Source organism: Pelobates fuscus, chromosome 2 (genome assembly GCF_036172605.1).
Source record: "Pelobates fuscus isolate aPelFus1 chromosome 2, aPelFus1.pri, whole genome shotgun sequence".
NCBI classification, from domain to species: domain Eukaryota; kingdom Metazoa; phylum Chordata; class Amphibia; order Anura; family Pelobatidae; genus Pelobates; species Pelobates fuscus.
The window spans coordinates 219,267,265-219,411,443 of NC_086318.1; the positions used below are offsets into that span (position 1 = coordinate 219,267,265).

General features: G+C 42.3%; 3 protein-coding genes across 5 annotated transcripts in view; 1 reads left to right on the forward strand and 2 right to left on the reverse strand.

Annotated features, from left to right (window-relative positions):
* Window positions 1–20,009, reverse strand: part of MEMO1 (mediator of cell motility 1) — a 43,465-nt gene extending 23,456 nt beyond the window's left edge. The window contains exons 1-3 of the mRNA XM_063443188.1: window positions 19,650–20,009; window positions 8,738–8,819; window positions 5,761–5,829 (exon numbers count right to left, since the gene is read on the reverse strand). Coding sequence (XP_063299258.1) covers window positions 5,761–5,829; window positions 8,738–8,819; window positions 19,650–19,710 — 212 coding nt within the window. The 5' untranslated portion in view covers window positions 19,711–20,009. The remainder of the gene's footprint in view (window positions 1–5,760; window positions 5,830–8,737; window positions 8,820–19,649) is intronic.
* Window positions 20,010–24,226: 4,217 nt separating this feature from the next.
* LOC134587070 (presenilin-2-like) lies at window positions 24,227–81,600 on the forward strand. Its single transcript, XM_063443187.1, has 11 exons — window positions 24,227–24,314; window positions 40,761–40,918; window positions 57,166–57,386; window positions 59,382–59,523; window positions 60,550–60,617; window positions 67,978–68,198; window positions 71,536–71,634; window positions 73,527–73,604; window positions 74,880–74,996; window positions 76,936–77,054; window positions 80,107–81,600. Exons 2-11 carry the CDS (start codon window positions 40,775–40,777, stop codon window positions 80,260–80,262), a joined length of 1,365 nt encoding a protein of 454 aa, XP_063299257.1. The 5' UTR covers window positions 24,227–24,314; window positions 40,761–40,774; the 3' UTR covers window positions 80,263–81,600.
* Window positions 81,601–103,867: 22,267 nt separating this feature from the next.
* On the reverse strand, window positions 103,868–113,475 carry DPY30 (dpy-30 histone methyltransferase complex regulatory subunit). Of its 3 annotated transcripts, none has more exons than XM_063441171.1 (5): window positions 113,327–113,475; window positions 112,073–112,141; window positions 111,943–111,990; window positions 106,495–106,637; window positions 103,868–104,148 (listed from the first exon to the last, which is right to left on the reverse strand). In XM_063441171.1, exons 2-5 carry the CDS (start codon window positions 112,106–112,108, stop codon window positions 104,076–104,078), a joined length of 300 nt encoding a protein of 99 aa, XP_063297241.1. In that variant the 5' UTR covers window positions 112,109–112,141; window positions 113,327–113,475; the 3' UTR covers window positions 103,868–104,075. The 3 variants fall into 3 exon arrangements, with proteins under 3 accessions (XP_063297241.1, XP_063297242.1, XP_063297243.1); XM_063441172.1 differs by having other exon boundaries at window positions 113,255–113,332; XM_063441173.1 differs by lacking the exon at window positions 111,943–111,990.
* Between the last annotated feature and the right edge of the window lie 30,704 nt (window positions 113,476–144,179).

The following is a 144,179-nucleotide window of genomic DNA, read 5'->3' on the forward strand; positions in this document are numbered from 1 at the left end:
CCACACTCTGCATGGAACTTACTTCATAGAGATGCATTGATTCAATGTATCTCTATGAGGTGCTGATTGGCCAAGCCAACGTTTGGCCCCACCCCATCCCACCTCCTTGCCGATTTCAGCCATTCCAATATGTTCCCTATGGTAAAGCAGTGGATTGGCTGAAATCATAAATTTTTAAGATATCAGCCAGAAGGCAGATTGAGGGCGGTGCCAGCGCCGCACAGGACATACGGTAAGTTTTATTACTTTTTAAGCTTCAAGGTGGTTTTAACCCCTTAACGACACATGACATGTGTGACATGTCATGATTACCTTTTATTCCAGAAGTTTGGTCCTTAAGGGGTTAAACACTAAAGGGTCAGGAATACATGTTTGTGTTCCAGACCCTAAAGTGTTCCCTTAACGTTTAAGCAATTTATAAAACACAACCTTTTAGATGTGGAAATGCCAATATCTTGGTCTTTCTCAGCTCTCTTCACAAACAATGAGTAATGAAATGCTTATGAAAACACCAACTATTAATAAGTCCTAAAATTAGAAATCGACAATTGACACAACATTCCAGGCATGCAATCCACTTGAACAATATGGTGCAGGGATACTCCCAATCCCAGTGTCCACATCGTCCGTTTCATTTTAATTTCAAGTATTTGCTGAACATGCTGCAGCAATACGGGCACCCCTGCACTGTGAAATCAAAGAGGGAGTATAGACTGTATAAGATTTTGTATGACAACATACAAAACAGACATAAGCATGGCAAGGGTGAGTTGCTTCATTTATGAAATAGGAACAAACTACTAAAAAAAAAATAGAAGTTGAGTAGCTACTATTGAATGGACACTCCACTGCCCAAATAATTTAAACCACCATTTAGAAGTTATACCCCAATAAAACATGTTTGCATTTGATAATGCTTTTTTTTTTTTTTTTTAATTGGGGGAATATCTAAAAACACCTTGCAAAAGCTTCACATCTCTTGTCTGCAGCCTTTGCAAGCCCTCCTCTTCTAACCTAGCCCGGGCTTTCCAATTGCCGACTTCCCAGTGCATCTGAGTGAGAAGTCTTAGCAAGGGAGGTGCTCTGAGCAATTGCCTTCCTCTGTATAATACACTATAGGGACAAAAGTTTGGGACACACATCTTAATTATTGAATTCAGGTGTTTCAAGCAAACACATTGCCACAGAAGTAAAAAAAAAAAAAAATCATACAACTAGTCATGCAGTCTGCATTTACAAACATCTGTGGGAAAAAAAACCTCATATCAAGTCTCACAGTCAAGTCTCACAGTAACACACACACTAACACTAACACACACTAACACTCACAGTAACACTAACACACACACAGTAACACACACTAACACTCACACTAACACTAACACACACACACTAACACTCACAGTAACACTAACACACACACACTAACACTCACAGTAACACTAACACACACACTAACACATTTTTTTTTATTTAATCCCCCCAGCCTCCTTACCTTTTGGAGTGTTGAGGGGATTCCCTGGGGTCCAGTGGTGCTGCTGGGCTCCTGGGGGGCCGGTCACCCGGCGGGCAGGCAAGCGCGCGAGTGAGCACTCTCCCCTGAGTGCTTCCTCTTCAGCTCCCTCGCGCGCCGCGTACTGATACCGGCGCCGGAAGATGACATCAACTTCCGGCTTCGGTATCATTGCGGTGCGCGAGGGAGCTGAAGAGGAAGCACTCAGGGGAGAGTGCTCCCTCGCACGCCCGCAGGACCGGCCAGCCGGGAGACAGCAGGGCCAGCCTCGGGGGGCCCGGAGGTGGCCGGCTCCTGGGCCCCCCAGGAGAAGAGGCTGGCCAAGTGACATACATACCGGGTCGCAGGGGCGGCCGGGCCCCCTGGTGGGCCGGGCCCGGTCGCAGCCGCGACCCTGGTATGTGCGCCACTGAGTAGGCCCTTTCTATTCTAGTATGACTGTTCCCCAGTTCACAAAACAAGGACCATAAAGACATGGTTGGATGATTTTGGTGTGGAAGAACTTGACTGGCCCACAGAGAGCACGGACCTCAACCCCATCGTACACCTTTGGGATGAACTGGAGCCAGGCCATCTTGTCCAATATGAGTGCCTGACCTCACTGGGGCTCTACTGGATAAATGGGCACAAACTTCCACACAAACACTCCAAAATCTCGTGGAAAGCTTTTCCAGAAGAGTGAAAGCTGTTACAGCTGCAAAAAGGGTATCAACTACATATTAATGTCTATATATTTAGAATGCAATGTCATAAAAGTCCCTGTTGGTGTAATGGTTAGGTGTCCCAATACATTTGTCCACATGGTGTATCTATGTATCAAAGAATATATGTTGCCATATGAAATTACAGGCCAACTAGAGGAATATCTTTAAACTGACAAACCAGTTGCATAGCAAAATACATTCGGATAGCAATTTCCGTGACTTTCAACAATATTGATAATTATATATCAACACTCCTGGTGTAATCCTGTGGTGCCCGGTGCTGGTCTGGCAAGGATCATGTAGACATAGCAGAAATGACCGCACTTCAAGGAGTTTATAGAGATTTTCAAATAAAATTTAACTTTTATTCAATCCATTTAAAAAGTCAACGTTTCAGCTCCCACATGGAGCTTTCATCAGAACAAAACATATGTGGGAGCTGAAACGTTGACTTTTTAAATGGATTGAATAAAAGTTAAATTTTATTTGAAAATCTCTATAAAGTCCTTGGAGTGCGGTCATTTCTGATAATATGTACAAGGTGCACTCACAGGTCTTAATCAGTGGTTTCCTTTATTCTTTGGTGCAAATTACATATGCAAAAAAAGTTTTCAGTGATCAACGTTTCGACCCTTCTAGGGCCTTTTTCAAGATCCCCCAATTTTTTTTATTTTTTTTTATTAGTTTAGTTAGTGGGATCTGTTGGGAGTGTCAATAATACATGTTGAGAGACCAAATTCTGAAAACAATCTCAGTTATTCCCCAAGGTAATAGGGATAACTGGAAAAACCGGAAAAGAACAAAGTCCTTTAAAGTTAGGTAGTGACCTGGGTAATATGAGAACACAAGGACATATAATGTATACATATTGCAAGTCAGAATGTAGAGAAGAGAACGTGTTTAACCATGTGAGAACACAGAACACCTAAGCAAGCATGGTCTGTGACCAAGAAGGAACATCTTGTACCAGGAGAGAGCATTCCACCAATGCCTCTTGGTTACTATGCTGTAACATCTTTACTAACTAATAACGAATGTCATCACACTGCGGTTTGCTGTACGGACGTTTAATTTATACTTCAGAAAAAACATTATTGGGTACTCCAAAGTGCACAATGGTGAGTACTTAGTCTGCGTAATTATTCCATCTGTTTACAGCACATGTACACATATATTAAATGAGTATTCACAATATATTTTCACTCCTCAATAATGCTGACCATTTTTTTAAAAATGCATATGTGCAGTGGTGGAACTATAGCATGCTTTTAAAACACAAGAGAGATTAATCAAACAGAAGAAATAAAAATAAATCAAACCTTGCTTTGCTTTTTGAAAATTTCTGTCAGTTGACCTTTCGGTAAAATAACTAGGGGGGAGATTTTTTTCTGCACTTTAAAGATATTGCAAAACAATGTTTTTGCTTAATAAGCATCTTCACTCAAAGGGTAAATTCAAACTAGGCTGCTGCTACAGGGATACAGATGTAAATCACGGCCAATGAAAAAAACTGATTGAATGATCGGTACGTATGATACAGCATATCAAGAAAGATTGTTTTGTTATATGGCACATAGACGCATTTTATTCTGTAAGGAAAACAGTACCATTATTTAAAAAAAAATATATTGATTCATACTTCCTAAGTGCCCCTATATAGTAGGGAGAGTGCCTATTTTGGGCCTAAGTGTATCTGCCCCTCCATATTGTTGGCGTTTAAGTGTATAACAGATGTACATGAATAATACTCACAGCAATGTGTTTTTAAAAGCAAAGTATAATGGTTTGTTTAATTTTATTTATTAGGTCCCAGCATTTTTAACTATAAATACCCCTCCACTCCTATGAAAAGCCTCAAAAGCGTCATGATAGGACATTCAATTGCCTCATAAAATAAGTGAAGATTTTGAACAAGAACAGAGTTTGACTCTGTTCTTACTGTGGAAGTACCATATAGTAGCTATCAGGGTTACATTCACTAGAGGAGTTTTTAGCCCTGCCATTTTACAGCGCTTCAGAATTTGTTGGCACTATATAAATAATAAATAAATAATAATAATAATAATAATAATAATAATAATAAGGCCTGCCTGGAAAGTATCCGGACATGTTATATCAAAAATAGAGACCTTTATTGAAGATATAAGAAAATTGCACATAGGACAACGCCTCAGTCATCTTCAAAATAGGCTTTGAGACCTCACACAGTTCTCCCAGCGTCTCCCACTGTTTGTTGATTGCAGCCCGTATATGTTAAGTATTCTCAGGTGTTCTGCTTGTTGCACGTCTTCCAGAAAGTAGAGCACTTTTAAGAGATTCTCCACGATCTTTGAAGCATTTGTGCCACACTTATCTGCACTGGGGTTTCACTTACCGGTTATGGATAGGTAATTACCATAAAATAGGCCACCACCAACATTATTGCTTGAAAGTATATGGAGAAGGGGGCTCCAAATGAGCTGCTATGCTCTAAAGACCGCAAACTGCACACACAGCATCCAAATGAAAGAGGAGATTATTCTCTTTCAGATGAGGGGTCTTATGCCCCTCCATGTGTATTGCGGTCATTAGTCTACTAGGTTATGTTTAAGCTCCTCAGCATCCTAATAGTGATATTATGACTGTAACTGTATATGCCCTAAAATGGTACAAGTGGCACCCTTTGTCAAATCAGGGGTCATATCCCAAGATAGTTATCAGGTGATCACAATAGCGGTCATGATTGCATAACATTATATACAAATATAAAATTATGGAGGTTTGGTTACCTTCCTGTTGACCACAAAATTACTTAGACAAGTATGCAACCACTAATTTAAAAACAAAAAGCCTCCTTTTTCAAATGACAGATCTTTGCCTGCATAGAATTATTTTACATGAAAACCATTTATTATTAGCCTTAATATATATTTTACTGTGCTAAGTTTGGATAGAGTTAGGACAATTAATATTGTATCATAATGTGTTGCCCATTGTTAAAGTCAGAATATTTCTGTAGTTTAAGATTTAGGAAATAGGAGTTTATATATTTTAATCCTATGCATTTTATCTACCGTTAGCCTTTTAGCTGCGAGGGCTTTTACCTTTTTCGGTTTCGGGAATGCAGAGCTAGTGATAGGCTGAGAGTGCCAGTAGATGCTCTGAGTCAGTCAGTGGTGCCCAGTATGAAGTTTCAGAATTGCCACAAGAAGCCGAGCAGAGCTAATGGGCGCTGCCATCACAACTTTGGGATAAAACTGTTCATAAATTCTTTAACCCCTTAAAGAGGACACCTAGGGATCTCACGACACCAAAACTTCATTGAGATTAATTGATGTGATGCCCGGAGTGGCCTTTTGGTTTTTCACTAAGGTTAACATTTTAAAATTGTCAGGAAGTCAAAGTGAAAAATAGGTCAAAATAGCCAAAAATGGAAATGTTCTAAAGTCAGCCATGCATTCAATTCAGTTACTTTGTACTTACATTTAAATTGCCAACAATTCACACTTTAGCAAATAACCAATAGCTGCACTAAAAAACAAGGGTTAAAAATCAAATACTTACGTAACTGAAGGGTCAACTTGTTTATAGGCATGAGCAGCACAGGACCCACAGTAGGTGTATCCAGCGTGACTATGAATAAAAGAAAGAAAATGTATTCAACTACTGTTTGCTACATACAAAATAGTTTACATATATTACAGTCCTCACTAGATGAGAATAACTAGGAAATTTTCCTTTACAGATCAGGAGTTAGATGGATGGGGTGGGGGGTGGGGGTAATTAAAAGTAAAAAAAAATAGTTTGTAAAAAATAAGGAGTGGGTTTCACGATACAGTAATTTCATTATTAGGCTACCAAATCCAACAAAAAAACATGACAGGTTGGCCTCAAGGACTTAAATCTTGATGTGTTTTAAACTAGATATTTATTAATATAAATTATTTATATTGTATGTAAGAGTTGCTTTTTTTTTACGTTGATAACTGGCCAAAAACAAAAATCTGTTTCTTTTTTTGAAGGGTGAAAGAAGTTACCTTTACTTTTGCACCGGGATAGTCTCTTCTCTGCGGCCTGATCCAGCAATAATGAAGAATGATGAACGATTAACATCTCTGGTGCAAACAGATGCTTAGAAAAGCATTGGTGACATATGGCACAGCACAGAAATTGCCACAAAACACCAGTTAGAGGCTTCATTTTTAATTTTCTATTTCTATTTTTGTGCCTTTGGACAAATGTAAACAATGCATTTCTCAGAAACGGCAATGTTTTACATTGTCCTATACTCCTAAACCACAAGATTAAGGTGTAGTGGTTTTGGTACTTAGTATGACCCTTTAATAGCTCAAGGCAGGAGTGTTGTATATTATAATGGGTATGATTCCAGATTAAAGAAATTACTTGTGCAATTGAGTAGTGAAGCCTATTCTTTACTTATAATGATGGATACGTAGTTTGATATTTATGGAGCCGACACTATGCACTGTGTATGGAAAAGGTAGGAATAGGATGTTACCCATACAGAGAAGGGGCGAGTTGTGAATGCAGCACAGTCTTCTGTGGAGAGGAGGAGAGAGCAACTGCATACCACATGGCCACACACTAGGGGTACAAGGCAAGGAGAAAGAAAGGGGTATATGAGGCTGGACAGAAAGAGATAAAACTGGGGGTAGAAAGAATAAAGGCTAGGATAGAGAGAAGTAAAAGGGACTATTTAATATTCTGATTCATGCATAAAAGGCTTAACACCAGATGCATCATGACCTTGCTACGCCTCTGTCCAAAATGTCTCAAATTCAATGCATATTAAAATAAAATCTAAAAGCCATGAGCATTGTATGGCTTAATCAATTCTTTGTAGTTTAGAGACGCCCATTTCTTGTTTAGTGTAATCTCTGGTTTGCTTTTATTGGCTATTTTGATATACTGCCCACAATATGTTCTCCAATCATTAGTATTAACAGTCTTCTTTGAAGACAATTGAAAGATTCATCTCAATCTGAAAAGTGGAATGTATTGAAATGCTCTGCCCTTGGGTATAAAATTAATGCATCTGCATGTCTTTACTGTGAGAAATGGTGCATGCTATGATAGCTATGATTTTCAGAAATAGCAAGGGAGGAGCTAGCTCTTTAAAAAAAAAAAAAAAAAAAAAAAATAGATTATACCTCTCAGCATTGGCTCTCAACTAATGAAATGCTCTATGCATGGTCCTAGTACCCGCTGCACAGTGTGAGTGCGTCTAATGAAGCACTCATGCTATTATGTCCAAGGACAATACCCCGGTGTCCCAGATGCGATACACAAGAGAACTAAAATCGAGATAGTGGGACAGTACCCCGAAATGTAGACTCCTCCGCTAAAACCCCCAATATATGTTCTGTATGTAGTTGATGCTTACTGCATGCACTTGCATCATCATTACAAACATTAGAGCCTTAATGTTATCCGACATGGGCCTTGATTTAATATTTTTTGTATAAGCTTTTCAAATGATCACAATTTGTTATAATTAAAATTCAAAACTGGATTTGTAAAGCTCATCCAAAAATATAAAATCGAGTGCATTGTCTTTAATTTAATACAGCAAGTGAATGTCAATGTTTATGGTTCCACATTCTATCAAAGTGCTGCTGGTTAGGCCATAGGGAATGGATGTATTACCACTTGAATTAGCAAAATGACAATCCAAATTTTAGAAAATTGGTACCTGTACTAAGAGATGCCTCCAGAAAAATGTATAATAAAAGAAAAATGCCAGCCAAAGTACTACACATCCTAGTAAAATTTTAATGAATATAAAGGGACACTATAGTCACCTGAACAACTTCAGCTTAATTGTTCAGGTGAGAACTATAGCTCCCTGCAGCCTGTCTCATGCAAACACTGTATTTTCAGAGAAAATACAGTGTTTACATTGAAAGCTAGGAACATCTACAGTTGCAGTCACTCAAGAGTGAACCAGAGGGAGTTCGGAGTTGATGGAGGCATAATATGCCTCCATCCACTCAGATCTGCTGTCAGCAGAGCACAGGGCAGCACTGTGCACAGCATCCTGTGATTCAGTATCTCCTCCCTCTGCATGCAGACACTGAACCTTCCTCATACAGATTCATTGATTTAATTCATCTCTTATGAGGAGATGTTGATTGGCCAGGGCTGTGTTTGAATCATGCTGGTTCTACCCTGATCTGCCTCTTTGTCAATCTCAGCCAATCCTATGGGGAAGCATTGTGAATGGATCAGGCTACCCCATGTCAGCAGACTGTCTGTTTTTCTGAGTCTAACAGCATGCAGATTTACAGCTTCAGGCTTGAATACAGTACGATCTTTACTATATTTATGGAGGCAGGGGGGCTAGATGGTGGTGTTAACACTATATGGTCAGGAATACATGTTTGTGTTCCTCACCCTATAGTGATCCTTTAATGGTTTGCATTCTTCTAACAGGGCAACTGTAAGGCAAAGATATATATATATTCAATGCATTGTAACAATAACAAACACATCACCCCACCCCCCCAACTTGTATACGTACGGTGCAATGATGGCTCTTGCAGGTCTTTTAGAAGATTGTGCCTGGGATAACCAGCCTTCCAACTGTGCACTCAGCTGGGGTCCTACAAGGAGGAAGGGAAGAGTGATTTTAGCAGCCTTAATAATACCACCAACATAAAAGTATTGTGCTTTATGAATCTTAACCTCATCACCCTCTGAACACAAGCATTAGCTATTTGACACTCAACTTCCCAACATATTTAAGCCTTAACATAAAATATATGATAGGATGGATAGATAGAGATTAGAGAGATAGAGATATAATTATATACAAGCGATTGAACAATCTCAACCACCATCTTAAGGTTTTTGGTTATATTTATGTTTGTTCCCTGTAAAAGGATCCAAGAGCACTGCTACACGGAGGACTGCCTGTATATGTGAGTGTATATGTGACAGTGAATGTGTGTGTGTGCGCGCGCCTCTCACATGGAGAGCACGTGTCTCGCACAGAGCGCGTGCATCAATGCGTTTGTGTCAGTGTGTGTATGTGTGTTTTTCAGTTTGTGTGTCAGTGAACATGTGTGTCTCAGTGTGGGTCTGACATGTAGGGAGTGTGCATCTGTCAGTGAGTATTTATGCATTTCTGTCAGTGAATGTGTTTTGTGTCTGTCTGTCAGTGAATGTGAGTAACTATGAATGAGTATGTAGGTGAATGTGTATGTTTCAGTGAAAGTGTGTGTTTGTCAAACAGTGTGTATGAAAATGACCATCTTATCAGTGAGTGTATGTCAGTATATGCATCACTGAGGGGGTGTGTCTGTCAGGCAAAGAGGGGGTTGGTTTTAAACAGGAAGATAAATTTAGAAGGGGTGGGGTGCCTGAGTTTTGTCATGCACAAGGCAGCACAAAACCAGACTATACCACTGTACATGCCTCTAGTGGCTGCCTGAGGTGGATATAAGTTAGTAATGTCAGTTTAAAAAAAAATAAAACAAAACACTACAATGTTTTACATTACAGGGTTAAAAGGACAGGGCCACGCAACCTCGACCACTTAAAGCGGCACTATCATGCCGAACTTACCTTTCTTTAATCGATTCCTCTTCTCTCAGGATCGGTTCTTCATTTCTTCCGGTCTGCTCTAGTTTTCTTTAACACATAAGACAAAGTAGGAACCATTTGTCTTATGGAGGTTTCCTACGCCTGACCATCTCTGACCAGCGGAGGAGCAAAGTGTGCTTAATTTCCAGTGGTCAGAGCAATTTTCACCTTTCCTCAGGGTTTCCGCGAAGCATCCTTTCACTTTTCCCGAAGTCCTTTCATTCAGACAGAAGGCGGGCGAAACTACCAAATTGCATCCTCTCAGAATGAGAACAGTTTCTCCATTCGGGACTTTGTTCGGATCAGAATTTCATTTGAATGAATGAAACTCCGATGCTATTTGTGCCGCGGCTGCATCTTGCAGCCGCTTAGTAGATAGCTCCCTAATACCGTGGGAATTAGGGAGTTATCTACCAAAAGGCTGAAAGACCTTTCAGCCAAATGTATGAATACTTAGTAAAGATTACTTAGCAGCCAGTGGCTGCTTACTGTTAAAAAAAAAAATAAATAAATAAACCTATTCACCTCCCCCCGGTCCCCAACCCTGAGCGGTGGCCCTAAATGAAAATTAATAAACCCCTACCTACCCCCTCACCCTAAAAATAGTGAGGGGGGAACAAAAGAACTAAGTATCTGTAAAATTAAATAAAACGTACCATTTGAGGTCTTTTTTTTCTAAAATCTTAATTTTTCAGCCCCCAAAAAGGCCAAATAAAAATTCCATAATACCTGAACTTGTCAAAAAAAAAAAAATCAAAAAAAATAATTCATCTTCACCCATGGAAGGCACGGCATAGGCTTATAAAGCCTTCCCACGGCCTGCAATTTGGCCCAGCGCGCTCTGATTGGTTGGTTTAAGCCAACCAGAATGCTCTGACAGGTAAATGAAGAGATCGGCAGGTAAGTCTATACATTTACCTGTCACAGTACTCCGATTGGTTGGCTTAAAATCCAGAGTGCTCTGTGTTATTTTACACAGCGTGGGAAAAGTTCCAAAGAAGACATGCCCCTACTCAAGGTATAACGAGTAGAGGCAGAATTTGCTAATACTAAGTAATCTTTACTTAGTATTAGTAAATTTAGCAGAAAGACCACTTTAGGACTCATCAAATTAAATTCCGATCAAAACAAAGTCCCAAATTGCGTCCTAACACGAATGGAGAAACTGTTCTCATTCTGTTAGTACGCAATTCGATAGTTTCATCAGTGTTCTGTCTAAATGACAGGACGTTCGGGAAAAGTGAAAGGAGGCTTCGATTGAACATGGAGGAAAGGGGAGAATTGTGGGGAAATTGCTCTGACCACCGGAAATGAAGCACACTTTGCTCCTCCGCTGGTCAGAGATGGTCAGGCGTAGGAAACCTCCATGAGACAAATAGTCCCTACTTTGTCTTATGTTTTAAAGAAAACTTGAGCAAACAGGAAGAAATGAAGAACACACCCTGAGAGAGGGAGAGAAGAGGAATCGATTAAAGAAAGGTAAGTTTGGCACGACAGTGCCACTTTATTTGAGATGACGTGGTCTGGGTTATTTAGTGTCCCATTAAGCAAAGTCACATTTATGTGCTTACTTAAGTCCACAATACATCAGTCAAGAAAATCCCACAGAAGGGCAAGCTGACACCCAGGTATTGAGATCCAATATGGAAGATAAAAATATAAAAAATAAAATAAAAAAAACAAGGAGTATATTGAACCACTTAAGGACCGCATAGTCATGCAGTTCTGGGCTTTAATGCACACTGGTGGCATAAAAGGTAACAGCAGGGCTAAATCCTGAGTAAATTACCCCTGTAAGCTGGAACTCAATATACAGTCTACCTCTTTGAATTCTATGGTTTTACATATCAGGACATAATAATCATTTGTTCATTAGCTGGTCTTAACCTCTAAAAAGGACAGAAGCAATTGTACAAGTTCTGACTAAAACAAAACATAACTTGGATTTTAGCTATATGTCTGTTCAACCATATTTCACCTCTTTTATATTGAGTGCATGCACATGTTATATATAATTTTATTCAGGAGTCACAGAGCTTTCATTTAACATCAAATATTTAAGATAATTTAATAATAAAATTAAAAAAAAGTGTGAGAAGTTCTGAAATGTTATTTCCCAAGTTCAGCACAGCATTTTAACTGTAAATGTTACAAAAGTCAGGCTTTAGTGCAATAAAACACACATATTTGTATTCTATGATGTCTGACAAGTACAATGATACCCCCCATATGCAGGTTTCTTCGTGTTTTGGAGAGTTACAGGGACAAATTAAAAGCTTGATCATTTCAGTTTTTACATGTTGATATTTTCCAGATTGCTTGGCTGGGACTTTGTTGACAGCCCAGGAATAAAAGTTACCTCCATCATGTCATACCATTTGGAAACGTATACAATCCAGGATGTTCAAAATGGTGTATATGTCCAGTCTTTTTTACTAGCCACTTTGTCACAAAAGGATCATAGGTTGCTGGGTCAAATATAGGGCTTGCAAATTACATTTGCTGGTATTTCTGCCTGGGTTTCCCCCAATATATTATATATAAAATACATGTAGAATCAAAATATATATTTTTTTAAATGTATATACAGTACCGTACAAAAGTCTTAGGCCACCATTAGATTTGTTATTTTAGTGATGATATAATGACCATAATTATATAATTAGAATACAACCAAAAAAAATACTGGAAATTTGTGTGCAGTATGTATACAAGACAACTCTCAAAGTGAAATCAACAAACAAAGTGAATACTCAAGATGTGGTATTCAAACTGTTGTAGAGGTCACAAATAAATAAATAAATAAAATACTGGAACGCCAAGAAAAATTTCAAAATCTGATGAGAAGGGTCTCAGAGTTTTTCTTTGAGAGACTAAAAGAAGTCCAGCAAGAACCTGGATCAGTATTTGTCAACTTCATCAGGATGCAAAGTTGTCCATTCCAAGTTGCTTATTTTTAGGAAGTTTGATATAGCATTAGGTTTCTAGAGTACGACTTGCCAAGAATGGGGTACATTGGTGTTGTGGCAGGCTTATGTAATGTATCATCATATACTGTAAACAAAACACCATTATTTTTGCCTAGGTGAGGTGTTTTTAAATAAAACTATTACACCCAGTGAATGAACGAGTGCGCTGGATTTTATGTGTTGTATGCATTGGCCCCAGCAGCACCCTTATAATGTATATATGTTCTGGTGAGTGCTGCACTCTTGGAGATTATATAAAGATCTATATACAGTTGTGCTCCAAAGTTTGCATTCCCGTGGAGAATTGGTAATATATGTACTATTTTTAAAGAAAACACGAGTGAGCAGGCAAAACATTAATTTTAATGGGATTCATATTCAACTGTAGGTTATAACAGAATGGCACAATCATAAAACAAAACACAAAACAAAGTCTGCAGTTTTTAATAATGTGTATTGTCCCCTTTAGCATTAATGACAGTGTGCAGTCTTTTGTAATAGTTGTCTATGAGGTCCTTTAATTCTTGCAGGTGGTATAGCTGCCAATTCATCTTGGCAAACTACCTCCAGGTCATGCAAAGTCTCTGTTCATCTTGCACGAACCACACTTTTGAGATCTCCCCAGAGTGGCTCGATGATATTAAGGTCAGGAGACTGTGATGGCCACTCAAGAACCTTCACCTTTTTCTGCTGTAACCACTGGAGAGTCAACTTGGCCTTGTGCTTAGGTTCATTGTCATGCTGGAAAGTCCAAGAGCGTCCCATTGTACAGAGGAATGCAAATTGTCTGCCAGTATTTTCTAATAACATGCTGCATTCATTTTGCCATCAATTTTCACAAGATTCCCTATGCCTTTAGAGCTCACACACCCCTAAAACATCAGTAAGCCACCTCCATGCTTCATAGTAGGGATGGTATTCTTTTTACTACAGGTTTTGTTGACGCTTCTCCAAACATAGCGCTAATGGTTGTGACCATAAAGCTCTGTAATTTGGAGTGACGAGACCAAAATAGTGTGCCAGAAGCTGTGTCAAGGTGTTGTCTGGCATATTGTAACTGGGCTTTTATGTGGCATTGGTGCAGTAAAGGCTTCTTTCTGGCAACTCAACCTTTCAGCTCGGTTATAGTCAAGCATTATCGAATTGTGTTCCTTGAAACAACCACATAGTCTTTCTCCTGAGGTTACCTTTGGGTTTTTCTTAATATCCCAAACAATTCTTCTGGCAGTTGTGGCCGAAATCTTACTTGGTCTACCTCACCAGGGCTTTTTAATAAGTGAACAGTACTGACTGGCATTTTCAAGGCTTTAAGTCTTTTTTTATATCCTTTTCCATCTTTATAAAGTTCCATTACCTTGTTACGCAGGTCTTTTGACAGTTCTTTTCTGCTCCCCATGGCTTTTACACACACATACACACACACAAATGTATTTATTTATTTTTATTTTTTTTAAATCGATACAATTAGCACTTCACTTACTCACGAAAGACATACTTGTGAAACCCTTCCTCCTTGGGCTATCTACAGTGCAGGTTAAGTAGGGCCCTCAAATGTGGGGTGACAGGGAGGGGTGCAAAACTATGTGAGTTGGCCTTGACTAATTATAACAGGCTTAAATTGTGAAAATATGCCACTAGCCAGGCTTTAAAAAAAGTTACTTGTCACTGCAAGCCACAGTATGTAATTGTCCTATTTATAGTTAAACCCCCCCTCTCATAATATTGAGAAGCGCTAAGGAATCTGTTGGCGCTATATAAATGATAATAATAATAATAATAATAATTATATAAAACTAACCTCAAGATTTATTTATTAATTAGCTATACAGGTTTCTATGCTTCTATAAAAAAGTTACTTCAGGCAGCATTACCACTACAGCCCTCTGGGGGAGTACACCTGGTCCATTTCCATGGTATTGGGGAAAATGGTTTGCGCTCTTACTGGGTTCCCCACCGTGTGCCAAAGGTTCGCTGTGGCCAGTGGCACACATCCGGCTTCTGCAGAGATGCAACAATGTTGTCGGAGGTGGGGTTACTGCTCAATATGTGCAAATACAGACTCCAGGCACCATTACTTCTTCAAATCACTGGTGTGGTCATGCTGGTTGGAGCAACCCTTTAATGTAGTAGGTAGGGGAAAATATATTCCCAACACTATACTGTTAATGTTGTTGTTTAGGTTTAGGAGATGCCAGTAGTGGAAAAGACATTTACACCACTAGCTTTCAGCTTGTACATGGTAAAATGGACCTCAAATGAAAGATTCTAGTACCACATTTGACTCACATTTGTCTGTCTAAATAGCTGAATTCACCAAATTGCCAGGATTTTGGTCTATGCTGCCTTAAAAGCACCAGATAGTTTGTTAAGATCATCCGCTTCTGATTTCCCCTCATCCATAAACTGTTAATGGATATATACTTGAGGATTGTGAAAGCAACTGGAAAAAGTTCTGATCTTATTGTGTATATCTGCGTGTCACAAAACAATAAGATTTGTCAGGTTTAGCCATCAGTTATCGAGTTTTTGGCAATCATATTCCATTGAACCACACCTTCCCATTATGGTCTCTCAACAGCTTACAAAGTCTTCTGCTTTGGCTCATCTATTTCAAGGTTTGATACAGATGTCCATGTGCAAAACACTATTCACGCAATGAGAAAAATCACAGAAATCATTAAATATCTAAATACACACACTAATTTATTAGCAAAAGTTAGCTATTCCGCAATTGTTACCAGGCAGGTGTGTTGGAACTGAATTGCTTGGGTGAGGGTTCTATTTACAAAAATATTTTTCAGTGGGGCTATTTATATTTAAGATTCTGGTAGGCCTCTGCTGTGAATTTGAGATGTAGACATCTAAATCAATAGTCATACTAAATGGATAATAATATTAACGGTTTTGCTTTTTTTTCAATTCTTTGTAGCAGTTTCGACAATTGTGTCAGAAAAGATATTTCAGAATCAGGGCAGGCGCTACCATAAGGCGGCCCAGGAGGTCAGCTTAGGTCGCACTGGCCCTGGGGGCACAAGATCCGACTGATCAGCAGGAGGGGAGCACACTGCACAGCGCTCCCCTTCTGACGGTCTCTGAATGTAGTGTGGCCAAGCGGGGACAGGAGCTTCAGTAACCTCTACCCCGGTCTCAGCTCACTGAGAGCACAGAACTGCTTCCTGTGAAATCAGAGAGGGGTTACCTAAGCTGCTCTACCCAGGTCCGCGGCTTGGCCACGCTACAAGAGGGAGGTGAGGAGACAAATTGGGGGGGGGGGGGGGGAAATGTTTGTCTCCTACCCCTTCCCCAGATCCTCTGTCACTTATGTGCCTTTTTGTACCCTGCCCCAGTACCTCTGTGTGTCTCTATGTTTCTTTAAGTCCAACCCCAGCCTCTCCATGTCTCTCATTCCTCCCCTTTATTCCATAAGTAATCACCCCCCCCGCCTCCTACACGTCTCATTCCTCTTCATCCCCCTACATGTGCCTCATTAAGGCAGCTCCCCCTACATGTGTCTCATTCTTCCCCTCCATGTGTTTTTTTTTTTGTTTTGTTTGGGCAGACTAGATAGGCCGCCACATTCTATGTTTCCTCACCTCCCTCTTGTAGCGTGGCCAAGCATCGGATAGGGGTAGGGAAGCTTATGTAACCTCTCCCCAAGCTCACAGGAAGCAGTTCTGTTCCATCAGGGAGCACTTTCTGTGAGACCGGGGTAGAGATTACTGAAGCTCCTCTCTCCCATTCCGCACTTGGCCACATTACATTCAAAGAAATGCAGAAGAGGAGCACTGTGCAGTGCGCTTCCCTCCTGCTGTTCAGTCGGATCTTGCACCGCCCCGGGCTGGTACACCCTAAGGCAGCCACGTGTGCAGCCTTAAGGTAGCGCGGCCCTGCATATAGGTGGAGCTTGGGGAATGAAGTACCTATAGAGGGAGCTTGGAGGAATAAAGCACATATAGGAGGTGCTGGGGGAAGGAAAAGAATAAGGAATATATTGGGAAGGTAAAAAATTAGGCATATATGGGAGAAGGGGAGGAAAGAGGCATATTTGGTGGAAGGGGAAGAGTGAGACCCATTGTACAGCGCTACAGAATTTTGTGCTATATAAATAATAAAACTAATATATGGGGGCAGGGGAGGAATGTGGCATATATGGGGGAAGGGGAGGAATGAGGCACATAGATGGAGCTGGGGGAAAATGTGACATGGGGACAGGGAGAAAATTACACATGGAATGGAGGAGCTGTGGGGAGAACATGGAGAGGCTGAGGTTGGACACAAAGACATGGAGAGGCTGGGGAAGAAAGAAACAAGGTTCTGGGAAGGAGAGAAAGACACACAGAGGTGCTGGGAGTACAAAAGGGCAAAGAGGGGCAAGATACAAGGTACTGGGGGAAAGTGACACAAAGGGGCTTAGAGAATAAAGACAGAGTGGATGGGTAAGGGTAGACAAAGATACACAAAAAGGGGTAAGAAATTCAAAGAGGGGGTTTTAAGGGACACAGATTAAGATGCATTTTAGATCTTCACCTGTGTAGCCAAAAAAAAAAAATGTTGCACCAACCCGTTTAGGATTATATTTAAAAGAAAAATGTAAAGAAAACATTTAATTAAGCACCCAGATAGAAACAGATCTGATAACCTACACTGTATTGTTGTGATATCAATAAATGACACTAATTTGAAGTCCATGTTACCAATCAGGGCTTTTAAAGTAGAATACAAAACAAAAAATGGACCTTAATGAAGAAACAAGATGTATTATTTACCCACGATGTAGAGGATGCTGAAAATGTGTTTATTTTAGGAATGACAGAATGTAATTAAGACATACATGAAACAAAGGAAGGAGAGAGAAGGAAAAAAACAAAACAAAAAAAAACATTCCATTGAAAATGGCTGCATAAACAAAACAAGCGAAAAGGCAACGCAGAGCAAAAAGATGGGAGGGGCTCGGATAGAGGAAAGGAAACTTTTCTCCGTTGCTCAGCCTTGCCTGTAATAGGACACGATCCATCCTGTGGGGGAAGGGACCGTACTGCTGTGTTTAATCCCCAAAAACCATTCATAGCAGCTCAGTTCCACCTCTTTTATTAGCCCTCTGCTTTAAGCACAATGTAGCGACCGAATGATCTGAACGTATAGTTATAGATTTGTAAAAGAGGCTGACGCCAGTTAACTTGTATTTAATTGGGATACAATGTAACAATGTAATTCGAATAATGATTATTATGCACAAAGAATTGTCTGCAGCTAAAAGCAGACAGTCAATATCCCTTCACCACTTCTCCCCTTTTTAAAAGGACAGCAGCTGTTAGCAAACAGTTTATGGATATCCAACTAGTCATCCTATTCTGGAGACATATAGAACACTAAAAAAAAAATCACGCTTCCAGGGATTAATCATCGGACACCAGATGTACACATTTTTTGTTGACACTATTTATATGAAAATACTTTTCTTCCTAGTAAACAATTAAAATTTATGTGATTTAATCACGATACAAAAAAGGAAAACCACACACATCCTGTGTTATATAAGCATGGTACTATATAAAACTAGCATAATAATGCTAATAATGGCCTTGATGCCCACTGGTATTAGATAAAAAGGACAATACAATAAGAACAGACCGACACAACAAGTAGTTATGTGATCACATTTGGTTTTAGTTGCTACAATAGATTTAATTCACTTACATTTACCAATATAACCCTTCATGAATCACTTACTCCAGAGAAAAACAAAATATGCCAACACCAAGCCACAGAATTCCACAATTAGATGTTTTGACTACGTCAGCCATTTGTTGATGCACCCTTTGTCCTTTACAAAAATGCAGCAATGTTTATGGTGTACAAATCTGATTTTTATTACCAGAGGAAACAATAACAATATAAATAATATAGCACTGCAGGTTGTATAGACAGGTATGATTAATTTGCCTCGATATTTGATGGCCTGTTTTAATTTCTTTAGAGGTTTATAAAAAAAAAAAAAGTCCACAGATAAAGCCTTAGGCCCGATACACTGAAGCACTCTTTTGTATTTCATACAAAATGGAATCCCTAGATTAAACAGAAGATACCTTCTGACAAACAAAGAACAGACAGCCCTTACAATTATATGAATTGGAAAGCAAGACATAATGAAAATCATGCAGGTACGCCCTCGTGCCTTTCTTAATATTCTGTATTTTGATAGATATTCAGAATGTGTGGTCAGGTTTTTTGCGGTTTCCTTTTACACAATTAGACATACTATTTCACCATTTACCTTCATCACTGTCAATTCTAAACTTAAATCAGTTTTGTTTGTCAAGAAAAGTTGCACTGTCAAAGTAAGAATTGGACACAGGCTATGAAACTGGTATTAAAAAAAAACAACAGCAGTGTGTATACCATTGGTTCCTAAATTCACAAATCATACCCACACAATGTGGGCGCTTTGCTGCCTTGCAGTATGCATAATTCATAAACTGTCGAATTATAATTTACATACCTACCATTGTGAAGGTGGAGGGCATCCCATAAAAACTATCATAATCTGTTTTAATCTGATAATATTTGAAAGGTACTATACATTTTTTATGGGTTGTCCAATACCATGTAGAAAAACTGTATGTGTCTAGGACAACATGGCAAATCAGATAATCCAGGTATGATACACATTGCCCAAGGTAGTGCCTCTAGGATACCCAATATCCTGCTTACCCTACACAATGTTACCCACCATTCACATCCCAAACCTTCCTACACCTATAACATATTCCTGACATTCTGCTCTCTGGCATCTTTAGCTACCCTTCCCCCATAAAAAGCCACTCACCATCCCTCCCCCGACCAGCAATGCCACCTATAGCACATCCCCCCACCCCGTACCTGAGGCTGCGTACCAGCTACCGGCATGACTGGCTTCCCGGCACAGGGCTCGGTTGGACATCTTGGTACCGGAGCCGCCTATGATGCACAGTGTGTGGCTGGGGGAGCGATGTCAGTGTATGTGTGTGGGAGAGCTGTGCCAGTGTGTGGGTAGGGGATGGGGGAGCTGTATCAGTGCCTGTATGCAGGGGGTGTACTGGGTACACACCCTGTGTGCATGCACTTACTGTGCTCCTTGCCTTGTATCCCGGTTATGTCGGTGGCTATGTGTGTGTATGAGGAGGGCTGGATGAATGGTGCAGCCACTAAGAAGAGGAGGACGGAGCAGAACGCTGACACTCCTCCAACGAGAGAGCAGCCATCCATCCAGCAATATTATCATGGCTAGTAATTTCCACAAACATGGATAATCAGCCTCCATTAAATCTCCCCCCCCCCTCCTTCTTTATTGCGAGGAACTTCCAGCCCAGGAGATACACAGGGGTTCGATAAAGAGTCATTTGGGGGAAAAGTTGTTAACATTCCAATGGTTTCCATGGTGGTTGTCTCACTTTTAGAACGTTGCCCCAGAATGACTATACATATCTACCTATTTTTCATGTGCAAGCAATTCTGATGGAAGGGCCGCCAAGTGAATATGAGTACCTTTCATGTGCTGTTTTTTTTTTTTTTTTTACTACAATGAAGCTATAAATTGTTTGATGGTTGATTTTAATTTCACTTTGGTGCCTTTATTTCCCAGTGTCCCAAAACACAACTGTGTAGACTGAAAACATGGGAATATGAGGAATAAAAAAAGGCCCTGGCAGCAGGATTAGTACATTCATAGGCCCATCCAGCAAGATTAAAACCGAGCAGAAAGGGAGGAGCTAGAATGATAAAAAAAAGTACTCGATGAGGTTTGAGCCTAGTAAGTCACCGTACAAGAGGCTGTGTGGGTGGAGATCATAGGGATTGCCCCTCTGGGCGGGGATTTCACGGTTTGCCGGTGATGACGTCAGAGTCTAGGGGTAAAGGTGGGGTTGGACAATGTCTGAGCACAGTGTGCCAGGGGATGCTGAGAAAAAAAGTAATCTGGTTTGGTGGAGCAGTGCTAGCTATCACAGATTAGCTGCCTTGTCCCTAGGGGGCGACAGGCAGATTTTAGATGCTGGAGTGTATAGTCATGTCTTGATTCATGACGTTATATTATTATTATTTATATAGCGCCATCAGATTCCGTAGCGCTGTACAATGGGATATAAACTGTTTCAACCATCGCAAGGCAGCTAAAACTATAAATTGTTGGAGCAATTTATTTTTTGGCTTAGTACCATGCTATTGGTCTGTTAAATGGTCACATTGGGGATAAAAGTGTACTTTAGCGTATTTTTTTTTTCAATTTTACTCAAAGTAAATAACGTATTTTATTATTAACAGTCGTAAATAAATACGTTATATTCCCAGAACTGTGTGTCATCCAGTTACTGAGGAGGGTTAGAGCTATTCACAATTCAGTGCCTTGTACCTGTCTTCACAGATCTAGCGGATGAAATGTCCTTGTGAGGACTAGCACTCTGCTACAACCTCCAATGCAGCCATTGCTGCTTGGTGTATGGTGGTTCCGGAGGTGCAGTGCAATTGAGCTATAATCACTTGATGCTGTACGCTGCCGGTGCTGCCATCTTCACTCTTCAGCTTGGCTCATCATTTACTGGGTTCCTGTGTTGTACTCTATCATACATGTGAAAGTAAAAACATAAATGTCAACAAAGGATTCAGAGATACCACAAAAGCCTTCATGGATATCACCTGGGGTAAGTACCAACTTTATGCCGGTTGCTCTGCCTTTTGTCAAGTTTTGTCAAGCGGAGTATTTACCATAAGATGAAGTGGTTCATACTTTGCAACAAAAACAAAGAGTATGAGAACTCTCAGAATGGGCAAAAGCTTAGAAAATTCAGTAGCTTGCCCTTCATTTAGTCCCCACAGATGTCAAAAATGTTTTCGCTCACTTGTGCCAAAACAAAGAGTACCTATACTATTTGCATATCAGACTGATGCCACCCATAAAGGCAGTCCAGAACCACAATTCCAGCAAGTTCTCAACCCTACACAATCGTTTTGGCCTTTTTTAGGGCCTCGTCAGCAAGGTGTAGGTGATCGGTCCATATCTGGATTAAAACAACAAAAGGCATAAAACAACAAAAATACTACAATTGGTTTCCAAGGAGGTTTCAGAAAGTGATTTCTTGTGAGGAATATTTTTGTAGCCACAAGAAAGAAGATAGTGTCCACCCTGTGATCAACCTGAGACAGTTGAAAGGAAGTTCAACTGTTTTCACTCTGGAAAATTACATTCTTGTGATGTCACATTTTGTAGGTCTTCTTGAAATCCATCTCTTATAGACTCTCAACTTGCTTCAAAATCTCTGGTTTCTCATAAATTGGGAAAAATCCATCTTGACTCCATATGCAGCAATTTAAGTTCTTACAGTTTATCATCAATTTTACACAGCAGACACTCCATATATTTCTCAGCAAGTTGAAGACCATCAAAAATAAATAAATAATATATTTCCAGAGACAATATAACACTGAAGAATCCATTCCACATGATGGACCTCTTGGCTGCATCCATTCAGGCAATATTTTTGATTTACATATTTTAACAACACTCATTTCCATAAATTTTGGGCGCAGGAGGGTGACTTCCCTGAAGTCCAGTGAGAGCTGGCTGCAGCAGCTGTTGGCCAGGCTAATGGAAGTCTGAAGCTGGCTCTCTGTCTACACTCCTCCCTCCTCTTCTCGTTTCTCTCTCCTCTCCGCACTGTGGCCAAACTACTGATCTGTTAAAAGTCCCGTCCTTGATGCAGACACACCTATGTTAGTTCTGCTGTTGAATGGGGATATAGACACAAGGGAGAAGGTGGGACATGAGAAGAGGGACACAAGTGGTTGAAAGTGATACGAGGAATCGGACATAAGTGTGTAGAGCAGAAATATGAGGAATGAGGAAAGACTTGGAGCAGCAAAGGAAAATACAGTATATATATTAACAGTGTGCAAAGTAAATTACATTAAAGGCAGTTTCCTTTAATGTTCTAAGAAATTTAGGACATGCTAGCTGTGGGGGTGGCTTGTGGTGGGTTAGTGTATCTTGGACCAGCATAAATTCATATTCTTGGACCAGCATAAACCCATGTTCCCTAAACAAAGTACTTTGTCAAACTGATATTTCCATACTGCTATACTTATATGGTATTTCTATGATAGGGGAAGAAAAAGTGAAAACTTCTCTGTCCGTGTTAGATTTTTGCATCACCGGTCCATACTCATAATGCTGCAGCCATAGTAGTTACTAGGGAGCTAAAAGTCAAAAGACTAAAATCTTAAAACATCAACCAGTTTCTATCTGAATGCTAAACCCATTGCTGTCTTATAGCGAGTTAGTGTTTTCACACACCAGCTAAATTCTACAAAGATAATTAAAATGCTTATTTTAAAACTCCTTTAGGCACATGCACAATATAAAAATGCACATCTCAATTCCTTAAAATGCACTAGCAGGAACACTCCAAATATCATAACCTCTAAAGCCCAGTGTAGTAGTTACGGTACCAGGAGTCTATTCAGTGTTAAACGATTTTAGAGCAGTTTAACACTAAATAAGGGTCCTTGACTACCCACAGTCCGTCCCCTTCTAGATGTGTGGCTAAGGCAGAGATTCCTTGCTGTCATGCCCATTCATACCGTCAGTTGGAACTCTGATAGGCTAAAAGAGTCAGCTGACAGTCTCAGCCAATCACAGCCGCTCATTACTGCTCAAGCTAATACTTTCTCATTAGCCGAAGGCACACAAAGGAGATGGGATGCCAGGGACTGTCATTTAGCATTAAAACATTAACTGTTTAATGCTGAATGAAATAACGGTACCAAGGAATTCCAGACACTATAATCAGTTTAATAAGATGAAACTGATACAATGACTACAGTGTTCCTTTATTATTTATTTATAAAATATTTTACCAGGAAAGATACATTGAGATTTCTCTCGTTTTTAAGTATATCCTCAAAAGGAAGTCCACAAAACATTGCATTGATATTTGCACAATTGAAAAGTTTTATTATAATTTTTTTTTACATGCACATGTAAACTAGAGTAACACCTGTTGTGCCTGTACTTAATTTAAATACTCCAGTTTACAAGAAAATGCATGAAGATTCATGGGGTGACAGTACCCCCACAACATGGAAATGTAGTGTGTAGGTACGTTATTACTCATTTCTGCTCCTTTATTTAACCCAATAAATGATGTAATAGCTTTTACTGAAGAGGGGATAAAGTATTATCACATCCAGATACAAATTAAAGCATTCTGCTTTAACTTGTATTATCACTTTGATTGCAGTCCAGAAACTCTGAAGGTACATTTGTGGTCATTTATTGGCACATTTTCACCCCCAGGAGATCAGTGTACAGTTTGTGAGGGCAGACACATGTTCACTTTGTTCTTTGCTGGCAGAAAGACTGACACCCAGCCGTATGCACATTCCTATTGATGTGAGTCTCTCGCCTTCTATTTCCTGTAGCAATCGGCATCACGTGATATCTCCTGTCACCTGACTGCAGTGACATCACAGGGCCTTTAGCTGGATGGGAAGTAGCCGCTATCAATACAAAAGGTATACACTCCTGTCCTCCCTGTGTAGTTCACTCTTGGCAATGTCTTTTACTCTGTCATTTTGTGTGCACACGTGCACATGCTTTGTATATATTCCTGTGTGTATGCCTTTCACAGGCTGGGTGTGTCTGTTTGCCAGTTTCAGATTGTGTGTAAATGCTTGTCTCTAGTTGTGTGCTTGTATATCTATCTCAGGCTGTATGTGTATATACACTTTTAGGCTGTGGATGCTTACTGTGTGTGTACTTGTCTGCCTCAGTCTGTATGTGTATATCTGTCTTAAGCTTTGTATGCAGATGTATGTTCCAGGATGTGTGTGTTTGTGTTGGTCTTGATGTGTATAAATGTCTGACTTACCTCAGGCTGCTTGTATATAGGCTTGTCTCAAGTTGTGTGTGTATAGTGCTGTAAGTGTATATATAAAAAGTGTATATGGCTTGTCTCAGGCAGAGTGTATATGCCTGTTTCAGGCTGTGTGTTTAAAAATCTGACAGATGCTGAGCGTGTTTATGTCAGTCTTGGGGCTTGTGTATATATGCCCATCTCAGGCTATGTGTGTTATGCAAGTCTTAGGCTTTGTGTGTCTATGTCTCTCTCCGGCTATGCATGATAAAGTGGCTACACATTACTTACTTCTGGTGTTTGGAAACCTCTGAAAAACAAGCTTCACAACTGACTAGATACAGGGGTAGGCAACCTTTTAGCAGCACTGTGCCGATATAGGATTGTGATGTCCCGTAGCGTGCCGGTCCTATTTTTTTAAATTGAGGTGTGTATGTTGCCGTATTCTGCTTGTGTTATTTATACGGTAATTGCTTTGTATTCGTGAATATTTGTGCGTATATGAGCTATTATATTGTGTATGTTCAGGAGTAGTGTGTTGTATCGTGTATGATACATATGAATGGGGGCTGCTTGTGAAATTGTGTGTGTGGATGGATATGTCACGTTGTGTCTTTGGTAGTGTGTGTATGTGTGGGGGCTGTTTGGGGTATTGCATGTGAGAGACTGCATGTGGGGTTGTGTGCATGTATGTGGATTGTTAGCAGGTTAAGTTTCTGCGGATTGTGTGTATGTTTGTAGGCTGTTTGTATTATTTGTATGAGGGGAGGGTTATTGTGCATTTCTGTGTATATTTAGCAGTGTGTGTGGCTTCCAAGGGTTCCAGTGGGGACCAGGCTGGCCAGGTACAGGTCGAGGACAGGAGCTGCAACAGCAGCTGCAGGCTGCTATACTACAGTGTGGATTCCCATTCACAAGTGCTGGGAGGAAGTGATCTGAGATCACTTACTCTATGTGCTGCAATGCATAAATTGAGGATTGTCCTTCACCACCTTTTTGTATTAGCAGGTATCTGACGTTTCACTGGGACTCCTGATAGGCCAGAGCCTGTTTGGCTCTAGCAGCCTTGAGTGCCGTGCAAAGACACCTTGAGTGCCGTGCATGGCACTAGTGCCGTGCATGGCTCTAGTGCCGTGCATGGCACTAGTGCCGTAGGTTGCCTACCAATGGACTAGAATATCCGAATGCTCTGTAGTTGGCGTTTATAACTTTTATCCTGAAGTATGTAGTGTCTAATTTTATACTAACCCAACGTGATTGTTGACTACAAAATTAATAAAAGGAATGGAACATTATCTTTAAAGAAAGATTAAGAAATTTAAACCTCTTTAGTTTAGAAAACTGTAGCCTCAGAGGGGATTAGATAACATTATACAAATATATCCGTGGCCAATACATTGTCTGGAAATCTATTCACAAACAGGAGTATACATAGGTAACCAGGTGATGTGTTTAGCCTGGAAGAAAGAGGACTTAGTCTAAGGCTTAAATTTGTGTGTATGCCTCTGTTGGTGTGTGTTTTTATGTCTCTCTTAGTGTGTGCGCACGTGTGTGTCAGAGAGTCTTTCTGTGTGTGTCCGTCAGAGAGTGTGTGTCTGTTTAGGGCCCCCCTCCGATCACATAAGAGGTGTTTTTTACTCACATCCATAGCTGAGATCATTAATCATTATGATCTCAGCTTAGCCTATGCTTAGCTAAAGGAAAGCATTGGGAGGATATTGCGCATGATCTCTATGGGTAAAATTCAGCGCCTCCATGGAGAAGCTGAACATAGGTGCTGCACACAGGACTCCCTAGTGGCCGTCTGAGTGACTGTCACTAGAGGACTTACCGTATATTTGAGTACAAGCCGAGTTTTTCGGCACATTTTTTGTGCTGAAAAAGCCCCCCTCGGCTTATACTCGAGTCAAGGTCTGTATTATGGCAACTTACATTGCCATAATACAGACCAGGCCTGCCGGGCTCATTACTGTTGGGGGCCGGGAGCAAGCTGTTACTTACCTGTGCTTCACCTCCGTTCCGTTCAGTTCCCTGTGTAAATGATGTGGTTTGCGTGCCGCGCGGAGCGCGAAATTTACACAGGAAGCGGAGCGGAGCTGAGCTGAGCTGAACGGAACGGAGGTGAACTGAGCTGCTGCACAGGTAACAGCTTGCTCCCGGCCCCCCTCCTGCACAGCCCATGCCACTAGACCACCAGGGATTGAGATAGCCCCCCTCCCTGGCCAGGCAACAAGCAGGGAGGGGGGACAAATACAAATATTAAAATATTAACAATATTAAAATAATAAAATATTAAAATAAAAAATGCCTTCCCCCTACCAGTTTACACACTCTGCATCATACACACACACACTCTGCATTATATACACACACTCTGCATTCACACATTCTGCCTTATATACACACACTGCATTCACACACACACACACTGCATTATATACACACACTGCATTCACACAAACACACACTCTGCATTAGATACACACACTGCATTCATTATATACACACACACTGCATTCACACAAACACACACATTCTACATTCATTATATACACACGCACTACACACAAAGACACACACTCTGCATTCATTATATACACACATAACACACAATAACACACACACTCTGCATTCATTATATACACACACTGTAAATAAATATTAAATTAATGTAATATTTTTGGGATCGAATTTTATTTAGAAATTTACCAGTAGCTGCTGCATTTCCCACCCTAGGCTTATACTCGAGTCAATACGTTTTCCCAGCTTTTTGTGGTAAAATTAGGGGCCTCGGCTTATACTCCAGTATATACGGTACTACAATATAAACACTGTCTTTTCTCTGAAAATGTAGCGTTTACACTGAAAAGACTACAGGAACAGGCTATAGGTACAAGAACAACTACATTAATTTGTAGTGGTTCTGTTGACCACAGTGTCCCTTTAACAAATGCATATTTCTTTTGTAAATTCAACTTTGCTAATTGGAAAAAAAACTGGCTACTAACTTTTTTTTAGCTGACTCCTAACTTTTTTATCTGGCTCCTAGATTCCAAACAAATTTGTCAAGCCCACTGTAGCGGGACCTGGGTAACCCGGCTGGTTATCCCCTTTCTTAATAATAGGTCAGACCCATTTCACCCAGTAACTGGACGGCACACAGTTCCAGGGTACAACTTTTGACAATCTTTATTTGGGCACACCATTTTTTATGCACAGACCCTAGCAGGGGGTCTCCATCCAACACAACACAATCCCAGGCAGGAGGGGGCTGGATGACAGATAACCATCTCCCGCTCTGGGAGATACTAACAGGACACAGGGACACACATTACATACGGGGGGGCAGGGGGACTTTGGGGCTCGGCACCCCGGGACGAAAAGCGGATACAGGGTTAAAACGTATATCGATAAATAGCCCCGGGTCCCACCTGGGATCCCTGCAAAAAGTGGGGCGATCGGATGTACAGAGCCCGAGATATCAGCATCCAAAGTCTGGGTCTCAAGGCTCTGTACATCCCCGAAATTAGTTCCAGGGAGTTGCTTGGTTTAGTCCGGCGAATTCAAACTTCGCGCCAATCAGATAAAAGTTAAAAGTATGGGAAAAACAGTAAAATTTGGTGCTACTATCACCTAGTGTGAATCACTCAACCACACAAAATAAAGTGCACAAAAAAGTAGAATTGGTGAGAGTACTCAATACATGCAATTTTATCTTTTTACCAGTACTGTCCTTGATATGTATCTAAAACAATAAAACATAAAAGAGAAGAGACATAGGGTAATATTGTCTTGGATAAATAAATGACCTTGATTAAAAGGTAACACTCACATGGTTCTGAGTCACTTATAAAAGCTGACTCAGACTATGAACTTGTATAGGAGATGAAAAATCTTTAAGTTGGACGTCTTGTATTGCTGTAGATAATATAGATGAGTTGTCCCTGGATGTGTTGTATCAATTATTCCAGGATGCAAAATCAAAATAAAATTATTTATTTGATATAAACTCAAATATATAAAATGTAAATGCAAGATAAAAATTGTCCATAAGAAATACCACGACGCGTTTCGGCAGGAAAGCCTTTCTCAAGTGGTGCTGTGTGTTCATCTCCGATGTCTCCTTACATGCTTTGAAAAGATTGGCGCCCTTTTTCGCGGCGTTCGTATTCGTTTTCTTCCGCTTTCGTCATCTAAAAGCGTCCGACGTGTCTCGCACGTCATGACGTCATTCCGGCGCTGTATACCGGAAATATTGTCGGCGACATTTTTAAAAAGGCTTTACAATGTCTTGTTTGCCAGTCCTTAACAGTTACATTTATTTCAACACGAAGGAATAAAAACATTTAGTATAAAACCTTCTAAAAAGTGAAAAGCAGAGGGGAAGGAAAAAATATATCATTAGATTAGGGGGAAATAGCTCTACAACTTATATAGACATTTAAATTCTTATAAATCCTTTTACTATGTTTATAAAATAACTTAAAAAACTGTTTAATTCATAAAATGATAGTTATATGAATAAAAGCTCACATAAAATTGCTGCATTATACAATTAATAAATATTTTTATATATATGAGTTTACTTCAGAGTCTACATTTAGACCATATGGAGACAAAGTTTCCATGTTAAAAATCCATTTCATTTCAGTTTTGTTAAGGAGGTTCTCTATGTCCCCTCCAATGTACTTTAACAGCCTCTATCCCCATAAATTCAATACCATCTGTATTGCCTCCATGAGCTTCTAAAAAATGTTTAGACACACTGTGTAGGGTATATTTTCTATTTATATTCTATATATGTTCCCTAATTCTAATTGTAAGTGGTCTGGATGTTCTCCCAATATATTGATACCCACAGGGGCACGTGTTCATATAGATTACATTTCTAGAATTACAGGTTAGGAACGATTTTATGTCAAACTCCTTTTTGTTATTAAATGAATAAAATTTACTAACATTTGTATTTTTAGACTTTCTTAGAGTGCAGCCTCTACAAGTCCCACAATAATAAAAGCCATTTTCTTTTTTAAACATAGTTAAAAATTGTGATGCTGAGCGTAAACCCAGTTTGAATGGGCGCTCCTTCTCCCGTTGGTCAGCATGGACTTCCACGCAACCGGGGGGGCCGGCAGCTGTGAGACCGACTCATAGCTCCAGAGATTCCCTACTGGCGCACGTCCCTCTCTCCGTTGGATACCCCCACTCAGGTGTCCGATCCGCCGGAGAGAGTGTTCGCCTGGGCAGCTACGAGCCTAGCCTCATAGCTCCCAGGTTTGGGTGTAAAGAGTGATCATAGCTCCGTTAGGAGCAGGTAGGGCGATCCTCGACTCGGGGATTGAAGACAGTGCGCGCAGGCCGATCCGCGATCCGGGTGTTCCCCTAATGCTCCCCCTGGTGGGCGGTTGGTGATACAAACCGGCGGCCACCCAGGGGAAGCACGCGCCGCTTGTTCCCTTGCGGTCTGCATTTTCACACCACGCTAACATTCTAACTAAACTTTCTAAATGGTGTATCAGGGTGGTCCGGCGCATGGGACTCCGTGCGCTGGAGCGCCCCGGTGTGGTTAAAAGGTATTTTGCAGGATTTAAGGGGAAAATTACAAAGGGGGAGCACGTATTCCAGGAGGGCACATCCACACGTAGAAAAAGGGCAAGTCACAGTTAGGCAGCGGTCCCGCCACAACCAGCCCATATTTTCGTTTAGTTTCTGCAATTGGGGCTCACACCAGGGTATTTACCGCGAGGCTGACAAGGCATTTAGCTTGGGCGGCACTTTCTTGGGGGCAGCAAGAAAAGCCGCTCCCAATCGCCCTGGCAAATGCCTTGCCAGCCTCTTGTCCTAGGAGGCCCAGGAGCTGGCCGGCTGGCCACCTCAGGACTCCCTGAGTTTGGCAGTGGCGGCACTTTCCGGGCTGGCGGTGAGGGATCCTCCTGTTCAGCTCCCTCCCGCACACCGCATTGATGCCGGAGCCGGAATATGACATCACTCTGGCCCCGGCATCACTACGCGGAACAGGAGGATCAGTGCTCCCTCGCGGACTGCAGTGACCGGCCGACCGCCTAGCAGCCCCACTGGACCCCAGGGAAAGCGAGAATCCACCGCAGCACTTCCAAAGGTAGGGAGGCTAGCGGATTGATTTTTTTTTTTTAAATGTGAGTTTGTGTCTGTTAGTGAGTGTGTGTGTGTCTGTTAGTGTGTGTGTCTGTTAGGGAGTGTGTTACTATGTGTGTGTCTGTTAGGGAGTGTGTTACTATGTGTGTGTGTCTGTTAGTGAGTATGTTACAATGTGTTTGTGTGTTAGTGTGTATGCGTGTCTTTTAGTGAGTGTGTATGCGTGTCTGTTATTTAGTGTGTATGCGTGTGTGTCTGTTAGTGAGTGTGTTAGTGTGTATGCTTGTCTGTTAGTGAGTGTGTTGGTGTGTGTCTGTTAGTGAGTATGTTAGTGTGTGTGTGTCTGTTACAGAGTGTGTTAGTGTGTGTCTGTTACTGAGTGTGTATGCATGTCTGTCAGTGAGTGTGCTTCTGTTAGTGTTTGTGCATGTCTGTTAGTAAGTGTGTGTGTGTCTGTTAGAGTGTGTTAGTGTGTGTGCATGTCTGTTAGTGAGAGTGTGTGCATGTCTGTTAGTGAGAGTGTGTGCATGTCTGTTAATGAGAGTGTGTGCATGTCTGTTAGTGAGAGTGTGTGCATGTCTGTTAGTGAGAGTGTGTGCATGTCTGTTAGTGAGAGTGTGTGCATGTCTGTTAGTGAGAGTGTGTGCATGTCTGTTAGTGAGAGTGTGTGCATGTCTGTTAGTGAGAGTGTGTGCATGTCTGTTAGTGAGAGTGTGTGCATGTCTGTTAGTGAGAGTGTGTGCATGTCTGTTAGTGAGAGTGTGTGCGTGTCTGTTAGTGAGTGTGTATGCGTGTCTATTAGTGAGTGTGTATGATGTCTGTTTGCTAGTGTATGTGTGTCTGTCAGTAAATGTGTGTGTCTGACACTGAGTGTATATGTGTCGGTCAAGTGAGTGTGTATGTGTATTTAGAAGGTGGGGGGGAGCGGTGCCTCAGTTTTGTCATGCCAAGGGCAGCACAAAACCAGGATACACCACTGGCTCACATACAAAATATATAGTCTTACTGGAGTAAATGTAAGGTTTGTATCAAGCCAAAAAGGGGTGTTCTTTGTGATTTTATATATATCTTGCAGAATTCCTGTTGAGAGATTGATTCAGCAAAGACACATTCAACACTCTGCTTCTACATATTGCAGAGCAGTTTCTTGTTTTGTGAATCTAACTTTCTTTTTATTGTTTCATTCAATAAATCTTTCATTTTTAAATATGCATTCTAATTTATTTCAACTATGTATGGGGAACATAATCTTCAGTTGATCCAGTTTTCTTAACATGTGTATGAGTTGTATATCTGTGTGTGTGAGTCAGTCTTTGTGTTTATACATAAAGGTCTGCAAGTGGTACCATAGAAGAATAAAATAACTATGTACCAAAGATTTACAAGTTTGACAACAAAATTATACTTTGAACTTTAAATTACTTATTGTATAAAATAAAGAAATCAATGTATTGAAAATGGCCTGCTTTTAATTAAATGCAGAGCTTATTTTTATTCCCTGTAAGGCCCAGTCACAAATCATGCTTTGAAATAAAAAGATGCTGCTTCAGCCCCATATATGGCAACTTCTTATCCAAAATAAACTCAATTAGTCTACAGTACTTTGGAAGACTGATTGTTAAAATCCTTTCTGCCTGTCAAGTTCCCTTCGAAATAGCGCACTTCCTATTTTAAAGGGACACTATAGTCACCAAAACAACTTTAGCTTAATGAAGCAGTCTTGGTGTATAGAACATACCTGCAGCCTCCCTGCTAAATTCTCTGCCATTTAGGAGTTAAATCACTTTGTTTGCGAACCCTAGTCACACCTCCCTGCATGTGACTTGCACAGCCTTCCTAAACACTTCCTGTAAAGAATCATCTAAAGTTCATCCTTCCTTTATTGCAAGTTCTGTTTAATGTAGATTTTCATATCCCCTGCTATGTCAATAGCTTGCTAGACCCTGCAAGAGCCTCCTGTATGTGATTTCAAAGTTCAATTTACAGAGCAAGAGATACAATTGTTTAAGGTAAATTACATCTGATTGAAAAGGAAACAAGATTTCTTTCACACATGCTGTGTCAATCATAGCCAGGAGAGGTGTGTCAAGGGCTGCATAAACAGAAACAAAATGATTTAACTCCTAAATGGCAGTAAATTGAGCAGTAAAACCTGAGAGGCATGATCTATACACTAAAACTGCTTCATTCAGCTGAAGTTGTTTAAGTGAATAGTGTCCCTTTAACCTTTGCCAATGTTATGCCTCTGAATGTTGATTATTTTATAAGAGGTCTGTATTGTAAGCTGTGCCATCTTTTGCTAAACATTGTAAAGCTGTGTTACTGTTTCCTTAATGTTGTAAAACTTTGCCCCTGATGGCTGAATTTTGCAAGTGCCACTAATTGCTGAGTATTGTTACACTTCAATAATTTATGAATATTGTAAGATGGTACATCATGAGCTGTGCCACTGTTTGGTGAGTCATACAGGCTGTGTCACTGACAGCTGAATAAGTAAGGCTTGAGCTATTGTTTGCAGAATTGTCTGTGCTATTGTTTGGCAAATATGGTAACACTAATGACTGAATATTGTAAGCTGTACCATTGGAGGCTGAATATTCCTAGGTTGTGCCACTGATGGCTGTAAAATTGATGCTGCATATGGTAAGGATGTGATACAGTTTTCAGACATTGTAAGATGTTCCACTGTTTGCTGAACATCATAAAACTGTGCCTCTGATTATTGAATATTGTTAGGTTTATTGAACATAGAAACATAGAATGTGACGGCAGATAAGAACCATTCGGCCCATCTAGTCTGCCCAGTTTTCTAAATACCGTATATACTCGAGTATAAGCCGAGTTGGGGTTTTTCAGCCCAAAAAATGGGCTGAAAAACCCCAACTCGGCTTATACTCGAGTCAAGGTCTGTATTATGGCAATTTGCATTGCCATAATACAGACTGGGGGAGAGGGGGGCTGGCAGAGCTGTAACTTACCTGTTCTGCAGCTCCTGTCAGCTCTATCCTCCTCCGCGCCGTCCGTTCAGCACCTCGGTCAGCTCCCAGTGTAAATCTCGCGGCTCTCGGCTCTCGCGAGACTTACAGTGTGAGCTGATAGAAGGAGCTGCACGGACGGCGCAGAGGAGGAGAGAGCTGACAGGAGCTGCAGAACAGGTAAGTTACAGCTCTGCCAGCCCCCCTCTCCCCCCCACTGAACTGCCACTGGACCACCAGGGAAGGAGAGCCCCCCTCCCTGCCATGTATCAAGCAGGGAGGGGGGACGAAAAATAAATAAAAATATAAATAAAATAAGAAATAATAATAAAAAATAATAATAATAATAATAATAATAATAAAAAAGGGGGTATAAGGACCACTGTGGGAGGGGGGGGGGGTATAAGGACCACTATGGGAGGGAGGGGGGGGATAAGGACCACTATGGGAGGGAGGGGGGGATAAGGACCACTATGGGAGGGAGGGGGGGGGGATAAGGACCACTATGGAAGGGAGGGGGGGATAAGGACCACTATCGGAGGGAGGGGGTGGGATAAGGACCACTATGGGAGGGAGGGGGGGGAGAAAAGGAACACTATGGGAGGGAGGGGGGGATAAGGACCACTATGGGAGGGAGGGAGGGAGGGGGGGGATAAGGACCACTATGGGAGGGAGGGGGGGATAAGGACCACTATGGGAGGGGGGGGGGATAAGGACCACTAGGGGAGGGGAGGGGGAAGTAAGGACCACTAGGGGAGGGGAGCTTAAGGACCACTAGGGGAGGGGTGAGTCAGGACCACTGGGGGAGGGGGGTGAAGGAACACGGGGGTGGGGAGGTAAGGACCACTGAGGGAGGAGGAGGGGAGGTCAGGACATATGGGGGGGCAAATATCCTTGCACCGGCCCTGCACACACTGCATTCATACACTGCATTCATACACACACTGCACTCATACACACACACACTGCACTCATACACACACACACTGCACTCATACACACACACTGCACTCACACACACTGCATTCATACACACACACACTGCATTCATACACACACACACTGCATTCATACACACACACACTGCACTCATACACACGCTGCACTCATACACACGCTGCACTCATACACACACACGCTGCACTCATACACACACTGCACTCATACACACACGCTGCACTCATACACACACACGCTGCACTCATACGCACACACTGCATTCATTATACACACACTGTAAATAAATATTCAATTAATATATTTTTTTTAGGATCTAATTTTATTTAGAAATTTACCAGTAGCTGCTGCATTTCCCACCCTAGTCTTATACTCGAGTCAATAAGTTTTCCCAGTTTTTTGGGGAAAAATTAGGGGCCTCGGCTTATATTCGGGTCGGCTTATACTCGAGTATATACGGTACTTTCATTAGTCCCTGGCCTTATCTTATAGTTAGGATAGCCTTATGCCTATCCCACGCATGCTTAAACTCCTTTACTGTGTTAACCTCTACCACTTCAGCTGGAAGGCTATTCCATGCATCCACTACCCTCTCAGTAAAGTAATACTTCCTGATATTATTTTTAAACCTTTGTCCCTCTAATTTAAGACTATGTCCTCTTGTTGTGGTAGTTTTTCTTCTTTTAAATATAGTCTCCTCCTTTACTGTGTTGATTCCCTTTATGTATTTAAATGTTTCTATCATATCCCCCCTGTCTCGTCTTTCCTCCAAGCTATACAGGGAGTCACATCTCACTAGCTGTTGTGTATTTGGGATTAAGTGGGCAAAATGCAATTCAATAAATTGGTGTGTAGGTTTTACTGAGAAAGAGGAGTAGTCAAATTCCAGGGTTGGTCTAGTCTAGTGCCTCACTATCTAAAGCAGGGGCAGTTAACCTGGTCCCTACCGCCCACTAGCTGTGGGTTCTGCAGAAAGCGCGCAGTGGGCCTCGATAGACATGGACCAAGGCCAGCAGGGGAGATCCTTTCATCTCCCCTGCCGGCCCATGCAGAGCCAGCCTTGCTGTAAGCCCTCTTGGGCTGGTGAGGAGATCAAAGATCTCCCTCACCTGCCCACTGGCACTTAGTTCCAGCAAAGGGAGGGAAGAGCCTGGGAGGCTCTGTGTTCCTCCAGTGAGCAGGCTGGTCAGAGCTTTGCTGCACGTTACCATGGCAACGCTCCAATACAGTGCTGTGCTTGCAGGAGAAACTGCAGGCTAAAGTGAACATGCCATCACTGGACCACCAGGGTTTGCAGCATTATGGCCCCCATTGTTAAAAAAAGGTAAGAAGGAGGGAGTTGTAGACATTATGGTAGATTTTCACATCTCACCCACCTACACACAGCATAGACCCTATGCACCCTTTACACACAAACACAAACACACACTACACCCCTCACATACACACACACACACACACACACACAGACTGCCCCCTCACACTCTTCACCACCTCATATGCACTGCCCCCTTCACACACGCACAGCACCCTTCACACACGCACAGCACCCTTCACACACGCACAGCACCCTTCACACACGCACAGCACCCTTCTCACACACACACTGCATTCTTCACACACATACAGCCAGGGTCGCCACCAGGGGTTGACAACCATGACTGCTCGGACCCCACGTGTAGCGGCGGAACTGCCGCCAGTGCAGCTGCACCGGGCGCCTGCATGCTGATGGGGCCCAGCAGGTGGCCCAACCATTTAGGACCACCCGATAGGCCCTATATCTTCAGGGGCCCGGTCAGCGCTGCAGCTGTGTAATAGCGCGACCGGGCCCCTTTAAAAAAGAAAATGCAGCTGACGGCCGGTAGCTTCCTCCCAGCTCACCCCGCGAGGGAGGGAGGAGAGAAAGCCGACTTCCATCAGCCCCAACCACCTTCCTGCAAAGATTTAGAAACAGGAGGGTGGCTGAAAAATGAGCTGTGTGTGTGTATGTTTGCATGTCAGTATGTATATATGTCAGTATGTAGGGATCGACCGATATTGATTTTTTAGAGCTGAAACCGATGCCGATAATCTGTGAACTTTCAGGCTGATAGCCGATAATTTACCGATATTCTGTACATTTACCATTTTGAAAAAATAAACTATTTCTAAATGTAAATGCACAAAATATACATGCCACATGTAGTGGATGCAATGTGTTTAGACAGGGGAGCTGTGTGTGTTTTGTGTAATGTGTGTGTAGTGGATGCAGTGTGTATTTGTGTAGCGTGTATATAATGAATGCAGTGAGTGTAGTGTGTATATAATGAATGCAGAGTGTGTGGTGTGTGGTGTGTAAAGTGAGTGCAGTATGTGGTGTGTGTAAAGTGAATGCAGTGTGTTTGTGTGTGTATATACTGAATGCAGAGTGTGTGTTTGTGCAGTGTGTGTTTAGTGAATGCAGTGTGTGTATATAATGAATGCAGAGCGTGTGTATGTGTTTGTGTACTGTGTTTATATAATGCAGTGTGGGACAACTGCACCGCATCAAAGGTACGATGGACGGGGCCATGTTCCATCAAATCTTGGGTGAGAACCTCCTTCTCTTAGCCAGGGCATTGAAAATGGGTCGTGGATGGGTATTCCAGCAGGACAATGACCCAAAACACACAGCCAAGACAACAAAGGAGTGACTCAAATACTTTTTTCCCCTCACTGTATGCCTGTATGTATGTCAGTATGTGTGTATGTATTTTTGTCTGTATGAATGTATGTCTGTATGCAGGGCCGGCCTGTCAATTGGCCCCAGTGGGGCAGTGGCTCAGCATTTTGCAATCCCTGTACCTTCAAGAAATCTGGAGCAGGGCTCGGGCTGCCTATTTGCACATGTATATAGCATGTATCGCTATATATATGTGCTGTTCCGGGCCCTGCTGGTGTGTATAGTGAAGAGGAAGCCCTGAGAGTAATCTTACAATCCACAGCAGCAGCAGGTATTCTTCTCTCGCAAGCCTAGCTAGTGTTACGAGGGGTTGCCATTGCATGCCGCGTGGAGCGTTGCCATGGCAACTTGTGGTAACGCTCTCGTGGCTTATGAGAGAAGAGTACTTGCTGCTGCTGGGGATGTAAGATCACTCTCAGGGATCCCTCTTCACTGTCCTCCAGCTCCACTGGACCACCATGGAATCATGTATCCCACCTCCCTGCCCACAGGTAAGAAGCAGGGAGAGGGGAGTAAGTTAAAATAAAAAATACACACTGCATCCACTACCCACACACTGCATCCACTTCCATACACACACTCTGTATCCACTATACACACAAACACTGTGCATCCATTATACACACACATGCAATGCAATACACACACACTGCTTTCACTGCACACAGTACACACACTGCATCCACTACACACACTGCATAACATAATGGACGTGAGCGTGGTTTTGTTGGAGGGAGGCAGCATTCCATGCTTTGACCCAGGCAGCACAATGCCTTGGGCCGGCCCTGTCTGTATGCATGGATGTCTGTATGTGTCTGTATGTGTTTGTGTCTGTATATGTGTGTATGTCTGTTTCAGTATGTGTGTGTCAGTATGTATGCCTATATGTGTGTATGTCTGTTAGTAGTACTTGTGTGTATCTGTGTCCTTTTGAATCAGTGTGTGTGTTTGTGTGTGTATTCCTGTGGGTGGGATTTGGAGGCGGGCCTGGGAGTAACACTTATAGTTACAGTCACTCAGACGGCCTCTGGAGTGCATCCTTGGTCAGTGCGGAAAATGCGCAGCACCTACGCTCTGCGTAGCGGCACTGAACGTTCCACCTAGAGATGTATTAATTCAATGCATCTCTATGAGGAGCTGCTGATTGGCGTAGCATGGTGTTTTGCCACTTATGTGCACTAGTCTACAAATGCTTTCCTATGGGAAAGCATTGGATTGGCTGAGATCATCAATATTGATGATCGCAGTTATGGAGTCATGGCCAGCTGCAGTGAGACCAGCACAGCGTGGGGGAAATAGGTAATGAAAAATCTCTTTCCCATGTGATTGAAGGGGGACCGGTCACCTAAATACACGCACTCACTGACAGATACACACACGCATTCACTAACACTCACACACTCACTGACAGACACACACACAAGCACTGTCTGATAGACACACACACACTTACTAACAGACATACACACACAAACACTCACTGATACACACTCAATGACACACATACACACACACACACTAATAGACAAACCCACATGCTGACTGACTAACATACATACACACACAAACTGACACACATACACTCGGCTGACCACCCATATGCACGCCCATGCTCTTTATGAGCCAGCCGACCACCTGCACGCACGCCCATGCTCTTTATGAGCCGACTGCCCGCCTCCACTCATAGGCAGCCAACCGCGGGGGTTGAATGGGCCAGCAAATCCCGGGCGCCAAGACAAAAATCCTAGTCGCCATGACGACCTGGCACCTGGGATTTGTCTAGCCCTGCTCTAAGCACCATGTCCACTGATTTGAAGTGGTCATGGTGCTTGTCTACATGTGCAGTGTTTCATAAGAGTGTACTCAAAGAGTTTAAGATCTCTGTTGATGGTGGTGTAATTCCACCTCTTACATGATCTTCGAGGTGTCATTCCAATCCCAGGTCGCCAGAGGCGGTCTCTGATTAGGCGGTTACCACTCCACACACAGTATCCACCCCACACACAGTATCACCCCCTCACACACACTGTCATGCCCCCCACACACTGTCACCCACAACACTGTTGTGTCACCATACTCCCACACACTGTCAGCCTCCCCAGACAAACTGTTAGCATCCCCACACATTGTCACCTCTCCCTACACTTTTGTCACCCCACTCCCACACTCACATCCACACTCACATTATCCACTCCTAATCCTGTTAATCTCACCCCCTCCAAACTCACCTGCCCTCACTCTTCAACACTCACTGTATTACATTAACCCCCCTTAATCCTGTCACACTCGTCCCTCCTACCATGCCACAGTTGCCCTGACACACTTACCTCCACTCGCCCTGTCACACTCCCTCATCAAACCATGTCATACTCCCTCTCCCTCATTCTCTCTCACACCCCCTTCCCCCCCCTCCCCCCCACCCTGTCCCATTTACTTCCTTCGTCATGTCACGCTCTCCCTGCCACTGGTACCCCTTTACTCTCCTTGTCACAGTCACCAGCTGAAGACATTCATCATACACACACAGTCAGAAAACATAGCTTTGCCATAAACACAATGCACAAAGGCCACAGGCAGACCCCCATACACACAACACACTTCAAGCAGCTACCACATACACATACGGTCCCAGACAAAAAGGCAAACATGCTCACAGAGACATACATTCACACACACAAGGGTACTCTCTGTCAGACACACACTCTCAGGCACATACACAGGTAGATCAGTGTGTATATGTGTGCATGTATTGCAACTCTATTTTTTTCACTTTGGTGTTAGTGGGGCCTCATGTTTGAGTTTCGCCTAAGGCCTCATAAAGTCTAGAGTCGCCTCTGCAGGTCGCCATGGCGATTAGGAATTTTTTCCATGGGTGTTTGTCAGCCTGTTCAGTGCCCAAGGTAGCTGGCTGAGGAAGAATGAAGATGAGTGGCTGACCGGAGGAGAGGAGAGTTGGGACAGGTGGTGAGGAAGTGCTGATCTCTGTGCTCTTCCAGCACTACTCCCTCGCGCATCGGAATATGATGTAACTCCGGCATCACTAAACAGCATGTGAAGAAGCAGAGCAAGATGAACAGGAAGGAGACAGCAACACTACTGGACTGCCTGAAAAGGCAGTGTTTACATTGAAATGCCTGCAGTGACAGCCTATAAACACCAGAACCACTACATTAAGCTGTAGCCGTTCTGGTGACCATAGTGTTCCTGAGTAAGTGTTAACAAGTCTATCTGTTTTTTTTATAATCTTCTTCCTTAGATGTCTGATAGAGAAAGGAAAATGTTTTGTTTACTTTTTATAAAATGTGCTTAATTTGAATGGCTGGTATTATCCACTCTTTATATATTTTTTTCATTCTAGTATCTTTTGATATAATGGCATTCATGAATAGCTCAGACAGCGAGGAGGAAGAAGATTGCAATGAGAGGACATCATTAATAGCATCACAAAGCCCCCCACTTCCATCTTACCAGGATGAAGTACTTTTACCTCCAGGAGCTCAGCCTACAGATTGCAGGGTAACTCATATCAGTTTCAGTAATATAAGCTACTTTGATCTTGTTTCGCTCCTTCCCACAAGACGTTTAAAATTGGATTCTGACCACAGATTCTCACTATAGATCTTAATAAATCTCCCTAGATCAAATGAGGATACTTTGAGGTTTAATGACCTATGTGTAATTAAGAAATATATTTAAGTTTTGAGAACAGCAATTCTGTCAAATATGGTCATTGTTATTTATTAAAGTGTTGTTAGGCAGTCAAACTGAATTTAAAGTGAATTTCGAATCTAATTGTTGGATATATAGAGGAAACCAGCATTAAAGGAACACTATAGTCACTAGAACAACTACAGCTTAATGTAGTTGTTCTGGTAAGTATAGTCAGTCCCTGCAGGCCTCTACATGGAGACACTGAACTTTCCTCAAAGAAATGCACTTATTTATCTCTACAGGGAGTGCAGAATTATTAGGCAAGTTGTATTTTTGAGGATTAATTTTATTATTGAACAACAACCATGTTCTCAATGAACCCAAAAAACTCATTAATATCAAAGCTGAATATTTTTGGAAGTAGTTTTTAGTTTTAGCTATTTTAAGGGATATCTGTGTGTGCAGGTGACTATTACTGTGCATAATTATTAGGCAACTTAACAAAAAACAAATATATACCCATTTCAATTATTTATTTTTACCAGTGAAACCAATATAACATCTCAACATTCACAAATATACATTTCTGACATTCAAAAACAAAACAAAAACAAATCAGTGACCAATATAGCCACCTTTCTTTGCAAGGACACTCAAAAGCCTGCCATCCATGGATTCTGTCAGTGTTTTGATCTGTTCACCATCAACATTGCGTGCAGAAGCAACCACAGCCTCCCAGACACTGTTCAGAGAAGTGTACTGTTTTCCCTCCTTGTAAATCTCACATTTGATGATGGACCACAGGTTCTCAATGGGGTTCAGATCAGGTGAACAAGGAGGCCATGTCATTAGATTTTCTTCTTTTATACCCTTTCTTGCCAGCCACGCTGTGGAGTACTTGGACGCGTGTGATGGAGCATTGTCCTGCATGAAAATCATGTTTTTCTTGAAGGATGCAGACTTCTTCCTGTATCACTGCTTGAAGAAGGTGTCTTCCAGAAACTGGCAGTAGGACTGGGAGTTGAGCTTGACTCCATCCTCAACCCGAAAAGGCCCCACAAGCTCATCTTTGATGATACCAGCCCAAACCAGTACTCCACCTCCACCTTGCTGGCGTCTGAGTGGACTGGAGCTCTCTGCCCTTTACCAATCCAGCCATGGGCCCATCCATCTGGCCCATCAAGACTCACTCTCATTTCATCAGTCCATAAAACCTTAGAAAAATCAGTCTTGAGATATTTCTTGGCCCAGTCTTGACGTTTCAGCTTGTGTGTCTTCTTCAGTGGTGGTCATCTTTCAGCCTTTCTTACCTTGGCCATGTCTCTGAGTATTGCACACCTTGTGCTTTTGGGCACTCCAGTGATGTTGCAGCTCTGAAATATGGCCAAACTGGTGGCAAGTGGCATCTTGGCAGCTGCACGCTTGACTTTTCTCAGTTCATGGGCAGTTATTTTGCGCCTTGGTTTTTCCACACGCTTCTTGCGACCCTGTTGACTATTTTGAATGAAACGCTTGATTGTTCGATGATCACGCTTCAGAAGCTTTGCAATTTTAAGAGTGCTGCATCCCTCTGCAAGATATCTCACTATTTTTGACTTTTCTGAGCCTGTCAAGTCCTTCTTTTGACCCATTTTGCCAAAGGAAAGGAAGTTGCCTAATAATTATGCACACCTGATATAGGGTGTTGATGTCATTAGACCACACCCCTTCTCATTACAGAGATGCACATCACCTAATATGCTTAATTGGTAGTAGGCTTTCGAGCCTATACAGCTTGGAGTAAGACAACATGCATAAAGAGGATGATGTGGTCAAAATACTCATTTGCCTAATAATTCTGCACTCCCTGTAGATGAATCAGAGATGCTGACTGGCCAGGGAGGGGTTTGGCTCCATCCCCCTCGGCCTGCCTCCTTAGTTCAGATCATCACTTCTGATGATGTCAGCCAAGGAGGCAGATCAGGGGCAGAGCCAGCACCAGCAGACTATATAGAACATGCCCCTGCAGCCTCACTGCTCAATCCTCTGCCATTTAGGAGTTAAATCCCTTTGTTTATGAACCCTAGTCACACCTCCCTGCATGTGACTTGCACAGCCTTCCATAAACACTTTCTGTAAAGAGAGCCCTATTTAGGCTTTCTTTATTGCAAGTTCTGTTTAATTAAGATTTTCTTATCCACTGCTATGTTAATAGCTTGCTAGACCCTGCAAGAGCCTCCTGTATGTGATTAAAGTTCAATTTAGAGATTGAGATACAATTATGTAAGGTAAATTACATCTGTTTGAAAGTGAAACCAGTTTTTTTTTCATGCAGGCTCTGTCAATCATAGCCAGGGGAGGTGTGGCTAGGGCTGCATAAACAGAAACAAAGTGATTTAACCCCTTAAGGACCGCTGACGGTTCAGGACCGTCAGCGGTAAAACGTGCGTTTGGACCGCTGACGGTCCTGAACCGTCATAACGGTTTTGGGCAACTTACCTGATCGCCGTCGGTCCCACGGCGGCGATCAGCTCTCCTCCCGGTCCAGGGGGACTGCCTGTCTGCCCGGGCAGTCCCCCCTCGGCAGATCAGGACCCCACGGCCATGTGATCACTCGATCACATGACCGCAATAGGTGTCCATGTGTCTGCCTGCAGGGGGACTGTCTGTGCTGACAGGCAGTCTCCCTGCAAGTGAAAAATCACAAATAAAGTTTAAAAAAAATAGCAATCAGTGTAAAAAAAATAATAATATGTGTATATATATATATATGATATATATACATGTATTATATCTATATATACCTATATATAATATATGTATATATATCATATATAAAATGTCGCACTAAGTGTATTTATATATACGTATATTAATATAAAAATACACTTATATTTAAATTACACACGAATATATACAATATATATAATAACTATATATATGGTATATATATATTATTATAAAATACAAATAATATATTAATAAAAATAAATAACAAAAAATAAAAATAATTTTTAATAATTAAAAAAAAATTATATATATATATTCAATTTTATTCTAACAGTATTTAGATATTGATATATATATATTTATATCAAAATACACTTAGAATGTAATGATATATATATCTATGTATAAATAAATAAATAAAAATAATACGAAATATACATATGTCCACATACAAAATTACATCAATAATTTCATAAATATACACGTAGACGTCAAATATATAAATATGTATATATATGAAAATTCTACGTGCATATTTATGTCATATTTTTACCTAATTAAGTAATTTTAATGATTGCAATTTGAGGGACCTGCCTGCCAACCCAGGCCAAAAGTCCAGATAATTTAATTTGCTAGCACTGTGCTTAACCCTGTAACTTTCTATGACACCCTAAATCCTGTACATGGGGGTACTGTTTTACTCGGGAGACTTCGCTGAACACAAATATTAGTGTTTCAAAACAGTAAAACATATCACAGCGATGATATTGTCAGTGAAAGTGAAGTTTTTTGCATTTTTCACACACAAACAGCTCTTTCACTGAGGATATTATTGCTGTGATATATTTTACTGTTCTGATACACTAATATTTGTGTTCAGCGAAGTCTCCTGAGTATACCAGTACCCCACATGTAGAGGTTTTATAGTGTTTGTGAAAGTTACAGGGTCAAATATAAGGCTTGATTTTACTTTTTTTTTTTTTTTATTGAAATTTGTCAGATTGGTTAGGTTGCCTTTGAGAGCGTATGGTAGCCAAGGAATGAGAATTAGCCCCATGATGGCATACCATTTGCAAAAGAAGACAACCCAAGGTATTGCAAATGGGGTATGTTCAGCCTTTTTTAGTAGCCACTTAGTCACAAACACCGGCCAAAGTTAGCGTTTTTTGCATTTTTAACACACAAACAAATATAAATGCTAACTTTGTCTACTTTAAAAAATATGTACATGTTAGGTGTGTTTCGGGGATTTATGACAGATAACGGTGTAACAATGTCACTATTGATACATTTAAAATATATATATATATTGAAACAGCAATTTCCTACTTGTATTTATAGGCCTATAACTTGCAAAAAAAAGCAATAAAGCATGTAAACACTGGGTGTTTTTAAACTCGGGACAAAATTTTTAATCTATTTAGCAGCTTTTTTCATTTGCTTTTGTAGATAAGTAAAAGATTTTTCAAGTAAAAGTCCAAAAACATGTTTTTTTTTTTTTTTTTTCACCATATTTTATTATTTTTTTTAAATACAATATATGACATAATATAAATACTGGTATGTAAAGAAAGCCCTTCTTGTCGTGAAAAAAACAATATATAAACTTGTATGGGAACCGTAAATGAGAGAGCGGAAAATTACAGCTAAACACAAACACCACAAAAGTGTTAAAACTGCTCTGGTCCTTAACGTACAAACATCGCAAAAACAGGCCGGTCCTGAAGGGGTTAAAGGGACACTATAGTCACCTGAACAACTTTAGCTTAACCCCTTAAGGACCGGATTTTTTTTGCGATGTTGTACATTTGCGACCAGGCATCTTTTTGACACTTTTGTGGTGTTTGTGTTTAGCTGTAATTTTCCGCTCTCTCATTTACTGTTCCCATACAATTTATATATTGTTTTTTTCAGGACAAAAGGGGCTTTCTTTACATACCATTATTTATATAATCTCATGTAATTTAATTTTAAAAAAATCAAAAAATATGATGAAAAATTGAAAAAAATACACGTTTTTTGAATTTTATGTGAAAAATCTTTTACTCATCTACAAAAGCGAATGAAAAAAACTGCTAAATAGATTCAAAATGTTGTCCTGAGTTCAAAAATACCCAGTGTTTACATGCTTTTTGCTATTTTTTTGCATGTTATAGGGCTATAAGTACAAGTAGGATATTGCGGTTTCAAAACATACATTTTTAAAATGTATCAATAGTGACATTGTAACACTATTATCTGTCATAAATTGCTAAATAACACCCCACATGTACATATTTTTTTTAAAGTAGACAACCCAGGGTATTCAATATGGGGTATGTCCAGACTTTTTTAGTAGCCACTTAGTCGCAAACACTGGCCAAAGTTAGCATTCATATTTGTTTGTGTGTGAAAAAAGTAAAAAACTAAATTGAACGCTAATTTTGGCCAGTGTTTGTGACTAAGTGGTTACTAAAAAAGACTGGACATAACCCAAGGTTTTGCAAATGGTATTCCATCATGGGGGTAATTCTCATTCTTGGGCTACCATACGCTCTCAAAGGCAACGTAACCAACCTGGCCATTTTCAATGTAAAAATATTTGACCCATATATTTGACCCTGTAACTTTCAAAAACGCTTTAAAACCTGTACATGGGGGGTCCTGTTCTACTCAGGAGACTTTGCTGAACACAAATATTAGTGTTTCAAAACTGGAAAATGTATCACAACAATTATATCATCAGTAAAAGTGCTGTTTGTGTGTGAAAAATGCAAAAAAAAGTCACTTTCACTGACAATATCATCGCTGTGATATGTTTTACTGTTTTGAATCACTAATATTTGTGTTCAGCGAAGTCTCCTGAGTAAAACAGTACCCCCCATGTACAGGTTTTAGGGTGTCGTAGAACGTTACAGGGTAAAATACAGTGATAGCAAATTAAATTCTCTGGACTTTCGGCCTGGGTTGGCAGGCAGGTCCCTTAAATTGCAATCAATAAAATAACTTAATTATGTAAAAATATTACATAAATATGCACGTAGAATTTAAATATATATGCATATTTATATATTTGAAGTCTACGTGTATATTTATATAATTATTTATGTAATTTTGTATATGGACATATGAATAGTTCGCATTCTTTTTATTTATTTATATATACATAGATATATATACAATTTCATTCTAAGTGTATTTTGATATAAATATATATATATTAATATCAAAATACAGTTAGAATAAAATTTCGTATAGATATATAATTTTTTTTAATTTTTATTATTTTTAATTTTTTTAATTTAATTAATTTATTTATTATTCGTATTTTATAATAATATATATACAATATATATAGTTATTATATATATTATATATATACGTGTGTAAATTAATTATAAGTGTATTTTTATATTAATATATGTACATATTAATATAAAAATACACTTAGCATGACATTATATATATGATATATAGACATATATTATATAGGTATAATATATGTCTATATATCATATATATACACATATATAATAATATTTTTTTTTTATTAACTTTCACTTTAAATTTTTCTTTGATTTTACAGTTGCAGGGAGACTGCCTGTCAGCACAGACAGTCCCCCTGCAGGCAGAGACCAGGACACCTATTGTGACCATGTGGTCGCCCTGTTGGGCGATCACATGGCCCCAGGGGTCCTAAACCGCCATGGGGAGACTGTCTGGGCTGCAGGCAGTCTCCCCACACCGGAAGCACTGCCGATCGCTGCCGGGGGAACGACGGCGATCGGGTAAGTACATTTTAAATTTAGGACGGTTCAGGACCGTCGTCGGTCGGCAAGGGAAAAATGCTGATGGCGGTCCTGAACCTTCTAGCGTCCTCAAGGGGTTAATGAAGCAGTTTTGGTGTATAGAAAATGCCCCTGCAGCCTCACTGCTCAATCCTCTGCCATTTAGGAGTTAAATCCCTTTGTTTATGAACCCTAGTCACACCTCCCTGCATGTGACTTGCACAACCTTCCATAAACACTTCCTGTAAAGAGAGCCCAATTTAGGCTTTCTTTATTGCAAGTTCTGTTTAATTAAGATTTTCTTATCCCCTGCTATGTTAATAGCTTGCTAGACCCTGCAAGAGCCTACTGTATGTGATTAAAGTTCAATTTAGAGATTGAGATACAATTATTTAAGGTAAATTACATCTGTTTAAAAGTGAAACCAGTTTTTTTTTTTTTTTTTTTTTTTCATGCAGGCTCTGTCAATCATAGCCAGGGGAGGTGTGGCTAGGGCTGCATAAACAGAAACAAAGTGATTTAACTCCTAAATGACAGTGAATTGAGCAGTGAAATTGCAGGGGAATGATCTAAACACTAAAACTACTTTATTTAGCTAAAGTAATTTAGGTGACTATAGTGTTCCTTTAACTCCTAAATGACAGTGAATTGAGCAGTGAAATTGCAGGGTAATGATCTATGCACTAAACTGCTTTATTTAGCTAAAGTAATTTAGGTGACTATAGTGTTCCTTTAATGTAAGATTACTATATGTAGGGGGGGGGGGGGGGCTGAAATAATGTTTTTAACACTATAGTGTAAGGAATACATGTTTGTGTTCCCGACCCTTTAGTGTTCCTTTAACAACTTTAGGAACTCTGGTTCTTTGTGATTTTCAGGGGCCATTCTATAGATCTATACATATATCTTCAAGTTTGGCTCCCAGGTGTCACACTTTCACGGTTACAGTGCCTCAGTGAGATCTAAGTCACCCTCTCCCTCTTTCCCAATGTTGTTTTTCTCCTTTTATGAGTTATCAGTCTGATTTAAAAATAATCGGAATATACATGGTTTCTATGAGTATCTAGACATATGGACCTTAAGTGTTATTAACAAACAGTCCTGAGTTGCAAGCACAGTGTATGCTGACAAGTGGGAATCAAACAGAACTTGCACATTAATAATAATTTCAGCAAGGCTTCTAATGGTTCTGTAAGTCTAGGATCCAAGCTGACTATAATTGCCTCTATTTCTGTAAATAAAATGGTTTCTAGTATTTAGAATCCTGTCAGTCAGCTGACAGCATCATTTAATAAAAACAATGGTTCTTGAAGAAAATATGCGGACAATCGCAGCTTCTCCAGTGGCATATGACCACCATTGGGTTACCTCACATTTAAAGCCTATTTTATAGTATCATCATCATCATTATTAATTTAATTTTCTAACATTATTGTGACTAATTGTATTTAGAAAAGAGACATCCACATACTGGTATTACAGGCTAGCAAGACACAAAACAAATAATACAGATTTTCTGACAGATAAAATCACTAATTTGTGAATTGTTGGGTATTAAATATTTAAGGTTAAAAGAGCTGAAGTAAAAAAATTATCCAACTTTATGTTTCTAGATTGTTTAATTTGACCTAATATTTGTAATTCCCAAATCTGAAAAAGATGATGATGAATATATTCAAAATAACTAAAACATAGAATGTGACTGCTAATAAGAACCATTCGGCCCATCTAGTCGACCTGATTTTCTAATTACTTTCATTAGTCACTTAAAAAAAAAAAAAAGGGGGAGCAAGCCACCTAAATGGTGGTTTTAACACTATAGGGTCAGAAATATGTTTGTGTTTCTAATCCTATAGTGTTCCTTTAAATATAATCTCCTCCTTTACTGTGTTGATTCCCTTTGTATATTTTTTTTTTTTGTAAATCTCTTTTTTATTGAGGCATAAAGTTATGTGGGTACAGAATGTAAAAAGGGAGACAATAAGGTTTCAAACAATACGGGGGTAATACCATGCAATACATATCATCTCTGTACGGTGTTAGCCTCATTTTTGTAGATATTATGTTCATTGTTTCTTTTCTTTTTGTGTTTTGTTTTTTCAATCAAGACATTTGAAGCTGTGAGACTCGCAGGTCTCCATAATGAATTATATGCAATTTTAAATCAACATTAACAGTTCGGGCACGCAGGCCCACATTGCTGTTGGGTTCGCAAATCACTAATGTCAGTTCAGTCACATTTCTGGTTGGATAAATAGTCAAGTGTGTGTTAGCTGGTGTCTCCCCCAGTGTCTGTGTGGTTTTGGTGTGTTTGGGAGTCAGGTGGAGTGAGCGCCACCATAGCTGTTGGAGCGTAGTTTGTGGGTTACTTTCTTCAGTAGGGGTGTGAGTTAGCTCCTTCCCCTCCTTGTTTTCCTTATTCCCTTACTGTGGTTGGACCCTCCTTTTCTATGTCTGTCCCCCCGAGGGGTTGAGTGAGTTGGTAAGTCCGAAACTTGTTTGGTTCCTTAGATTTCAGGGTTGTATGTAGTGTTGGCTGGGGGTCTACGGTGGCTGGGTAAGCTCTTGTTTAGGGTCTGTCGTTCTCCCTTGTGTTGGTGCGTTCCTGGGGGCTGAGGCAGGAGTGTAGCTAGGTCAACGGGGGGGGGGGAGGTGGGAGGGGGGTGGGTTGAAGGTATGTCGGGTAGAAGAGGGGGATCGGGTGCGTCCTTTGTCCGTCGTCCTCAGTCGTGTTTGTTGTGGGTTGGTCTAGTCTGGCTGTGTCTCAGTGGGCGTTAGTTCTGACGGTCTGTTGGAATCCTTCTTTTGCTGTCTCAAGGATCCAGTGTGTCCAAATGTCTAGGTAGGTCTTATGGGTCTGGTTGGCCGTCATCGTCAGTTCCTCAATTTTCCTAAGGTCTTCCATTTGGCTAAACCATGTCAGTAGCGGGGGTGTTGTAGTTTGCTTCCAGAATTGGGGGAGCACCTGTTTGGCTGTGTTAAGTATTCTAACGGTTATAGATTTTTTGTATTTAGAGTGTGGGACAGTTGTATGGTGTAGGAGCATTGCAGCCGGTTCCAGGGGGGGGGGCGCATCCGAGAACTTCTCCAGGACCTTGTGTATTCCCTCCCAGTATGTTTTGATTTTCTCACAGTCCCACCATATGTGTTTTATGGTTCCCACCTCTTTTTCGCATCTCCAGCATTGGTCAGAGTGGGTTGGGTCAATTTGGTGTAGGAGGTGTGGTGTTTTGTACCATTGTGTTAATAATTTGTATGCTGTCTCTTGAGTTTTACTGTGTGTTGAGCAGTGGTGTGTTAGGTAACAGATGGACTCCCATTCCTTATCCGTGAGTGTGATGCGTAGGGCCGTCTCCCATTTACCCATGTAAAGTGGTGTGTCGGATGGGGTTTCTAGTTGCAGCATGGAGTATAGATAGGATATTCCATGCGGTAGTGGATCTGGGCTTGCGCTGACCGCTTCTATTGTGGTCAGGCCCCTAGTGAGCGCCGGGCCTTGCGGTAGCGTTCGGATAAAGTTAGTTAGCTGGTTGTGTCTGAACCTGTGCATGAATGTCATAGGTGTCTCCCCTAGTAGGGCTGTCAGTGGTTTACATTCACCTGCTTGGAGGATGTGGTGTAGGCGAGGGGTCTCGCCCGGGAGAATGTTGCGAAGTGCTCTCGGGTCTAGTCCCGGGGGGAAGTCGGGATTATATGTAAGGGGCAGAAGGGGGGAGGGGAATGGCGACATGTTGCCGGTCTTGGAGGCTCTCCTCCATACTTTCAAAGTGTGCCATGTGTATATGGACATATCCTTCCCATCCGCTGCCTCCCGGCCCCAGGGTAGTCCGGAGAGCGGTCTGCCCACCTCTGCTTCCTCTACTGTTTTCCAGAGCTTCCCGACGGTATCTTTTGACCACTCCACGATCCGCAGTAGGTGCGCCGCGACGTAGTATCGGTAGAAGTCTGGGAGGGCTATTCCCCCCCTGTCTTTGGGGCGAGTTAGTGTGGTGAATTTCAATCTAGGTCTACCCCCGTTCCAGACGTATTTGGTCATCTCCGATCTAAGGGACCCGAAGAATGTCTTTTGGATCGCTATGGGGATGGCCTGGAGGAGGTAGAGGAGACGTGGGAGGAAGTTCATTTTCAGGACCTGGACCCTTCCCAGCCAGGAGATGTGTGGGAAGGACCACTCTCGCATGTCTCTTTGGAATGATTGTAGTGTGGTCGTGAAATTTTCTTTGTACAAGTCCTCACTATGTCTTGTCAGCCATATCCCTAAGTACCTAATTTTGTGTTCGGCCCATTGGTATGGGAAGCTGTGCCGTAGGGGCTCTGCTTGTGCAGTATTTACACTGACGTTGAGAATGAATGATTTCCCGTGGTTGATTTTTAGGTTTGATATGGTCCCGAATTCCCTTAGTTCTTTCTGCAGGTTTGGAAGGGAGATCTCGGGTTTGGTCACCACAAAGAGCATGTCGTCCGCGTACGCGGCGACCTTGTGGTGCACTTGCCCTGTTTCCACTCCGGTGATGTCTGTGTTGTGTCTAATGTGTGAGAGGAACGGTTCTAGTGCGAGGACAAATAAGAGTGGGGAGAGGGGGCAACCCTGTCTCGTGCCGTTGTGTATGGTGAAGGTCTCCGTGGGCGCTCCATTAACTATTACCTGGGCTGTCGGTTCCCGATAAAGTTCCTCTATCCACCTTCTCAGGTGGGGTCCTAGTCCTGCTTGGGCCAGCACTTCGAAGAGGTACACCCAGCAGACCCTATCGAAGGCCTTCTCTGCGTCAGTTGACAGGAGAAGAAGACCTTCCCTCTTACCTTTACTACCGTGCATGAGGGTAAGCGCTCTGATGGTATTGTCGCGGGCCTCACGTCCCGCCACAAACCCCACCTGGTCCGGGTGGACCAGCGATGGGACATGTTTTGTGAGCCGTGTGGCCAGGATCTTGGCCATTAGCTTGATGTCGCAATTGATGAGCGATATGGGCCTGTAGTTACTACATTGTTCCCTGTCTTTACCGTCTTTGGGGATTATGGAGATATGCGCCGCTAGGGCTTGTTTAGGGATATTGTGTCCCTCCCTGACTGCGTTAAAGGCTTCTACCATTGGTTGGTATAAGTCTTCAGCATAGGTCTTGTAGTATTTGGTCGGTAGGCCATCCGGCCCTGGGCTTTTACCTGTCTTAGTTTGCTTAATTGCCATCGCTAATTCCTCTATCGTGATAGGCACATCTATCATGTCTGCTATGTCTGGGTCTAAGGTCGGCAGTGGGTGTTCAGCTAGGTATTTCCTGATCGCTTCGCGTAGGTGGGCTTTCGCCTTTTGAGTTTGTGGTTGTGGCAGCGTGTACAGGTCCGAGTAATATGTGCGGATGGTGTTTTGTATGTCTTTCGGGAGATGGTGTAATTTCCCTTGTTTGTCTCGAATCTTGTCAATGTAAGTGTGTTGTCTCTGTTTTTTCAGCATCGCGGCTAGGAGCTTGCCGCTTTTGTTTCCCTGTTGTGCAAAGAGGGCCTTGTGTCTTATCGCTTCTCTGTGGTGTTTGGTGTGCAGTAGGGTGGCGAGCTCTCTCCTTAGTTGAAGAAGTCGTGATTGGTGTGTGCTGTCAGGTGTTAGTTTGTTTTGTTCGTCTACCTTGTGGATGTCGGACAGTAGGTCGTTTAACCGTGCCTCGGTCCGTTTCTTCAGTAGTGCCCCCTGTTGTATGTAGTGTCCCCTTATCACGCTCTTGTGCGCTTCCCAACGGATTGTCGGGGAGGTCTGTTCGGCCGTATTGAGTGTGAGGTATTCTTTTATTTTCTCGCCTATGAAGCCCGAGATCTCTTGATTGGCTAGGAGGTACTCATTGAGTCTCCATTTCGGGTTTGTGGGACGGTAAAGTGGTGATGTCAGGGTCAGTAATACTGGGGCGTGGTCCGACCAGGTGGCCCCACCGATTGTGACTGTAGTCACCAGGGGGAGGTCGTGGTGCGTGGTATAGACATGGTCTATCCGAGAGTAGGAGTTGTGTGGTTGGGAGTAGAAAGTGAAGTTCCTTTCATCTGGGTGGTGGGCTCTCCAGCAGTCAACTAGGCGCTGGCTACGGAGAAGGGATTTGATGTGTTGTAGGTGTTGTGTGGGGACATGGGAGACGCCCGATGAAGTGTCCCATGCCGGGTCTAGCGCAATATTAAAGTCCCCCCCTAGAATGAGAGTCCCTGCCGTGAAGTGTTGGAGCTTGTGTAGTGTCTGTTTGAGAAAGCGCGCTTGTTGTTTGTTTGGTGCATAGATGCTTGCGAACGTGTACTGGTGTCCCGCAATTGTCCCTTTGAGGAATAGGTATCGACCTTCGTCGTCGGTCATGCATCCCCCCTCCTGGAACGGCAGCCTTTTGTGGAGGAGTATCGCTGTCCCCCTGGCCTTACCACCATGGTAGTCGCTGTAATACCCTTGGCTATAGTGATGGTTTGTTAGTTTGGGTCTTGCCCCTTTTTTGAAGTGGGTTTCCTGTATCATGACTATTGAGGCCCTGTGTCTGTGGAAGTCTCGTAGGGCCCCCGTCCTCTTTTCCGGTTTGTTCAGTCCTTTAGCATTTATTGTGAGGACACGTATTTGGTCGGGAGTCAACGTCATGTCGTGTGGTCGGTTCGTGTATGGACGGGTTTAAGGGGGTGTCTCCGTCTGGGGTCTCTGCCTGTCGAGTAGGCACGTCGGGTCTCAGGTGTGTCGGGGAGGGTACGGTCAGAGGGGTAGGCGTTAGGGTGGGGATGGAGGTGGTATGGGGGTCTGGGTGGAAGGGTGAGTGGTGGAGGTGTGGAAATGCCTCCGGGAGTCTCGTCACTACCTAATGACGATGAGGTATAGGCGTCGGTGAGCCTCACTCCACCGCACCTCCAGAGGTGTCGGTGAGCGGCTCGTTACCTGGTTGGCGCCTCCCTGTAGGGCGTCGGTTGGGCGTCCGGTGTGGCGAGTCGGTGTCCCTGTGGCGCGTCGGGTCACGTGGCTTCCCTATGTGGCTCGTCTTTGTTCGTTTGACATGTGCGTTTCTGTCGTCCCCGCCTTGGGGTGTACTGGCCCTAAGGCCTGTATGGGTGCGTGTCGATGAGTGCCTTAAGTCAGCGTGTGGCTGGTCTGTCATTTGTAATAAGGTCGCATTAATATAACAGCGGTATAACTGGTTACATATCACAACAGGTGAAAACAAGTCTAAACAGTTTGACAACTTCACTAGATCGTGTACATTTCGCCCCCCCCCCCCCCCCCAAAACCCACACAACTCCCACACATGGTGATTGAACATAACTGGGACGTCTGGGTCAGGTAGTGCTCGAGTTTCTGGGCCTCTCTATCCCGTATCATGAGTGGCACCCCCTACTGGGCCCATGCGTGTGGAAGGTTGGGTCCGAATTGTGGGTGCCTGAGACCCAGGGCGGGTTTAGTAGTAAAGCAGTACGGGTGGTTTGGCTATGCTAAGAGGATAATCACCAGGGTGTATGCCCTTTGTTGACCCCGTCCCCCTCCCACATTCATAAAGCAGATATTCATGCAATCCCCCCTTCTGGGTCTTCCGTATCACCCGTCTACTCATCAGCTGTTCTACAGTGTTTGGTCGTTTGTTCCTCCCCTCCCAGGTGTGCCCCACCAGCGGAGCCCCCCGCCTGCTCCCCGAGGTTCGTCACAGGTCGGGCGGGCTCCGGCGGTAGGGCCCAGCCGGGATACGGGTCTGCCCTATGTTATTCCAGCTAAGGTTGGATAAGTTTGCGAGCGTGTTCTCTTCCCTATAGTGACCCTTCCCCAGTTGTACCCTGTTGCCCCTGACTATTCAGCTAGGTGGTGGAATCTGGAGTCCGGAGCAATGTCTTGGTATCGCATTGTCCTTTATACTCTGCGGGCAGAACATGTCCGCCTGTGTCTCTAGTTCCCTGTGGCCATGTAAGTTCTGAGTGTCTATCGCCCATTGGGCTGTATACTTGCGTTTCAGACGTGCGGGGTGTCTTTAGTCTCTCGAAGTGGGGGTGGGCGACTGTGAGCTTGGTTGCGGTCGGTCTCCCGTGGGTTCCGGAGGTGGAGGGTTGCGGTTGTCTTCTTATGCGTTGGCTCCCGAGGGACGAGTAGCCTGTTGTCTCGTCCTCCGGGTTCTGGGAGGTTGCTGTGCCTGGCGGTGTGTCTCAGGAGCAAAGTTATAGAAGGCCAGTGGGTCCGGCCAAGTCATGTGTAGTGGGGGTAGTTGTAGTTCCTTCATGAGGTCCCCTAGATCTTCTTCTCTCCTCGCCGTGAGAGGGCCAGTCGGCGTGGCGATTTGAAGTCCTGTTGGGAAGTTCCAGCGGTATCTGATCCGGTTGGCCTGTAGCACGTGTGTGAGTGGGCGCATGGCCCGCCTGTACGCCAATGTTGCCGGCGATAGATCAGGGTATAGCTGTATGTCATGGCCATTATGTGAGACTTGTTTCTTGTCCCTAGCGCTTCTCAGGATGTCTTCCTTTTCTTGAAAGTGTTGTAGGCAGCAAATAACATCCCTAGGGGGGGAATCTGGAGGTCCCCTAGGTCGGAGGGCTCTGTGGGCCCTGATAAAGATGATGGGCGTCTCGGTAGGCCTCTGCAGGAGGGAGTTAAATATCTCAGTTAGGGTGTCGCGTATTGGGGCAGTTTGGTCTAGATCTTCTGGTAGGCCCCTAATTCTTATGTTTTGCCGCCTCCCTCTGTTATCCAGGTCTTCAACATGGAGGGCCATTTGGCGGATTTGGGCCGCTTGCTTCTGTATGATGTCCGCGGCTGTGTTTTGCGCCGCCACCACTTGGTCACATTCTGCCTCCAGTTTGTTTAGCTTGTGATGGATTCCCTGTATGTCCTCTCTTAGGGCCTGAAGTTCTCCCTTTAAGGAGTTATGTAGTGCCGTGTTGGCCTCTTTTAAGTCGGCTTTAGTGGGTAAGCTGCTAATTAGTGCTGCCCAGTCCGGCTGGAACTGGGCCTGGGGTGGATGAATTCCGGGCTGTACCTGTTGTGGGTGTTCGCCATGCGGTGAGGACGGGCGTGGTAGGCCCGAGGCTTCTGCGCCGTTGGAGGCCTGTGCGGTGTGGTCGGCCGGGGCAGTAAGGTATTGTCGCATACCTGCCGGTTGAGAGTTCCTCGGTGTGCCGGTGGTTGAGGCAGCCTGCTGTTGCTTGGTGTTTTTCCCCATTTTTCCGTCGATTAGTGCGTGTTTAGCGGGTTTTAGCTGTGAGCCTGAAGGGAGCCCTCGTTTCACGCCGCCATCTCGTCCGGCGTCCAGGCCACGCCCCCCCCCTTTGTATATTTAACCCCTTAAGGACCAAACTTCTGGAATAAAAGGGAATCATGACATGTCACACATGTCATGTGTCCTAAAGGGGTTAAATGTTTCTATCATATCCCCCCTGGCTTGTCTTTCCTCCAAGCTATACGATCTCTCCCTTTCTAATAAATGCAAGAAGACAGCAGGGAAGCTTTTTGTTAATTTATATTTAAAATGTATGGTTTTAGAATTAAAGTAGATGAGGACGACTAAGGAATATAGAGTAGAATTTATAAATCTAATAAATAGGTCCAGCTGTGACCTGTATACCTGCAGCCGTAAGGGAAAATGTTCTAGTATGGTTTTGTGTACATGCTTTGCTTGGTTTCGTATTTAACTAACTACATATTCTTAACACAAACAGCCTAACGATGCACAGGGAGCTAGCAGTATGTCTAATGGAGAAACATCAGGTGCTGGAGCATCTGTCAGTGAAGCACCAATGGATGGGGAAGAAGAAGAGCTGACCCTAAAATATGGAGCCCGACACGTTATTATGCTGTTTGTTCCAGTCACACTCTGCATGGTTGTTGTTGTCGCAACAATAAAATCTGTCAGCTTCTACACTGAAAAAAATGGGCAGTTGTGAGTAACTATTTAATTTAATGCTGTAAGATTCTTTAAGAAACATAATCAGAAAAGTCTGCATTTAAATGTTCATAATATTTAAAATTGTTGCCTAAGGATTGTTATTTATAAATAATCCCCAATATACTAACTAGAGCAGGGGTAGGCAACCTTCGGCTCTACAGATGTTGTGGACTACATCTCCCTTGATGCTTTGCCAGCAATATGGCTGTAAAAGCATTATGGGAGATGTAGTCCAAAACATCTGTAGAGCCGAAGGTTGCCTACCCCTGAACTAGAGTATGGATCTTTACGATTTGATCGGGGCATCCTGGGTAATTGCAGCTGAATAGAGTGAATTCAATTAACAATTTATTTTGTTGAATTGCAAATCAGTTTGCGAAATTTAGAAAAAAAACATAGCAGAGTTGGAGAAATTGTCCTGTCCAGCTCTTTTTTTCCCCTTGACTATTTTACCCTATTTTTTATTTATTTATTTTTAGTTTTTAGAATTAATAATTTTTACAATTCGCTATAAACCGTGAAAAGCGAGAAAGATATATTAACTCTTCTAAGAAGAAGAAAAATCACTGGAATGTTTTTTTTAATATTAGAAAATCTAGCTTCTTTTATTTAGTGCAAAATGCAATCGTTTTGGGTAATATGTTCACATTCATGTTCAGTGAAGGATTTATTTGCCAAGTAAGACTAACACTAATGCCAAACTGTCAGCGTAAACATTGGGGATTATTATTTACTAAACAATGATTTCTAATATCAGCTGAATTGAATTGAAGGTTTAAGTTGAAAAAACAAACAAACAATATTTACTGAAGTAAGAATTCAACGTGAATTTCAAATTTAAGGCCAAACTGGTGGAAATTAAAGTTTAGAGGACTTTTCCAGTTGGGCTATTTTGACTGTAAATTTGAACTTCACTTTGATATGTCAACCCTCAATACTTTGAACCACGTCGGACGTAAACATTTCAGCCCAAAGCCTTGTAATCTGGTTGTCGGATCACTGCGTTTTATAGTTATCCTCAATTGCTCTCAGAGCAAACAGGATAAATCAATCTTCTTGAGTTCAGTGATTTGTTTATGCTGAGATGCTGAATCCAGCTTTGCAGGAAGCTGGTAGTGCCAGCCAAGCTCCACTGAAAACCTACCCCCTCTAGTTTATTAGGAATGCAGTTTAGCAAGAATAGGGACTTTACTGATTTAAAACAGGTTTACAATCTAATTATTTCCCTAGTAGATTCTATATATTTTTTTCTTGATCACTAGCCAAAAGGTTGGAGAGGATTACATTTACACCAAATGTGCATAAAGTTTGCAGATCTGTATGCTTAAATCTTGTTTTCATTTTTATAATAATGGGAGCTAAAACTTTTGTGGTTTCTCTCTATTTAATTTGTACTTATAGAGGTAAATGTCTTTAATTTGTGCCATGTCAATAAATACCCCATCTCTATAATTTTATCAGATGGTTCTAGAACTAAACAATTTTGTAGAGTAAAGTAGAGCTTTAATCTTAACCCTCACTGCATGGTAAACCAGTTTCTATATATTTCTAATTATTACACCAAAAATTATGACTGTCACTTTCCAATGTTTTTGAATATCAGACTTGTCCCACTCCACAAATGAAATGCCAGGCAAGTCTGTTGATCATATTCCTTATGAGTGACACCTCTAGGCACAGTGTGCAATGGGTCTGGATTGACCTTTGGCTTAGTGAGATTTTACAAATATTCAAATAATTAATGTAAGAGACAAACTTAGAATGGACAAAATCTATTTAGAGTGTCATTCAGGTTTAGAACCAATCACTTTTGCCATTATAGTAAAAATCTAAACCTTCTGCAGCTCAACCGAAATGGCAAACAGGCCCATTCTGTATTGAAGCTGCAACAACAGACCTTGTATTTGTGCTTGATATGTCTGGTTCTGTTGCAAAGCATCCATGTTAAGATTGCCCTGCATATTTTAATCTTATGTTCGTGAATTTTAGGATCTACACACCTTTTTCTGAAGATACCACATCAGTTGGCCAACGACTTCTCAACTCTGTATTAAATACAATTATTATGATCAGTGTCATACTTGTGATGACAATATTCCTTGTTTTGTTATACAAGTACCGATGCTACAAGGTAAGATGGCAGAGGACTTTAGAGAATTATCCGCCTAAATATGAAGAACAAAAAAGATTTGATATAATGTTTGTAATTGATTGCATTTTGTTCTGAAGATTTGTAGCATGCTTATATAAATTAACATAAAGCAGAAATCGAACTGTAATATTTTGTGAAAGATAATGTTTCACTCACATTGTTACAAAAGTGGACTTGGTATAACTTTTTTTACTGCATTTCCTGGATCTTTCTGGATCTGGATGTATGGACCAAGATCTATGACCTGCGCATCAGTCAAGTGCAATTTTTCCTTATATAATTGTAAAATCTACCTTTAGAAGTGCATGCAGCATGTACAAGGCAGGCATGGTCATTTTGGTGAGCTAGTAAAATACCTAAGGAACATGTGGCTGGAAGTTCTGTCAACTCTAGCAACAATGTTTTACTTTTTCACATACATTCTTTTTTTAAAAATCTTCTTTAAAATTATGCCTTTGTTATCTGGCTTGTGACAGTGAGCTGCGTGTTCCATCTTCCTCTCCCCACTCCAGCTCCATCTTCCATTCCCATTTCCAGCTCCCTCTCTCCATCTTCCTCCCTCTCTTACAACCAGCTCCATTTTCTTCTCATCTCTCTCTCTCTACACAGCTCCATCTTCCTCCCTCTTTCTCCACCAGCTCCATCTTTATCCCTCTCTCCCCACCTGACCAACCTTCCTCCTTCTCTCCCCTCCAGTTCATGGTTACATAGCTGAAAAGAGACATGCATCCATCAAGTTCAGCCTTTCTGAAGTTCTATCTTCCTCTGCTCCTCCAGCTCCATCTCCTTCTCCAACTTCTTCCCCTCCCTCTCTCCCTCTCCTTCCCTTTCTACCCACCAGCTTCATCTTTCTCTCCCCCTCGACCTCCATCTTCCTCTTTACCCTCAGCACTATCTCCCCCTCTGTCCTTACTTCTACTTCTACTACTACTACTATTACTGATTTTAATAACCATTTTGTTATTACATTATGCTTTTAATTTTAAAATGTGTTTTTCTTTTTAGTTTATTCATGGATGGTTGATTCTGTCATCGTTAATGCTGCTTTTCATGTTCACATATATATATCTTGGGTAAGTGTATTTAAACTGTACTAGTTATTGCAAACCCCCTTCCCCCGCTAATTTTCAAGCCGCTCTGTTACTTTAGAGAGTGTTTACACATAAAGCAAGTGCTATAACATGCTGCAGAACAATATGCACACATCATAACCAAACCAAACTAAAATACTTTTTTTATCCTAGATTCAACCGCTCTAAAACTTATGAGAATATAAGGTTAAAATACTAACCCTTACCTAAAGCTCTAAACAACTCTAGCCCCTGTTATATTTCTTCACTTGTAGGTACACCCCTTCTCGGTTTGTCCGCTATACAGGTGGTCCTCACTTTACAACCTACCTTTTTTATGATGGCTTACACTAACAACCAGCTCTCTAGCGTGGGGACTCAAGGGATTCATTTTACAACCGAGCCGTAAGAAAGGAACCCGGTCAGTAAGTGACGAGTGTCTTTACTGGTGACCTTCTCCTGTCTGCTATTTGCACCCTTACTGCTAATTCGCGCTTGCAGGACTTCTCACAGGCGGCTCCCTTCCTTTGGAACAGTCTGCCTACCTCCATCAGACTCTTCCCTTGTCTTCAATCATTTAAGAAGTCCCTCAAAACCCATCTGTTCAGAAATACTTATGGCCTCGCAGAGTAACTTATATTTTACAAACCTGTCTCTTGTTCTCTTCTAAAGGGTTACACTACACTCTTACTTCCAGTTCTGTAACTTTCCCACCTTGAAATGCCCTATTGTGTTTTTATACTCCGTCTCCTCTAGACTCTGTAAGCACATTTGAGTAGAGTCCTCATCAACCTATTGTTCCTGTAACATTTTTTAATTCTCTCATTTATTCTTAATTTCCCCCTTTTTATAATATTGTAAAGAGCTGTGGAATAAGTTGACACTATATAAAAAACATAATAATGTGTGTGTGTGTGTGTATGTATGTATGTATGTATGTAAACAAAAGCACTTTTGTTTTTGCCCCCTATTTTCTTAAACTGAACTCAAAGATCTAAGACTTTTTCTATGTACACAAAAGGTCTATTTCTCGCAAATATTGTTCACAAATCTGTCTAAATCTGTGTTAGTGAGCACTTCTCCTTTGCCGAGATAATCCATCCACCTCACAGATGTGGCATATCAAGATGATGATTAGACAGCATGATTATTGCACAGGTGTGCCTTAGGGTGGCCACAATGAAAGGCCGACCTAAAATGTGCAGTTTTATCACACAGCTGATGAAAAATGGGGGCAAAAAACAAAAGTGTTGCGTTTATAATTTTCTTCAGTGTATGTATATATATTATAAAAGTGTGTGTGTGTGTGTGTATGTGTGTGTATGTGTGTGTATATATATATATATATATATAGAGAGAGAGAGAGAGAGAGAGAGAGAGAGAGAAGCACTGTAGCCTCATCATGTCTTTAAAGTGGTTGTACTGCCTGGAATATCAAACAGTGTTTAACTTTGACTGAGAATCCCTGTTTTAGACTGAAATTAACCCCTTAAAACCGGAGGGCGTACTATTACGCCCTATTCTAAGCGGCTCTAAACGCCGCAGGGCTTATAGTACGCCCTCTGTTTTTTTTTACTTACCCGGTCGCCGGCGATCCCACGCCGACGATCGCGGTTGGGGGGACTCCCAGGGAGCCCTCCGCGGCACATCTGACATCCTGCAGCCCCCTGGCCATGTGAGAGTGAGGTCCTTGCGAGGACCTCACAATCACATGGCCGGGTTAGCTGCCTGGTGCATTGCCAGCAGGGGGACTGCCTGTAATGACAGTTAGTCCCCCTGCTGGCTGGAAATCAAATAAAATAAATTAAATAAGTGTAAAAAAATATATATATATACTTAGATCATATATATATACACACATACACTATCTAGGTGTATTTTACTATTAATATATATATAGTTATATATATATTAATATCAAATTACACGTAGACTGATACTGATTAAATATATATATATATAATTATTGTTATATATATATTTATATATAATATAAAAAAAATATGTAAATACGTTAAAAAATAAAAAATAAAATTATTAAAAAAATATATAGATGTGGGGGGCGGGGCCTGACCATCAAGACGAGCAGACGCATGTCTTGTCGGCTCCTGGGCAAATAGCGTTTTATTGCTCCAAAATCATTGTCTTCAGCCCACACCTGGCTTCCTGCCACCGCCTGGCAACTCTTGGGCATCCCTGGAAACAAAACAAAACAAGCAACTGTATGCCCACGCCGACTGACGGCCGATTGAACACTGCGGCCTCCTCCGTGGTCAGGGTGGGAGAAGCGGCCAATCTTGCGATCCCGGCCTGGAGGGGCCAATCCTACACATGGCTGGCGCCTATACTCCCCCCCCCCCTATGGTCCGGTGGGGGTTATCCCGGACCCCACCAAGGAATCTCAGCACTCTGGCACCAACGAGCCAGCACAACTCCAGTAAGCCTGAAACTCTGTAGAGGCCCCAAGATGGCCGCTGCTAAGGAACCAGCGTGGCGGGGAGAAGCAAAGCTCGCCAACATGAACCCTGAAGAACCCAAGCCCTGTGTACCTCAAACACCCTCGTGGGAAATCAGATTCAACACTGCGTTCGACGAGCTCTGCACAGCATTCTGGGCCCGAATAGAGGCTCGACAGCTACAGCAGACCCTTTCCTTACCTGCTCCTGGGGGGACCTCTGGCGTGGACCGAACGCATCAAAGTCAAAATAAGCCGAGAGACCGGATGGATGTCCAGCCCATCAAACACACGCAGCCAAGTGAGCCTGTCAGTGATAGAGGCTCCCAGGGGGTGACGGGCACTGTCTATGCAGACGAAGAGCCCAGAGATAAAGAAGCACTGGAATGCTTATCAGATCTAGGTTCTGGAGCGGAGGAAAAGCAAGACCGCTGTGATGGCCTGCATGCTCTGGGGGACTCCCGACCAAGGCCTGAGGATGAAGGAGGACTTGATCGAAACTGCCTGCCAACAAGAAAACCCAGATTCCGCTTGCCTCACACATGTGGTATTGGCTGATATAGACCTGCAGACTGTACCTGTGTCATTCTCCTTAGTTGTTATTATTGCATTCAGTTTGAGTTTGTATTAGTTTAACCCCTTAAGACCGGAGGGCGTACTATTACGTCCTTTTAAAAGCGGCTCTAAACGCCGCCGGACGTAAAAGTACGCCCTCCGGTTTTTAGTAACTTACCCGGTCGCTGGCGGTCCCACGCCGGCGATCGCGGTTCGGGGGACTCCCAGGGAGCCCCCCGCGGCACGTCCGCCCTCCAGGAGCCCTCCCGGCCATGTGAGAGTGAGGTCCTTGCGAGGACCTCACAATCACATGCCCGGTATAGCTGCCTGCTGCATTGCCAGCAGGGGGACCAACTGTAATGACAGTTGGTCCCCCTGCTGGCTGAAAATCAAATAAAAATGTTTTAAAACAGTGTAAAAATAAATAAATTATATACTTAGATCATATATATATATTATATATATATGATCTAAGTATATATATACACATATACACACATACACATACACCGTCTAGGTGTATTTTAATATTAATATATATATAATTATATATATATATTAATATCAAATTACACGTAGACTGATACTGATTAAATATATATATAATTATTGTTATATATATATTTATAAATAATATAAAAAAAAATAATATGTAAATATGTAAAAAAATTAAATAAAAAAATAATTAAAAATAAAATATTAAAAAATATATAGATGTGTTTTATTTCGTTCTAACTGTATTCTGATATTAATATATATATATTTATATCAAAATACACTTATAACGAAATAATATATATATCTATATACATAAATATATACGTATATATCACTATATATATATATACCTATATATAAATAAAAATATTAAAAATATATATATATATACGTATATATACACATATGTATATATATACATATATTAATTCTACACATATATTTATGTAATAATTTTACATAATTAGGTATCCTAATTAATTACAATTAGCGGGACCTGCCTGACCACCCATGCCGAAAGTATAGGGAATTTAATTTGCTAGCACTATATTTAACCCTATAACTTTCCAAGACACCATAAAACCTGTACATGGGGGGAAACAGCACTTACAGGGACGATATTATTGCTGCAATACTTTTTACTGTTTTGAAACACAAATATTTGTGTTCAGCGAAGTCTCCTGAGTACAACAGTACCCCTCATGTACAGGTTTTATGGTGTTTTCAAAAATTACAGCGTCAAATATAAGGCTTGTGTTTAATTTTTTTCACATTAAAATTCGCCAGATTGCTTACGTTGCCTTTATGACCCTATGGTAGCCCAAGAATGAAAATTACCCCTATGATGGCATACCATTTGCAATAGTAGACAACCAAAGGTATTGCAAATGGGGTATGTCCAGTCTTTTTTAGTAGCCACTTAGTCACAAACACTGGCCAAAATTGGCGTTTTTTGCATTTTTCACACACAAACAAATACAAACGCTAACTTTGTCCAGTGTTTGTGACCAAATGGCTACTAAAAAAGACTGGACATCGCTTATTTGCAATACCTTGGGTCGTCTACTATTGCAAATGGTATGCCATTATGGGTGTAAATTTATTTCCTGGGCTACTATACAGTCTCAAAGGCAACGTAACCAATCTGGCGAATTTCAATTTCAAATGTAACACGCTATATTTGACCCTGTAACTTCCCAAAACACCATAAAACCTGTACATAGGGGGTACTGTTTTACACGTGAGACTTTGCTGAATACAAATATGTGTATTTTATTGCAGTAAAAGCAAACAGTATTATGACATTGACAGTTAAAATGTCATGAAGAACGAAAAAAATAAAAAAAAATCTTATTTTCTCCCATTTTTTTCATATTAAATTATGTTTCATAGCTAAATATTTGATATTAAATGAAAGCCCTGTTTCCCCTGAATAAAATGATATATAATAAGGGGGGGTGCATTTAATATGAAAGAGGTGAATTACGGTTGGACAGACATATAGCGCAAATGCCAGGTTTTGTTTACGTTTTGTTTCGTTCACAACTTGTACATTTGGCTGCGGTGTTAAGGGGTTAAGATGCAGAGCCTGTTACCAAAGACATGAATAACCTTTCGATATACTCCCCCATACTAGCTTGCCAGACTATCACCTTATGGCTAGACAAAATGTTTCTCACACTTGGTGGCCCTCTCCCATCTTAGATACGCTTCACCATCTCAACATATGATACCTCACTAAGACAACCACTACAGCAGTCAGAGTATCAAGCCTAATTTACCCAGCCTAACAGTCTAACAGTCTCTACTCACTGACTGGTACAAGCATGTTTAATATGTTAAAATGTGAATTAACCTCATGTTGAGAAATATGTTTAGCCTGCCTTCCATAACACTTTAAATTGTGCTATTTGTCTTAGCATGTTTACTAAGTACCACAAATCGATGATGCCTTAGAAGAGCTTGTTAAATCTATATTATAAAAATGTGCTATGTGAAATGCTATGACTTTGCTTGCAGCAGCTGTTGTGGCTCTGAATGTTTACTGTTACTCCAAGCACAAATAAAATAAAGAATTAAAAAAAAATATATGTAGATGTGTGTTATTTCGTTCTAACTGTATTGTGATATTAATATATATATATTTATATCAAAATACACAGAACAAAATAATATATATATATCTATATACATAAATATATACGTATATATCACTATATATAAATAAAAATAGTTAAAAAAAAAAAATATATATATATACATATATTAATTCTACATATATATTTATGTAATATTTTTACATAATTAGGTATCTTAATTAATTACAATTAGCGGGACCTGGCTGACAACCCATGCCGAAAGTATAGGGAATTTAATTTGCTAGCACTATATTTAACCCTATAACTTTCCAAGACACCATAAAACCTGTACATAGGGGGTACTGTTTTACTCGGGAGACTTCGCTGAACTCAAATATTAGTGTTTCAAAACAGTAAAATGTATTACAACGATGATATCGCCAGTAAAAGTGACGTTTTTTTCATTTTTCACGCACAAACAGCACTTACACAGACGATATTATTGCTGTGATACTTTTTACTGTTTTGAAACACAAATATTTGTGTTCAGCGAAGTCTCCCGAGTACAACAGTACCCCTCATGTACAGGTTTTATGGTGTTTTCCAAAGTTACAGCGTCAAATATAAGGCTTGTGTTTCATTTTTTTCACATTAAAATTCGCCAGATTGGTTACGTTGCCTTTGAGACCCTATGGTAGCCCAAGAATGAAAATTACCCATATGATGGCATACCATTTGCAATAGTAGACAACCCAAGGTATTGCAAATGGGGTATGTCCAGTCTTTTTTAGTAGCCACTTAGTCACAAACACTGGCCAAAATTGGTGTTTTTTGCATTTTTCACACACAAACAAATACTAACGCTAACTTTGGCCAGTGTTGGTGACCAAATGGCTACTAAAAAAGACTGGACATACCCCATTTGCAATACCTTGGGTTGTCTACTACTGCAAATGGTATGCCATTATGGGTGTAAATTTAATTCCTGGGCTACTATACAGTGTCAAAGGCAACGTAACCAATCTGGCGAATTTCAATTTCAAATGTAACATGCTCTATTTGACCCTGTGACTTCCCAAAACACCATAAAACCTGTACATAGGGGGGTACTGTTTTACACGTGAGACTTTGCTGAATACAAATATGTGTATTTTATTGCAGTAAAAGCAAACAGTATTATGACATTGACAGTTAAAATGTCATGTAGAACTAACAAAATAACAAAATTTATTATTTTCTCCCATTTTATTTTCATATTAAATTATGTTTCATAGCTAAATATTTGATATTAAATGAAAGCCCTGTTTCCCCTGAATAAAATGATATATAATAAGGGGGTGCATTTAATATGAAATAGGTTCATAACCAGTTAAATAGCATTATGGATTTACAATAGTTTTGCTATGGACTGAATGGATTAGAAACAATCTGTTGAAACAACTATGTATCCAAACCCATGCTTTGATACAAAAGCTGTGTATAAAGATTGAAAGTGTTGTGTACTGCAGAAATACACACACTGTCTATTGTATTTCCTATGTGAATGCTGCATAGCATTCTGAGTGTATGGGGAAACATATTCTCTACGTTGTGCTACTAGTTTTTGTTTTTTTGTTTTTAAATATATATATAGATATATCTCTATATATATTTAAAAAAAAAAAAAAACTAGTAGCACAACGTAGAGAATATGTTTCCCCATACACTCATATATATATATATCGATATGTAACTGAACTTTAATCTTATTTTCTTGATTTCATTTTTTTCATGACAGTGAAGTTTTCAAGACATACAATGTAGCAATGGATTATCCAACTCTAATCATGGTAATATGGAATTTTGGGGCAGTTGGAATGATCTGCATTCATTGGAAAGGTCCCCTTCAGCTCCAGCAAGCATATCTTATAATGATTAGTGCACTCATGGCTCTCGTCTTCATCAAGTATCTTCCAGAATGGTCAGCGTGGGTAATACTTGGAGCCATCTCCATCTATGGTATTTACATCCTTACATCCATAGCCTTTAGTTCCGATATACAGTGGAACCTCGGGACTCAAACTTAATCCGTTCAAAAGGCTGTTTGAGAACCGATTTGTTTGAAAACCGATTCAAAATTTTCCATAAGAATTAATGTAACTTAGATTAATCTGTTAATATCTGCTTTGTGAAAGATAAATGTTATTTGAAGCAATTAATTCACAACCGCATAATATAATGTAACTGTTAAACGTATATGTCTTATACTTAACTGTATAAATGGCACTGTAGTGGCGTTTAAAATTATGTAGAATTGACATTTAAACAATGTTTACATTAAAGGTCACATTTCAAGCGTCCTATATTAGCTTTTACCATTGAAGAATTGCCTTTGCATCTGAGTTATAGTTCCAGTATTTTGTTAATTTATTTTCAACTTTTACTTAAAATGTTTTACCAGAATTATATTCAGTGCCTAACTTGCTAGAGGCTCGGTGGGCAATCTTGAATTCCGGAATTCTCTAACTTAAAGGTATATTATAGTCCCCAGAACAACTACAGCTTAAGGGGACACTATAGTCACCCAGACCACTTCAGCTCAATGAAGTGGTCTGGGTGCCAGGTCCCTCAGGTTTTAACCCTTCACATGTAAACATAACCGTTTCAGAGAAACTGCTATGTTTACATTTTGGGTTAATCCAGCTTCTAGTGGCTGTCTTCCGGACAACCACTAGATGCGCATCTGCGACACTGGAGGCGAATTTCGCCTCCATCGCGCAGAGCGTCCATAGGAAAGCATTGAGAAATGCTTTCCAATGGGCACTTTGAATGCGCGCGCGGCACTTGCCGCGCATGCACATTTGGCTCCAGTGACGTCGGACGGGGGAGCTGATGTCAGACGGGGAGGAGAGGTCACCAGCGCCGAGGGAACCCGGCGCTGGATTAAGCTAAGTGACTGAAGGGGGGCACCCACAGGGCACTATAATGTCAGGAAAACCGCTTTGTTTTCCTGACACTATTGTGATCCTTTAATGTATTTGTTATGGTGAGGATAATAATTCCCTTCAGGCTTTTTGAAGTAAACACTATCTTTTCAGAGAAAATGCAATGTTTACATTACAGCCTAAGGATACCATCTCTGGCCACGTCTCACATGGCTACTAGAGGTGCTTCCTGGGGCAGTGTTGGACAGTGTGCAGCACTGCCATTCGGTGTCTTCACCCTCTGCATGGATACACTGAACTTTCCTCATAGAGATGTATTAAATTAATACATCTCTCTGAGTAGATGCTGATTGACCAGGGCTGTGTTTGGCTTGTTCTGGCTCTTCCCCTGATCTGCCTCCTTGACAGTCTCAGTAAATCCAATGCTTTCCTAAGTTACAGGATTGTGATAGGCTTTGATCAACATTTCTGATGATGCCAGCCAAGTAGGCAAATCAGGGGCAGAGCCAGCAGCAGCAAACTGGAATAAAAGTTACATTTTTACTATATTTAAGGGAGGGGCAGGGGGCTATATGGTGTTGTTATAACTATAGGGTCAGGAATATATGTTTGTGTTTCTGAGCCTATAGTATTCTTTTAATGGAATCTGGAGCTTCTGTCAGTCTTACAAGATGGAGAGAAGTGGATTTTTACCATATGATGTATGGTATACTTAATGTTGCTGATCTTTAATCTAATGATGGAGGTATTTCACATTATTCATGTTATGTTATTCTGGACATACATATCCAAATATTACATTAAATTGGGTTTTGTGAGGTTATTTCTTTTTACTTTGCCTTGTATGATACAGTTAACAATTTCTGTACATAAAAAATATGAACATATGCAGGATAAAAAATGTTAACAGGCATTATGTAATTATGTCATAAAATATGTCAATACTGAGAAAATGCTTAGTAGCCTTACAGAGCTTAGTGTCCATCATATACATTATATTGTAAATTTGTTTATTTGTCATTGTTTATTATGACCATCTATCTTAGCTGGCAGGCATAAGCCTTCCACATTTGGCATCATAATGACATTCTTGTTACAGTTGTATTACTGTTCAGATTTGAAAAATAATATATACCGTATATACTAGAGTATAAGCCGAGTTTTTTAGCACATTTTCTGTGCTAAAAAACCCCAACTCGGCTTATACTCGAGTCAATAGTCTGTATTATGGCAATTTGCATTGCCATAATACAGACAATGGGGCTGTGGGGGCTGCAGAGATCTTACTTACCTCTCCTGCAGCTCCTGTCAGCTCTCTCCTCCTCCGCGCCGTCCGTTCAGCACCTCGGTCAGCTCCCAGTGTAAATCTCGCGAGAGCCGCGGTTCTCGCGAGACTTACACTGGGAGCTGACAGAGGGAGCTGAACGGACGGCGCGGAGGAGGAGAGAGCTGACAGGAGCTGCAGGACAGGTAAGTAACAGCTCTGACAGCCCCCCTCCTCCCCCCCCACTGAACTACCAATGCTGGACCAGCAGGGAAGGAGAGCCCCCCTCCCTGCTATGTATCAAGCAGGGAGGGGGGACGAAAAAAAAAGATAGTAGTAATAATAAAAATAAAAAAAATAAAATAATAAATAATAATAAAAAAATAAATAATAATTAAATTAAATAAATACAAATAATAATAAATAATAATAAAAAAAATTAAAATAATTAAAAAAAAAAAAAAATTGCCCACCCCCCACCAAGGCTCTGCAACACACACACACACACACACACCACTCATACACACACACTGCATTCATACACACACTGCACTCATACACACACGCTGCACTCATACACACACGCTGCACTCATACACACACACTGCATTCATACACTCACACTGCATTCATACACTCACACTGCATTCATACACACACACTGCATTCATACACACACTGCACTCATACACACACTGCACTCATACACAAACTGCATTCATACACACGCTGCACTCATACACTCACACTGCATTCATACACTCACACTGCATTCATACACACACACTGCATTCATTATACACACACTGTAAATAAATATTCAATTAATATATTTTTTTTAGGATCTAATTTTATTTAGAAATTTACCAGTAGCTGCTGCATTTCTCACCCTAGTCTTATACACGAGTCAATAAGTTTTCCCATTTTTTGGGGGTAAAATTAGGGGCCTCGGCTTATATTCGGGTCGGCTTATACTCGAGTATATACGGTATATTTTTAAAAACACCTCTCCACAAAAAATTAGACAGGAGCCATTTTAGAATGGCAGCTTGTTCCAACTAATTGCTGCACATGTCATCATTCCTTAAGGATTTGAGTGAAAATGGAACCAGGCAAGTTAAAGTTACGTGATCATTATATCTCTTAGATCTCTTAGCTGTATTGTGTCCAAAGGGACCTTTGAGAATGCTGGTGGAAACTGCACAGGAAAGAAACGAGCCCATCTTCCCTGCACTTATTTATTCTTGTAAGTATTGTTTTCCTTTCATAATCACTGAAGTGTTTCTGGGTTTTTTTGTGTTGTGTTTTACTACCACTGATAATTGAGTTGTCAACTCTAAATATGTTATTTGTCTAGCATAGTATTAGTATTCTTTATATAGCGCCAACATATTCCACAGCAGCTTATAATCAGACATCTAATAGCAAAGTGTTTCATATGAAAGACTTTCAACTCCCTTTTGGGAATGGGGCGTTCATTAAATGCTGAATCTGCTTGAGCAAACTCTGCTACTTTCTTTTGCCTTAATTCTCTTAAATTAAGCTGATCAAATTTACTTTATTCACTGCTAACGAAAACTATGTTGAGCTGAATCGATCCCTTCTATTTTCAAATGGATCCCATGGTAGGGGTGGGATTAATCTGAAAAACCCCAGCTGAACACTAACAAACACAAACTGAATGTCCCTGCTTTAAAGGACCACTATAGTGCCAGGAAAACAAACTTGTTTTCCTGGCACTATGTAGTCCTTAGGTCCCTCCCCACCCTCATGGCCCCCCCTCCCACTGGGCTGAAGGGGTGAAAACCCCTTCAGCCACTTACCTTTATCCAGTGCCGGGCTCCCTCGGCGCTGGGGACCTCGTCACATATGTTTTTGCTGTTGATCCAAAAGAAGGCAAAAAACCTAGTCTGAAGCGCTTCCAATTTTGCAACAAACTAGGAAAAACTTCCTTTTTGACCCCAAAATAGCAGTCAGATGTCTCATTGGATCAAGCAGCTATTACCCCACTAATTAGAAATGATATCCCTGTATGTTATGTTTTTGCAAGTATTTATCCAATTGCAATTTAAACATCTGTATGGACTCTGATAGAACCACCTCTACAGGCGAAGAATTCCATATCCTTATTGCTCTTACTGTAAAAAAAAACCTTTTCTTTGCCTTAGATGAAATCTACTTTCTTCCATCCTAAATGTGTGACCTCATGTCCCATGTATAGCCCTGGTTATGAATGGATTTCCAGATATTGGTTTGTACTGGCCCCGAATATATCTGTATAATGTTATCATATTCCCTCTCAGGCACCCTTTTTCCAAACTAAAGAGATTAAAATGTTTAAACTTTCTTCGTAACTAAAATGCTCCATTCCTTTTATCAATTTTGTAGCTCCTCTCTGCACTTTTTCTAGTGCCATGATATCCTTCTTTAGAACAGGTGCCCAAAATTGTACAGCATATTCAAGGTGTGGTCCTACCAGCGCTTTATAAAGAGGCAAAATTATATTTTCATCCCAAGACTTTATGCCCCTATTTATACATGACAAAACCTTACTGGCCTTAGCAACTGCAGATTGCAATTGCATATTGCTGCCTAATTTGTTGTCTATAACAATTCCCATATCCTTCTCGTGTGTGGTTATCCCTAGTTCACTACCATTGAGGGTGTAGATTGCTTGTGCATTCTTAACCCCGAAGTGCATAACTTTGCATTTCTCTACGTTAAATTTCATCTGCCATTTTAGTGCCCAGTCCCTCAATCTATCCAAATCCATTTGTAGCAAAGCAATATCCTGCTCACATTTTATTACTTTACAAAGTTTTGTGTCATCTGCAAACACTGATACATGGCTTTCAATGCCTATTTCAAGATCATTTATAAATATGTTAAATAGAAGCGGTCCCAAAACAGAACCCTGAGGGACACCACTTACCACTTTTGTCCAGCATGAAAATTTACCATTAATAACAACTTGTTGTACTCTATCCTTAAGCCAATGTTCTACCCAAGAACAAGAATATTCATCTAGACCAATTTATTTTAGTTTGAAGACTAACCTGTTGTGTCCTAAAGTAATAATTAGAAACGTGTCTGCAAATCTGGGTATAAATGAATTTATTGTGTTATTTTAATTTAAAGCTGCTATGGTGTGGACAGTGGGAATGGCTGACTCTGGTAATGCAGATGGAAGGAGAGCTCCACAAACACAAAGTACAGGTACATTTTTGAAAAATTATTTTACTCAATAAGGATATAATAAACAAATCAGGCTGTTTACCATGGTCCTTCAAAATAACCATTTTACATTTTGCTGGCACTTCCCCACTGAACTCTTGGTGCAGACACCTAATGGCCTCTTGTAGTTAAGAGAGCAGGAGGACTTGGACACTCTATCTTATGAGCTCCAGATACCGCCGGTGGTGGGCCAACCTGCTACCATTTATTCAGCAGGACTGCGTCTACTGCCATCTGCCTCTTTACCACGGAAGACCTCACCAGCTGGCTGGCCAAAATGCCAAAGCAGTGGCATAACCCAGAAAGATTCATGTTCACCCTCCATCCGTTCTCGCATTCTGTTGTGTAAGCATATTGAATATTAATTCCTGATTGCACATATGTATATATTGAATTGAATCTACTCTAGAGGTGGAGGGTGGGTGCTTATGGGGAAATCTCTGAGGCCGAAAATGTTACTTATATAGTTAAACTGCAAGGATTCATTGCAATGGCTTCATATAAACTGTGGGATATTTGTATCCAGGAAAATAAGCATTGTGTTAACCAACTCAAGCCCACATACATACAGAGCCATTTTTTTTCTAATACGTATATGGTGGCACCCGACAATACGTTTATAATGGGGTTACCGTAATGGTGACTCCCACATATGGATAATCATTTGGCCACATAGAACAGTCACAATGGCTGGGATAATGTAGACTCAGGTGACAAGTATGTCTCAGGTTTCCTACCCTAGTGGGCTCTCCTCCTACCAGAAAGACAGATATGCGGCACATTACCCAGCCCCCCTCCCTCCCTTTGTCCCAGTTCGGATTGACAATAAATGGCCATCCATCCCCCTGCATGGTAATAACCATAAGTGCAACAGGGAGTTAGCAAAGAAAAACAAGTCTATAGAAGACCTATGGTATACTTCATAGAACTTATTGTGGAAACACAATCCAATGCCATAGGCATCTCCTATGTATTGTGCAAGAAGATTACTGTAACCAGCAGTTGTTACGAGTGAAAGCTGAACGCAAAATACAAAACGTATGTTGGTTGGAAGCTGTTGTCCCATAGGACAAAGTAGTCTGTGCTTTTTCCCATGTTATGTATTGCTCTGTAATTTAAGTGACATTCCAAAACAGACTGAATTATTTAAATTTCTTTGAAAAACTCAAAAGTGATTGTGCTTTTTTGTTGTTGTTATTTATGTAAATGAATAAAAACACTTAACAGATTTTTTTTTTTCTCTTATTGTTTTATCAGAAGAAAATTCATCAAACAATATAACTAATCCATCTCAAGTGAATAGGGAGGCTCTCGAAACCAGGATTCAAACTCAAAGCATTCCAGCTCCTTCTATAGATGACGCAGAAGAAGAACGTAAGTATAAGATCTTTTACAATAGGCACACATAGTTATCTTAACTAATAATAATACCTACTTTACATTTAATGAACGACAAGAACTTAAATCACCATTTAGCAAGTTGGGTGGGAATTATTTGTCATAAATAGAATAATTTACCATTTTATATTTTCTACATTATATCATCATTCTATGCCAAAGGTTCTTTAAAGGACCACTTCACACCCATAAAATATTTCAGCTTGCTTAAAGGGATCCTATAGTGCCAGGAAAACAAACCCATTTTCCTGGCGCTATAGGCTCTTGGAGTGCCCCCTCCCTCGGCGCTGAAGGGGTTTAAACCCCTACAGCCACTTACCTTAATCCAGCACCGGGCTCCCTCGGCGCTAGTGACTTTTCCTCCCCCGCCAATGTCCGCACCGGAGTGGAACCTTAATGCGCATGCGCAGCCAGAGGCTCGCAAGCATTCAAACTCGCCCATAGGAAAGCACTACTCAATGCTTTCCTATGGGGATCTCAGTGCAAATCGCGGAAGCGGCCTCTAGTGGCTGTCAGGGAGACAGCCACTATAGGCTGGATTAACCCTGCAGTGTAAACATAGCAGTTTCTTTGCCTATAGTGGTCCTTTAAGGGCTTTGTGGGTGTGGAGTATTCCTTTTCAAATGCACTTTATAAAAATGCAGCTTTCTATGACAAATCGGCACTTTTATAATTGATAAAATACCCTCTTGGCTGTCAAACAGCCTGGAAGGTTTGCATCCTGCTTCTGTTAGCTTTCCTGAGCTAACGGAAGTGGCAGTTATGCATGTATTCACTGGGGGTGTGTCTCCACAGTAATATGTACTTTTTTGCAGTGGAGTGTCACTTTAAAGCTCAATCTAGTAAAATACTTTTAAAACATTACCTTTTTCATTATTTGAATATTTAAGTAATGCCGTAATGCAGTTTTTTTTTTTGTATGTTTTTTATTACACAAGTTAAGATGTGTGTGAAATGGATTGCCCTTTACAGATGTTCTACGTTATAGACAAAGTATGAAGTGACCGTTAAAAAGATAAACTGGCAAGAAACCTGACCTATCTATATCCAATAGATTCCTCTTTGTTCTGAACAAGACTAGAGATAAAATGTGAATTAAGATTGGCCACCGAAAGAGGGTCCAGTCTCCATTTTCATCTCCACCCCACACCATTCCATTTAAACAGATCCTCTCTGGAATAAATCAAAATATGTTCATTCAGTAATAAGTCAGTATCTGATCATTGTGGGAAAAGAGAAAACAGATGTAGAGGGGACAGTATTGCATTTCATTAATAATATTAGAGTTGGAAAAGAGGTATAAGTTAAGTGCTGTTATGTTTTCATATGTTTAAGTGTTTTTCCCTTTTTGCAGAAATTTAAAAATCTATTTTTAATGCTAGATGTGTTCCTAGCCATTTAGATATATGGTCCCACTGTATTAGTAAAATAAAGCATGCACATCAATCAGTTTTATAGAGATGCATTATCTCAGTGCATCCCTAGTGGGAAAACACCAATCATCAGTCCTGTAAAGATTGCCACTAGTGGTATCCTCCATGTAAACACAGAAAAGTCAGGGTGTACAGTGCTGAGACTGCAGGAATAGTCTCTTTGCACCTAAACTCCAACAGTGGTTTTTGTGCTAAAAGTGTCATTTAAAATTATAATTGTCCTCTTTATTATTACCTGTTAGATAGCAACAGGTCATTTTTTTCTGTTTTACTGAAAAATCTTTTTGGTGTGCCCCCTCTCTGCTCTATCTGCCTTGCTATCTCAAGACACAAACACAGGCTTTAATCTTGACTGTTTGTAATGATCCCCAACTGAATTATCATGCTTCATTCTATAACCTATTTTTCACATTGCAATGTAAAAAGTGTATGTGAATTGTGAAAACCGTGTTTGACATCTATGGTGACTTTATTTCCTAAAGGGGGTGTGAAACTTGGTCTTGGAGATTTCATTTTCTACAGCGTGCTTGTGGGAAAGGCAGCAGCAACTGCAAGTGGAGACTGGAACACTACCTTGGCTTGTTTTGTGGCCATATTAATAGTAAGTACCTTAGTGCCTTACAAACCAAATATCGAATGGGAGGTAGCTTGAACATTGATCATTTTTAGTTTGCCTAATTACCACTGATAAATCTTTATACAGGAAGTTTATAAGTAGGCTCTGTAACGGCTGAGTACCTCCGTTACTTCTTGGGTTCCTAGGCTATTTTAAGACCATCCGATTTCGTCTTGCTGAGTCTAAGTATTCTTTGCCATTAGAAGCGCTCAGATATTAATCGCAAAGTAATCTGAGCAGCATTCGGAAGTGAAATGTAGCAAGTGATTATAGCCTTTACTACACACCATGAGTCGAGACTACATGTAGGGGTAAACAGAACTGACTTTATTGCAGCTGTGTAGAGATATTTATACCCACACAGGGTCATTTGCATATAATAGGGTAATTAACAGTACATATAGTTTCCCCTCAAGTCTTCTTCCCATAATTCCTTATTTGTCTTGCTGAAAGCAACTCTCAGCCCCACCAAAACAAACATATGTTCAGCTTCATTTTGTCCTTATAATTCCATCAACCTGAAACAACGAAAGCCTCTGTTAAAATTCTACTTTGCAACCTTAGGTCCATGACAGGCCCTAACAAATAACACATGCTATAAATTTAATTGAATTATCCACAAGTTGGTTAATAGAATATGAATTTTACGTCCGTCAGTCAACACCAAATGTGGGAATGTTATGCTTCAGGTTGTTAGTTGAAATCAAATTGAAGAACTCCTGCAATGCTGAGCATGGTATATATCAGTGCTCGGAGCATATTTTTTTGCTAGGCATTGTGGGATAATGTAGTCAACATTGTGTTAGCCTATTGCACAGATGCATTTGCAGTCCACATACATATAACTTTTCCATGTCTAAACCATAGAGGTGTGAACTTAAGTATTGAAGTAGAAATAAAATGTGCACAAAATGTTTAGTATAAAGCAGCAAGTCATTGTCTTATGAATCCATCCACAATATATCCAAAAAGCTATATTCGTGACAAAGGGTCTGTTTCTATGCTTGTCGCAATCATTTACCGACAAGTCAGTACTAGCTAAATTGGCTGTCACATTATTACAGGGCAGTGAATGTTTTTTTTTTTTTAAATCTACTCCTCCAAAGTGGTAGCAAAAGCTTCTTGTCTGTCTTGACAATTTAAATGTACCAGAAAAAAAGAGAAATTGGAAGCACACATTACTGCCATAAAGACAAAAATATATACAAAGTGCAGATTAAAGGGACACTCCAGGCACCCAGACCACTTCTGCCCATTGGAGTGGTCTGGGTGCCAACTCCCACCACCCTTAACCTTGCAAGTGTAATTATTGCAGTGTTTATAAACTGCAATATTTACTTTGCAGGGTTAAGCGTGCGCGGCATTAGGTCTCCCCCGCCGGATGACGTCGGCGGGGTAGGAGAGTAGGCGGAGCCTGACCCAGCACCAAGGGACATCGGCGCTGAACTCCGGTAAGTCACTGAAGGGGTGTTAACCCTTTGAGCAACTTGGGATGGTGGGTTAGAGGGAGAGGGGCACTGTAGGGTCCCTTTAAGGAACATTGCATACACAAAAAAATATACAGTTTACATTTTACAAGGCTATTTAAAGTCACCTATTCACCTATATTAGCAAACAAATATGGGAATTCAGTTACACCATATGGCCATATTGTATTAGGCCCACCACTGTGACCCTGTTCGTCTTGACACAAAAATGTCAAACTTCAAAGTCAGACCTGGACATTGTGAGGATTATTCACTTAACTGTGAATTTTCCCAAATTAAATCTAAACGGAGAAACTGAGGCCAGAATTGCTGATCTGGAAAATACTCCAACTCAAAACTGGCTATTATTGCCTCAGTTTTCCCATTCAGATTTAAAGGGAGATTTTAGGCACCCAAACCACTTTATCTCATTGAAGTGGTCTAGGTGCAGTGACCAGGTCCCACTTAGTTCTGCAATGTAAATCATTGCAATTTTCAAGAAACTGCAATAATTATCTTGCAGCCACTCTTGGTATTCCAAGGAATTCTGAATCCCTTAAACAATACTGATATCCTCATGCTCTGCCGCCCATCAAGTGGTGAGAGTTATCCTCCACGTTCAAATATTGGATATGAACAGAATAATGGAGTAAAAAACTGAAACTAACACAACCATATGTAAGTTTGTGTGCTCTAACCAATTGTTTTTGTTTTTTTTTTCTTTAGTGTAAACCTTTAAGGGTAAGTTGCTCAGTGAATTGCAGGTGAAGAATGCTATGAGGGAACCCTTTATAGTGTTACAGTGGAGTTACTATGCCAGTTAAAGCATTATTATGGAGTTACTATGCCAAAGCATTATTTTCTTAAAGCGCGTTTGCAAAATAATAGAATGAATTGGTGATTTGTGTCAGTGGGGGTAGACCTGAGTAGTGTGCAGACATTAAATGCTAGTGTTTACCATGGAAAACGCTTGAGAATTTATATTTACATAATATCTTCTGGCTTTTGGTATTTACAATGCTTAAGGGGACACTCTAAGGACCAAAACAACTTTATATAGCTAACGGAAAAAGGTTTTAGTGTATAGATCATGCCCCTACACTGTCAATGCCATTTAGGTGTTAAATCACTTTGCTTTTGCAGTTGTAGCCACATCTCTGCTAGCTGTGACTCACACAGCTTCCCTACACACTTAAAAGATTAATTTCCAAACCGGTCTCAGGAAAGAGTGTTTTGAAATTCTGATCTCCTTCTCTGTTTATTGTCTGCTAGTGCTAAGCATGGCCCAGTGCTGTCTGAAATTAATGTCATCATTAAATTGATATTAGTACTGGTCCAGAGTGCAGAACAGGAAATGTATGTAAGTCTAAGATGAATCATCCAAACTTCACAGAAGTGAGCTGTTCATTATTATATGTTCATTACAGGGTATAAATGCACAGATGGCGTCACCATCTATGTGGTATTGTATTCTAAAACTTGATATTTCACATGAGATTTTAACAGGCATGTCATATTACGAAATCTAATATTTCTGTTTTTGTTTGTTTTATTTATTTTTTTTATTGCAGGGCTTATGTCTAACCTTGTTGTTGCTGGCTGTTTTCAAGAAGGCTCTTCCTGCTCTCCCAATTTCTATCACATTTGGTTTAGTATTCTACTTTTCCACGGACAACATAGTGAGACCTTTTATGGACACTCTGGCCTCTCACCAACTGTACATATAGCACTCTGATCGACAGGAACACTTTTTCTAAGGCTGTAAAGTGTGGAGAATGTGAATGTATGTGCTTTTACACTCTGTGCCAAATATTGTAAAGATAGATGAGATAATATTGTGAATAGCAAATGGCTAACCCAGGAACAAATTCACATTTCATTTGACATGTAATTATTTTCGTGTTATGTTATGTTGCCTTTCAGCATGTCCGAGCACACAGAGCTGGAAGTCACTGTGACGACATGAAGATATTTTTGGGGGTATGAAGCAGGGTAGTATATTGCCATTTATTGTGTGAGCTCTTTGAACCGTTTCCTAACAGTTGTGTTTAAAATGTTTTAAACCATTAGCTTCCAATAAGCTACCTAGCACAGGGGTGGCTCAAAAGAAGATCCCCAGATTTTGAACTACGGTACATCTCTCACAATGCTTTGCCAGCCTTAAGCATCACGAAACGTTGTAAAACAGTTAGGCATCTACCTTTGGCAGCCCTGATCTAGCACATGATATTTTTTACTTAAAAATCTACCATGCAAAAATTGCATATACCGGTAATCCCTTTATATATAACTAAAAATATGTCCATCATCGGTGAATGCGGCACACCCAAAATGATTTGTAGGACTTTGCTAAATGCCTAGCCTGGAGCCATGCAATTTATTTTTGTTTCAAATTGTTTTATTTGACAGACATGGCTACCGAATGTTAACATTTTTTGTAGCTGTTTTATATTTTTATTTGCATATAAATAAAACTCAACTCTCAATAAAAATATCACGTTGTTCTTCATTGTAATAGCTACATTGCTAACAAACATAAATTAGATTGTGTTTTTATCTAAATGATTCAACCATAAACCCTTTGTTATCTTCATATTAATTATTAAAACTGTATTGTACCACTACAGCATACTTGGCATCATTGCCAAATATGCTAGTGTGATAAGGGGGTGGGACTGGTGTAATCCATTGACTCAACACGGATAACACACAGCAATAAAAAAGTATCTTTGCTAGTTTGACAGGCTGCTCAGCAAGATAGCCAACCGTGGCAGAAATAGAACAGCGGGACACAAGCCCAAACTTGAGACTGGTCCAACAAATCAGGGACTGTTGGCAAGATATCACAGTGCAGTATGCTTAATCTCAATGCAATGTGCATAGAGTGTATGTGTATTTAGCCCTCACATATGACAGAAAATGAACTTAAGTGTGTAATATCATTCAGTCAATGTATTTCCTAGCATAAAATATTGTAGATCAATATTTTAAGCTTGTGATTATTACCGTTATAGCTACTGTGAAAACAAGTTATCTAAAGGAAATTAAGAAATTATGTTAATGAATCCTGGTTGTTTACGATTTTTTTTTCATAAAACGTAGGAAGTCAACCTGTTTGCAAGGCATTGAGAGGATATCAATATATATATATATATATATATATATATATTAACAAAGTGAAAATACCGGCACTCAAGGTTTTCCAGAAGATAACTTCTCCATTTATTGCAGAAGAAAAATTAGACGTTTCAGCTCCACTGGGGAGCTTTCATCAGGACTCAAACATTCATAAAACTGAAAAGACTTATATAGGACATGTAATCATGTGGTACTTACAATCAGCTGGTTTTCATTGCCTTCAGCCACCGAGTTTACTATGCCCGCCTATTAATTTCAAAGGTACTTCCTGGTCAGTTAATCATCTGACCAAATAGGCTAATTTCATTGGCTTGACAACTACATTACTGGGGCAACCAGGGACGCTTAGGTCCCATTGGTTGAATCACCAAATTACGGTGTCTCATATGGACCAAAAAAAGCCTGTTTGCAAAGTGAAAACCAATCAACAACAGGGCGTCGCTGTAGCAACCGGCATGTGAACAGGGGCTAAAGGGAAGAAAAAACAAGCTAAAAGGGAAAGGAGTTGATTTAACATTAAATAAAACAGAGAGGACTCTATATAAGAATAAAGTCTGCAGTTACCAAGAGGTATACTCCAAATAAATAAGCATTAGGCAGAAAGATCACCCCAAAGATAGTGAATAGATATCTGAAGATATAAAGTGCAAGACAATATTTACATAGTGAATATGACATATAAAATGTGAAAAATAATAAAAAGATATGATAAATAGAGATAAAAAATTACTACTGTTCAGTGAAATATTATCATGATGGCTAAATCAGAGCCATCAACTACTGCTATACAGCAGGAATAGTGATAAAGAATATAGGCATATGAATACAAATATACCATAAATGTAAATATATATATAATGAATTGAACAAATCTCTTCTATTGGTGCAAAATGTGTGCCTCAAAATCAAAAATATAAAGTGAGTAAGTGTAACAAATATGTAATACTGTAGACAGATGTCATAAAATATTGATATACAGATCGGTCACTATATGTGAGTCCTATTAAGTACAGCATAGGCTATATAAGTAAGAAGATACTCCTAGTTCCCCTGAAGTAAAGTAAGTACAAATATAATTAGTCCTACAAGAATTTGGCTGAAGACCCTACTGTCATTAGATCTGCTGACAAAGGGGGAGGCATTGTGGACTACACTGATTATGCAGGAGACATAAGACGACAATTACAAGATGTCAATGTCTACCAACAGCTAAATAGTGATCCCACAAATAAAATTGCAACAATAATAGAGAATACCTTATTAGTGGGACTTGAAGCAGGATATATAGATCTACAGCTATATAATGTTTTATTGAAAAGAAATCCAAGGATTCCAATTATATACAGTATACCAAAGGTGCATAAGGACCCCATCAAGCCACCAGGAAGACCTAACATGTCCATGTGGGTTATCAAATATCGGTAAAACCAAAACCCCACTATGTGAGAGGATACGTGGACATAGGTCAGCTATACATGTGGCACACCGAGATGGACACTCAGGACAACCTGTGGCGCAACATTTTTTGAACATGAAACACCCACTTTCGTATCTAAAATTTATTGCAATAGACCACATTTCTATACCCAGGCGAGGTGGAGACCGTGGCAAACTTCTTCTCAATAGAGAGACACCGTGGATTTTCCAGTTAAATACGATTGCTCCCAAAGGACTTAATGAGATGATCTCCTATCACTCATTTCTCTAAAAGTTGGACCCCTCTGCAATAAGAATAATGTTTTTAATGTTTTTTTAGATATTAACATTTGGTACATTAGTTAAGTACTAACATTGTCTTCATGTACATAAGTAGATGGTTGTTGTAAATATTGTACTAATATTATGATGCACGTGTTTCACTTTAATATTCACAGAATATTTTTATTAGCACTTTATATTTGGAACTACAGCACTTTATAATATGGCAGTACCACTTTAATATGTAACACTTTAATAAGTAGTAGTGATACACTTTAGAGCACAATAATCACTTTATTAATTCATATAGCACTTTAACTCAACCAAGCAAGCACTTTAATTTAAGTATATTTGGTCCACTTTAAGACCTCTTATTGGTAGAAACTTAAATCTTACTTGACACAATGAAATTTCCATCTACTATATTGTACTATACACTATAGTGGAGATAGGTTAGCCACAACTTATTTATGTATACAGGTTGCTATAACAACCGGGTATACACTTAGTTCACATTGTCAGGATATTTATATCGGCAGACATTTTGTGCTATGATAGAAATTAAAAGTGTATATTGCCTGAATCACTCAGAACAGAGCAGACTCCATTTTGCATTTCAAGCTAATAAAGACACAAATTTCTATCCTCTTTGTAACTAAACACTAGCCTGAACTAAGGAATGCTTTGTATAAACAAACCAAGTGATACAATGAGTCTAACAGAGAAAGGGATGGAACATTCTTCTTAATGTTAGCTTCACACAAGAAAGCCAGACACCAGTGACCAGATAAGACTCAGTAATTAATTTTACTTTCTAAATTGTATAAGGTCCCATTGTAAAGTAAAAGTTGAAATTAAGTTTAAACTGTCAGTTTTAGAAATTGCAGCAGGAATTGGAGACACACTGTCTGGGCAAAACTCTTTGAACTGACAAGTAACCTTAAGTTATGGCAGCCATTTAGATAAGCCAAATTACGTCAAAATCGTCATCAGGAAAAGTTAACTGTTTCCTGGATAGGAAAGTTTAGTGAGACGAGACTGCCCTCTATGGACCAAATACCTAAATTGCTATCTGCAAGGTAACCACGCCTCCAATTTCCTATTGACTTATCAAGTAATGACGAATAGAAAGTCTGGCCCTTTAAAATGAGGATCACAGGCTAAGAGCAGAGGTAAGCAAGGGGAGAAGAAAGACAAGAAGTCTTTCACTTTCTTTCTCTGTGAAGCACCGTCATAAATCTTGTCTCAATCAGCTGATGCTGTAGATTTTACTGTGTCAGCCATTGGAATGTATTGCCATTTGTATTGCATACTCATGTTAAACTGAATATTCATTGATTATTATCACGCATGTTACTTATTATTATTATTATTTAATTTGTCACAATAAAATTGTATCTATTTTTATAACAAATTGTGATTTTTATTTGTATGGAATACATTTCACTTACACGATAACGATCTTTGGGATCTGAGAATTGAAATAGTGGGCAATTCTCAACTGTTTACTATTATCATCCCATAAATATCCCCACAACATGCATGCTATTTCCTGATTCTAGCACCACGTGATTTTTTTAGTTGCCACGGCAACGCATGACGTCAACACGGCATGTAGGGGCATGGCTTCGTCCACGCATGCGCATGGGACATTGGGGGATGCTATGGGCACCACTCTCACTATTCTTAGCACCAGGGGTAAGTCATTTTTCACTTATTCCATTTATGTTTTCTCTATATAAATGCACTGTTTTACCATATTATTTATGCCTGATCCTGATGAAAGTCCCTGCTGGGACTGAAACGTCGATCTTATTTTTAATGGATTATTAATAAACTGTATGTTTTAATCTTCAAAGTCCGAGAGTGCTGATCACTATCTCTCTCTCTCTATATATATATATATATATATATATACACATACACTGCTCAAAAAAAATAAAGGGAACACAAAAATAACATCCTAGATCTGAATGAATTAAATATTCTTCTGAAATACTTTGTTCTTTACATAGTTGAATGCGCTGACAACAAAATCACACAAAAATTTAAAAATGGAAATCAAATTTTTCAACCCATGGAGGACTGGATTTGCAGTCACATTCAAAATTAAAGTGGAAAAACACATTACAGGCTGATCGAACTTTGATGTAACGTCCTTAAAACAAGTCAAAATGAGGCTCAGTAGTGTGTCTGGCCTCCACGTGCCTGTATAACCTCCCTACAACGCCTGTGCATGCTCACGATGAGGTGGCGGATGGTCTCCTAAGGGATCTCCTCCCAGACCTGGATTAAAACATCTGCCAACGGGGGCGTGGCCTGGACGAGCATGCCGCAGGACGCTCGGTGAAGGAGCTCCGCATCACTGGCCGGGAAAAACGACCATTACAGCCACAAATAGGAGAGGAAATGGTCCGAAACAAGAAGCTGTCAGTCCCAGGGACAATTGCAGCCAACTCACCTAGAAGAAACACAGGTCCGATGGACGAATTTATTGCAACACCGTCGGATCTGCGAGCCCCCACGCAGGCAGACAACATGGCGCCGGCCTCTCCGGACGCGGAGAGCACAGGGGAATCCCCCCAAAGCAGCGTGCAAGCAGAAGCCCTAACGCTGATCCGCGCAGAGCTCTCACAAATCTCTGCAAGGATGCTAACAAAGGCAGACTCCGGCACCATGTTAAAGGAGATGCGGGCGGCCGTTCGAGAGGAGGTGGCCGGCCTGCGCAAAGATCTGAGCGCTCTAGAACAGAGGGTTGAAGAAGTAGAGGTTGCGGCCCGGGACAGTGCGCAGCAACACAGAGCTGCTGAAGTGGCTGCAACCCGACAGGGGAATGTACTACTCACAATCCGCAGGCAAGTTGAAGACTTAGAAAACAGAAGCCGACGAAGCAACATCCGCATTCGTGGGCTGCCAGAAACAGACTGAACCACTCCCAGCCACACTACTAGCATTGTTCCACCAGATAGTGTGCTGCCTTCACCTATGCAGCATCAAAGAGAGGATCATGGCGGCGACCAGGGGAATGGCCACCATACAATTTCGTGGCTCCGAGATTTCCCTCTTCCACGACCTCTCCAGCCTGACTCTGGACGCCAGACGGACACTACGTCCAGTCACCAGCATCCTCAGGGAAAAACGGATCCCCTACCGCTGGGGGTTCCCATTCAGCCTACAGGTCAAACATGGCCACCCCACTGTTCCCATCCGTATACCAGAGGAACCTGACAGAGCGAGAGCACCCCCACGGAGATGGGGAGGGCCGAATGGCCCTGAAGAATAATCCGGTCCGGGCCGAGTCGGAGAGGGGTGTCACGGGTGAGTCAGAGTAATCTTTTGGGGACTTGGGGTCACTTGAGCAGTCCGATACAACTGGTTATCTGCGGGCAAACCTGGACTCTTGGGGTGGGACCCGGCCGGGACATGCCTAGGGAGGGACAGAGGGTTAATTCATATGCCAGTGCAGCGGCCATTTGTCCCCACACGTGCAGTAGCACGAACTCCTCTTCCTTCATCTTCTCCCCCTGCCTGCCTCGTACTGCCCGCCAAAGGGGGCCGTGGGCCTGGGGAAGGGGGAACCTTAATCCGCACCCGATCTAAGGACAGGGGTTGGAAGCTGAGACACTTTGGGAGGGGTACTGGGTCTCTGGTGGGCCGGGACATAGGTCAGATGGTCAGCTCTGCACAGCTACGCCACCCCACGTTATTGTAATGATCCCTCGACATGCGATCTGTGTTGGGCCTCTATTCCGGGACACACCGGCCCTGCTCGGGCCAAGCCGGGGTCAGACGACCTGGACTGTTGGGGTTTTGCTGGAGGGTGGGGAGGGAGGGATGGGGGAGGGGGGAGGGTTCCGGGAATAGGTACCCTTGAGACAGAGTGACGAGGCTGACACAGAGGGGGAAGCTAGTAGAGATTCAAGGCAGGTACCCAAGCCAACAGCCACGAAAGGTCAAAAGTGCCCCAGGGGTGCTAGTATGGGAGACTGAGGGCAATGCTGGCCACACAACCCACCTGATAGATGGGCCTGACTGCCGGACCCCATCCCTCACCCCTACGCAGTGGGTTACCACCCCTACTCACAAGGCATCCCACGCCAGAGACCCAGACCCGACCGTGGCCATACAACCCCACGACAGAAGATGCAGACCCGTACCCACTCCGTCTTTGCCAGCCACCCTATGGGAACAGGGGACCCCAGCCCAGGGCGACTAACCGTTGATGAGAAGACGGCCATAGTACCCACCCTAACGACTCCCTGATCCCCTCACCGACGAGGGCCCGCACATGAATACTGACAACCCGAACTAATACTCAGCTCTCGGACACTATATGCCTCCTTAGCCATAACCACTTCCCGGCCAGGGGGGTGGGACCAGAACCACACCACTTACATAGTGATTATAGATCCAACCTCACTGGACACTCACCATTGAATACCTGCGCAGGTGCAGTCTAGGTTAGGCACCCACAGACAGACATCCTCCCCGATCTGGTGGAGGGAGTGCGGAACCACCCAGTAAGGGTCCCGGCACGACATACCCACCACAGGTGTCAAGTCTACATAGACCCTATCATAGGTCTACACTCACAACCAATCCCAGACCTCCTCCTCCTGTGTCGTACTGACACCACTCTCTCCCTCTTCCCGCCATGGGTTCGGGGTTCGCCCCAGCGCCGCTGCGGCTGTGGTCCAACAACGTCAGAGGTCTAAATGCCCCTGAAAGGAGGTCACACCTGCTACGCACCCTATGGACAGAAAGGATATCTGTCGCATTCCTCCAGGAAACCCACTTCCGGGGAGATCGGAGTCCAGCCCTACGAGACACCAGGTACACACAAGGCTTTTTCGCGAACCACCAGACAGCCAAAAAAGCAGGAGTTGCAATACTGATAGCGAGCAACATACCGTTCAACTGCACACAGACGCAAGCAGACCCTATGGGTCGCTTCATCTTTATCAAAGGAACTATCGCCGAAACCACGTACACCTTTGCGAGCGTCTATGCCCCCAATACCCGACAACATAGATTCCTGAGAACCACGATGTCCAAACTGGACCATTTCCGGGAGGGCCTACTTGTAGCAGCAGGCGACTTGAACGTCGCGCTCGAACCCAACCTCGACACCTCCAGAGGCGTTAGCTCCTACCCGCCGCACGGTCTGCGAGACATCAGAGACACGTTTCGCAGGACAGGCCTTGTAGACTGCTGGAGAGCCCTCCACCCGAGTGACAGGGACTACACCTACTACTCCCCGGTTCACCACCGGTACAGCAGACTAGACTATATCCTCATGGCTCAAGAGCTACTCCACTTACTCATCTCGACCGAGATACGCTCGATGAGCTGGTCCGATCACCACCCGGTCCTGACGTGCATCCAGTCCCCCCTTTTCAGACCCAGGAATAGGCAATGGCGGATGAATGACTCGCTCCTGTGGGACGTTGCCGTCGTCTCTGAACTCTGCACGACGCTAACTACTTTCTTCGAGGAAAATGACTCCCCTGACATGCCGGCCCTCACCACATGGGAGGCTCATAAATGCGTGATTCGAGGAACGATGATCAATATATGCACACGTAGGAAAAGAGAACAACGGAGACGCATTGCGGAGCTATGTACACAGATCTCTGGACTGGAAGAGGCGCATAAGGCCACGCAGTCCGACCGGGATTATAGGGCCCTCCTGGACGCCAGAAAGACACTTCGCGACATCCTACAACAGAAACTGCAATATACTATACGCCGGTCCCTCCGCTTCTTCTACGAATACTCGGATAAATGCGGCCGCCTCCTGGCGAGAATGCTCCAGAAGAAGAGACGCATGTACCATATCACCAAAATTAGAACTAAAGACCAGATGATGACCCACATGCCGGACAAAATAGTGGAGTCCTTCCGGGTGTACTATGAGACCCTATACAACCTTCCCACCGCGACTACGCCAGACACGATTCAACGGCGGGAACAACGAATGTCGGAGTTCTTGAGGGAAAACGTCACTAAAACACTGAGTCGAGAGGAGGCGGACACATTGAAGGCATCCATCTCGCTAGAGGAACTACAGGCGGTGCTGAAAGGATCGAAGCTCAACAAAGCCCCAGGCCCGGACGGTCTACCGGTCAGGTACCTCAAAGAGTTTGGGGATGTCCTGTTGCCCAGATTCCTGACGGGCATCAACTCCCTGCTAGAGGGAGGAACGCTCCCGCGAGACTCCCTAACAGCGACAATCACCGTCATCCCAAAAGAGGGCAAGGATCCAGCGAGCTGTTCAAGTTATAGACCAATCTCGCTTCTGAACGCGGATCTGAAGCTCCTCACGAAGATACTGGCCTCCCGCATCCGCGCTACACTCCCAGACCTGGTAGGTCCCGACCAAGTCGGCTTCATACCCGGCTGGGAGGCTAGGGATAACACCATAAGGGCACTAAACGTCATCCATGCGGCCCGTAGCTCCACGCAAAAGCTCGTGCTTCTCTCCACCGATGCGGAGAAGGCTTTTGATCGAGTGGACTGGAGATATCTGGAGGCCACACTCCGGGCTATGGGCTTTGGACCGCACCTAATGACCTGGATCCTTTCCCTCTACACGACCCCGACCGCAAGAATACGGGTTAACGGAGCTCTCTCTGAATCGGTGTCGATTCGAAACGGGACGAGGCAGGGATGCCCGCTCTCCCCCCTCTTGTTTGCCCTCTCCCTGGAACCGTTCCTGGGGGCGGTCAGACGCGATGGGGGAATAGGTGGGTATACCCTGAAGGGCACGACACACAAGGTGGCAGCATATGCTGATGATATGTTGTTCTTCCTCAGCGACCCCTTGGTCTCCATCCCAAACCTGTTGCGAGCCTTCTCGGAATACGGACTCATTTCTAACATGAAATTGAACGCGGATAAGTCGGAAGCAATCGGAAGTCGCCCATCTACAAGCCCAATTCAGATTCACCTGGTGCGCGACGAAGCTTAAATACTTGGGGATTTGGCTCACCTCAGACCCCACGCAGCTTTACTCGCAAAATTTCACCCCAATACTACTCACGCTGAAGCAGGACCTCACTCGATGGGCCGGCCTTTGTGTGTCGTGGTTCGGCAGAATGAATGCCATTAAAATGAACCTCCTCCCGCGTCTGCTTTACCTCTTCCAGACGATCCCGATACGAATCCCAACGACGTTCTTCAGTACCCTGGACACCGCTCTCTCCAGATTCGTATGGCAATCCAAGCCACCCAGAGTAAAGAGAATGCAACTGCAACAAACAAAAACACAAGGTGGAGTGGGACTCCCATCGATCCTAACCTACTACAGGGCAACACACTTACACCGATTAGTGGACTGGCACACACAGGAGACGGACAAAATATGGATACACATGGAGCGGAAGCAGGCCGCAGGGACGCTGCTGGCCGCTGTCTGGTTGGACGAGCAGATGAGGAGCAAACCGACGCGGACCCACCCCCTGATTGGGGCGACACTGCAGGTCTGGTACTCCATACGGACCAAACTCTCGTTGACCACGACACCAGGTCCGATGACCCCAATCACCCACAACCCCGCCGTAGCGGGGGGTCTTAACCCACAAGATCTCAGGACGCTTGGTGCAACGGAATTCACGTACATGCAGCAATGGTGTGCGGCGGACTCCCTTAAACAACTCCCAGACCTTATCCCAGACAGGACCCCGACAAGTCTAGAGAGATTCCGCTACTTTCAAATCAAGGCGTACTACACCTCACACGGCGGACGATGCCTATTCCACAGGAGCATGACGGAGTTCGAAGACCTCTGCAGGACCCGCTCACGCCTGAGCAGGGGGATATCCACATTATACACGATGCTTCAAAAGGCGGCCCGTCCGGATCCGGCTAGGTACATGGCGCGATGGGAGGAAGCCACGGGAGTCACGCTCAACGAACAACAGTGGACGAAAATCCACATATTCACCCATCAAAGCTCGATGAGCTCAAAACACCAGGAGCTTAATTACAAATTGCTGACGGGCTGGTACAGAACCCCGGAGCGGCTACACCGGATGAACCCAGACGCTACCGACTTATGCTGGAGATGCGAGGAGGCTGTTGGGACAGACCTACACATTTGGTGGTCCTGTAGAAAAATAACCCAATACTGGACACAAGTCCACGCACAGATCAAGATAATTCTGGACACCGACCTCCAACTACAACCTCTCCAAATGCTCCTCCATCACACGGAGATGCCAGTATCGAAATACAAGAAATCGCTCACGAAACACCTGCTGAATGCAGCCAAGCTGCTCATCCCGGCCAGATGGCGTACCGCACAGGTTCCTAACCTACAACAGTGGATGGACAAGGTAGAAGAGATCCACGAGATGGAAACACTCACAGCTGCCCTACGGGGAACCACGGAGAGATGCCTACAGACGTGGATGCCGTGGATAGACTTCATCTCCCGAAGAGGGACCTAGAACCCCAGCCCCGCACCCCGGAAGGAGGGAACATTGTAGAACAGCTCAGCCTAGACCCAGGTGGAAATGGGGAAACACTAGACTAAGGTTGTTGGGGCCGGCGGCGAGAGGCGCGCGGGGACGGGCCCTGCAGCATGGGCGGACGCCTGGGGGGTTAGTCTTTCCTTGTCCTCCACACGCCTAGCCCTCCCCTCCCCGTCCTACCCAAACCCGTTAGGCGGACCGCCACATTGGTCCTAGCACCAACTCACACTTAGTACATATACGGCCTGGACATGATCCTTACATAAACCAGAACGACACACGACCCTAGCATCTGCACCTGCGCGGAGGCGGGAACCACAAGACCCTTGAGGGATCCGTTTTAGAGGCCAATCCGCAATCGGGAACCCATCAGCCACATAGGGGGGCCACAGACAGCACACACTCAGATTTTGAGGGGGGATATAGGAGGCACAGAGGGTCCCACAGCGAGCCCAACGTACGCTTCAAAGACAGTGGACTTCCAAAGAACGCTCTGAGGGGGAAGCAGATAGGGGGAACGGATGACGGATACTCCAAACAGTCCCCAGACAAGAGAAATCTAGTTAACGCACTAGACCACTGACATACCCCCCCCCCCCCCATATACCCACGCACGTCCTGGCCCCATACCCTACCAACGGACCAGACCTCAACTGGTAGACGCCACACTCGAGCTAGCACGATCTACAATCTTCCATAGCAGACTGAGTTCAGTAAGACCGACGTAGACCTCTTGACTCCCCCTAATCTGCATTACGGCCAATACAGCGGTTTCTTACTGGTAACATGGGCCAAAACTTAGCTATCGGCCGAGGACACCATGTCTGGCCACTTTGATGTATAGGTTCATATAGTACAATAGAAGTGAAGTTTAAATTGCCGGTGACCGCACTCGACATAAAGCAAGATGCTCATACCTGCTCCGTAATGCCGCAGGTTGAAGACAGGCCACTCAGCTCTCCACCCGGGAGGCTATCATGCCAGATTCCCCTGGCAGCAACCCACGTGCCTCACGGAAATATTCCAGATGCCGTCCGTTCCTGATGGAACAAGAAAGAGAACTGAGGGCCCATTGCAGGTTTGTGTCTTATAACTGTTGTCGGAGGAACTTTTTATGCTAATTTTTATTTCAGGTGCTTGTCCAAGGGAAGAGTACATCCCTATTGTACTGCCACCATGTCAGGCAAAATAATTAACCTTAAACGGACACTGTTGGTACCCACACCACTTCAGCTCATTGAAGTTGTCTGGGTGCAAACTCTCATCACCCTTAACCCTGTGCATGTAATTATTGCAATTTTTTATGAACTGCAATAATTACCAGGTAGGGTTAACTCCTCCTCTAGTGCCTGTCTACCAGACAGCCACTAGAAGGACCTCCGGGTGGATATGCGACTTTTGGTATTACGCTGGACGTCCTCACACTGAGCAAGAGGACTTCCAGTGTCATCGGAATCCCCATAGGAACGCATTGAATATTGCTTTACTATGGGGAAATCCTAATGCGAGCGTGCCTATTGCGTGGGCGGAGCTGAGCCAGCGCAGAGGCACATTGGCGCTGGACCCAGGTAAGTGACAGAAGGGGTTATTAACCCCTTCTGCACCACAGGGGGTGGGGGGACGGACAGAATGGAACACTATAATGCCAGGAAAACAAGTTTGTTTTCCTGGCACTATAGTTTCCCTTTAACTCTTTATTTTGTGGCACCCCTTGACCTGGGGTAGCAAGACAAAATTGTGTCTATAGCCTGAACATTTTACTTATGAAGCTAGGCATGAAGCCAGTTTGATTTAAAAAAAAAAAAAGTTGAAATAACAATTTTCTATTTCTATATAACAGTGCTCACATGCACTGGTAAGTCAGAGGTCTAAATATATTACGTGCCAGTTTAAAACTTGGAAATGTGACAAATTGATTTTCTGTGACTATGTTGCTTTGGAGTTACAATGGCACCACATGAAACAAATTACCCCAACAATGGCCTAACAGCAGCTTTTTGAGTTTTTTAAAAAGCAAAGAAAAAAAAGTTACCTGCGCTCTCTCGTTTATCCCGATGTATATTTAGACAAATGGTCATTTAGTTACAACAATGGCCATTGGAGGGAATGCCCGCCTGCCAACGTCAAGGCAGACCCCCCTAAGCGGGTCCTAACACTGACCCTTCAGCCTGCTTCCTTGAGCTTCTGGCAAAGATATCTCTAATGAGACAGAAAGGGGTATTTTTTATATACACCCCTTTACTTATTAACCCTTAATAGGGAACACATGGGATGGGTAGCAGCATTGTAACCAGGCTGTGTGATACAAAGTAAATACAAATACAAAAAGAGAAGTCCTGCGCTTAAGCAGCAAGGACTACAACACACATCAGCCCCAATATATAGTAAAAACCAAAGAAAAGAAAATGTTACTTGCGCTTTTTCCTTAATCCCTATGTATATTTAGACAAATGGAGGTCATTTAGTTGCTCCAATGGCCATTGGAGGGATGCCCGCCTGCCAACGTCAAGGCAGACCCCCCTAAGCGGGTCCTAACACTGACCCTTCAGCCTGCTTCCATCAATTGGATTCAGGTCTGGGGAACGGGCGGGCCAGTCCATAGCATCAATGCCTTTGTCTTGCAGGAACTGCTGACACACTCTAGCCACATGAGGTCTAGCATTGTCTTGCATTAGGAGGAACCCAGGGCCAACCGCAAGATCATATGGTCTCACCAGGGGCCTGAGGATCTCATCTTGGTACCTAAAGGCAGTCATGCTACCTCTGGCAAGCACATGGAGGGCTGTGTGGCCCCCCAAAGAAATGCCACCCCACACCATTACTGACCCACTACCAAACCGGTCATGCTGGAGGATGTTGCAGGCAGCAGAACGTTCTCCATGGTGTCTCCAGACTCTGTTACGTCTGTCACATGTACTCAGTGTGAACCTGCTTTCATATGTGAAGAGCACAGGGCGCCAGTAGCGAATTTGCCAATCTTGGTGTTCTCTGGCAAATGCCAAACGTCCTGCACGGTGTTGGGCTGTAAGCACAACCCCCACTTGTGGACGTCGGGCCCTCATACCACCCTCATGGAGTCTGTTTCTGACCGTTGGAGCAGACACATGCACATTTGTCCCGCTGGAGGTCATTTTGCAGGGCTCTGGCAGTGCTCCTCCTGTTCCTCCTTGCACAATGGCAGAGGTAGCGGTCCTGCTGCTGGGTTGTTGCCCTCCTACGGCCTCCTCCACATCACCTGATGTACTGGCCTGTCTCCTGGTAGTGCCTCCATGCTCTGGACACTACGCTGACAGACACAGCAAACCTTCTTGCCACAGCTCGCATTGATGTGCCATCCTGGATGAGCTGCACTACCTGAGCCACTTGTGTGGGTTGTAGACTCCGTCTCATGCTACCACTAGAGTGAAAGCACTGCCAGCATTCAAAAGTGACCAAAACATCAGCCAGGAAGCATAGGAACTGAGAAGTGGTCTGTGGTTACCACCTGCAGAACCAATCCTTTATTGTGTCTTGCTAATTGCCTATAATTTCCACCTGTTGTCTATCCCATTTGCACAACAGCATGTGAAATTGATTGTCACTCAGTGTTGCTTCCTAAGCACACTGAGAAGTGTGATTGACTTGGAGTTACATTGTGTTGTTTAAGTGTTCCCTTTATTTTTTTGAGCAGTGTACTTATTAACCCTTACTAGGGAACACATGGGATGGGTGGCAGCATTGTAACAAAGCTGTGTGATACAAAAAAGTGAATACAAATACAAAAAGAGAAGTCCTGCGCTCAATCCCATCACCCCTGGGCGGCAGCAACGACCACAGTACTCATCAGCCCCAATATATAGTAAAAACCAAAGCAAAAAAAGTTATCGGCGCTCTCTTAATCCCTATGTATATTTAGACAAATGGAGGTCATTTAGTTACTCCTTGACGTTGGCAGGCAGACATTCCCTCCAATGGCCATTGGAGTAACTAAATGACCTCCATTTGTTTAAATATACATAGGGATTATTAAGGAGAGAGCGCAGGTAACTTTTTTTTATTTTTATTTTTTACTATATATTGAGGCTGATGTGTACTGTGGTCGTTGCTGACGCCCAGGAGTGATGGGAGTGAGCGCAGGACTTATCTTTTTGAATTTGTATTCACTTTTTGTATCACACAGCTTTGTTACAATGCTGCCGCCCATCCCATGTGTTCCCTGTTAAGGGTTAATAAGTGAATAGGGGTGTAAATAAAAAATACCCCTTTGTCTCATTTGAGATATCTTTGCCAGAAGCTCAAGGAAGCATTGTTAAGGGTCAGTGTAGGACCTGCTTAAGGGGGTCTGCCTTGACGTTGGCAGGCGGGCATTCCCTCCAATGGCCATTGTTGTAACTAAATGACCATTTGTCTAAATATACATCGGGATAAACGAGAGAGCGCAGGTAACTTTTTTTTCTTTGCTTTTTAAAAAACTCAAAAAGCTGCTGTTAGGCCATTGTTGGGGTAATTTGTTTCATGTGGTGCCATTGTAACTCCAAAGCAACATAGTCACAGAAAATCAATTTGTCACATTTCCAAGTTTTAAACTGGCACGTAATATATTTAGACCTCTGACTTACCAGTGCATGTGAGCACTGTTATATAGAAATAGAAAATTGTTATTTCAACTTTTTTTTTTTTTAAATCAAACTGGCTTCATGCCTAGCTTCATAAGTAAAATGTTCAGGCTATAGACACAATTTTGTCTTGCTACCCCAGGTCAAGGGGTGCCACAAAATAAAGAGTTAAAGGGAAACTATAGTGCCAGGAAAACAAACTTGTTTTCCTGGCATTATAGTGTTCCATTCTGTCCGTCCCCCCACCCCCTGTGGTGCAGAAGGGGTTAATAACCCCTTCTGTCACTTACCTGGGTCCAGCGCCAATGTGCCTCTGCGCTGGCTCAGCTCCGCCCACGCAATAGGCACGCTCGCATTAGGATTTCCCCATAGTAAAGCAATATTCAATGCGTTCCTATGGGGATTCCGATGACACTGGAAGTCCTCTTGCTCAGTGTGAGGACGTCCAGCGTAATACCAAAAGTCGCATATCCACCCGGAGGTCCTTCTAGTGGCTGTCTGGTAGACAGGCACTAGAGGAGGAGTTAACCCTACCTGGTAATTATTGCAGTTCATAAAAAATTGCAATAATTACATGCACAGGGTTAAGGGTGATGAGAGTTTGCACCCAGACAACTTCAATGAGCTGAAGTGGTGTGGGTACCAACAGTGTCCGTTTAAGGTTAATTATTTTGCCTGACATGGTGGCAGTACAATAGGGATGTACTCTTCCCTTGGACAAGCACCTGAAATAAAAATTAGCATAAAAAGTTCCTCCGACAACAGTTATAAGACACAAACCTGCAATGGGCCCTCAGTTCTCTTTCTTGTTCCATCAGGAACGGACGGCATCTGGAATATTTCCGTGAGGCACGTGGGTTGCTGCCAGGGGAATCTGGCATGATAGCCTCCCGGGTGGAGAGCTGAGTGGCCTGTCTTCAACCTGCGGCATTACGGAGCAGGTATGAGCATCTTGCTTTATGTCGAGTGCGGTCACCGGCAAAGCAAGTAGGAGGTCTTTAGTGGCAGCAAGTCACTGCCCGAGCAAGACACATGCGCACAGCGGTGGAATGCACGCCCGGGAGGTGATGCATTTCGCTGAAGTTTTGATCGTGCTACTGTGCGGAAATTGGTGAAAATGGTGCCTATTTAAGCTGTGCAAATTCTACTGACAGCATGGATGCTAGCCAGGACGGATCTCCCGTGTCACCAGCCCCCCCCACACGGGTTAGAGGTGAGATTTTTTTTCAGTACCAAAATCTTTCAAATCTCTATGTTCATTTTATTAGGCTTGATTTTTAAACAAATATTTGATTATCTTTATTTATTGCAGATATGTCTAGTCCTGTCTCTCCTGATATCACGGATAAAGACAGAGTGACTACTCCAATTCCTAAAAAGGCTCATTATAAAATGAAACATCTGATTTGTAGCAAATGTTCCACACCACTACCAGATGGTACAAAAATAAAAATCTGCAATCGGTGTTCATCGTTAACGCTGGAAAAGTTCAAGCAACAGGACATGAAATCAATTTTATCTTGGTTTCAAGACAATCTTTCCCAAACATTTAAATCGGTCAAAGAATCCGCAAAATCAAATGTTACAGCACCCGTTTAAGTACCTGCTAAACAGAGGCAAAAATGAAAGAGATCTTCATCTAGATTGGAGCTGTCTTCGGGCGAATGTTCTATGTATTCCTATTGGAGACTTCAAGTGATTCTTCAATAATGGAAACCGGTTTCCCACATGAAGAACTAAGGAAATTTATTAAAGAAGTTAATGTTGCCTTATCTGAAGAGGTATCCGAAATATGAAGTAAAAGAGCCAGTTATTTATTTTATTTATTAAATATTTGACAAGAAAAGATGCATTGAGATTTCGTTTTCAAGTATGTCATCAGTCCACAAAACATTGCATCGATACAATAGGGTACAATAAAATACAAAAACAATATCAATACACAATATATACAAAATTTAACATAGAACTGGTAGGAAATATATAATTCAACAGCAGATTGTGGAGTTTATGCACATGGAGTGGAAAAACCCTAAAAAAAAAAAGGGCATTTATATCCAGGCATTTCAAGAGCATTTTTAAAATGCAAGGAGAAGACAAGTGGGAAGACTTACCAGTTGTTGATGTACAGGTTGCTCAGTTGTCTAAGAAGACTACTATACCAATTGGAGAAGTCTCTGAACTTAAATACCCTATGGATCAAAGGGCTGAAACATCTAGTAGACGAGCATATCGAGCTGCGGGGTTTCAGACTAAAGCAGAATTGGGAGGAGCTTCAGTGACTAAAGCTCAGTCCTATTGGATTCAAGCCTTAGAAGATTGCCTGATAGAACACCAAGACAAGGATCTTTCACACCTATTCCGCAATGTAAGATTATCCAATGAATACCTGCTAGATGTTCTCACAGAAGTGATTAAATTATCTGCTCGTGTTATGGGCTCGACCTCTGTGGCCTGCAGGGCACTGTGGCTTAACCCCTTAAGGACCAAACTTCTGGAATAAAAGGGAATCATGACGTGTCACACACGTCATGTGTCCTTAAGGGGTTAAAGCCTGGAAGGCTGACACAGCTTTGAAGTCTGCTCTTTGTGAACTTCCATTGGAGAGGAAGAAAGTATGTGGATTCTCCTTTGGAAGAATTAATCCGACAAATGTCAGAAACCAAGAAGGCCCTTCCTCAGGAAAGGAAGTATTCCTGGAAGCCCAGATACCAAAACTTCCAGTACAAGAACCACAGAGGGTATCAAGAAAAACCCAGGTTTTTTCGTCAACAAAGAAATGATCCAAGGTTTGCCGCACATAAGGACATCAAAAATGACAGAGAAAAAAAGATTCTGATGCCATACGATTTGGCAGAAGTATACAACCATTTTTTCACAGATGGAGAGAAACCACTGCAAATCCGTGGATTCTGAATCTGGTTGCAAGAGGATTAAAAAAAAAAAAAAGAGTTCCAAGAGCCCAGCAATATCAGGGTGTTTACTCTCGGTTGTTCCTGGTCCCAAAACCAGATATGTCCTTTCGTCCCATTCTAGATCTAAAGGTATTAAACAACAACATTACATATCAACATTTCAGAATGGAAACCATCAAATTTTATGGCAACATGGGATTTGAAAGATGCCTACCTACACATACCTATGGAAGTAGGCTCAAGAAAATACCTGCGGGTTGCCATAAGAAGGGGTTACAGAGTTCACCACTTTCAATTCAAAGCCCTTACATTCGGTCTTTCCTCAGCACCAAGAATATTTACAAAGGTACTAACGCCTATCACAGTGCTCCTACGGGAACAAGGAATCACCGTTATTCCCTACTTAGACGACTGGTTCTGTTAAAAGATGTGGCTTACACCCTAAGAATCCTAGAAGAACATGGTTGGGTGATAAACCTAGAAAAATCACATCTGCATCCTATAATGTCCATTTATTCTAGTTTTTTTTAATCAAGTCAGACACTCTTACAATCCACCTGACTGCAGTGAAAAGAAAGAAGATAAGGAAGCAGATAAGAGAGCTACAGAAAGGACCGAAATGCTGTATAAGCAGAGCTATGCAGATGTTGGCACACCTCACTTCCACTATCCCAGCATAAAAATTGGCTAGAGCTGAATCAAAGGTACAAGCATTTGCCTCCCTCTTCAGTGCAGACAAGGCAGACTGGTTCTGGATGGTCTTTCAATCAAGTGGAACTTCAGCCTCGCATACATATTTCCCCCCGTGAGCCCAATTCCACGAATTGTGCAAAAAGTGAGAACAGAGCAGGCACTCGTACTGGCCATAATTCCATACTGGCCAAACCGGAGCTGGTTCTCAGTTTTGGAGACAATGGTTTTAAAGTACTGGGAACTTCCAGTGTCAACAGAGCTCCTGGAGAACGAAGGGATTACAATAGAAGTATGTTCAAATTGACGGCTTGGCTGCTGCACGGCTAATCCTAGATCACAGGGGCATTAAGAAAGAGAGATTCAAGATACTGCTCAATTCTACCAGAAGATCTACCTCTGATATCTACTTGAAAATTTGGACGAAATTCCTTTATTGGTGCAATGATCATCATTTCCTAAGAACTTCTCCTTCTACTGATATAATTTTGCATTTTCTACAAGACTGCCTTCAAGCGGGTCTTAGTTTATCTATCCTTAAGGTTCAAATATCCGCTCTGAGCCATTTTCTGGTCAAGACTGAAATTCTTATATTCTTGTTAGGAGATTTTTTTTTTTTTAAGGCTATCAGGCCTCGAAGTAAAGACGTCTTCCTCTTTTGGGACCTGTCTTTAGTATTAAAGGCTCTTTGTACCCAACCTTTTGAACCTTTGGAGGAAACTTCCTTAACCCCTTAAGGACCAAACTTCTGGAATAAAAAAGGGAATCATGGCATGTCACATGTAACCTTAAGGGGTTAAAGCTCGTCTATAAAAAAAAAAAAACCAAAAAACCCACAATTTTGGTGGCTATAACTTCTGCAAAGAGAATTGGAGAAATTCAGGCTCTGTCATCTTCTACAGAATTTACAAAGATTCTGCCGGACAAGGCTGTTCTAAATCCAAAACCTTTTTTGTCTAACCAATTTCCCTGCCTGCTTTTGGTAATCCATTTGCCTCCAATCTGGAAAAAAATTGGCACAAGTTGGATGTCATAAGATCCCTTAAAATCTACTTAGACCGCTCCTCTTCACTGACCATCTTTTTCTACATTTCTTTGGTAACTTTAAAGGTCATACAGCCTCTAAGTCTACTCTGGCTAGATGGCTCGTGGACACTATAAAGTTGTTTTATGCTTCATCAAATCTGCCCTTACCTACCTCCTTGAAAGCTCATTCTACAAGAGCCATGGCTACTTCTTGGGCTGAAAAAGCTCAAGCTTCACCAGAAGATATCTGCAGAGCTGATACTTGGTCTTCATTTAACACCTTCGTAAAGCATTACAGACTAGATGTATACTTTGCCTCTGACGCTGCTTTCGGGCACAAGGTGTTACAAGCGGTGGTTGCATAATTCCCGCCCATAGTTCTGGGATCTCGATATATCCCTATTGTGCTGTCACCTTATGTCAGGAAAAACTGCAATTTTACTTACCCTAAATTCCTTTTTCCTTAATATGGTGGCAGTATAACACTCCCCCCTTTATTAATACATTTTAAATTTGTGCAGTATTAAGTCTCTGATGTTTTATTGTGATGGACTGAGGGTCCATGGCAAGATGGGTCTTATACCTGTTGGGGAGGAACTTTCATGTTAATTTTAATTTCAGATGCTTGTCCTAGGGAAGAGTACATCCCTATTGTTGGTTTTTTTATTTTAATTCTTTATTTTTGTGGATAAAGCATGATGTTTACAACAATACATGTTTGGCAATATAATGAACAGACAATGCAGTAGTTTCAACATGTTGCGGGGACTATCCAGTTTTATAATTTTAATATCTTTTACAGCCCTCTCTTGCCTGTTCTCCTGCGGGTGTTTGGTGATGTGCTGGGGGGCTCTTTTCCTATGGCTGGGGAGTGCCCTTATGCTCTGTAATGTGAAAGTACGTGTGGCAATAACGGATGGCACAGAGTACATCCCTATTGTACTGCCACGATATTAAGGAAAAAGGAATTCTCGTTCAATAAAATGTTTTTTTTTTTTGTTGATTGACCACAGGCTACCCCTAAGTAAACTTCAGTTGCCTGTTTTAATGTATGATATGGTATTTTTCCTGCCCAAAAATGACGAAGTATAAGTGCAATGTTTGTTTGCAAAGTCCAAAACAATATGAACATTAAATTTGGGGTAAACTGTTCTACTTGTGAGACATCACAAGATTTGACCCTGTAACCCTTAAAAACACCTGCACATGGGGTGCATCATTGAACCTGTAGGACATCTCAAAAATATAAATGTGTTTTATTACAGTATTTTGACTTTACAGTGAAAAAATGCCATGCAGAACTCGGAAAATTAAAACATTTCATAATATGTCAATTATTTAGATATTATCCATATTAAATTATGTTTCATATATAAATGTTTGATCTGTAATGAAAGCCCTATTTGTCCTGAATAACATGATATATATAGGTGTTGGTGCAGTTAATGTTAAAGAGACAACTTAAGGTTGAACAAACATATAACTCAAGTTCTAGGGCTTGCTTTTCTTTTTTGATTGTTTAATTTTTTTGTTTTCATGAAAAAAAACATACCAGAATACATCAGAGCTCGACAAATCCCAGGTGTCATAGCACCTGAGAATTTTGCCTTTGCACTTGGGATATGCAAGCCCCTTACCTTCAAGGTGGACAGGCGGCCAGCAGCATGCTTGGTGACAAGGGAGCTGTGATGTCCCTGCTCTGCTCCCCAGTGCGCCATTTAATGAGACCGGGGCCGGGAAATGACGTCATGTTCTGGCCCCGGCCTCACTAAGTGGCGCGTGAGGAAGCAGAGCAGGGACATCACAGCTCCCTTGCCGCTGGTAACAATACGCGCAGCCAGCCGCCCGAACAAACACGCATTGCAGATCTTTCTTTTTGTACCATTTGGTAGTGGTGTGGATGTTTCGATTTATAATTAGCTTTTTTAGGCATTGGAGCAGTCAATTTGTCTTTATCAATAATATCTGGAGACATGACTAGACATATCTGCAACACAAAGACAATACAAGGTAGTTTAAAATTAAGCCAAATAAAATTAAGAGATTTTAAAGAACCTGGGGGGGGGGGTTGTTGACACAGGAGATCCTTCCTGGCTAGCATCAATGCGGTCAGTAAAATCTGCACAGCTTAAATAGTAACTTTTTCAAATTAAGCGTCAATTTCCTGGAATTCCGACCGCGCAAGCGCAGTAGCGCGATCAGAACTCGGATGGAACGCATCACCTCCCGGGCGTGCGTTCCACCTCTGTGCACATGTGTCTCGCTCGGGCAGTGATTTGCTGCTGCTAGAGACCTCCTCTAGCGGCAGCAAATCACTTTGTCGGTAACATAGATCGCAGGATGCAGACAGGCCACTTAGCTCTCTACCCAGGAGGCTATAAAGCCGGATCCCCCTGGCAGCAACCCATGTGCCTCAGCAAAAACATTCCAGATGCGGTCTGTTCCTTATGGAACAAGAAAGAGAACTGAGGGCCCATTGCAAGGTTGGTGTCTTATACCTGTTGGGGGAGGAACTTTCAATTTTAATTTCAGATGCTTGTCCTAAGGAAGAGTACATCCCTATTGTGCCCTATGTAGTGTCACCCTATGTCAGGAAAATAAGGATTCCTAAGTTGAGAGTATGTCACCGAAGGGAATTTGCTGCAAACATGTCAATAACTTAGTTTTGATTGTTTTTAACATGAAAAGGATACACACGGTATATTTTTAAAATCCCTATGGTTTCAACCATAGGGATTCAAGTTAATCAGAGTGAATAATTTACAGCCTTTAATTGAAATACTGAACATTTCAAAATTGCAGTGTATCTAAACAGTTTTATTTATTTTAAGGTCACTTCATACAAAGATATTTCCGAAAGCGCACTGCAAAACTGAAATTAAGCTAATATGCAACAACGAAAACCTTAAAATTTTGCACAAGTTCAAAACAATATATGGAATTGTTGGTATAATCTATTGGCCATGGCTGTAAACTGCAGGAATCCAGATCTGTGAATCGTGTTTTAATTTCGGTCCTCAAACTGTGTCTTGTTTTTTAACAGATAAGCTGCCAGGTATTCTATGGGGTTAGGAGGCCTGCAAAAAAATAAAAATAATGCTAATATAATAATCAAAAACTCAGATTGTGCATGAATCTAATATGAGAAACATTAGACATACTTTGTGATCTAAGTGGACCACTTTAAGTAATTTATGTAAAGTATAATTTTCATGACATATTCCAGTCTGGAAGTATCCCACCCTCACCTAGTATAACTGCAATAAAGATTATACAATTGTTCACAAAAACATATTTAAAGTGTATACATCTTAGAAACCTATATTTAAACTAAATCTACACATGTGGTAGACTGTAAGAATATGTATAGAAAGTAATAAAAAATGCAACAGTTACTAAAGTAATTAATGTATATTTATGATAAAGGATATAGTTACTCCCTTATTTGCCGTTATAGCGTAATCCTTTAAGGACGGAGGAAATAGTACAAGTTCTGATCAAAACAAACCCTAGAATTTGAGCTATATATCTGTCTGTCTATCATAATTTACCTCTTCCATATTAAGTGCACTCACACTTATTATATATCATTTTGTTTAGGATAAACAGGGTTTATCACACACACATATAAATAGGTAGGAAAACACTATTGCGTTGGTAATAGATGTTTGCATTCCTAACGAAATAGTGTTCCTCTAAACACATAAAATTGGTTAAATAATGCAGTTTTTTTAAAGCAGATCTGTCATCAAAATTAAAGGACCACTCCAGGCACCCAGACCACTTCAGGTTAATGAAGTGGTCTGGGTGCCAGGTCCCTCTAGGATTAACCCTTGTTTTTTATAAACATAGCAGTTTCAGAGAAACTGCTATGTTTATAATAGGGTTAATCCAGCCTCCAAATCCTCTAGTGGCTGTCTCACTGACAGCCGCTAGAGGCGCTTGCGTGATTCTCACTGTGAAAATCACAGTGAGAGCACGCAAGCGTCCATAGGAAAGCATTGTAAATGTAAATGCTTTCCTATGAGACCGGCTGAATGCGCTCGCAGCTCTTGCCGCGCATGCGCATTCAGCCGAAAGGGAGGATCGTAGGCGGAGAGGAGGAGGAGAAGAGCTCCCTGCACGGCGCTGGAATAAAAGGTACGTTTTAACCCTTTACTCTCCCCAGAGCCCGGCGGGAGGGAGTCCCTGAGGGTGGGGGCCCCCTCAGGGCACTATAGTGCCAGGAAAACGAGTATGTTTTCCTGGCACTATAGTGGTCCTTTAAGTAGTCTCAGCTTATTTAAGGAAAGAACACCTGCAGTAATGATCTACTGTCCTACTGGAGACCTTAAGGAGTTCTGAAGATTATATAGAGCATAGAAGGAAAAGAGTACTGCTAAGCTCTACACAATTTGCTTATTACAGCTCTATTCGTCCTAGAGAAGCGGCATGGGTTAACATTGGGTGGGTTGACATGGAGGGGTGAGGGGAAGTTGCCAAACAATGGCCAAAATTGCTGTTCAAATTAGTTTTTTTGCATTTTTCACACAAACAAATATGAACACTAGCTTTGGACAGTGTTTGTGACCAAGTGGCTACTAAAAAAGACTGGACATACCCCATTTGCAATACATTGGGTTGTCTACTATTGCAAATGGTATGCCATCATGGGTGTAATTCTCATTCCTGGGCTACCATACGGTCTCAAAGGCAGCATAACCAATCTGGCGAATATGAAAAAAATGAAAAATATAACATGCTATATTTGACCCTGTAACTTCTCAAAACCCCATAAAACCTGTACATAGGGGGTGCTGTTTTACACGTGAGACATCGCTGAATACAAATGTGTATTTTATTGCAGTAAAAACAGTATTATGACATTTACAGTTAAAATGTAACGTAGAACTAAAAACATTTTTACAAAGTTATTTTCTTCCATTTTTTATATTTTATTCATATTAAATTATTTTTCATACCCAAGTATTTGATGGTAAATGAAAGCCCTGTTTCCCCTGAATAAAATGATATATTATTATATTCAATAAGTGTGGGTGCACATAATATTAAAGAGGTGAATTACGCCTGAACAGACATATAGCTCAAATTCCAGGTTTTGTTTACATTTTGTTTTGATCACAACTTGTACATTTGGCTCAGTCCTTAAGGGGTTAAGCAAGAGTAAACCAAACATGTCTTGAATATTTATACATACACATGCACACACATTGAAAATACAGAAAGATACTACACTGGATGTAATATTTACTTTCAACAATAAAAATAAATGATTGACAGCTTTCCTTTTACGGATAACTATAAGCACTACTGTTCGCTGTAGTTGTTATGGTGTCAGTAGTGCCCTGAAGCTACCACCCATTGTACGTAGTCAACCCCCGCACCAACAGGACCAAATTACCAGGTATGAGACAAATGCTAACCTTTCCTTTGCCAGCACAGAAAGCCCTTGTAACAGTATTGGAACCACTGTTTGGTCAAGATATGCCCGAGTAGGTAAAGCCTGCAGATCAACCTTCTGTTTGGATACTTTTTCTGTGTTGGCCTTCTCATTTTCTACTATTCTCTGAGAGAGGGGAAAAAATAAAGAGCTTTAGCAAAATAAAAGCTGTTAATGTTTAGACTTTCCAGACTTAAGAAAATGGTTAACCCAAAAATGTATAAAACAAAACACCCCAATGAAACAAGTCAACATGTAAAGCAGAATCAATTAAGCAGTCCTCTATCACCCCCGCCCTCAATTTACTTACCATTTACTCTATAAAACTAGATGACCAATGATAATGTAAACTTACTAAACTCTACATTGAATAATTCCAAACCAAGTTGAAACTTCTCAAAAATTATCTCCCATTTTGAACAGATACACAAGGAAAAGCAAGCACTGATTAAAAGCAAAAGTGGAACTATCAATTGCCAACCCACCAACTAGTCTTTTTGGTCAGTGGTGACAGCTTGCATAAAATAAATGCTCACATCGGTCTGAGAAACTGAAGGCCATTTAGTCATCTTGCACATAAGTGCACTTAGCATAATGAAAGATAAAAAGAAAAAAAAAGTGGCAAGTGCACTTTAATAATGCACTCTAATCCAATAAGGTGGCAAACAAATTGCGTAACCCAATTTGCTCTTTTCATATCCAAATATAGTTTATAATAAAGTGTTCCGCCAAGCACCATGATCACTTCAGTATTTTGAAGCTGTCAACTTGCTTGGAATCTGTATGTGCAGTATTTCAGTTTGTTTGAGGTTGCTGCCAGTGGTATAACTTGTTCTGAACTGGCTAATGTTAAATATGTGCCTATTTGCACAGTCACCCTATCTGTGCCACCTCACCCCGTCCTCTGGAAAATACCTTCCCCTGGTACAGTGTGGGGGGGTGTTTGACAACCATGCCAGTGATGGTTACTCTAACCAAAAAGTGGACAAAAACAAGCAGCGAGAGAGGTGAGAACGGACAACAGCTCAATTAGCCTGCCCTTCGGTCTGGGGTTGCTGTATCTCTCATGCAGAGAGAGCCGGCCTTTATTTTGGATGTTCTGCCCTTTGGGTGGAATAAGTCAGAGTTGCAAATGGCCAGGTTCTCTCTGTAACGGCACAAGATGAGCTGAAAGCAGCTTGATAACGGAGTGGGGACCCACCGAAGGACAGGCTAATTGAGCTGTTGTCTGTTCTCAGCACTCTTTTGCGTCTTGTTTTTTGCTCTCTAACCAAAAAGTGTTTTACTTGCAAAGAAACAAATCTCTGAATTGAATAGTGCTGTTCATTCAGCAATTATTTCCCACTACAAACATGATGATCATGGTCTGTAATTACTAAAACACCTCAATACAACCACTTTTACAAAGTGGTGTAGCACATGCAATTCTTCATTCACACGTAAGAACTGTTAATAGGGACTGGTCAGAAGTCTAACCAAAACAAAGTAGTAACAGAAAAAGCAGTCACATTGCTATGAACAGCAACTAATACGTTGAGGGTTTGTTCATGACTTATCCTACTATTTAGGCAGGGTCCCGTATAATGGCATATAAGGCATTTTAACCAGAATTTTACATTTTTGAGTGTTATCGTTTTCAAAATTAGCTCAAGAAAGACTAAAAGAGAATGTTGAAAATAAAAGCTTACTCGTGTAACATTCCTACTTACCTGTGAGTCATAAAAAGGCCAGCATGCCACAAAACAAATATACAGAGCATTATTGTAAAAGCACTTACAAAGTATACTTTAGCCAACCTATACAGGAAAGTGTGACTGGTTGGATAAGCCCCTTCAATTGCACATAATTATATTATGCAAGGTCATTAATCCGTACAATCAGGGTTGGACAGGAAAGATCAGAACAAGGGTGTGTGGCAGAAAGGGGTAGTATTGTACCTTGAATATAATAACCCCCCAAGTAGGCATGTCAGTTTGGTTCCCCCACAGGGTTGTCCATGTGCATTCCCCTGCTGACGGTTTAACAAAGTATAAGCAAATTTTATTGCACATTTGTAATAGCCTCCCAATTCTATAGGGAAGCATGCGATTGGCTGAGATCATCAAGATTGATAATCTCAGAAATGGAGGAAGGGCGAGCTGCGGTGACAGAAAAATGTGTTTAAAACTATTTCTATCATGCGATCGGAGGGAGTCCAGCCATCTAAATATTTAAACACTACAGTGTCAGGAATATATGTTTGTATTCCTGACACTATAGTGTTCCTTTAAATTACGGTTTACAGAGTTCCATACAAGCAATAGAATCTTCTCCCAAATCTGAAGTGGGATTGTGAGAATATGTAAACTTAAAAATTACCTTGTCCTCATAAAAGACAGTGTGTGAAGGTAATAAAGATAAAAAGCCTTTAGTACACCAAAGTTTATTTTCCCAAGTTCTAGCCACACATCTATGGCATCAACCTCTCAGGCACCATGCAGTTATGTGACAGACTTCCAGGGTCAAACTTTCTTGGATTTTAAACTGCTTGCCGAGATGTGTAATTTCAAGTAACTCCTGTGCACTACAAATTTACAGAGGGAAAACACAACACCCCTTGTGTATGTTCAATATCTCAGGCATAAGAAACCAATTCCAGCCCTCAGGAATATCAGCAATCATTGGACAGAAGGCACCAATGTCCCTATGATGGATAGTCAAAGACTCAGGCTTTTGTAGGTGATCCATATTTTATACACCACATGGGGGAGGTGGGACATCACCTTTTAAAGGCTTAAAGCAGGCATGCCCAAAAGGTAAATCCCCAGATGTTTTAGAACTACAACTCCCATGATGCTTTGCATGCATTTAGAATGACAAAACATCATGGAAGATGTAGTTTTAAAACATCTGGGGATCTACCTTTTGGCCACCCCTGTCTTAAGGAGTTCCCTGTCCAGTCCAAGGGAAGAAGTTCAAATTGTAAATATGGCAATAAACACGCAAGGAAAGAATTTGCATCTGGCATGATGCATCTATATAATTAAAAAAAAAATTAAAAACAATTTTTACCCACTGCCAATTTTATTTACTAGCTAGTGGAAAGAGGAACACGTGGGTGGACAGCTGCAGAACAATATAATCCAACTGAAAACACCAATACCACTGATCATGTTGTGTGGGAACATAAGGGGTTATACCACTGGGCCTCTTCTGACAAAGCTAGGTCTCTGAAGTAAAGTGTCTCATTCCTTCACCCCAAAAAACGCAAATGAAGTGCCCACTGGAGTGATTAAAGTAATGAATGTAAACACACACACAAAATGCTTTATGTATGAAGAGTGTGTCCTCGTTTTCATTTTACAAAAAGTGATTTCAATATTGCTTGGCCCTTTTATAAATAAAAGGGACACTATAGTAGTCACCAAAACAACTTTAGCTTAATTAAACCATTTTTGTGTGTAGATCATGCCCCTACAGTCTCACTGCTTAATAATCTGCCATTTAGGAGTTACATCACTTTATTTCTTATCTCCTGCTCTGTTAATAGCTCGCTAGACCCTTTAGGTTTCTCCTGTTTTATTTTATTTATTTATTATTGCCATTTATATAGCGCCAACAGATTCCGTAGCGCTTTACAATATTATGAGAGGGGGATTTAACTATAAATAGGACAATTACAAATAAACTTACAGGAACAATAGGTTGAAGAGGACCCTGCTCAAACGAGCTTACATTCTATAGGAGGTGGGGTGTAAAACACATTAGGACATTCCTGTATGTAATTAAAGTACAATTTACAGAATACAAGATAAAATGTTTAAGTTACATCTGATTGAAAATAAAATTTTGCTTCCATGCAGGCTGTGTCAGTCACAGTCAGGGGAGGTGTGGCAAGGGCTGCATAAAAATAAACAAATATGATTTAACTCCTGAATGGAAGTGAATTGAGCAGTGAGACTTCAGAGGCATGGCCAATACACAAAAACAACTATATTAAAGTTAAATAGTTTTGATGACTATAGTGTCCCTTAATTCTTGTTAATCCCTCTGACTTTCAAGCAGACAACAGAACCCTTTACTTCCTGGTTTGTTTAGCTCAGTGTAGCCAAACTCAAGATGCATATCATTGCCCAAAGCACCTCCATTGCAAAGTTTGTGATTGAACAGCCACAGAGCTTTGGAAGAAGGAGATGGCATGCAAATGCAGCATACAAGAGTACTGCAGCTTTTACAAGTGGTTTTTAGTAATACCCAAAATAAAAAAAAGAAAGCGAAGTGTCCCTTTAGCTCAGCAGTATTTTCAAGTACATGGTGACATCTGATTTCTGCAATGAAATACAATCCGTGTGATTTGGGTACGCCTTCCTAATGTTTGTATGTATAGCACCATGGTAAGTTGAATAATTTGCATTATATAAAAAAAAAAAATATGTTTTTAACTTAAAGGGACACTGCACTACCCCAAAAAAAGTGTATATGTATATAATATATATATATATATATATATATATATATATATATATATATATATATATATACACACACACACATATATATATATACATACACACATATACATGGTTTAATAGACATACCTCCAATGAAAACAAATGCATTTTTTTCATTGGGGTATATATGAAAAAACTCTAACAAAAGCTACAGATCTCTTACCTGAAGCCTTGGCCAACCCTTTCCCTTCAAACCCCGCCCAGGCTTTTTGTTGCTGTCCAATCACAGACTTCCCAATGAAGCTCAACGAGGTCTTTGCAAGGCAATTGCTTCCTCTTGAGTTTAGCTGAACTAAGCTAAACAACCAGGAAGAAACAGGACCCATGCTTGAACGCCAGGTGGGTGTAACCAGATTAATTTATAAAAGAGTCAATTTCTATTGAAGTCTAAAGCATTGTAAAATGAAAGAAAGAAAGAAGACACACTCTTCACACACAACGCATTTCAGAAAGCTTTAGAGGTCCTGAGTGTTCCTTTACGTTATGTTGGCATAAAATATGAAATTCACTTTAAAATTCCCAGCAATTTACAATTTTATCAATAACCCTGAATGGACAGTAACACAAAAACACAAAACTAAAGATAAATTAATAAAGAAAGAAAAATATCCAAACCAAAACAATTTAAATAAAACTACAACATCTCTGAAAACATGGCTGAACTAGTGAAAACCAAAAATGTTAAAGTGACATGCTTTAGTTATCCTAGATGGAAACAGAGCAGGGTTAGAATGAATATAAACACATAACATGATCTATATTCTATGTTACAGATTGGCACACACAACTAAATGCTATCATGCAGAATTTGATAGTGTCATGCCAGAAGGCTATAACCAGATTGTTCTAAATTGATTGCTTAAATCGAGGAAAATTTGAGCATTGCACATCACTCAGATTCTGCGAGAATCAGTGCTTCAAGACAGCTCATTGTTTGGTACCTCAACATTTTCTGTGAGACCATATTCAGAATGAGGATTTTCCGAAACCTGTAAAATAAAACACTAGTCAGCAAGGCTCTATACAAAACTATGCCGAGGTTAGCGCTCTGGTATCTTTCTTCTCCAGTACCTGTGTCTGCCCCTCCATACTCTGCTCTGCCTCCATAGTCAAAGATTTTCACAGAAAGAAAAGATACACCTAAAACGACAAATTATAGAGTTATCAGCTTTCACTGCCTTTAATCTGCAATTAAGTGTGATAACTACAAATATTTCATGTAAACAAACGCAGGCACGTTTATTTTTAGAAATAAAGTGACGAGTGAAAAACAAAAGTTACAAACACATTATTATTGGATAAAATGTTTTTGGCAACTGAATTTTTTTTATTGATATTGATAATAAAATTATGTATAAAATATGTCTGTAAGCAAAAACAAATATTGTGTTTTCCAAAGGTGTGCTATGTGTAACAAGAGGGGGAATCACTGGATCTAAAACAAGAAGGCAGCAAAAAAATAGAAATTGCCTCTTTAAATGAGCCCACTAGACAGCATAACCAACACTCACTAGTATTTGTGGTGTGAATATACAGCAAGGCAAATTATTTGGTTTGGAGACAAACTTTTTAAGCAGTTTAACCAATATCTGGGATTGCCCTCATCTGAACCCTTACTCATCATATTGCAAATGTGAAAATGTAAAAAAGTTCACTTTGGATGTTTTTTTTCCTTTCTGCATGGATACTCTATCTATAATGCTAGTGACCTCTCCGGAAAAAAGGATGTTCCAGACATATTTAATCAAAACAGAGTTCTCCCATATAACTGTGTGTGACCCACTCAGAATATACGTTATTTGCTAGATTACAAAGCTTTGGAAAGGAAATAGACAGTAGCATCACTACTGCAAGTGCTTTCACTGAATGCAATATCAGTGCAACCCGCTATGGAGTTAACAATAGCAACTGTGAAGTAACCTGCATGAATTAATTTAGAAATCCTGCTAAACTTTCTATACTGACAATGCGCACATGGTTTAAGCCTATATACATGATATCTACTTTCTAGATTCTATTGATCTCTGCCTGTTTGTGGCTTAGTCCAAATGACTGGACTTAGTAACCATTTATCATCTCCCTGAAAACGGTCACATCCGCAAATAAATATCCTAGGTACGTTTTTCTTAAAAATACATCTTAAAGTGTTAAAGAGACAGGCTTCTTTCATTTCAAATGTCGCAAAACTGTGAGCCCATTTCTATGCATGGCATTTCTCCAAATAGTTTAGATTCGTGATAAGAGAAAGCTTACCAGCGCTAGGCCAGGTTAAATAGTGAAATGGCTGCTTGAGCTACTGACTGCGAGTCGTTACTGCATAGTTACCTGCTGCCACAACAACACCGCCCCTCCAGCTCGCACACTGCTGCCTTCTATGAAAAACCGGCGCCTGAGCCGTAAAGCGAGACCGAACACCACCAGAATGAAACACAAACACACCGAGGAGACAGAAAGCAGCTCGCCCACTGCGCTGACGTCATATCCTCGCGAGCACGCGAACGCGAATCCACTAGGTGACCTGGCCATGTGAGTCTAGTTGCTTGGAAACGGTGGCATTACTTAGTGATAGAGCGTTAGCGTTCTAGTTCTGGAACTTTTAGCTACATTTCAAGCAGGTCTCTCTGGGAGCCTTTATTTGCTGCATTGTAGATTGGCAATTCTTAGTAGTATACAGACCAGGTCTCTATGTAGAGAATTTTAGCAATATAATACGTTCAACCATAATTGATCTCTTTCATATTAAGTGTACGTACACTTAGATATAATTCTGTTCACGAGAAACAGGGCTTTCAATTCACATAAAATATTTATATATGAAACCATTTTATCCACACTTCCTATATATCATTTTGTTCAGGAAAATGTGGTTTTAATTTCAAATAGGGCTTTTAAATATTTATATATGAAACATAATTTAACCCCTACCTGACCAATGATGGAAGTTAATCCCAGATCGCCGCGATTGCGGGGTTAACGCTCCTTCGGTCTGCCTGGGTATTCGAGTCAGACCAGGAGCACCCGATCGCGCTGTCCCTGTGTAACGAAAATATACCCCAACATGCAGGATTCAGCTAAACAGAAGACAACACAGAGGGGAGATACGTCTACCGGACCTTAGAGTGGCCGGACTCGACGTATATAGGAGAAGTACAGAGTCAGGAACAATCCGAGGTCAAGGGCACAAAGAGACAGCGTAAACTAGGACTAGCCGGGGTCTGGTACACAGAAAACAGCAAACAGAACAGATAAGGATAGAGATAACGTAGTCAGAAAACAAAGCCAAGGTCAAGTAAGAAGGAACACAACTGAACACAAGAAGCGCTAAAGGGAACTGAAACAGAAACCACGATAGGGCAAGGAACTAAGGGAAAAAGGTGAGTATAAATAACTAAATACCTATTTTGATTGGCCCCTGTCATATCCACGCCCCCAAAAGGTAAGTGTATGGGGAGTGTGGCATGACAGGGACCAATGGGAGGCCTTTTACAATTTAGGCTCCCACTGTCCCTTTAAGAGCGTGCCCGAGACCCGTGGCGCGCTCTTAGAGTCAGGCGGGACACGTGACCGCTTCTCGCGGTCACTGCCCATCCTCCTGTTCCAGTCGTCGGATGAGCCGCGTGAAAACGAGAATGGAAGGAACGCACAAGGCGAGGAGCGTGAACAGCATCAGCGGAAATCCAACTGTGCTCCCCCATAGCCCATAGCCCTTCCAATGCACCAGGTATTGAAGTCGACCTCTAAGGAAACGAGAGTCAAGAATGGCAGAAACTTCAAACTCCTCATGACCCTCCACAGAGACAGGAGGGGGAGGAGGGTATGCCGGATATAGCTGTTGCGTACGTAAGGCTTCAACAACGAAGTGTGAAAGACATTGGGAATATGCAGATTCTTAGGAAGACCCAAGGCATACGAAACAGGATTAACCTTATGCAAAACACGATAAGGACCAATAAAGCGGGGAGCCAATTTCATAGAAGGCACCCAGGAGGCGAATATTTTGCGTGGAAAGCAAAACCCTGTCCCCCACGACATAAGAAGGAGCCGCCCTGCGATGCTTGTCAGCCTGCACTTTCTGGCGAGCAGCAGAATCCACCAAAGAACGCTGAACCTGCTCCCAAGTATTACGCAAACCAGCCAAATGCTCATCCAGAACTGGCATGCCCTGTGAGGAGAAAGCAGCCGGAAGAACAACGGGATGCTGGCCATAGACAACGTAAAAAGGACTTTTGCCGGAAGAATCATGAGTAGCGTTATTCTGAGCAAACTCAGCCCAAGGAAGAAGGTCAGACCAATTGTTCTGATGGTGGCATACGAAACAACGAAGGTACTGCTCCAGAGATTGATTGGCACGTTCAGCAGCTCCATTAGACTGGGGGTGGTATGCGGAAGAAAATGAGAGAGTTATACCCATTTCCGAACAAAAGGCTTTCCAGAACCTAGAAATAAATTGGCTACCCCTATCGGACACAATAGATACGGGAATGCCATGCAACCGAAACACCTCTCTAGCGAAGATAAGTGCCAGTTCCCTAGACGTGGGCAGCTTGCGAAGAGACACAAAGTGGGCCATCTTGGAAAACCGATCTTCTATCATTAGGATAACTGTGTTACCATTCGAAGGGGGTAATTCCACAATAAAATCCATGGACAGGTTAGACCAAGGTCTCTCGGGAACGGGTAACGGATGCAACAGCCCACAGGGAACTCTACGAGAAGATTTCATACAGGCACAAGTAGTACAAGCACCTATATAGTCGGTGACATCCTTGCGTAAGGAATCCCACCAGAAATACCGAGAAACAGCTGACACCGTTTTGGAAATACCAGGATGTCCAGCAGTCTTAGTGTCATGATACAACGACAGAATCTCCCGTCTCTCGGGAACATCAACGAATAGTTTATCAGTAGGCCTCTCGCTAGGGGCCATGCTTTGTTTCGCTTGTATGACCTGCAAGAGGGACGTGGAAATCGCCAAAATAGTATTAGCTATTATCCTGTCTAGGGGAATGACGTGAGTAACATCAATCTCCTGTTTGTCAGCAGTTTCTAACTGTCTGGATAGAGCATCTGCTTTAGTGTTGCGATCACCTGGCCTATAGGTGATAATGTAATTGAAATGAGACAAAAACAGTGACCACCTAGCCTGCCTAGAAGACAATCTTTTAGCCTCACTAAGGTACGATAGGTTCTTGTGATCCGTAAATATGAGGATAGGATCCTTAGTTCCTTCTGACAAATGTCTCCATTCTTTAAGTGCTAAAATAATAGCAAGGAGTTCGCGATTACCCACATCATAATTCTTTTCTGCTTTGGACATTTGTTTGGAAAAGAAGCCACAAGGATGCAATGGCTTATCAGGCGACTCTCTTTGGGATAAGACAGCACCTACCCCGATATCGGAAGCATCCACTTCAAGAATATAGGGCAATGAGGGGACAGGATGCTGTAAAATAGGTGCAGAGGCGAACGTAGTCTGAAGAAATTCAAAAGCCTGAAGTGCCTCGGGAGACCAGACACGAGTATTGCCATTCTTTTTTGTCATACGGGTGATAGGCGCTACAATAGAGGAAACCCTTTAATAAAACGTCTATAATAGTTAGAGAAACCAAGAAAACGCTGAATGGCTTTCAAACCTTGTGGTAGAGGCCATTCTATGACAGCAGAAAGCTTCTGGGGATCCATGCGAAAACCTTTAGCGGAAATCAAATACCCCAAAAACTGGACTTCGGATTGGTCAAATAGACATTTTTTCCAGTTTACAATAAAGACCATTAGCAAGAAGGGTCTTCAGAACTGTTGTAACATGTCTGTGATGAGTGTGTAAATCTGTAGAATATATTAATATGTCATCCAAGTACACAATTACAAATGTGTGAATAAAGTCTCTTAACCCCTTCAGGACGGAGTCAATAGTGCACGTTCTGTTCAAAACAAAACGTAAACAAAAACTGGAATTTGCGCTATATGTCTGTTCACCCTTAGTTCCCCTCTTTCATATTATATGCACCCACACTTATTATATATCATTTTGTTCAGGAGAAACAGGGCTTTAATTTATCATTAACTATTCATATATGGAACATAATTCATTATGAATAAAATTTAAAAAATATGTGAGAAAATAAGATATTTTTTAAAATTTGTATTTCCGTCTGACATTTTAGCTGTGAATGTCATAATACTGTTAGCTTTTACTGCACAAAAATGCACATATTTGTAATCAGCGATGTCTCACGGGTACAACAGTACCCCCCATTAACAGGTTTTATGGTGTTTTGGAAAGTTACAGGGTCAAATATAGAACGTTCCATTTTCAAATAGAAATTTGCCAGATTGGTAATGTTACCTTTGAGACGGTATGGTAGCCCAGGAATAAGAATTACCCCCATAATGGCATACCATTTGAAAAAGTAGACAACCAAAGGTATTGAAAGTGGGGTATGTTTAGTCTTTTTTAGTAGCCACTTAGTCACAAACACTGGCCAAAGTTAGCGTTCATATTTGTTTTTGTGTTAAAAAAGCAAAAAACAAATATTTGGCCAGTGTTTGTGACTAAGTGGCTACTAAGAAAGACTGGACATACCCCACTTGCAATACCTTGGGTTGTCTACTTTTGCAAATGCTATGCCATCATGGGGGTAATTCTCATTCCTGGGCTACCATACGCTCTCAAAGGCAACATAACCAATCTGGCAAATTTCAATGTAAAAAAAAATGAAATGCAAGCCTTATATGTGACTCTCTAACTTTCCAAAACACCATGAAACCTGTACATGGGGGGGTACTGTTATTCTCGGTAGACTTCACTAAACACAAATATTAGTGTTTTAAAACAGTAAAACATATTACAACAATAATATAGTCCATAAAAGTGCAGTTCGTTTGTAAAAAATGCAAAAAACGTCACTTTTACTTAAAATATCATCGTTGTAATACAATTTACCAGTTTGAAACACTAAAATTTGAGTTCAGCGAAGTCTCCCGAGTAAAACAGTACCCCCCCATGTACAAGTTTTATGGTGTCTTGGAGAGTTACAGGGTCAAATATAGTGCTTGCGAATTAAATTCTCTGCACTTTCTCCCTGTGTTGTCAGGTATGTCAATCAAATGTTAATTAAACAAATCACCTAATTATGTTAAAAGATTACTTAAATATACACGTAGAATTGTAATATATATGCATTTATAGGTATTTAAATTCTACGTGTATACTAATGTAATCTTTTATGTAATTATATGTATTTATCTATATATATATTTGCGGTTATTTGCATTTTATATATAGATAGATATATATAGAATGTCATTCTAAGTGTATTTTGTTACTAATATATATATATTAATAACAAAATACAGTTAGAATGAAATTACATATGTATATATAATTTATATAAAATTTTGTTTCAATATTTTATTTATTTATTATTGTAATTATACGTATATATATATATAATATATATATATATGTAGATCTATTATATATATAATATATATACATATTATATATATGTAACGTCATTCTAAGTGTATTTTAATACTAATATATATACTTATATTAGTATTAAAATACACTATGTATGACATTAAATATATATAATATGTATATATATTATATATATAATATATATATATACATATATTATATATATATAAATATATTTACAGTATTTTATTTTTTAACCTGTCTAATATTTTTTTTTTACACTACCTACCAGCAGGGGGACTGTCTAATATTTTAGACAGTCCCCCTGCTGGCATATCCACAGCCAGCTATAGGGTGCCATGTGATCGCTCTTTGAGAGCGATCACATGGCCCCCGGGGGCCTGATTTGCCGTGGGGGGGCTGCCTGGGCTGTCAGGCAGTCCTCCCGAAGCAGAGCGCCGGGTAGGTGAGTATCCTGGGTGCTCCAGGGCTCAAAGCCGTTACGGCGTTCCATGCCGCCGCAACGGCTTTAAAGCCCACTAAATGCGGGACGGCATGGAACGCCGTAACGGCGTTAACTGGTTAACATAGTTCATTTCATTCATCTACTTTTTTGTCAGGAGTGCAGTCATGGATTATCATGGTCATGGTTTATATATAGAATCTCACACACAACTTTAGATGATTAGACATGACAGCTGCAAACATTGCCAGTAATCAGCACACTCCATTCCTTTAACCCCTAACACTCAGTCCTCATTCTCCTTACTTCTGCTCATTCTGCTTTCCTCAAAGTGCCTACTCATAGGAGCAATGCCCTATCTTCTCCTCTTCTCCTTTTTTCTCATCTCCCTCAGCATCAAAATATCTCCTTACACCCACTTCCCTCAACAACACAATTACATTAACATTAATCCCTCTCTGCTTCACTTCCCCCCTTCTCTCATCTCAAGCCCTGCACTCATCTATATTCTCTCTCTCCTGCTAACTCAATCTCATCTTAGACCCTGCTCAAATAAAATCCATTCACACCTCCTGTCATTATCTCTCCTCCTACTTCTACTTCTAGCAGCTGGTGATGTCTCATCCAACCCGAGGCCCTTCACCTTGTCTGCTCACACTAAGACAACCAGAAACCACACAAACCTCTTCCACGTACCCTGCATTTTATCCTCCTTTACCAACATTCAGTGTGCACTCTGGAACGCCCATTCAATCTGTAATAATAATAAATCAACAGCTATACACGACCTTGTCATTTCTAACTCACTCACAATACAGGCACTCACTGAGACCTGGCTGTCCCCCACTGATAACACTACTCCCGCTTTTTTATGTTTCGGTGGACTACACTCCCAGACTCGACTGTAAAGGAGGTGGTGTAGGCACTCTTCTCTCCCCTCAATGTACTTTTCAACCTATCCTCCCTGCCCTTGCCCTTTCCTTTAATTCCTTTGAAGTTCACACTGTCCACCTTTAAGAATTGCCATCATCTATTGCCCTCCCCCTGGTCATCCTATGCTATTCATTGAACACTTTTCTTCCTGGCTACCCCACTTTCTCTACTCTAGCACTCCCTCATACTTGGGGACTTTAACATCCCAATCAACAACCTCAACTTCCCTGATGCCTTCCATCTGCTCTCTGTAACCTCCTCCTTTGGCCTCTTGCAGTTGTCTACTTCAGCAACTCATACAGCAGAAAACACTCATGACCTCATCTTCACCAATCTCTGTACCATCTCTAATCTCTCCACTGTTCCATTTCCTTTGTCTGACCACCATCTGCTAACATTTGACATCAGCATACCCCATACCCAAATTTCACCACCCTCAACTCTCCAATTTCGCAGAAACCTCAACTGCCCTGATTCCCAGCATTTCTCAACGAAACTCCAAACTCTTCTTTTACCCATCTGAAATCTAACTTTCCCTAACTCTGCATCCTCACTCTACAACTCAACTCTCTCATCTCAACTCGACATCATGGCACCTCCTACAATTAAATGCAGCAAGCACCCCTAATTACAATCCTGGCACACCAAGCTGACCCGTTACCTCCAAAAATATTCTAGAACTGCTGAACGCTGCAGGAGAAAGTCTCACTTTGCATCTGACTTCCTCCACTATAAATTTATGCTGCGCTCCTACAGCCTGCCTCTTTCCGCTGCAAAAGTAAATTACTTTAACACCCTCATAAGTACACTGTCCCATCAACCCAAACACCTATTTCACACTTTTGCTGCTCTTCTTCGCCCTTTTACTCCCCCTCCTTCTACCACCTTGTCCACCACAAACTTTGCATCTCACTTCACTGAGAAGATCTCTACAATCAGAGAGGAGATCGCTAATTTCTCTCCTTACCCTACCAATACATAACCCAACCCCACTCCCTCCACCATTCTACACTCATTCGCACCTGCTACAGCAGAAGAGGTTTCTGCTCTTCTCCGGTCCTCCCACCCCACCACCTGTTCCCTCGATCCTATTCCTTCTTATCTCATCTGCACTTTGTCTCCCTCTCTTGCTCTTCCTCTCACTAACATTTTCAGTCTCTCCCTTTCCTCTGGCACATTTCCCTCACCCTTCAAACATGCAACTGTATACCCAATTCTGAAAAAGCCCAGCCTTGACCCCAACTCCTCATCCAATTACCGCCCTATCTCACTACTGCCATTTGCCTCCAAGATCCTCGAGAGAGTTGTGTACACCAGACTGACTGACTTTCTCGAATCAAATTCTCTGCTTGACCCCTTCAGTCTGGATTCCGCGCTGGTCATCCTGTCGAAATGGCTGTGGCCAAAGTATCCAACGATTTAATTGCTGCTAAATTTCGCGGCCATGACTCTATCCTAATTCTCCTTGATCTTTCTGCTGCCTTTGACACTGTTGATCATCAACAGCTTCTTCGCATTCTCCATACTTTTGGTCTACGGGATACTGCTCTCTCCAGGAGCTCCTCCTACCTCTCCCAGCACTCTTTCAGTGTTTCTTTCTCTGACTCTGCCTCTTCCCCCCAACCACTCTCTGTCGGCGTCCCCCAAGGTTCTGTCCTTGGTCCCCTACTGTTCTCTATATACACTGCCTCCCTTGGTAAACTAATCAGCTCCTTTGGCTTCCGTTATCATTTCTATGCGGATGACACGCAAATCTACCTGTCCTCTCTTTATCTCTCTCCGCCCATCTTGACTCGTGTCTCTGACTGCCTCTCTTCGATTTCCAACTGGATGGCTGCTCACTGCCTTAAACTCAACCTATCCAAAACACAACTTCTGGTCTTTCCTCCCTCAAGTGTTACTACTCCCGTGTCCGTCTTCCTCCAAGTCAACCGTGCTATCATCACCTCTACCTCGCAGGCTCGCTGCCTGGGTGTTCTATTTTACTCCAACCTCTCCTTCACCCTCATGTCCAATCAATCACCAAATCCTGTCGCTTCCATCTCAAATACATCTAGATCTGTAACGGACCGTTTTGCACACAAGAGGTTAAAAAATGTTTAGGCGATATTCCCCTTTCAGATGCACAGGCAGCTACTGCAATCACCAATCTCCCGAACTGCAAACACACGAATTCTCCAACTCCCGAACTGGAACCATATGAATCCTCCAACTCATGAACTGGAAACACACAAATGCTGTTAAACAGCCGAACAGGAAAAACCATACGAACAGTTTACACTCCTGGCAGTCACACTGTAACAGCATACAATCCAATTCCCCCCAAGAACGAGATGACACTTCGTTTGAGGGTCAAGCAGAACTGATTTACTGGGGCTACCTGCCCGGCTTTTATGCAGGTCTCCCACCTGGTGGACACTCCCCTAGGGGACCAGATGGGAAACTGGGACACAAATGCAATCACAAGCTTACACATTTAAACAGATTCCACAATGCATTGCAATCCCTCCTCTCTGTCCTGGAGATAATTGGGAAGTAATCCAATTATCTCCAAGTACAGAGGCAAAACTCCATTAGCCACATGTTAGTAAAAAGACATAAAATTACACAGTGTTACAATTACCACATAAAACATATATTCAACACATCCCCAGATAGCTTAGATCTGAGCGCACATTATTACCGAATGGCGCTCAGATCACATACATACAGTTGAATTGCCATGGAGCCAAAGTCTTTCCCATAGTCTTTCGGTATACGAATGGGCTCCATGGCTTAGCTATCTGGGGTAACACTGCTCACATAGGGAAAATAAAAGGTTTTTTAATGCAGGGCCATAGTCCAGCGGCAAGAGGTGGGCAACCAGGCTCCTCCAGTGGCCAGTGGCAAGGTTGGTTCCGCCACAGCATCCACCCCTATTTAACCCCGGATGCGGCTAAGGTGCTGGTCCATGCTCTTGTTCTCTCTCGCCTTGACTACTGCAATACCCTTCTCAGTGGTTTTACGTGTTCCCAGATTGCACCGCTGCAATCTATAATGAATGCGAGGCTCATTTTCCTGTCCGCTCGCACCTCCCACGCCTCCCCGGTCTGTCAGTCCCTACAATGGCTTCCAGTTAGATTATAGGGCTCAATTTAAAATTCTGGTGCTTGCTTACAAGTCCCTACATAATGCTGCACCAACCTACTTATCCTCCCTAATATACAAGTATGTCCCGTCGAGGCCCCTACGCTCTGCCAAAGACCTACGTATATCCTCTGTCCGTACTCCCACCTCTGATGCTCGCCTCCAAGCTTTCTCCAGGGCTGCACCTCTTCTGTGGAACTCCCTTCCCTTCTCTGTAAGACTTTCATCCAGTCTCCACTCATTCAAAAAAATCATTGAAAACTCACTTCTTCAAGAAAGCATATAAATTAAACTATTAGCAGGTTTTTATCCCCCACCCCCTATGATCCCTTTCCTGCAACTGTCAGAAATGACCTACTAAGCCCTCAGTGAATACTTTTCTAACAACCTACTTCGTACCCCTACTTTTACCCTTTGTGTCACTATACTCGACTCCCTCTAGAATGTAAGCTCATTGAGTTCCTGTACGTCCAGTTGTCTGGTCACAATTACATGTCTGCTAGTCCACCCATTGTACAGCGCTACGGAACCTGATGGCGCTATATAAATAATAAACTAATAATAATAATTCAGTTTTATCTGCTTCTAACAAAAGGTCATCCTTTAAGATTCATAGGCAGGCCCGGACTGGCCATCGGGCACACCGGGCAAATGCCTGGTGGGCCGCGGTGGCCATGGGCCGAGGCCGGTAGGGAGATCACAGGATCTCCCCTGCCAGTCTTTGCAGGGCCAGCGCTACCCGAGCGCCAGCCCTGCAGTAGTCCACGGCGGGCCGGTGGGTTGATCAAAGATCTCCCTCACCGGCCCACATAGAGTATCCTGCGACCGCCGGTGGGGAGAGAGGGAGGGAGACAGCCAGGAGAGGACCCGGCGGAGCTCCTACTTACAGCTCCGCCGGGTTCCTCTCGCGAGATTCGGAGCGTTGCCATGGCAATGCTCCGGGTCTCGCTGGAGTGAACTCTAGCCCCACAGGCACCCCCACAGGCACCCTCACACACAGCTTCCTCACACGCACATAGCACCCTGATGCAAACACAGCACCCACTCACACACATAGCACACTCACGCAAACACAGCACCCACTCACACACATAGCACCCTCACACAAATACAGCACCCACTCACACACAGCACACACATACTGCACCCATCACACACACAGCACCCTTACCCACATAGCACCCTCACGCAAACAGCACCCATCACTCACACACACTACACCCCTTACACACACACACACACACACACACACACTGCACAATATGCTTTCCTAGCATTTTTGTCTCCTGGTATTCCAACTATGGAGACACCAGAGACAAATTTCAAGCAAACACAGTGCAAGCATGTTATTAAATTTGCTTGCGCTGTGCAGAACAAATACAGGGCCTTTTTCTCATGCCAGAGCTCTTCAGCAGAGCTCTGCGCATGGTCTACCCTGAAAGAGCAATGAACCAACATGCTCACTTTGTGATGGGGCGTGCTTGTCATTGGTGATGACAAAACATACCCTATCTTGCCCCGCCCCCTTTTTAGTGGGCCGCTGTAATAAAAAAATGCCCGGGCCAAATTTTCTTCCCAGTCCGGCCCTGTTCATAGGAAAGTCATTCTAACTTTTTCATCATTTGTGTGTAGTTGTTGGTTTCTTTAAAAACAAAAAAAGAGAGCCTAATATTAATTATTCCCTATCATGATAGTTCTACGGGCAAAAAAATCTTAAGATAAGGCCAGGACTAATTAAAGTTTTCGAAAATTGGGCAGACTAGATGGGCCGAATGGTTCTTATCTGCCGTCACATTCTACGTTTCTATGTTTCTAACTGCATGTGTATCAAGGTGTGTATCTGCACTGAAGAAGCATGGGGAGCCTGGAGAAGCATGGCAAGCTTAGGACAGAGGCAGAGCAGGGGGGCTGGGGCAGAGAAGAAGCAGGGGAGCCTATTGCAGAAAAACAGGGGAGATGGGGTAGAGAAAAATGTAAAAAATGTAAATAACTATATTAATTACTAACATTTTACTAATATGAGGTACAGTGGTGCAACTACAGTGGTTGCAGGGATTGTAGCTGCAAATGGGCTCATGACTCCAGAGGCCCAGCGGCCCTGTCTACCCCTATGACTGGTGTGCTTGCCGACATAACTTCGGGCATAGCCTAACCGACCTGGGGCGCACCACCTGTTCTCTCGATCCTATTCCTTCTTATCTCATCTGCACTTTGTCTCCCTCTCTTGCTCTTCCTCTCACTAACATTTTCAGTCTCTCCCTTTCCTCTGGCACATTTCCCTCACCCTTCAAACATGCAACTGTATACCCAATTCTGAAAAAGCCCAGCCTTGACCCCAACTCCTCATCCAATTACCGCCCTATCTCACTACTGCCATTTGCCTCCAAGATCCTCGAGAGAGTTGTGTACACCAGACTGACTGACTTTCTCGAATCAAATTCTCTGCTTGACCCCTTCAGTCTGGATTCCGCGCTGGTCATCCTGTCGAAATGGCTGTGGCCAAAGTATCCAACGATTTAATTGCTGCTAAATTTCGCGGCCATGACTCTATCCTAATTCTCCTTGATCTTTCTGCTGCCTTTGACACTGTTGATCATCAACAGCTTCTTCGCATTCTCCATACTTTTGGTCTACGGGATACTGCTCTCTCCAGGAGCTCCTCCTACCTCTCCCAGCACTCTTTCAGTGTTTCTTTCTCTGACTCTGCCTCTTCCCCCCAACCACTCTCTGTCGGCGTCCCCCAAGGTTCTGTCCTTGGTCCCCTACTGTTCTCTATATACACTGCCTCCCTTGGTAAACTAATCAGCTCCTTTGGCTTCCGTTATCATTTCTATGCGGATGACACGCAAATCTACCTGTCCTCTCTTTATCTCTCTCCGCCCATCTTGACTCGTGTCTCTGACTGCCTCTCTTCGATTTCCAACTGGATGGCTGCTCACTGCCTTAAACTCAACCTATCCAAAACACAACTTCTGGTCTTTCCTCCCTCAAGTGTTACTACTCCCGTGTCCGTCTTCCTCCAAGTCAACTGTACGTCCAGTTTTCTGGTCACAATTACATGTCTGCTAGTCCACCCATTGTACAGCGCTACGGAACCTGATGGCGCTATATAAATAATAAACTAATAATAATAATTCAGTTTTATCTGCTTCTAACAAAAGGTCATCCTATAAGATTCATAGGCAGGCCCGGACTGGCCATCGGGCACACCGGGCAAATGCCCGGTGGGCCGCGGTGGCCATGGGCCGAGGCCGGTAGGGAGATCACAGGATCTCCCCTGCCAGTCTTTGCAGGGCCAGCGCTACCCGAGCGCCAGCCCTGCAGTAGTCCACGGCGGGCCGGTGGGGAGATCAAAGATCTCCCTCACCGGCCCACATAGAGTATCCTGCGACCGCCGGTGGGGAGAGAGGGAGGGAGACAGCCAGGAGAGGACCCGGCGGAGCTCCTACTTACAGCTCCGCCGGGTTCCTCTCGCGAGATTCGGAGCGTTGCCATGGCAATGCTCCGGGTCTCGCGGGAGTGAACTCTAGCCCCACAGGCACCCCCACAGGCACCCTCACACACAGCTTCCTCACACGCACATAGCACCCTGATGCAAACACAGCACCCACTCACACACATAGCACACTCACGCAAACACAGCACCCACTCACACACATAGCACCCTCACACAAATACAGCACCCACTCACACACAGCACACACATACTGCACCCATCACACACACAGCACCCTTACCCACATAGCACCCTCACGCAAACAGCACCCATCACTCACACACACTACACCCCTTACACACACACACACACACACACACACACTGCACAATATGCTTTCCTAGCATTTTTGTCTCCTGGTATTCCAACTATGGAGACACCAGAGACAAATTTCAAGCAAACACAGTGCAAGCATGTTATTAAATTTGCTTGCGCTGTGCAGAACAAATACAGGGCTTTTTTCTCATGCCAGAGCTCTTCAGCAGAGCTCTGCGCATGGTCTACCCTGAAAGAGCAATGAACCAACATGCTCACTTTGTGATGGGGCGTGCTTGTCATTGGTGATGACAAAACACACCCTATCTTGCCCCGCCCCCTTTTTAGTGGGCCGCTGTAATAAAAAAATGCCCGGGCCAAATTTTCTTCCCAGTCCGGCCCTGTTCATAGGAAAGTCATTCTAACTTTTTCATCATTTGTGTGTAGTTGTTGGTTTCTTTAAAAACAAAAAAAGAGAGCCTAATATTAATTATTCCCTATCATGATAGTTCTACGGGCAAAAAAATCTTAAGATAAGGCCAGGACTAATTAAAGTTTTCGAAAATTGGGCAGACTAGATGGGCCGAATGGTTCTTATCTGACGTCACATTCTACGTTTCTATGTTTCTAACTGCATGTGTATCAAGGTGTGTATCTGCACTGAAGAAGCATGGGGAGCCTGGAGAAGCATGGCTAGCTTAGGACAAAGGCAGAGCAGGGGGGCTGGGGCAGAGAAGAAGCAGGGGAGCCTATTGCAGAAAAACAGGGGAGATGGGGTAGAGAAAAATGTAAAAAATGTAAATAACTATATTAATTACTAACATTTTACTAATATGAGGTACAGTGGTGCAACTACAGTGGTTGCAGGGATTGTAGCTGCAAATGGGCTCATGACTCCAGAGGCCCAGCGGCCCTGTCTACCCCTATGACTGGTGTGCTTGCCGACATAACTTCGGGCATAGCCTAACCGACCTGGGGCGCACCACCTGTTCCCTCGATCCTATTCCTTCTTATCTCATCTGCACTTTGTCTCCCTCTCTTGCTCTTCCTCTCACTAACATTTTCAGTCTCTCCCTTTCCTCTGGCACATTTCCCTCACCCTTCAAACATGCAACTGTATACCCAATTCTGAAAAAGCCCAGCCTTGACCCCAACTCCTCATCCAATTACCGCCCTATCTCACTACTGCCATTTGCCTCCAAGATCCTCGAGAGAGTTGTGTACACCAGACTGACTGACTTTCTCAAATCAAATTCTCTGCTTGACCCCTTCAGTCTGGATTCCGCGCTGGTCATCCTGTCGAAATGGCTGTGGCCAAAGTATCCAACGATTTAATTGCTGCTAAATTTCGCGGCCATGACTCTATCCTAATTCTCCTTGATCTTTCTGCTGCCTTTGACACTGTTGATCATCAACAGCTTCTTCGCATTTTCCATACTTTTGGTCTACGGGATACTGCTCTCTCCAGGAGCTCCTCCTACCTCTCCCAGCACTCTTTCAGTGTTTCTTTCTCTGACTCTGCCTCTTCCCCCCAACCACTCTCTGTCGGCGTCCCCCAAGGTTCTGTCCTTGGTCCCCTACTGTTCTCTATATACACTGCCTCCCTTGGTAAACTAATCAGCTCCTTTGGCTTCCGTTATTATTTCTATGCGGATGACACGCAAATCTACCTGTCCTCTCTTTATCTCTCTCCGCCCATCTTGACTCGTGTCTCTGACTGCCTCTCTTCGATTTCCAACTGGATGGCTGCTCACTGCCTTAAACTCAACCTATCCAAAACACAACTTCTGGTCTTTCCTCCCTCAAGTGTTACTACTCCCGTGTCCGTCTTCCTCCAAGTCAACCGTGCTACCATCACCTCTACCTCGCAGGCTCGCTGCCTGGGTGTTCTTTTTTACTCCAACCTCTCCTTCACCCTCATGTCCAATCAATCACCAAATCCTGTCGCTTCCATCTCAAATACATCTAGATCTGTAACGGACCGTTTTGCACACAAGAGGTTAAAAAATGTTTAGGCGATATTCCCCTTTCAGATGCACAGGCAGCTACTGCAATCACCAATCTCCCGAACTGCAAACACACGAATTCTCCAACTCCTGAACTGGAACCATATGAATCCTCCAACTCATGAACTGGAAACACACGAATGCTGTTAAACAGACGAACAGGAAAAACCATACGAACAGTTTACACTCCTGGCAGTCGCACTGTAACAGCATACAATCCAATTCCCCCAAGAACGAGATGACACTTCGTTTGAGGGTCAAGCAGAACTGATTTACTGGGGCTACCTGCCCGGCTTTTATGCAGGTCTCCCACCTGGTGGACACTCCCCTAGGGGATCAGATGGGAAACTGGGACACAAATGCAATCACAAGCTTACACATTTAAACAGATTCCACAATGCATTGCAATCCCTCCTCTCTGTCCTGGAGATAATTGGGAAGTAATCCAATTATCTCCAAGTACAGAGGCAAAACTCCATTAGCCACATGTTAGTAAAAAGACATAAAATTACACAGTGTTACAATTACCACATAAAACATATATTCAAGGGGGCGGAGCTTGACCGCTGAGCCGTGCAGACGCATCTGCCACGAGCTCCGATCCGGCGGGCAGAAATCGGGGTACCAGCGACGAATATTAAGCCCAAAAGCATCGGAGGGAACACTACCCACGTTAGGGGTGCCCCACTGCGCATTTTGACACCACCCCGGTGCCGGTCAATGCCGGGAAAGCGGAGTTCCACATGCGGCCTACTGGGGCTGAAGCAGGGGGGAGGCGGCCGCTCCCCTCAGCGAAAGACCCCACAAGTTATGACACCTCAGCATACCCCCCCCCCAGGGACCGGTGGGGGATATCCCGGTCTACATTGCACAAACGGACCAGCACGGAACAAGGCCACACCAACCGCCAGAAATGGCGGGGCAACAGACCCCAGAGGTACAGCCAAAATGGCCGACCAGCCTGAGCCGCGCAGGCGGAATACCTGCACAGGGACATACACATCCCCTATGACAATACTAGACCGGACCTGCGCTGGTCTCAGGGCAGCACTGCGCAATCGAGGAGTAACCTACCGTCAAGCTGAGCTGATGGTGGCCTCATGGCTGCGACCAACAACGCGACGCAGGCACTACACACAGGTGCCCCACGCATCCAAGATGGCCGTCCGACAAAACAGATACCGAAAGGCATCAAGGGCCCGACTTGGCCCACAAGCTCACCCCAAATCCCGCATGCGGCGGACACCCAAACCGCAACCAGCAACAAGCAAGCTACCATCACAGCTTCGATCCTGCTCGACGCTATGGAGAGCTCCAGAACACCAAATGAAGAATACACTAATCCGCACTATCCACACCGGTTCCCGCGGTGACGAGCAACTGGAACCCACGACGCAGCACATTGCAGAGCCTCAGCAGGACCTTCAAGCGCTCCCAACACCCTTCAATGCGCTGGGTATCGGCTGACCGAGCACTCCCAGACCGGGACGCACAGGGGTATAAGTCCAAGGCCTCTTCTACAATGGACGCTATCTATACCACAGTGGCACCTCCTAAGCAGAGTTTTTGTACTCCTTAAAATACATTCTTGCCATTAATGCTTCACTCATTTGCCTCTCAAACGATTGTTTACAATAGCCTTACTAGACAGCACCAGGATTACTTAGTTTGTCTCTCCTGTTCTAATGTATATACCTTTTTAATTGTCTAGACCTTCTCCTAGGCTAGCCAAACGTTATGTGCTCAATCACTCTAGACATGACTATACAGCATGTTATATTTAACATTTACTTAATTAGCAAGCTAATGTACCTACAGTTTAAATCTTTATTTTTGTGATTCAAGCCTCAGTCCATAACCTGTGTGCAAAGCTTGTCATTCTTACTCATTACCATTGAGTTTAACGCAAGATCCGCAAATCGCATTATAAGCATTAATGTACTTTTTTGTGTAGTGTTGTGTTAGGCACTATAAGTTCACTATCTTACTGCTTATTCTAATAACTTAGATATGTTAAGCGACAGTTACCCTGACGCATCTCTAATAGTCTACTGGACTAATTATACATCTGCCAAGCTTAGCGTGTTCAATCTATTACTGTTATAAAGCCTGATATTTCAATGTTTCACACAAAATGTATATTGATGTTCCAACGTTACATTAATCAAGCTGGATAACCAAGACATATATTATAACCCACTTGTTTTGAATAACTCAATGTTCTAAGCTTGTTTAACAAAAAATATAAAATGAGGCGGATTACTCTAGGAGATTTTGTAAATTGTTATGATGATATTAGCCTGTATAACCCCTGCAAGTTTCCCTCTCTTTATTCTGTACCACCATAACCATATGCCTCAATAAAAGAAAGATTGACAAAAAAAAAAAAAAACATATATTCAACACATCCCCAGATAGCTTAGATCTGAGCGCACATTATTACCGAATGGCGCTCAGATCACATACATACAGTTCAATTGCCATGGAGCCAAAGTCTTTCCCATAGTCTTTCGGTATACGAATGGGCTCCATGGCTTAGCTATCTGGGGTAACACTGCTCACATAGGGAAAATAAAAGGTTTTTTAATGCAGGGCCCTAGTCCAGCGGCAAGAGGTGGGCAACCAGGCTCCTCCAGTGGCCAGTGGCGAGGTTGGTTCCACCACAGCATCCACCCCTATTTAACCCCGGATGCGGCTAAGGTGCTGGTCCATGCTCTTGTTCTCTCTCGCCTTGACTACTGCAATACCCTTCTCAGTGGTTTTACGTGTTCCCAGATTGCACCGCTGCAATCTATAATGAATGCGAGGCTCATTTTCCTGTCCGCTCGCACCTCCCACGCCTCCCCGGTCTGTCAGTCCCTACAATGGCTTCCAGTTAGATTATAGGGCTCAATTTAAAATTCTGGTGCTTGCTTACAAGTCCCTACATAATGCTGCGCCAACCTACTTATCCTCCCTAATATACAAGTATGTCCCGTCGAGGCCCCTACGCTCTGCCAAAGACCTACGTATATCCTCTGTCCGTACTCCCACCTCTGATGCTCGCCTCCAAGCTTTCTCCAGGGCTGCACCTCTTCTGTGGAACTCCCTTCCCTTCTCTGTAAGACTTTCATCCAGTCTCCACTCATTCAAAAAAATCATTGAAAACTCACTTCTTCAAGAAAGCATATAAATTAAACTATTAGCAGGTTTTTATCCCCCACCCCCTATGATCCCTTTCCTGCAACTGTCAGAAATGACCTACTAAGCCCTCAGTGAATACTTTTCTAACAACCTACTTCGTACCCCTACTTTTACCCTTTGTGTCACTATACTCGACTCCCTCTAGAATGTAAGCTCATTGAGTTCCTGTACGTCCAGTTGTCTGGTCACAATTACATGTCTGCTAGTCCACCCATTGTACAGCGCTACGGAACCTGATGGCGCTATATAAATAATAAACTAATAATAATACTTCAGTTTTATCTGCTTCTAACAAAAGGTCATCCTATAAGATTCATAGGCAGGCCCGGACTGGCCATCGGGCACACCGGGCAAATGCCTGGTGGGCCGCGGTGGCCATGGGCCGAGGCCGGTAGGGAGATCACAGGATCTCCCCTGCCAGTCTTTGCAGGGCCAGCGTTACCCGAGCGCCAGCCCTGCAGTAGTCCATGGCGGGCCAGTGGGGAGATCAAAGATCTCCCTCACCGACCCACATAGAGTATCCTGCGACCGCCGGTGGGGAGAGAGGGAGGGAGACAGCCAGGAGAGGACCCGGCGGAGCTCCTACTTACAGCTCCGCCGGGTTCCTCTCGCGAGATTCGGAGCGTTGCCATGGCAATGCTCCGGGTCTCGTGGGAGTGAACTCTAGCCCCATAGGCACCCCCACAGGCACCCTCACACACAGCTTCCTCACACGCACATAGCACCCTGATGCAAACACAGCACCCACTCACACACATAGCACACTCACGCAAACACAGCACCCACTCACACACATTGCACCCTCACACAAATACAGCACTCACTCACACACAGCACACACATACTGCACCCATCACACACACAGCACCCTTACCCACATAGCACCCTCACGCAAACAGCACCCATCACTCACACACACTACATCCCTTACACACACACACACACACACACACACACTGCACAATATGCTTTCCTAGCATTTTTGTCTCCTGGTATTCCAACTATGGAGACACCAGAGACAAATTTCAAGCAAACACAGTGCAAGCATGTTATTAAATTTGCTTGCGCTGTGCAGAACAAATACAGGGCTTTTTTCTCATGCCAGAGTTCTTCAGCAGAGCTCTGCGCATGGTCTACCCTGAAAGAGCAATGAACCAACATGCTCACTTTGTGATGGGGCGTGCTTGTCATTGGTGATGACAAAACACACCCTATCTTGCCCCGCCCCCTTTTTAGTGGGCCGCTGTAATAAAAAAATGCCCGGGCCAAATTTTCTTCCCAGTCCGGCCCTGTTCATAGGAAAGTCATTCTAACTTTTTCATCATTTGTGTGTAGTTGTTGGTTTCTTTAAAAACAAAAAAAGAGAGCCTAATATTAATTATTCCCTATCATGATAGTTCTATGGGCAAAAAAATCTTAAGATAAGGCCAGGACTAATTAAAGTTTTCGAAAATTGGACAGACTAGATGGGGCGAATGGTTCTTATCTGCCATCACATTCTACGTTTCTATGTTTCTAACTGCATGTGTATCAAGGTGTGTATCTGCACTGAAGAAGCATGGGGAGCCTGGAGAAGCATGGCAAGCTTAGGACAGAGGCAGAGCAGGGGGGCTGGGGCAGAGAAGAAGCAGGGGAGCCTATTGCAGAAAAACAGGGGAGATGGGGTAGAGAAAAATGTAAAAAATTTAAATAACTATATTAATTACTAACATTTTACTAATATGAGGTACAGTGGTGCAACTACAGTGGTTGCAAGGATTGTAGCTGCAAATGGGCTCATGACTCCAGAGGCCCAGCAGCCCTGTCTACCCCTATGACTGGTGTGCTTGCCGACATAACTTCGGGCATAGCCTAACCGACCTGGGGCGCACAGTCGTCCGGTGACCTGTAAGAGGGAATTAAGACACATGATGGATCTTGGAAGGCGATTGAGACGCATGGAGGGGCTGGGGATGAAGATTGAGACACATGGGGGGAATTGAAACACATGAAGGGGCTGGGTTATATTGAGAACTGGAGGGGCTAAGGAGGAGATTAATACACATGGGGGAGCTGTGTCTCAATCCCCCCCCCCCTATTGAGACACATGGGGGGATTGAGACACCTATGGGGGCAATTGATACATATGGTGTAATGGATAGACGGGCACCCCAACTGGGTACCTCTGTTGAAGGATGCTCCTAGCGCTTCCTGAGGACTCCAAGCACTGCAGCAGACACCACAACCACTGAACCGGAGAAGCATTCAAATGCTCTCAAGCATATGAATGCTGTAAACAGCTGAACAGGAAGAGCATACAATCATCTTACACTCCTGGCAATCAGCATACAATCCAATTCCCCCAATAACGAGACGACACTTCGTTTTGAGGTCAAGCAGAACTGACTGTACTGGCACATACAGCCTCTTTTATTCACAATCCACAAACATAGTACTGCCCACAGGGTTTTGAAATACAACCAATCAATCCGTACAATGCACACAGACACTCCCACACAAAATCCTCCCCTCTGTCTGTGATATGATTACTGAACACAATGGGCAATATAATTATTACACGCAGAGAAATACAGTTTTATAAAACATTTCACAAGGACCCCAAAACATGCAATAACCCTATAAAACCGGGGGATCTGGGTGAACCACATATCCAAAATTCACCCAGATCCGTTCAGTAGTTTGGAAGATACAGTTTAATGCAGATTCCGCAGAACATATACAGGCTATATGAAAAATAATTACTGTATAATGTGTCCCTGTTGTATAGTTTAAAACTTTTGCACAATGTCTTTGTGCACCAAATACCGGCGAGATGGCACCGTGTAGAAAAGTCAAAACAGTGTCTGTGAGTTAAAATCCATTGTTCTCACCATGTGCATCATCCATTGTTCTCACCATGTGCCTCTGATACATGAAATGGTGGCCACCCAGTAACTCCACAGTATGTCCCCAGATGGTGCCCAAATACTGTATTTCAAGGGCCAAATCTCCCAGGGGCCATAGTCAACAGGCAGAAGGTGGGCAAACAGGCTTCTCCAATGCCCAGTGGCGAGGTTGGTTTTGCCACATATGGAAAAGCTGGTGGGGAATTGATACACATGGAGGAGCTGGGGGGATGAGACACATGGAGGGGCTAGGGGAGAATGAGACACATGGAGGGGCTTGTGCAGTGTGACACATAAGGGGGGGGGCAAGGTAGTTTTTTGCACTGGGGCCTGGTGGTGTCTATTTATACTTCTGATGGGGTGTTGGGGATACAATTTATTGAAATGGTCTTCCAAGGGTAACAGATCTTATAGACTTATCAGAGGTGGAAAGTCTAGAGATGCTTCTGTTCCAAAAGGCATAGAAGAAGCTAACGAAGGACAAATGGGGTTAAGATATCATAAGGAGAGGATATCTTCCAGAATTCGATGGGGCCACTCTAAGTCACAGTTTTCAAATTACAAAATGGACAGAAGACAAAGAAAAGAAAGTTGCTCTACAAAGGTTCATTTCTTCACTTTAAGAAAAAACATTATTATGGAAGTGCCAAGAAAGGAAAGGTATTTTGCATTTTATTACCATGCGTTCCATGCCAAAAAGCCTCAGGAGCTTTAAGACACATTTTATATCTCCACAGATTCAACGGAGAGTTAAATATTTAAAAATTCACAATGGAATCTCTTCTGTCCATCAAAAAAGTGGTCTTTCCAGCTCAATGGTTACAGGACGTTTATTGTTATATTCCCATTGCCCTGCATCATCAAAGGTTCCTAAAATTCACCAGAGGAAGGACATTTCAATTCAGAGCCCTTCCATTTGGTCTAAGCAATGCACCACCGACCTTCACCAAGGGTTTATTGGTCCTTACAGGAGAACTAAGAAAAAAAGGGCATGCCATTTTTACCGATATCAAGGTGACATTATTATCTTAACTTTGCACCAAGCTCCTTCAGCAGCATCGATGGAAGATAAATATTGACACAAGTCATCTTTCCCCCACCCAGACCATGCTATATCTCGTAGCACTTTTCAACACAAAATTAGGTACAGTGCATCTCTCTCAAGAAAGGGACAAAAGGCTAATCACAAATATCAAAGATATGTTGCTTGTCAATGTAACATCAGCAGAGAAAGTAATGAGACTATTGGGATCCATGTCCTCTACCAAAGGACTGACAAGATGGGCACAGCGGAGAAGGAATGGGCATAATAATTTTCAGTCTCCAGCAGCCTATCAAGATTTCATCTAGTGTTCATTAGTCCTGATGTGGTAGTTACAGAAGAGGAACTTGTTCCAGGGTTTTCTCCTGGGAAATACTGTCAAGTCACTGGGTTTGGGGAACATATCTACAGGACAACTTTGCTCAAGAGAAATGGACATTCTCAGCAAAAGATCTCCTCTCCAATTTTATGGGAATGTGTGTTGTCTTCAAAGCCCTCAAGCATTTTCATCATCATCTGGTTCACAAGTAGGTGAACGTTTGAGTGGGCAATGCTAATGTTGTGGTATATATCAACCAACAAGGGGAACTCAAAGTCGCAGAATTATGTAACTTATGAAACCTCTGATGTCCTTCTAGGAACAATAGTCACTCAGCTCCTGAGACTTCCGTATTTGTTGGCAGATTTTCGCAGCCGAGTCTAGATAAATCCAGGAGAAGAGTGCCTATCAGACGATTCCGATGATAGTGGGAAAATGGGGTTTCCCTCAAGTGAATTTAATGGTAACTCACAAGAACAAGAAAGCTCTTTTCCAGAAGTTTTGATCCTCAGGCTATAGGAAGGGATGCTCTATCATGCAGGTGGACTTTCAGCCTGGGATACGCATTTCCACCCACTTCTCTCCTTTTTCCCTTTCTGAGAAGTTTACAGCAGGAACCAGAGCCCCGCATTGGCCTTGCAAACCACGGTTTCACCTTCTTATGAACCTATGCAAGGAACTTCCATTGGATCTCCCAAGAACTTCTCCACAAATATCCACAAAGATCCAGCACTTCTCCACAAAAATCAAGCGCTTCGCTCAGACCCCCTTTCCCTCAACTTTAAGGAATGGAGATTGAAAGGGAAAGGCTGAATGATAGGGATGGACAGGGCCGCATTAACATAGGGGCTGATGGAGCTGCAGCTCCAGGCCCAGGCCCAGGCCCATGGAATAAGCCCATTAAAAAAAAAAAAATATATATATATATATATACATATATATATATATATATATATATTTATTTTTTTTACACACTTCTCTTGGGTTTGCCACCTGACTGGTATTTGAGACTGCCTGGTCGTACTGGTATTGCAGTAATACCATCAATACAAATGCAGATATTTTTCTCAGTATAAACGGAGATTACTCTGCAATTCCAACACCAGCCAGTAGGGGTCACTGTGTGTGGAGAGAGGCAGGGATATGAAGTTACAGCATATTCCTCCCTGCCTCTCTCTACTCACTGATCCGCAGGGGAGCAGCTACACAGCACAGAGAGTCCAGACAGCAGCTCACAGCCTGCAGAGACAGACTACAGCTCAGGGAAGTAAGGGATGGGATAAAGGCTGAAGGATGGGGGGAAAGGCAGCAGGGAAACATTCTACCAGATCATGTTTCTACCAGATCACTTTCAACCTCTTGGGCAGTGGCAGCTACAGTGTCTCTTTGGAGAGTAGCAACATGGGCCCAGTGGTGTATCCTGGTTTTGTGCTGCCCTAGGCAGGACAAAACTCAGGCCCCCCCCTCCCGCCCGACCGCGCCACCCCCAGTGGCGTATCCTTGTTTTGTGCTGCCCTAGGCAGGACAAAACTCAGGCGCCCCCCTCCCCCCGCCACCGCTTCCCCCCGCCCGGCCTTCTAAATACACACACACATTCACTGACAGATACGCATACACTAACAGACACACACACACACACACTAACACACACACACTAACACATACACACTAACAGACACACACACACACACACACAGACACACACACACACATACACACATTAACAGACACACACATTAACAGACACACACACTAACAGACACACACATACACACACTAACAGACACACACACACTAACAGACACACACACACACACACTAACAGACACACACACTAACAGACACACACACTAACAGACACACATACTAACAGACACACATACACACACTAACAGACACACATACACACACTAACAGACACACACACACACACATACACACATTAACAGTCACACACACACACACACACACACTAACAGACACACACACACACATACACACTAACAGACACACACACTAACAGACACACACCCACTCACACTAACAGACACACACACACACACACACATACACACTAACAGACACACACTAACAGACACACACACATTAACAGACATACACACACACTAACAGACACACACTCACTCACTCACTCATATTAACACTTTTTTTTTACTTTAACCCCCCCAGCCTCCTTACCTTTGGGAATGCTGGGGGGGGTCATCTTTCTCCCTGGTGGTCCAGTGGCTGCTGGGCGGTCGGGCTGATGGGCTAGGCGGGCGGGCGGCTGGCGAGGGAGCACTTCCTCTGAGCTGTCTGCTCAGCTCCCTTGCGCGCAGCACAGTGAGGCTGGGAGGCGGAGCCGGAATATGACGTCATCTTCCGGCTCCCAGCCTCACTCTGCGGTGCGCGAGGGAGCTGAGCAGACAGCTCAGAGGAAGTGCTCCCTCGCCAGTGCCGCCCGCCTAGCCCATCAGCCCGACCACCCAGCAGCCCGCAGGCATGTCTGTTAGCCGCAAGGCTAACAAGACATTTGCCTTGGGCATTCGGGGGCGGCTTTTTTTGCCGCCCCCTGGAAAATGCCGCCCAAGGCAAATGCCTTGTTTGCCTCGCGGCTAATACGCCCCTGGCCACCCCCACCCAACCCTTCCCCCGACCCGCCTTCTAAATACACTCACTGACAGAAATGCATACACTAGCTAACAGAAACACACACACACTAACAGACACTCACTAGCAGATATACACACACACTCACACTAACAGACACACACACAGTCAGACACACACACACACTAAGACATACAGACACACACACACTAACAGACATACAGACACACACACACACTAACAGACATACACAGACACACTAACAGACACACACACACACTAACAGACATACACAGACACAATAACAGACATACACACACACACACTAACAGACATACACACACACACTAACAGACATACACACACACACTAACAGACACACACACACACACACACTGACATACACACACACGCACTAACAGACATACACACACACACAATAACACACACACTTACAGACATACACACACACACAATAACAGACACACACTAACAGACATACACACACACACTAACAGACATACACACACTAACAGACATACACACACACACACACTAACAGACATACACTAACAGACATACACTAACAGACATACACACACTAACAGACATACACACACACACAATAACAGACACACACTAACAGACATACACACACACACAAACAGACATACACACACACACACACACACTCACTTTTTTATTTTTTTATTTAGCCTCCTAACCTTTGGGAATGCTGGGGGGGGGGGGGGTTCCCTCTCTCCCTGGTGGTCCAGTGGCTTCTGGGCGGCGCTGGCCGGCGGCTGGCGAGGGAGCACTTCCTCTGAGCTGTCTGCTCAGCTCTCTCGTGCACCGCACAGTGAGGCTTGGAGTCGGAGCCGGAATATGACGTCATATTCCGGCTCCCAGCCTCACTCTGCGGCGCGCGAGGGAGCTGAGCAGACAGCTCAGAGGAAGTGCTCCCTCGCCAGCCGCCGGCCAGCGCCGCCCAGCAGATCGCCCGCCCAGAGGGTTTGTCAGTTAGCCGCAAGGCTAACAAGGCATTTGCCCTGGGCATTTGGGGGCGGCGTTTTTTGCCGCCCCCTGGAAAAAGCCGCCCAAGGCAAATGTCTTGTTTGCCTCGCGGCTAATACGCCCCTGCATGGGCCTCAGTTAATACTATTATTAAACGCTATCAGTAGATGTTAGAGCAGGTCAATTTTGATAATTTTGGCAAGAATGTTCTCTCTGCATCTAATTTGTAAATTCTTTTATTTACTTGCAGTTGGTTTGTCATTTTGGTTGTGCTAATAAACTTGCATTTGAGAATTTGAAGGCTGTGTATTTCTTTGAGGAAAAGATAAAATGTATTTGTACTTACCATATTTTTAGTCCTGGTAATAGGCCATAGCAGCACAAAGATCCCAACCTGTGATATTGCTAGTAACAAGACTGAGGGTGGGAAGGGTACAAGGGGATATTTAGACCTTTTCTTCTGATTCGGTTCCTGTCTAATTAGGGATAGGGAGGTGCTACCTATGGTTGTGTTGCCATGGCCTATGACCAGGAAATGAAAATGACAGTAAGTAGGAATACATTTATAGTGATTTGCAATGTGTAAAGGAAGAATTTATATCATGAAGGCAAGTCATGCCAAAAAGGGGAAGTATTACTAATAATACTAATTACTAATGATGGATCCCATATTGTACAAGCAATTAAACACAAACAATGAGTGAATGCAGTTACCTCTAAGAGGTGTTGTATAAGAAATGCAGATTTACCACTTATGGTGTAATTGTGGTAATAATAACTTATGATATATATCTCCACTTGGGTCCTAATGAAAATAAGTGAAAGGATCGAGAGAGCCATGTTTTTAGACTTTAGTAATATCTATATATCTATTTACTGAGGGGCTTTGGCAGGATTTGTTTCTGTACAGGGCACTTAGTTTTGGATAAAGTTTTGATTAGAGTTTTTCTATGTGGAAGCCAAAAGATACATTGGGGTCTAACAACATACCTAAGTGTATTTGAAAAAATGGACTGCAGTCAGTGTGTTATTTCATTTTGTTTTGATGCATTGATGGGAATTTTGTAATTTGTGTATTGTAAGTACTGTTCCAAACTATATTTGATATATACAAAGTAAACTTGTATAAAAAGTAGTGCTAAGTATGTATCTATAGGTTTGTCCTGCTCCATGTCTAATATATAAGATATATTTATTAATATATGGTAAAGGTCAGAACCTTCTGTAGTAATTATAAGCAAATCAATCACCACCAATTTGCATTCTACCCTTGCGAGAATAGAAATCTAAACATTGTGTTATACAAAATCAATTCAAACCAGCATCATCCTCGTAAATGTTTTAAAATAATTGTAACCTTTTAAAAAACTTTACTCGATTATTCCTGTTGTAACTCAATTTAATGAAATGAGCCAACTGTGGGTAGTGATCTAGATTACATAAGCTAAGGTTGAAGGAGTATAATCAAACAAATTATAAATACTACAAAACGTGATTTTGTATGGAGAAACAAATATAAGTATTTACAAGATATCTACAGAATCTATTGAATTATTACACTATAACAGGGGTTCCCAACCCAGTTCTCAAGTACCCCCTAAAAGTCTAGGATTAAGGAATTACACTGTTGTGTCTAAAGTTATTTTTTTTTTTTTAAATTAAAACAACTTAGACACATCTGGGTAATCCCTAAGTCCTGGACTGGTAGGGGCTACTTGAGGACTGGGTTGGGAGCCACTGCACTATGAGGCAAGTTAAAAGGAATATGTGTAAGTGAAGCCTTTATTCAGACACTTAGGGTCTTGAGTTTGTAAATTCAGAAGCATTCTCTACTCATTAATTTTGTATCCAGATCCCCTTTTCTATGGCCCACCTTGACTGTTAAATACCTTGAAATCTGAAGTCCTTCAGATAACCCATTATAGTATGCATGACGGTGTCTGGATATAGGGATATCTCTTCCACACCTAACAAAATTTACATGTTCCAGGATATGCTTCTTGAAGGGATAAAACGTTTTCGTTACATACTTAACACCACAGGACCATTTTAGGAGGTAAACTAGTTCAACCAAGTTCAACCTTTCTCACATCTGTTTTTGCTGTTGATCCAAAAGAAGGCAAACCCCCCCAAAAAAACAGTTTTAAGCGCTTCTAATTTTGCTACAAACTAGGAAAACATTTCCTCCTTGATCCCAGAATGGCAGTCAGATGTCTCCTTGGATCAAGAAGCTATTATCCCAATAATTAAAAATTATGTTACTAAATATTATGTTTTTGCAAGTATTCATCCAATTGCTGTTTAAACATAATTACTATTATTATTATTTTATTATTTATATAGCGCCAGCAAATTCCGACTCTGTATAGACTCTGATAAAACCACCTCTTCAGGCAGAAAATTCCACATCCTTATTGTTCTTACTGTAAAAAGCCCTGTCCTTTGCCTTAGCCTAAATCTCTTTTCTTCAAGTCTAAATGCGTGACCTCATGTCCTATGTATAGCCCTGTTTGTAAATAGATTTCCATACAGTGGTTTGTATTGGCCCTCCTATATATTTGTATGATGTTATCACATTTCCTCTGAGGCACTGGTTTTCTAAACTAAAGAGATTTAAATGTGCTAACTTTTCTTCATAACTAAAATGTTCCATTCCTTTTATTAATTTTTTAGCCCGCCTCTGAAACTTTCGTAGTGCTATAATTTCCTTCTTTAGAACAGGTGCCCAAAATTGCACAGCATATTCAAAGTTTTTTTCATAATTTTCACATCTTTCTTAATTAGTGTTGATCTGTTTGCCTCCAATGCCCTCTTATGCACAGCCTCCAGGCTATTTAGGTTCCTTTATCTCTAAATAGGCTACATAAAACTTTTCCTTTAATGAACAGTTTTGTCAAAGTAAGGTACAGGGACAAAGAACAACCTCTTCAAAAGAACGGATGCCATGGTTAGCTGATAATCTAATAGATTGATTATGTGGTCATTTGTACTCAATATCTCATTCTTCTTCCCCTCTGACTCTGTGTCCGTATGTTTAACAGTTTAGGGTGAACGGGCTCAGTATGCAGAGAAAGAGAGAAAGGAACTGTCACTTTAAGAGAAAGTCTCTGAAACTAGAATCAAAACAGAGTGGACAATCCAAAAGCAGTGTCAGGCAGGCAAAGGTTTAAAGCCAGACAACAAAGATTTAGGATCAGGAAACAGGTTTAAAGTCTTTAGACAGTACAGACTGTCAGTGGAGATTAGTAACCTCTAGGGAGCTCACCAAACATTTGAGTAATGGGCCTTGCGTGGACTGTGTTTTAATAGGGGAGAGAAAGAGGAAACTCTCTCATGGGGAGGGGCGTAGGGGCTTATATAACTGAATGGCCTCCCCTTAATTTGTAACTATCAACGCCCCCTTTATGAGTGGGACGTTATGCCTGATCACCAGACACGTTGTAATATGTCACATGTTGTAGTTCATCTGAGGTTGTGTTTTCCTAATTATATGGACACTATAGGCACCCAGACCACTTCAGCTAATTGAAGTGGTCTGGGTGCAGTGTCTTAGGTCACATTTTTAAGAAATTGCAATAATTAACTTTCAGGGTTAACTCCACCTCTAGTGGCTGTCTACTACCCAAAACCCCACAGGAAAGCATTGTATTGTGCTTTCTTATGGGGAAATCCTAATGTGTAGCCAGGAGCGAATGTGGACCCGAGTCAGACCCAAGGGACATTGGCATTGAACCCAGGTAAGTGACAGAGCTCCTTCTGCATCACAGGGGGGATGGGGGGGGGGGGGGGGGGGGGGGAGGATTCACACACCCTGCAGCTGTTTGTCTAATGTAGGTATTTCTAATACATTTGGGTCAGCCTTTTTTTTTTATGTGCGGCTCATTGATTGGCTTGTTAAATTGTGCCTCTTACAGGTGGATTCTTTAAATAACCCAATTGAGGACTGACCCTTTTAATTTTTTTTCCTGATGAAGGTGCCACTTAGGGTGCCAAAGTGTGTGTGAGCATTTTGTTCCAAACTTTTCTGCACCCCACACTCATGGGGAGAACGTCTTTTTTGTTATATTCCCTCATTCGTTTTTTTACTTTCATAACAGGACTGGTTAATATGTAGGCACTTGTTGATAGAGTGCAGAGGTATATAGGGAGTTTAGCAGTGTGAGGGGGAGTGAGAGAGGAGGAGAGGAGGGTTGTTTTACAATCTATGGCCCTTCTCTATATGTAGACCTTTCCTAGCCTGAGCTAGTGTTTAGCACCATTTAGCTGCATCTATCTGCCTTCTTTCCTTTACAGATATTGGTAGTCAGGTGTGTACAAGGAGCATTTGACACCTGGGGAGGACTCGATGTTTCGCCTCCCTTCCCCCCCCCCCCCCCACCCCAGTGACCACACACAGACACACACTTTAAAAAGTAAAAAACAC

Coding starts and splice junctions, on each gene's coding strand:
- DPY30 (XM_063441171.1), bottom strand. CDS start 112,108: ATGGAGGCAGAGCAGAGTATGGAGGGGCAGACACAG. Junction 111,991..112,072: donor GTATGGAGGGGCAGACACAG/GTACTGGAGAAG, acceptor TTTATTTTACAG/GTTTCGGAAAATCCTCATTC. Junction 106,638..111,942: donor GTCTCACAGAAAATGTTGAG/GTACCAAACAAT, acceptor CCCCTCTCTCAG/AGAATAGTAGAAAATGAGAA.
- LOC134587070 (XM_063443187.1), top strand. CDS start 40,775: ATGGCATTCATGAATAGCTCAGACAGCGAGGAGGAAGAAGATTGCAAT. Junction 59,524..60,549: donor ACAAGTACCGATGCTACAAG/GTAAGATGGCAG, acceptor TTTTCTTTTTAG/TTTATTCATGGATGGTTGAT. Junction 77,055..80,106: donor GTTTTGTGGCCATATTAATA/GTAAGTACCTTA, acceptor TTTTTATTGCAG/GGCTTATGTCTAACCTTGTT.